Raw genomic sequence first — 144179 nt, 5'->3', positions numbered from 1 at the left:
AGAAAATTGATGAGCTCATCTCTATGTCATTCTTTTCTCCCCCCTGCTAGAAGCATGTTCCTTCCATTGCAGCACAATGTCAGAGAGCCTCTTTAAAGTGATATTAACCACTTCTTGAGCACGCTATAGCCGAATGATGGCTACAGCATGGTTGTCCAGTTCTGGGAGGGCATCATATGTCATTGTCCCAGAACATGCCCCCTGCGCACCCCCAGCAGCACACATCCAGCAATCTCTGTGATTGCTGTGTCCTTTCAGACACCGCTAATCACATGACATGGTAAAGAGCCAATCACAGAGGCCTTTTACCATGTGATCAGCTGTGCCTAATCACAGCTGATCACCATGTAAATACACCTGCTGGTTATTGGCAATACTTTCCTCACGCTGTCACAACTGTCACTGGCAACTGTCAAAGGAGACAGCTGCACTGATAATCAGGGCACTGTTTATCAGCACAGCCCTAATAGTGCCCATCAGTGCCCAACAATGCTGCATATCAGTGCCCAGCAGTGTTGCCAATTTGTGACCAACAGTGCTGCCTATCAGTGCTACCAGTCCATGCCGTCAGTCAGTGCTGTCAGTCAGTGCCGCCAGTCAGTGCCCATCAGTGCTGCCTATCAGTGCCCATCAGTGCCGTATATCAGTGCAGCTTGATCGGTACCACCTCATCAGTGCTACCTATCAGTGCAGCCTCATCAGTGCACATCAGTTAAGGAGAAAACATTTTTATAGTGCAAAAAATAAAAAACCCAGTGGTGATTAAATATCACCAAAAGAAAGCTCTATTTGTGTGAAAAAATGCTAAAAATCATATGGGTACAGTGTTGCATGACCGTGCAATTGTCAGTTAAAGTGCTGAAAATTGGCCTGGGCAGGAAGGGGTGAAAGTGCCCAGTAGGCAAGTGGTTAAAGGCTAGTTCTTTAAAAAAAAAAAAAAAATCATACTTACCTGCTTTGTGTAGTGGTTTTGAACAGAGCAGCCCCAATCCTCCTGTTCTCGGGTCCTCCATTGGTGCTTCTGTCTCCTCCCCCCTTGCCAGTTTGCCCAGTAGCAAGCCGCTTGCTATGGGAGCATTTTAGCGAGCACGCTCCAAGGCCCACTGCATGGATTTATAAGACACACAGAGCAGCAGCTTGGTTCGAATGACATGCAGTGGGAGCCAGTGGCTTTCTCCTGCTGTTGTGTCTCAGCCAATAAAGATAGAGAGACCTGGGAGAGCTGATGCTCCTGTGCACAGCACTCTATCGAGAGGGATGGGGGCTCAGGTAAGTATTGGGGGAGGGGCTGTGGTCGGAGCAACACACAAAAGTTTTTTTAAGATAAAAAACCTTCAGCCTTTAGAACCACTTTAACCAGTTGCCCTCTGCCCTATAGCTGTGCAAACTCACGTATATACACATGATTTGCATTTCCAGGTAGGGGGTGCGTGTGTGTGCTGCTATTGGTGGCTACGGATGTCAATCACCGGGTCCCGGCCGGAGATTCTCCGCTGGCATCCGACGATCACTGAGTAACAATGACATGGAAGAGACCTGTGTGTAAACAACACAGGTCTCTCTCCTGCCAGCAGTAACATGCTGCTGTGTATTTCTCTGCACAGCAGAGAAATACACAGCAGCATGTTTCCCAAGTAAAACACACATAGCACAGCACACCACACAGTTAACCCCTTGATCGCCCCAGATGTTAACCCCTTCCTGCCTAGTGTCATTAGTAGTGTCAGTGCTTTTTACTAGCACTTTCATGTAAACCAATTAATTTACACGTATTGGCATTTTTTTTTAGCAAGGACATGTTGCAGAATACATTTTGGCCTAAATTTATGATGAAATTTGATTTTTACATTTTTTTTTACTGAATATGTTTTATAGCAAAAAGTAAAAAATATTGTTTATTTTCAAAATTGTGGGTCTTTTTTGTTTATAACGTAAAAAATAAAAACCACACAGGTGATCAAATACCACCGAACGAAAGCTCTACTTGTGGGAAAAAAGGATGCAAATTTCATTTGGGTACAGCATGGCATGACCGCGCAATTGTCAGTTAAAGTAACTCAGCTCTGTAACGCAAAAAATGGTCTGGTCAGAAAGAGGGGTAAATCCTCTGGAGGGTAATCCAGGGCCCAGTGCATTGAACTAGCACAACAGATTAGATCATCGATTGGGATACATGAGCTGTGTGGTCTTCACTTTACATAGTTGTTAGTAAATCTAAAGGAGACAAACTGTAATGTTTGTTACCAGTTTTATAATCACAATGCAGGAAAAACTGAAAGAGGAAATTGCAAAGTATGTGGCCAGCTTTACAATTTAATTAGGTCTAATTAAAACATTTCCAGTCTATCTAACCACTGTGTCAAGGAACGCGTGGGAGCTGCATGGCACACCCAGGAAAGGAACAAACACACTCAACAACATAATAAATACAAAAAAGAAAAACAAGCCGACACCAAGTAATGGAAATAGACACAACCATTTAATAGTGGTTTTAAAAAAATATCAACTTGAATTTTCTTTCCAATTAACCATTTACTTTGAATTGAAATCATTTAATGGGGAAACAGCTTAGTAACTATGACTGGAACTGAACCAGAAAATTAAATAAACTGTCTAATAAAATAATTAGATGATAAAATTAGTATTAAAATATATAATAAATCAGGGGTGTCATACTTAATTTCACTGAGGGCCATATTAGCATTATGGATGCCCTCAAAGGGTCAGTTGTATCTGTAAGGCTACATAAATGTATATACTCTTTATTATTTTAAATAATTGCCTCTGCATTGGAATATACTAACTTACGACTTAAGTTGTGAAGGGTAGATGCAGACCTGCATAGAGCCCATTCACACTCCTGTAACAGATGATGCAAGTCCGAAAATGAGGGTTGCACACCACTGGTATCAATCATAAGAAATCTTATTGGATACTGCTCAGACAGTACATGGTTCTGCCATAAAGTCATAAGTCATGGTGTTCTGTCTGAGTAATCTCCAATAAAGTTTCTTGTGGATGACACTTTGTATACTTTGCAAGGCCTTGCACACCTGTGGCCCAGGCCCAGTCCATAGAAGGGTTCCATTACACAGTGGGCTCTAACATAGGGACTCTGCCGTTTATAAGGGTAGACCATACAGCCACCAATCCACTCTTCCAATGGAACCTCCAGCCACCATTGCCTCCACTCCCAAACTGGCTGCTCCTCTTTTCTTTACTTTTTACACTCCTTTACCTGAAAGGTTTACATGAGCGTTTACTCTCTGCTCCATGTTCCCATTCACTCTTTCTTTTCACAAAGTAATTTAGACCAAGTGATTCACTTAACCAGCAACTTCTTTTACTGAGAATTATTTGTTATACAGTCCTTGGTAGATTCAGATAGGTTATGCAGTTTGGTACAATCTCTCTTCATGGTGCAACTTTAAATCCTTCTGAATGAGTGTTGTATTTAGGCTGTGTTGTGGTGCTCATACCTAGGTTGCGTAAAATTACACTTAATTGTAGTTTAGCTTCCATTGAATCCCATTCCAGGGTCCCACTAAGGGGTTATCCCATTTCTGGTGTAATTTTACATCTCCATGTGTATGGTCCTCTCAACTCCCACCACCACCAACAACAACCAGGCCAACCACTTTTGCTATATATGTAGTTGTCCTCAGATGTTTTTATACCCTTGGAGAATTGGAAATATTGGTATGTAACATTTTTGCAGACAACATGAGTGAGCAGACAAAACACACTTCTTTAATTTCTTATGGGATTCATATTCCATGGTAGGTCATAACAGAATGGCATAATCATAAAACAAAACATGGCAACAAGTAAACAAATGAAATGCCCAATGTTCACAAGTCTGCATACCCTTAGTTCATAATACTGGGTATTGCTCCCTTTAGGATCAATGACAGTGTGCAGTCTTTTGTAGTAGTTGTCTATGAGGCCCCAGATTCTTGCAGGTGGAATAGCTGCCCATTTGTCTTGGCACAAATCTCTACAAGTCATGCAAAGTTTGTGGTTGTCTTGCATGAACTGCATGTTCGGGATTTCCCCAGAGTGGCTCAATGATATAAAGGTTAATAGACTGTGGTCGCTCCAGAACCATCACTTTTTTTCTGCTTTAACTACTGGAGGGTCAACTTGGCCTTGTGCTTACGGTTATTGTCATGCTGGAAAGTCCAAGAGTGTACCATGCACTGTTTTGTGCAGAAGAATACAAACTGCCTACCAGTATTTTCTGATAACATGCTGCATTCATCTTTCCATCATTTTTCATAAGATTCCCCCTGCCTTTAGTGCTCACATACCCCAAAATCAGTAAGCCACCACCATGCTTCACAGTGGAGATGGTATTCTTGTTGCTATAGATCTTGTGGACTCTATTATGGTCTCATCATTCCAGATTACAGTGTGCCAAAAGGTTTGAGGCGTGTCAAGGTGTTGTTAAGCATATAGTAATCATGATTTTTTGTGGCATTGGTGCAGTAAAGGCTTCTTTCTGGCAACTTGAAGATGCAGCTCATTTTTGTTAAAGTATCATCGTATTGTGCTCCTTGAAACAATCAAACATCAAAACAAACAAACACTGTCTTTTTCCAGAGCAGCCTGTATTTTTCCTGAGGTTACTTGTGGGTTTTTCTTTGTATCTTGAACAATTCTTCTGGAAGTTGTGGCTGCAATCTTTCTTGACCTACCTGACCTTGGCTTGGTAACAAAAGATCCCCAAATTTTGCACTTCTTAACCTCCCTGGAGGTATTCCCGAGTGTAGCTCGGGGTAAAGTTTCAGCACCACAAGCGGTAACCCCGAGCTACACTCGGGAATACACTGCAGCGTTGCTCTGGGATCTCTTCTTCACTTACCTTGTCCTGCGCTCCCGCGATGTCCCTCCTGCAGTGTCCTCAGCCATCTCCTCTGGCCTATGCCGGCATCTATCTTCCGGGTTCCGTTCCCTGCGAAGTCAGGATGTATGGGGACGGAACTGGCAAGAAATTTGAAAACTGTAGAAGTGACATTCACTAAATTCACTAAAATCACATAGTAAAACATTCCTGTATCAAACCATTTCACATACATTTTGTCCCGAGTGCTTTGTCCGGCGCCCTGCCTGCATTTTTACTGTTCTTTCTGCCTGGAAACTGAGAAACGTCCATGGCGTTCAAAAAGCGTCCCTTTAGGTCAAAAGCAGTTTTAGACCGGCTAGAGAACAGCGATAGTAAATCAGAACCACTTGCAGAATTGAGTGATAATGATTCGTGGGGGAAATTTGTCATCAGACACTGAAAACGATTTTGCGACTGAGCTCAGTGATGTGTAAACTTGGCGCTCTATTTCAAATTTCAGTGTTTTTGGTTTGATTATATTATTGAATTAAATTTATTATTATTATTTATGATTATTTATTAAATTATAATTTATGATTTCATGTTTCACATTTAACATACCCGGGATGTTTACTAGACTCTTGCTCAGACAGATTTCAGTGAGTTATTCCTAAAAATTACAGGCCTACAATAAAAAAAATACATATTTCCATGCAAAAAAATGTACCACTTTGAGCACAAAAATATGGACATAATCAGACCACTAGGGAGGCTACTAAGTGATTGAACAATACTGGCTGGCATATTCAAGGCTTTGGATATTTTTTTATATCCTTTTCTATCTTTATAAAGTTCCATTACTAACTATGTAACTTGTTACACAGGTCTTTTGACATGACACATGCTCCCCATGACTCACTATTTATCCTGCTCAGTGCATCCATGTGAGAGCTCAGAAAGTGATTGACTATTTATACATAGACACTACTGTAGTTTAAAAAAACACAGATGTGGAGATTAACCTTTTATTGCCATTTTAACCTGTCTGTCACCTTGTGTGTCTGTACCAAGGCCAAAACATTCCAGGGGATGGAAACTTTTAAAGAGGGCAATTTGGGTGATTTCTGTTATCATTTTGATTTAAAAAAGAGCCAAACATCTACCGTATTTTTCGCCGTATAAGACGCACTTTTTCTTCCCCAAAACTGGGGGGGAAATGTCAGTGCGTCTTATGGGGCGAATATGGAGCAGCCGGTCCGGTATTTCCACCGCGGCCGTGTCAGAATACCGGGCCGGCCGCTCAGCTCTGCAGCGGGACCTTACCTGTTCCTCTATCCAGCGGCGTGCTGTCTTCCCGGCTTCTGTAGTGTGGACACTGGGCATGACAGCCGGGTGCCAAGTGCGCATGCGCAAGAAGCGGTGCTTTTTGTGAATGGTAAGGCGGTACCTGGGACACATGACAGATCCCAGAAGCCGCCAGACCAATCAAAAAGCGCAAGTGCTTCTCGCTCATGCGCACTGGGCACCTGGCTGTCATGCCGAGCGCCATTACAGAAGCCGGGAAGACAGCGCGCGGCTGGATCGAGGAACAGGTAAGATCAAACAAAAACTGCGGAAGTAAGAGCGGGTACCTGTCAAATTCAGGTACCCGCTCCCCACCTCCCCAAAGGTCAGCAGTCATCTGTACTGTCCGCAGTCTCTGGTCATCCCTGTGCTGTCCGCAGTCTCTGGTCATCCCTGTGCTGTCCGCAGTCTCTGGTCATCCCTGTACTGTGTCCGCAGTCTCTGGTCATCCCTGTGCTGTCCGCAGTCTCTGGTCATCCCTGTGCTGTCCGCAGTCTCTGGTCATCTCCTGTACTGTGTCTGCAGTCCATTAGTTCAGAATTTTTTTTTCCTGTTTTCTGCCTCTAAAACCTAGGTGCGTCTTATGGTCAGGTGCGTCTTATACGGCGAAAAATACGGTGTGATAAGAAAGGGCTTCATACGATCACTATCCTTAAATTATTATTATTATTATACAGTATTTATAAAGCGCCAATAGTTCGCTCAGCGCTGTACATTACAAAGGGGGACAAATACTAAATAAAATAGAGTTTTTAGCATGGTCAGTTATATTTTCAATATCAATGTCAAAATTGCATGATGCAAACGTTTGAGCACAACTCTATATATTATATATATTCCCAATACGGGAAGCATCACAGAGTAAAAAGATTGACACCACAGCACATTAACCCATGCATTACCGTACATTAACTCTTAAGTACACCACTGATACAGTACACAACATAAAGACATCTGCCTACCCACAGATCTTGTCTCCACCACCTCCTGTATTTTTCTACAGGCAGCCTGTAGTAGGTTCACTGCTGGCCCCCTCCCATAGCTCTGCTCCCTCACAGGCTGCTGTAGAGCACTGTGATGATGTCACAGCTACTGTTACAATGTAATAGCTAAGTTTGCAAGCACATTTAGTGCATACAAAGTGGGTTTTTCTCTTTTGTGATTATTATGGAATCTATTTAAATTACAATTTATGTGCCCGGAGTTCAGATTTAAGTATCAATATTAGGATAAAGAAGCAAGGAGATTGGGAAGGCACTTAAATGCTTTCCCCAGTATGGTTTGGGATCAGCACAGGATTCTGGGTAACTATTAAAGTATTCATTAATCCATCACATCTTTATTTGTGTAAAGACAGATTAATTGATTACCTGGCTGTACAAGTAAGAGTGATTTTAGGTTGGTATCTGTCTGTATATTGTTGTGTGGGTGTTCACCCACCTTTATAAAGCATTGACAGCCCTTTGTAACGTCTCTGAAATGTCAGATCACACCAAGCTTGCCTCTCACTGCTTGATGCTTATAATTTTATACTTTTACACAACTTTCTTTCTCTTATTCGTAACAAGGGCTTTAATCAATTATTTTCTTAAAAGAGGAAGAAAACTGTATTCGCTTTCTTGTCGTATTCCTAATTATTTTTTTGACTTGATAATTTGCAGCATACATGACTAAACACTGGTTTTATTGCTCTTAAATTACGTGAGATGGGAATCGGTGACATTAATTGTTGTGTTTTTCATTGTGCTTGCAAAATACAAAGTGCATTGTGGACTGAAGTCTGCCTGTGGGGGGGTTGGGAAATGTGACTTTTTTAGACAAATGAAATAGTGTAATTGAATGCCACATACTTTCTGATGCTGTTAGCGTTTAAAGATTATTTGGTCAAAAAAAAAAACATTGCAACATTTGTAACGAAGTATTGTATGCTGGAACAAGGTTTCCCAAAGTGGCCAATTTTGACCCTTAAGGGTCAATGGGACTATCCTATTGGTTAATTAAATAGCTGGGGGTCAATGTTGGCACATTTCTGCGGGTCAATAGGTGGTCAATAATGACAAAAGGTCAGATGGGGTCAATTTTTTTTAAGGTATTTGTAGAGTTCGGTGCCAGACACTAGTACTGAATGTGAAATGGCTAAAGGCAAGACAATGTCACCCAATGTGCCTTGCAATGTGTGTCTGGGGCCCCCAAACCTCCTTCTTAAAGAAATATATACTGTACATACATGTTTTTCCTGTACTGAATATACTCCCCCACTTCAAACTCTGTTGGAGAGCCAATAAATACACCCAACTCAAACTCTGTTGGAGAGCCAGTGAGTTCACCCAACTCAAACTGTTGTAGAGTAATGAGTACACCCAAATTAAACTCTGTTCAGAACCCAATGAGTACACCCAACTCAAACTCTGTTCAGAACCCAATGAGTACACCCAACTCAAACTCTGTTGAAGAGTCATGGAGTACACCCAACTCTATTTCTGTTGTAGAATCAATGAGTGCACCCAACTCAAACTCTGCTGGAGAGCCAATGAGTTCACCCAACTCAAACTCTGTGGTAGAGTCAATAAGTACACCCAACTCAAACTCTTTTTGGAAGCCAATGAGTACACCCAGCTCAAACTCTGTTATAGAGTCAATGAGTACACCCAACTCAAACTCTTTTTAGAAGCCAATGAATACACCCAGCTCAAACTATGTTGTAGAGTCAATGAGTACGCCCAACTCAAACTCTACTGAAGAACTGATGAGTTCACCTAACTAAAACCCTATTGGAGAACTAGTGATTAAACCCACCTCGAACCTTGTAAAAAGCCATCGACTCCACTCACTCAAACCCACAGTGTGAAATCAAAATAAGCAAGTACATGAGATAAGACTGTACAACTATGCAAAAAAAATAAAATTAAATTAAAAATCCACCCTTGAATTGGGACTTCTTACTCCAGCAGTCTCCCACAGCATGATCTGGCTGCACTCCAGCTTCCCCAGCATACTATGCAGGGTTAATGTCCCTATTCTGTACAGTAATAGATCCTCTTGTGAACTCCCCTAGAAATAACAAGCAACTAATGGATTTTTTAATTTCCCTAGAGTTGGGCTTTAAGTTAAGGCTGATGTTCAGCTTTAAGTGTAGCAGAGGCAGCATTGTCAGCCAATAGCATGAAGTGAGGAGATCATTGGATTTCTGGTAGGATCACAGAGTATTATTCTGTACTTTCAACATTTGTAACTGGGAAAACACATGGGGAAATGTACATGTATTGCAGAGATATGCTGCATGTTTTTATTTTGACCAGGCATACATTTTAAAGGCTGGGGATCTATGCACTAGTTTGTCATTTTAAAACTTTCACTTAATAAATGTAGGTCCATGTAACTAGACATGTTCATTCCATAAATTTTTGTTTTGTTATGGATACATTCATTCATTGAAGAATTTTGTTTCATTATATTCGTTATGTTGAACCAATTTATTTTTGGAATTTGTTTCGTATATTCATTGGCTTGGGTGGCTTCGAAAAATGTTGCAGTTTTTTTGGGAAGATTGCTATTTATTAATTTTCTGTTTCGAAATTTCGGGTGGATTCGTTATGCATATATTAAAACTATTCAATATTTTCGGACACAACAGAATAAATATAAGACAACATTTTGCAGTCCCGAATCTTTCAAACCCAAGAACTGCATTAGACTGTGCAAGTGAACTGACTGTGACAATTACAAATTCAATTTAAATGTAGAATTTTATTGAACAAATTTGAAAATTGGATTCATTTCCCCATGGGCCCAACTTACTATTGCATTATGAGACTTCATCTAAATGGAACAAATGCATTCATTACTTTCGTTATTACTTTATTGTATTCATTGACATTCATTACTATGTCCATTTGGAGATTCACATACAGTACATCTGAATCTCTGAAAATCAAATTTTCGATTGAAAATTAATTTGTTATGAAACCAAATGCACATGCCTCTGTCCCTACATATGGCTTAGGCCCCTTTCATATTAATAGTTCTGATAGCTCTTGCCGGTAGCCCTTCCTTCTGCCCCTTCCTCTCTCCATTTTCTGATCTGCAGATTTTGTAAGTTTATATTAGATTCTATGGCCCTTGTAATATTTGGGGTAGCTGGATTGTACCAGTACCTAGTAGTATCTGACCACCCTCTAAAGTCTTTTGGCAGCCTTAGGGCACTTTTAGGGTATATCTAGTGCCATTTGTTTTGGGTCAACTTGTAATCACTTTGTTGCAAAGACATTTCCTGTCTCCTCTATCCACCTGATTACCCTATGTTCTTTACTAATCAGCGAATAAACAAACTCAACTGCTTCTTATCCTCCCCTATAAAACAATCAGTTTCTGATAACAACCTATAGAGATAAAATAGAGCACAAGTGAGCATTCCTACTTATCAGCTTCCTTTATTTTTGGCTGGTGTTATCTGTCCCTTATCTTGTACTTACCTGTCACACTCACAGCTGTAAAATCTCCCTTTATCAGCAGTTTATATTGCGGTCACCTTTCAGTTTCTACCAACTGCAAATTGTTTTCAGTGTAATTAGTAAAAGTCCATGCATGTCACTGAGACATATTGAAAGACCATACTGCTTACCCTCTTTTCAGAGTCGTAATCTTGCACTTGGCTATATTGTCAGTCATGTCTATGAGTCATCTTATGGGTGAGGTGTTCTTGAAAATCACTATTAAACCTGCCCAACCCTTTCCTGTTTTCATTGAAAAGTGGGAAGGGGTTAATTAAACATTTGCCATGTTGGTTCTCCGGGACTTGCCCCTAGAGTAGCAGCAGAGGATTGCCAGCATAAGACTACTTTCACACTGCTCCGTTGCAAAAACACAGTAAAAACTCATATGCATTTTTGCCATGTTTTAACTGCATTGCAGCGTTTCCGGTGCATTTTGCACCTGTGCAAAAAGGACATGTGATCCCAAAAACGCACTAAAATAGCAACCACAGGTGCATTTGTTATGTACTCCCTCCTCACTGGCCTGCCTCGCCACTGGCTATCCCCGCTTCAGTCGATCCTGAATACGGCTGCCAGACTCATTCACCTTTCCAACCGCTCCGTTTCCGCCACCCCCCTCTGCCAATCCCTCCACTGGCTTCCGATTGCGCAACGGATCAAATTCAAAATCCTAACACTGACGTACAAAGCCGTCCACCATATTGCCCCGAACTACATCACTGACCTAATATCCAAGTACCACCCAACACGCACACTCCGCTCCTCACAAGACCTCCTTCTCTCTAGTTCCCTGGTCTCCTCCTCCCATGCCCGCCTCCAGGACTTCTCCAGGGTGTCACCCATCCTCTGGAACTCCCTGCCCCAACCCATCAGATTATCACCTACTCTCCTCTCCTTTAGGCGCACCCTGAAAACCCACCTCTTCAGGGAAGCCTACCCCACGACCTGCTAACTTGCCGACCTCCTCCACTCTTCCTACCACTCCATCCCCCACAGCTATCTCCTCCTTTACCACCATCCCCTCCCTCCTAGATTGTAAGCTCGAAAGAGCAGGGCCTCATGTTTTGCATTGTATTGGTATTGTTCTGTCACATGTTCTGTCCCCCTTTGTAATGTACAGCGCTGAGCGAACTATTCGCGCTTTATAAATACTGTATAATAATAATATTTGTGATGCGTTTTCCATTCATTTCAATGGGGAGGTGCAGTTCTTGAATGGGCAGCCCTACACGCGACAAATACCCCAAACTGTGGGCAGCACAGTGGCTAAATGGTTAGCACTTCCGCATGGCAGTACTGGCGGCGTTGGTTCAAATCCCAACCACAGCACCACCTGCCTGGAGTTTGCATGTCCTCCCTGTGCCTGCATGGGATTCCTCCAGGTACTCCAGTTTCCTCCCACACTCCAAAGACATGCTGGTAGGTTAATTGGATCATATCTAAATTGGCTCTAGTATGTGTATGTATGAATGTGAGTTAGGGACCTTACATTGTACTCCCCTTGAGAGTCAGGGACTGATGTGAATTTACAATATACAGTATATGTAAAGCACTGCATAAACTGACAGCACTATATAAGTACCTGAAATAAATAAACTAACACCACTATCTTTTCTGTCATGGATCAACAGGAATTTTTTTTCAGTGTGAATTTTTTCACCGCTGTAGCACATTTTGTTACGCAACACATGCGTGACAAAACACACATCTGCTACCTGTGCTTGGGGTGCCATGAACAATTAATGGCTCCAGAAGCACGACCTGCAATTGCAGCAGGTTTGCAGTGTGTTTCCGAAACGCGCAGTAAAATGCGCAATTTTGTGTGTTTTGTTGTGCTTTTAAGAAACGCGCAGATGTGAATACAGCCAAAAGATTGAATGAAGCCTGGCGATAAATGCGCATATGGCAGCCCATTCAAGTGAATAACCTGGCACTATGTGGCACGTAGAATCATGTGAAAATCGAGCTATCAAAATCGCATAGCGGGAAAGCCCATTCCTGCTACTCATGATGCGAATCGGGTCTAAGGGAGCATTATCTCTGTTGAATGGAGCAGAGGGCATCGGTGCTTGTTGGACTGATGGAGATTGGGCCCCCGCACTGTGTGTAGGAGCAGCAGTCCCACTCCCCAATATGCTGCCAGCACAGGCAATTTTATCCCTTGATGCAGCACGTAGCATGTAAAAGCCTAAAGAGGAGTATATTTACTGTATATCCAGTAATGAATACAGAGGGTTCAACTGGGCTAAATGCAAACAGCGTACGTATCTGAATTTAGCCTGGTATTTGTTTCTTGCAATCCTATATACAGTATTAAAAATGGAATTTTGCTTTATAACTGATAGAAGGAATACTTAAAATATTCACTAAATAAACCCCAAAAAACAAAACAAAAGAAAAAGAGAAAAAATAAAACAATGGAATGTAAAATAACATTTTTTTTACAGAAATCTCAGCATGGAAGAAGTGAAGGATGCAATTTGTGGTGTAGGACTCATAGCTATATAACACGGTTCAAAAGTGCACAGCTCACCTCTCTGGGAGCTGCAGGCTTTCCGGCAATAGACTGATAAACTGTTTGACTAGTGGAGCAGAAAACAAGGTTAATTCTTACCTGTTAATTAGAAACAAATCAACAAACAGCCAACAACAAATGGCTAAGAGTAACAAGGAACTGTAAAACTTTTTTTATTTCTCACTCTTTATCAATTGCCAACATATTTTGGAGTGCCTTACAGATAGGATCAAGCCATTCGCTTTAGTCTCCATCCCCAAAGGAGCTTACAATATAATGCCTCTACTACGATCTTACATACAAACACATTAGGGACACTCTGGGCAGAAGTCAATTAACCTAAAAGTATGTTTTTTTGGATTTCAGGAGGAAACTGGAGCACCTGGAGGAAATAAAACCCCAGGCAGTGTCCTGGTAAGGAAAGACCCCGGAACCACTAAGTCACTTTGCCCATTGGTTAGCAGTGTGGAACATATTGTAATGCCAAATGATGACTAAAATAACTTAGGGGACTATTTACCAATGATTTATTGGTCATTTTACCCAACATTTGCCCATTATTCATCCAAGTTTCAATTCATAACAGTCACTCTATTTATCACAATGGATTTTGCAAATTTTCAATGGGTATCTGCACTTCCCTACTTGGCTTAAAACTATAATAAAAAATTGGGCTGTAGCTGAGCTTCAAAGGGAAGCTAAAGTTTGAAAAATCAAGATGGATTTAGCCATACTATGGTCAGAAGAACCTACACATTCAAACTGGGTAGGCTCTGGAGGATGAAAAAGAGGGAGCAATATGGGCAAAGCACAGATTCACTTTAAAGTTTAAGTAAACTCTATTTTGCAGCTTTTACCTACAGGTAAGCCTTTAACAGCTTCCCCGCTGCACTATCGCAGATATACTGCTACAGGGCAGCATGGTTGTGCAAAATCATGTATATATTTGTGATTTTTCCTTTTTTGGATAGGGGGCCCGCGGGGGTCACGCCACCCTTAGTGGGCTGTCAATCACCGGGACCCGGATGGTAATTCACTGCTGGTGCCTGGTAATTACCGAGGATCTCCGACGGGGAGGAGGGCTTCTTTGTTTACTAACAGTCAGGGGCGGACTGACAACTCATGGGGCTCCCGGGCAATAGGGGATCATGGGGCCCCTGTGTCCTTGCCCAAACTCAAAAAGCCTATGAAAAAGGTACCAGGGGCATCTCATGGGGCCCCCTACTGACCCCCTGGGCAATAGGGGATCATGGGACCCCTGTGTCCTTGCCCAAACCCAAAAAGCCTATAAAAAAGGTACCAAAAGCATCTCATGGGGCCCCCTACTGACCCCAGGCCCTCGGGCAGTGCCCGAGTTTTCAAATGGTCAGTCCACCCCTGCTAACAGTCCTCCTCCCTGTCGGCTTGGACACACTGCTCTGGATGGCTGTGCACAGCACAGCCATCCAGAGCAGTGTGCTTACAGTGAAGCACACTGACACAGTCCCCCTATGTAAAATACTCCCAGCACAGAGGTAACCCTTTGATCGCCCTTCATGTTAACCCCTTCCTGCCCAGTGCCATTAGTAAAGTGTCAGTCCTTTTTTTTAGCACTGATCATTGTATTGGTGTCACTGGAGATGTCAGTGACACCAAATCAGTTCCCCCCAGTATCAGAATGCCCGCTGCAGTCCCTCTATAAGTCGCTGATCACCGCCATTACTAGTAAAAATAAAAAATTAAAAAAAATCCCAGTATATATACCGCCATTTGTAAACGTTATAACTTTCACGTAAACCAGTTAATTTACATGTATTTGGATTTTTTTTTAGCAAAGGCATTAAATTGTTTATTGGACACGTTTAATAGCAAAAATTCAAAAATATTGTTTTTTTCTAGAAATTGTCGGCCTTTTTTTTTTATTGTGCAAAAAATTAAAAATGCACATGCGATCAAATACCACCAAAAGAAAGCTCAATCTGTGGGAAATAAAGTACATACATTTCATTTGGGTGCAGCATTGCATGACTGTGTAATTGTCAGTTAAAGTAATGCAGCGCAGTAACACAAAAAATGGCCTGGTCAGGTAAATCCTTAGGAGGGCAAGGGGTTAATAATGCTTACCTGTAGGTACTGTAAATATCTCCTAAATGTGCACCTTTTAGGAGATATGTACTGTAGAAACACTGGTGATGTCACCGGCGCATGCACACCCCGTCCATTGAGAGAGCTGTGCCGTGGCCGAAACTCCCTTTGCACATGCGTGGGAGTGACATCATCGCAGTTTGGCCAATCAGATGGCCACAGCTCGCAAACCCGGAAAGAAATCCTGGTGAAGATGGAAGTCATGGGGGGCCGTGAGGGCTTCGTTTTCAGGTAAGTCTCTCATAATGTTCTAGCATGCAATGCATACCTGCACATTATGCTCTTAACTTGCAGGGAGAAGACTTTTTAGATTTTTTTTTTGCAGTTTACTACTGCTGTAACAAAAAATAACGTGGCTGGCATTGGAACTTTAAACATAAGTACCAGGTGGTGTTATAGGACTCATGGCTATATAACATGGTTCAGAAGTGCACAGCTCATGTCTCTGGGGTGCACCCATGCCATGTTATCTAACATTCACCTATTATTCATCCAAGTTTTAATTCTTAACAGTCACTCGATTGATCACAGAGGATTTTCCCAACTTTTGATGGGTATGGGCTCTTCCCTATTCTGTTCAAAACTATAGCAAAAAAGGTTGGTTATAGTTGTGCTTCAAAGGGAATCTATACTTTGAATATTCAAGATGGGTTTGCCCAATGTATGGTCAGTACCTACATCTTTATTTTGGGCAAGCTGTGGAGGACAAATAATGGTGAGAAATGTGGACTAAGCACAGATTTACTTTAACCTCCCTAGCGGTATGATTATTTCAGATTTTTGGTGCTGAAAGCGGTACCATTTTTTTGCATGGAAATATGTAGTTTTTTTATTGTAGGCCTGTAATTTAGGAATAACTCACTGAAATCTGTCCAAACAAGAGTCTAGTAAACATTCTGGATATGATAAAACTTGAAACACGAAATGATAAATTATAATTTAATAAATAATCATAAAAAATAACAATATAATAATAATAAATTTAATTCAATAATATACTCAAATCAAAAACACTGAAATTTGAAATATAGTGCCAAGTTCGCACATCACAAGTCATTATCACTCAATTCTGCAAGTGGTTCTGATTTACTATCGCTGTTCTCTAGCCGGTCTATAACCGCTTTTGACCTAAAGGGATGCTTTTTGGACGCCATGGACTTTTCTAAGTTTCCAGGCAGAAAGAACAGTCAAAATGCAGGCAGGGCACAGGACAAAGCACTCGGGACAAAATGTAAGTGAAATGCTTTGAAACAGCAATGTTTTACTATGTAATAATCATTTTTAAAAAAATGACATTTTTTAAAAATTTCAAATTTGCCGCCGGTTCTGGCGCCCGTACGTACTGACGTCACAGGGACCGGAACACGGAAGCCGGATGCCGGCATCGGCTGGAGGAGATGGCCGGGGATGCTGCAGGGGACGCATCGCGGGAGCGAAGGACAAGGTAAGCACTGCAGTGAATCCCTATGCAACGCTGCATGGTAAGCCCGAGTGTAGCTCGGGGTTACCGCTTTTGGTACTGAAACTCTACCCCGAGCTACACTCGGGAATACCGCCAGGGAGGTTAAGAAAGAGTACTGTGGTTGGCATGGGAGTGTTAATCATGAGCACCAGATTGTATGGTAGAACTCACACCTACAGTACATGACTCGGCTCAAAAGTGCACAGCTCACCTCTCTGAGGTGCACCCATATAGTTTTATACAACATTTGCCCATTATCCATCCAAGTTTCAATTCATAACTGTCATTCAATTTATCACTGTGGATATTGCCAACTTTTGATGGGTACTGGCTCTTCCCTACGCTGTCCAAAGCATAACAAAAAAAGTGTAACTGTAGTTGAACTTCAAAGGGAGTCTATACTTTGAAAATTCAAGATGGAATTACCCAGTGTATGGTCAGTACCTACACATTCATTAAGGGTAGGCTGTGGAGGACAAATAATGGTGAGCAATATGGACTAACCACAGATTCACTTTAAGAAAGAGTACTGTGATTGACATGGGAGCGTTAATCACGAGCACCAGATTGTACGGTACAACTCACACCTATATAACTCGGTTCAAAAGTGCACAGCTCACCTCTCTGGGGTGCACCAATACAGTTTTACACAACATTTACCCATTATTCATCCAAGTTTCAATTCATAACTGTCACTCAATTTATCACAGTGGATTTTGCCAACATTTGATGGGTACTGGCTCTTCCCTACGCTGTCCAAAACTATAACACAAAAAGTTTAACTGTAGTTGAACTTCAAAGGGAATCTATACTTTGAACATTCAAGATGGAATTACCCAGTAAATGGTCAGTACCTACACATTCATTTAGGGTAGGCTGTGGAGGACAAATAGGGGGGAGCAATATGGACTAAGCACAGATTCACTTAAGAAAGAGTACTGTGGTTGGCATGGGAGCTTTATCCATGAGCACCAGATGGACTATAGCATTTGGCACCTGGGGATACGAGCCTTAAATAAATGCCCACATAAAGCATCTAGTGTAATACGCTAACATTTTCATTGAGGTGGATGAAAATTAGTGGAGATGTACATATTGAAACAAATTGTAAGTTAGTCTAATTAGTACAAAATGACACAATGAAGTTGTTGTTTATTTGGATAGCCATTTAGAGTTTTCTCACAAGCCATTTGTTTATATGTTATTTCTTCATTAATTGCAATGAAATTGGAGGACGCAATTAGGGACGCTACACATGAGCAGGTCTAGCCATTTGGTCTCATTGCCAGGTGACTTGTTAATGTTGGATTGTGCAAAAACAAATGAGACTTCAAACCAACACATGTATAGTATATACAGAGAAAGAGAGCTAGATTTATATATACAGTATATGTAATGCCAATATTAATATGACATATATGTGTGTGTATATATATATATATATATATATATATTATATGTACAGTATATGTGCATCAACTAATAATATGCCTTGCGTATATAAACTTGTGTTTTTATCATTTTAATTACCAAGAATGTGTCCACATTTCTCAATCAATTAGTCAAAAGGAGATCTTTAAATTTAAATTTTCTCATTCCATTTAACATAAACTTAGGCCTTTTTCCATGGAACAAAGACTAGTTAAGTGCACAAGTCGAAATAAAGAATTGCAGGACTTCTTTTTACCTAAAATGGAACATATTCAGTCAAATGTCTTTTATAAAGCAGCGTATTATTACATCATTAAATTTAAGTGCAATTTTGTGCACCTTTGCACTGTAGGGTAATGAAGCAGAGAAACGTTCTTGATGATGTGACGAGTACATTAAGTCTTAGAAATATACTACAGGTATTAAGTTAGGTAGCAGAGTCAAACATACCGTCCTTTATGGTTTGAATTGTGGACTTTTTTTTTTTATATTTTGTACACTTTAGTACCATCAATTACTATTTGTAATTTAGCCTACTTAGATTTGAGGTGGAGGATGTAGGCTTTTAAAGAAAATCTGTGAGGATAGTAGGGAATGGTCATTGATGGCTTGTATTCAAAGGTGAAGGCTATCTAGTGAGTCTCTGATCTGTAATGAACATGTTGCCAGTGAAGTCTAAACACCAATAAACTCCCATCCTGAATACTTCTCAGACATGCCCTAGTCCAGACAGTAAATCTAAATGAATGTGACAGCGTTGGTATCTGCAAGTTTAATGTGCATTTATAGCATCAACTTGTTAAAAAATACTATCCATGACATCTCAGCAATACGTACACATTTACCCATGTTTTGTCCCCTTAGCTCCTAGTTTTCTATTGTGAGCTGACAGAACTTTTCTTTTTTCTGGACTGAAATCATAAGAAATGGTGTCAGCCCTGCCCAATTGTCTTTTTGTAAACTAAAGAATCCTTCCCTCCACTCCTCCTCTATACAGCATAACAAGTGACTGTAGCTCTCTAGTCTGCGATAAGAACTGGAAGATCCAATTAGGCTCCTTGAGATAACAGAGTTGACTTTTGCTAAGCTACAAAATCTTCACAACATAGAGAATGATTATTCTGCAGATGCAAGAAATGGTAAGGCTCGTTAGACTTCTTGAGACAACACAGGCAGAGTTGTCTTTTGCTGAACTACAGAATCACACTGCTACCCCCCCTCCCCCCAACACCACCACCAGCACCACCTTCTCATCTTCACAGCATAGAGTGTGATTCTTCTGTTGTCCAAGCTAATCCAAACTGTAGTCCAAGCTAAACACTGGGAGGGCTGATTGGGCTCCTTGTGATAACCCAGGCAGAGTGAGCAGGACACAACGAAGCTCTAAATTTCTGGCAGGATTGGCAGCTTTTTTTGCACTTAATGAATATGTCAAAATGATTTCACTTGTATATATATTGGATTAAGAGAAGTTCATTGTTAGGGTGTTTTATACTTTAAATGGTTAAAGGCATAAAATGTTACTGAGGCCTGGGATTAAAGGGAGACTGCACCCTGAACTGATATATTTTTTGATAGTTGATGGAAATTTTAACATTGTTAACCAACGCTCTATGCTTATTTCCTGGGTCTGCATACCTACTGTGCCAACTATGAATGGTTCCCACTCTGTGTTTGGTATTAGGGGTTCCCACTCTCCCTGTTTAGTATGAGGTGTTCCCACCCTTCCTGTTTAGTGAGAGGAGTTCACACTCTCCTTGCTTGGTATGAAGGGTTCCCACTTTCACTCTTTATTATGTGGGTTTCCACTCTTCCTCTTTGGTATGAAGGATTCCTACTCTCTCTGATATGAAGGGTTCACACTCTTTCTGTTTGAAATGAAGGGTTCACATGCTCCCTTTTCGGTACCTGGGGTTACTACTCTCACAGATATATTGTTTATTTTTAATAAAATGGAGAATGTAACAGAAGGAGATGGAACATGCAAAAGAGGTCCCGAACATACAAAACTCCTCTTTGGTTAAGAATAGTCAGGAATGATGGCAGGAGAAGTGGCAGGGGAGGTTTCCACTCTCTCTATTTGGTATGAGGGGTTGCCACTCCCCTCATTTGGTATGAGGGGTTGCTACTCTCTATATTTGGTATGAGGGGTTCCCACTCTCCCTGTTTGGTATGAGGGGTTCCCACTCTCCCTGTTTGGTATGAGGGGTTATCACTCTCCTCATTTGGTATGAGGGGTTGCCACGCTCTCCGTTTGGTATGAGGGGTTGCCACGCTCTCCGTTTGGTATGAGGGGTTCCCACTCTCCCTGTTTGGTATGCGGGGTTACCACTCTCCCTGTTTGGTATGCGGGGTTACCACTCTCCTCATTTGGTATGAGGGGTTGCCACGCTCTCCGTTTGGTATGAGGGGTTGCCACTCTCACTGTTTGGTATGTGGGGTTGCAACTCTCTCTGTTTGGTATGAGGGCTTGCAACTCTCCCTGTTTGGTATAAGTGGTCTCCACTCTCCCTCTTTGGTATGAGGGGTTTCTAGTCTCCCAGTTAAATTGTTTATTTTTTAATAACATGGAGAATGTAACAAGAGGAGCTGGAACATGCAAGGGAGGTCCGGAAAACTCAAAACTCCTCTGTAGTTAAGAATAGGAGGGAATGATGGCAGGAGAGTTTCTTAGACATACTGTACATAAAGAATTAGGGGGCTAAAGCCGGCCATAGGTGAATTGAAATTCAGCCGTATCAGCAGGTCCATTTATGGGCAGCCTGGTTGTTCTGAAGTCCACCTATCGATCGACTTAAATACAACTAGCCTGTTGGGTTTTTTTCATGCGATTACTGCCACCGGCAATAGCCAGCATTAGAAATCACTGTATTCTGATGGCGGAGAAATATGAGTAATCCAGATGTTGGGTGAATGGCAGCAACTGCTCTGATCTGGGGGGGGGAAATGAGGACAGTTGCACTCTAAATGTTACAATTCTGTTGATGGTGAAACAGCAGCGAATAACCAGCGAATCAATCATACAAAGTTTATTAATTTCTTCCTAAGTAGCTCATTTCTTTGAGAACAGAAAGGGATTAGGAAAGATAACTTATAAAATTAAAAACAAAAACTATATTTGAAATCACAAAGCTTCTCTTAGCTCAGTGATATTAGGCTTGCACTTAAATCAGATTATGGTACATTTAGTTGATGGTGGCAGAAAGAGGCCAACACAAGGGCATTCCGCACTGTCACCTTCAACACTGACATCTGATAGTCGTCTGATGCTCTGATTTCTAATGGGACTGAGAAGGATCCTTCGTCCAGGAGTCGGTCAGGACAGTGCTGTCACTAAATCAGGACATTCATGCTCACTTCTGACAAAACTACTTTATTCATTTACAGCTTGTTTTACTTTTTATAAGTTTCAGTTTTCTGTCTTATAAAGGGAAATTGCACAAGATAGCATGATCCTTTGCAATACTTTAAATATTAAAAAAGGCCATATTTTATTGTATTTTTGATGCACTTATTTCTGTTAGGAGCCTGGCATTAGTAGTGTTTGGCCCTTTCCAGAGACCCCACTTTTTGTAACCGTATTTAAACTCCCAAGAATAATTCTTTCATTAACCCGATACTAACTCCCTCACCCCTACAAAAAAAATGAATCCTTATTGTAACCCTAACATCAAGTTTCAGGGTAAGACTCCCTGTAACCCTCACACTAACCCTCCCTGTAACTTCAACCCTAGCCATCCCTGTAACCCTCACACTAAGCCCAACATTTACCCTTCCTGTACCCCCAAAGCTAACTGTAACCCTTTCTGTAATCTTCACATTATTACTTCATTTATTACCAAACTCTAACCATCTCTACAACCTGAATTCTAACACTAAGCCTTCTTGTAACCCTAATCCACCCTGTAACCCCAACACTAAGACTAAGCCTTGCTATAAACCTTGCTATAAACCCTTCCTGTAACCCTACCACTAACACTAATCCTTGCTGTAACCCTATCATTAACCCTTCCTGTAACCCTACCACTAACACTAATCCTTGCTGTAACCCTATCATTAACCCTTCCTGTAACCCTACCACTAACACTAATCCTTGCTGTAACCCTATCATTAACCCTTCCTGTAACCCTACCACTAACACTAATCCTTGCTGTAACCCTATCATTAACCCTTCCTGTAACCCTACCACTAACACTAATCCTTGCTGTAACCCTATCATTAACCCCGCCTGTAATCCTAATGCTAAGCACTACACCAAGGCTTCCTGTAACTTCACTAGAAGTCTAGCACTTGCCATCTTTGTAACCTCCAATCTAACATAAACTCTTCTTGTAACCCTAACACCTCCTGTAACTCTCACACTAACATTTACTGTAACCTCAACACTGACAATAAACCATACAGCAACCCTAACATTAACCCTTCCTGCAACTCTAATATGAAGCCATACACTAAGACTCCCTGTAATCCTCACACTAACCTTCACTGTAACTTCAACACTTGCCCCACCTGTAATCCATACACCAAGCCCAACACTTTACCATTTCTGCAACTTTTTTATTAACCCTCCTTGTAATACTAAATGCTAACCCTTGTATAACCCTAAGACCCTATGTAACTCTCACACTAACCCTGTAGCCTCAATGCTATCACTAATCCTTGCTGTAATCTTAGCATTAGCGCTTCTTGCAACTCTAACACTGATCACTACACAAAGACTCCATGTAACCCTCACAGTACTTACCCTTGCTGTATCCCACAGAGCTAACACTAACCCTATTTGCAACCTTCATATTAACCCTTCCTGTAATACTAAATGCTAACTCTCTCTGTAACCCCAATACTAGCCCTAGCCTATCTTGTAACCCTAACACCCCCTGTACCTCTTAATCCAGTCATTCTCAATCATGAGGTTCTTCCAAAGGTTGCTGGGGGTTCCTTTAGCTGTGGCTAACTGACTTCCCATCTGATGGTTCCTTCATAGATCCAGGTCCATCACAACTCGGCAGTGCCAGTAACATGGCACCAATGATCTTTAAAGTTGTGTGTAAGGGTTGCGTTCTAACCACCATGATAATGGGGGCATTCTTCCCACTGACCACCAATGTAAGGGGGTATTTTCTTAATGACCTCAGATGGACTAAATCTACAGGGGTTTCCTGAAACATGAAAATTACTTCAAGGGGTAAAAAGGCTAAGAAAGGCTGTCTTACGCTAACATCTTCTGTAACCCAAACACTAACACTAATCCTTGCTGTAAGCCTTGCATTACCCCTTCCTTTTGCCTTAACATTAGGCAATGCACTGAGACTCCCTGTAACCCTTAAGTAAGCCTAACACTAACCTTCCGTGTATCCCCAAAATCTGGCACAAACCCCTTCTCCAGCCTTCACATTAACCCTTCCTGTAATACTCAGCGCTAACCCTCTCTGTAATCCCAATATTAGCACTAACCCTTTTTTGTTACCCCAACACCCTTTGTAACTTTCTCACTAACCCTCCCTGTAACCTCAGCACCACCACTTATCCTCGCTGTAACCCTAGCATTAACCTTTCTTGCAATGATAACACTGAGCCCTAAACTAGGACTCACTGTAATCCTCACACTAAAGTTAATGTTAACCCTTCTTGTGTCCATAACAATAACCCTCCTTCTGTAACCCTCACACTAACCCATCCTGTAGTCATTAATCCAACACTACAACCCCAAGGCTGGTTTTACACTGTTGTGTTGTTGCAATACATGCACCTAACTACAATGCGCACATTCATACAAACAAAGATGGAGTCCAATCATGGCACACCAACAAAAGCTCAGCTGTAGACAAGTGAAAGTGGCTTCAGCCTGGCTTCATCTAGGCCACAGTCCAACGCATTTCACCTCACCCACAGGGATTAGTCATGAACAAAAGCTCAGCTGTAGACAAGTGAAAGTGGCTTCAGCCTGGCTTCATCTAGGCCACAGTCCAACGCATTTCACTTCACCCACAGGGATTAGTCATGGACAAAAGCTCAGCTGTAGACAAGTGAAAGTGGCTTCAGCCTGGCTTCATCTAGGCCACAGTCCGACGCATTTCACCTAACCCAGAGGGATTAGTCATGAACAAAAGCTCAGCTGTAGACAAGTGAAAGTGGCTTCAGCCTGGCTTCATCTAGGCCACAGTCCAACGCATTTCACCTCACCCACAGGGATTAGTCATGAACAAAAGCTCAGCTGTAGACAAGTGAAAGTGGCTTCAGCCTGGCTTCATCTAGGCCACAGTCTGGACATTTCACCTCACCCACAGGGATTAGTTATGAACTAAGTTCTGTGGGAAATGCATCAGCGCGCAACTGGGATGGAGTCAGGCTAAAACCGCTTTCACTTATCTTCTTCTGGGCTTTTGCTGGTGTGCGGAGAGTAGGCTTCCTCCTTGTATGTATGTGTATTTTGAGCCAGGGGACCTGAAGTGGCACCTAACCTTTTTTGTCTTAAGCACAAATGTATACGTTATATATGCTGCGGTGCCATTCATTCTTAATGGTGCCCAACACACCATGCCAATGCACCTGTGTAGCAGTGCACCAGGATGCACCATGTTTATTGTGTGTTGCATTACAAAAAAGTTCATGCCCATTTCTGGTACAATGGGCAGCCCATTCAGGTAAATGCAGCCTATACATTGAGGGACATGCCTTATTACAGGTACGTTATGTAACTAAAGCTGTAGAGAAAAAAATATTTTTTAACTAAACGTTATTTTTAAAGGATCTGCACACCTTTTCTACTCTTGAAAGTTTTCTCACACTAAAGCCGGTCATCTCCTAGATTGTCAGCTCGAAAGAGCAGGGCCCTCGATCCCCTCATGTTTTTCATTGTATTGTATTGTTATTGTTCTGTCACATGTTCTGTCCCCCTTTGTAATGTACAGCGCTGAGCGAACCATTGGCGCTTTATAAATACTGTATAATAATAATAATAGATGGTCCCTGCTGAACCGCCAAGATTCGAACCATGTATAGGCAGACTGAATGTACCCAAGTTGATCGATCAAGCAACCTAGGTAGAACCAGCCTGTTGGATTTTACCTGTGATTATTACTAGAGGCTATTATAGTAATCACTGTGTTTTCCCGGCGGGGATAGATCCTCCGCCTCTCCCGTGGGAGAACACAATGGCTCCATGGGAGGGATTCCCCCAATAACACTGACTATGCTGATGGGTAAATTGTGCGATTTTCCTTCCTGCAATTGGTGATTGCAGGAAAAATCGCTCCATCTATAGCCGGCTTTGGAGATAAAAGTGTCTGGATGGAAAATCGTAAATGTTTCTGCATACACAAGTTAGTCCTGGCATAACTCTGATCCCTTTCAAATTTAAATAAATCACTATTTGTCTTTTCTGGTTGAACAAGCAAAATTTGAAAGCATAGAGCAATTGTTTTCACAGTGACAATTGATTGCTTCCCATCAAGTTTCCTTATTAAAAGTGGTTGGATCATTGCAGGCAAATTTATTGTTGGCATTGTATAGAACGATCGCTTTTCACATCCAAGGGATTACACAAGTGGATCAAACAGTCAAAAATGATCAGACAAATGTCACCAGTAGTATCTACAGAGCTTGGATTTTTCAGATATTTTATGTTAGATAATAGAATTTTTGTATATCTATTATTCTCTTTTAGGATAGCTGAACATTAGTGCACAATTCGTATATGTATTACTCCTATTCTTAAAACAATCCTTTCATTATTATCTATTACAGACACGTTTGTCATTTTTAAGCAAATTATCTTTTCATAAATAAAATTGATCCTTTTTTTAGACCAAACCTTTGAATAAAAGATTGTTTATATCACAATTATTCTGGTGAGCACCCCCTCTGTTAACAGCTAGCCTGAGTATTCCACTGCTGTTTTAATCAATGCACCTCCGGAGAAATTGTTTTCATTTTTCGCACACATGTTAACAATTGCCTTTTTAGCCTTTTTCTTAAAGTGGCAATAAACACAAATACAAAAATTAAATTTGTATTGCAACTTACAATTCTTAAAGTGGCAGTGAAGTCTATTTTTGTATGTTATACTGTAAATATCTCCTAGACGTGTACCATCTAGGAGATATTTACTTTAGCATCGCCAGTGAGATCGTCCATTGAGAGAACTATACCGGGGCCAAGGCTCTGGCATGCATGACATCATCATGGCCAGTCAAACAGCCGCAGCCCTCAAAACCCAGAAGGAAGACTGGGTGAAGATGGAAGCCCCAAGTAGCCGTGACAGTGCTCCGCTGGAGGGTTTCGTTTTCAGGTAAGTCTTTCATAATATCCTAGGATGCGATTGGAGAAGATTTTTTTGTTTTATTTTTTGGGGTTTACTACTACTTTAAAACTGATCTCCAGGAGACACGGGTAGATGACATCAAAAATTCCGCCACAGCCAATCAGAGGAAGCATTGTATTCATTCATACAGAACAAAGCTTCATCTTAATGGCTGAGAAGCACACAGCCCGACTTGATTTTGTTCCTGGAGCCAGACAGGATGGTCTTTCCAGCTGTTGGAACACAGAACTGTGCATTATATGTAGTTGATCACAGCCGCTGGTTCTGTTCATGAAGGAAAAAGTTTGTTTGGACTAGCTTGGTTCAAATGAACTCAGATCAGCTTTAAATGTTGTGACTTTAAGTGGTTGTAAATATGAACAAAGCATATCTCTCTATAGTGTGCACTTGTCTTAAAGTGGTTGTAAAGGCTCAAGATTTTTTTACCTTCATACAGTTCTTGCATGAAGGTAAAATCCTTCTCTGTGGTATTATAACAAAGTGGAAGCAAATGGGAACAACAGCAACTCAGCCACAAAGTGGTAGGCCATATAAAATGACAGAGCGGGGTCAGTGCATACTGAAGTGCACAGTGCGCAGAATTCGCCAACTTTCTACAGAGTCAATAGCTAAAGATCTCCAAACTTCATGTGACCTTCAGATTAACACAATAACAGAGCATAGAGAGTGTGAAAGAATAGGTTATTATAGCCGAGCAGCTGCATCCAAGCCTTACATCACCAAGTGCAATGCAAAGCGTTGGATGCAGTGGTGTAAAGCAGGCCGCCACTGGACTCTAGAGCAGTGGAGACATGTTCTCTGGAGTGATGAATCACACTTCTCTGTCCAGCAATTCGATGGACGTGTCTGGGTTTGGCTGTTGCCAGGAGAACAGTACTTGCCTGACTGCATTGTGTCAAATGTAAAGTTTGGTGGAGGGGGGATTATGGTGTGGGTTTTTTTTTCAGGGGTTGGGCTTGGCCCCTTAGTTCCAGTGAAGGGACCCTTAAGGCATCAGCATACCAAGACATTTTGGACAATTTCATGCTCCCAACTTTGTGGGGATAGTTTGGGGATGGCCCCTTTCTGTTCCAACATGACTGCGCACCAATGCACAAAGCAAGGTCCATAAAGACATGGATGAGTGAGTTTGGGGTGGAGGAACTCGACTGGCCTGCACAGAGTCCTGACCTCAACCCAATAGAACACCTTTGGGATGAATTAGAGTGGAGACTGTGAGCCAGGCCTTCTCGTCCGACATCAAATGCACTTCTGGAAAAATGGTCAAAAATTCCCATAGACACCCTCCTAAACCTTGTGGACAGCCTTCATAGAAGAGTTGAAACTTTTATAGCTGCAAAGGGTGGGCCAACTCAATTTTGAACCCTATGGACCAAGACTGGGACGCCAATAAAGTTCATGTGCATGTAAAGGCAGGCATCCCAATACTTTTGGCAATATAGTGTATATTCCAATAAGAGGTTTGCAATTTAACCACAACCGCATGTGTTACATTCACAAGCCCAAAAACTACCAACATATTTTATGACTAGCAACCCATGAAACCTCACATTTCCTCTTTTCTAGAAAACTTTTGTATATCCATCAAGAGGGGATCCGCAATAATTTTTCATGTGTTTTCAATTATATATGAATTCTAAGAAATACGCTTTCCTTATCTGCCAGGTGTCAATGCCAAACTTTCACAAGATTCGGGCAAAGTTTTGGAGAGCTCTCCTTCACCAAAAACAACATTGGGTTCCGAAAAAAAAAATCTGGGCTTTGGAATCCAGGGAAGTATTCCAAAAATGCAGAAAAGACCCCAGAGGGCTCTGGGAGAAAAGATTAGTCTGTTCAATTTTCACTGAGTTAGAGCAAGTTTTCTTAGCCAAGCTGGACTCTCTACATTGTTTATACAGTCAAAGTTTTGTATGACGTTCAATCACGAAGCACCAAGTAGACCGTGTAACAGAGTCTAGAACACGTGTGAGAATAAGTGGAGTAAAAGGTAGACATTTCCCAGATTAGGTGAAAAAAAAAATCTGTTTTCTCTTAGCTTAATTGTTCCATATATTACAGGAATATGATACATAAAATAAAAAAGAACTTGCTCAAAATACGATATTTGTAAGATCTAGGTCCCAAGGTAAGATGTCGTGCTTGCTCACAGTGGAACCTTGATGTTGTCCTCTATCCCCCCCAGATGGACTCCAAGGCACTGGTCTGATGGCTCAAGCCTTTAATGTGAAGTTCCTCTAGGCAGGAATGAGAAGAATGGGTCCAAACATACTGTGTTGGCAGATCAAATATACACGGTCCCTTATCAATGCAAGTCCTCATGGTATAACAGTTGATTGTGTTCCGATGGCTTGGCTAGAGTCCCAGAACTGCCATAGGGAAAGGGTTTCCTTCTAAAGGGCCCAACACACTGACCAATGTGCTAAAACTAGTACAGAACATCCCAGACAAGGGGTGGGCAGGAGGGGCGGCTGCCCTGGGTGTGGTTTGGGATTTGCAGGGTTGTGCTAGGAGGGGTGAGGTGGAGGGGGATTTGTACTAGGATGGTAGATTTATGTTAGGAAGAGATAGTTGGGGAGGAGGATTTGTGCTGGTAGGGATAATTGGGGGGATTTGTGCTAGGAGGGGAATTTAGGGAGAGGATTAGTGCTAGGAGAGGGGATTTAGGTGAATTTGTGCTGGAAGAGGGGGATTTGGTGGGATTTTTGCTGGGAGTGGGGGATTTGGAGGGGGTGGGAGGATTTATGCTCAGAGGGGAAATTTGAGGGGTAGAGGATTTGTACTAGGAGAGGAGATTTGGGGAGGGAGCAGATTTGAGCTAGAAGAAGGTAAACATTTTGTTTAGAAAGAATTTTGACATGCAAAGGGAATTTTTGCTTAGGGGGTAAGTGTTAAGATTGATGCTTGAAGTTTTTTTTTGGGGGGGGGAGATGTTTTCTGACACACAATGCTCATACATTTGGGAGAGGGGGTGCCATTTGGCATCTCCACCCTGGGTGCTAGATGACCTTGTTCCAGTACTGAGAACATCCATATTCTGCTCTCCTGGCCACCACCCAAGCGGTCAACCTAAATTAATTATGTTCCACACCTAAAGTGCCAGGTTGCCAATTTCAAGCGTAAGGGTTTCGTAAGAAACCGAGGAGCCTCGTTCTCGTGATCCTATGGTGACTTGACATATAGCAGATTACCCATTCTTAGATTTGGTAGATGCATTAGTTTTCTTTTTGTAGTTTTTCTTTCCTTTGTTTTCACCTGGAAATGCAGATAACCATGTAACACTGACAGGTGTGCTTAATAATAATCAGCTTTTAATTATTTATGTACGACTTTTATCCTAAAAGAAAAAAAAACTATTTTTGTAACTGCGTGTGTGGCTACAGCGTGAGCTGGAGTTTGGCTTCAATTAGTTAGTTAATCTAAAGCTGCTAGTACAGCTACCACTCCCATCCCCCCCAGACTGACAATTCTGCTGTCCAAATGTGCCCCTGTGCTCCTTCATCCAGAGTGGAGGAACACTTAATACTTGAGGTGTGTTACTGGCCAGATTATCAGGTAAAAACCGAGGGAAAAAAGCCTAAAAAAGAAAACGAATGCAGCCACCACATCTAACGATTGGTAAGCTGAACTATTTTCCATTTTTAGTTTTGGGTTTCATTCTTTATTATCGGTTTTTATATAGCACTGAAAATTTACATGCTGTAGATTCACATCAGTCTCTGCCCCCGAGGAGCTTACAATCTATGGCCCCTATCTCTCATGCATACATATACTCGGGTCAATTTTGACAGAAGCTGTTTAACCAACTAGCACACACTGGAGTGTGTTTGGCATGTGGGAGGAAACCCTACCCAGAGGAAAACCAAACAAGCACAACAAAAACATGCAAACCTCAGGTAGACAGTGCCCTGATCAGGATTCGAACCAGGGACCCCAATACTGCAAGATGACCACTATATTAAGTGCCTATTAAAAATACAACCCCTTCACTTGAAGTTGAATAATTGGTATCTCCTGAAAAAGGACCTTCACTTTTGATGGGATATGCGGCGTTACAAATTAATTTCCAGAACAGACCGTAAAATAAATTAAAAAAAAAAAAACTTACCTATACACTAGCGGCTGTTGTCAACTTCAAAGTAGTCTGCTTGTGAAATGATGCACTTTTCAAGATGACTGTGTCACTGTCAGAAACATTTCTGGAATTCATTTTCCAGAACACTGCGCAATATCTTTGTCGCAGTGCACTGGATTTCTTGAATTATATCAAATCTGTGTCCTTTTTATTTTGGAAACACACAAAAGTCTCAGGATACTAAGTCAGGGGAAAAAAGGTGGTTGGTCAAGGTTCGAAATGGATATCTGGGCCAGGAACCCAAACACTGAACATATCATGTGCAGGAGCATTGTCATGGTGGAAAATCCACTTGTCAGGCTAGAGTTCCGATCTCTTTCTGTGAACAGATTCTCTTAACCTTTTTATTTCCCGCATTTGCATCTGTCCTGTAAGTTTTTTTCTACCTGCTTCTTGCGTCAATGTGGACATCTTCCCACCCCTTCTTAAGCCGCCTATATCTAAAACACTTGATTTCTTCATGGAATGTTCATCATAAGCCTGATTCAACAGAACTAAAGTTTCACTCACACTTTTGCACATTTTCTCTCAAAATTTGATGTTAAAGTGATATTAAAGGCGATAAAAACAAATAACAAACGCATTATACCTGCTCTGTGCAGTGGTTTTGCAAAGAGCAGCCCGGATCCTCTTCTTCTTGGGTACCCCACTGGTCCTAGCTTCTTCCACCTTCCTAGTGCCTCCAGAGCAAGAAGCTTGCTCTGGGGGCTCCCAAGCAGGCTCCCTCCTGAGTCGCTACTCTGCATGTCCATTCTCACACAGAGCCAAGGCTTGGCCCTGCCCCCTCACTCTCCTCATTGGCTCACTGGCTGTGATTGACAGTAGTGAAAGTCAATGACTCTTGCTACTGTCTCAGCCAATGAGGAGAAAGTGTCTCTGGATAGCTGAAGCTCTCATGTACAACGCTGAATCGTGATGGGGCTTAGGTAAATATTGGGGTGGTTGAGGGGGCTGGTGCATACAGAAGGTTTTTTTACCTTCATGCATAGAAAGAATGAAGGTAAAAACAGCCTTTACAATCACTTTAACCACTTAGGAAGGTCTGACTTACCTGTTTTTCCACTCCCTCGGCAGAAGGCGCTCATCTATCCTCCATCGGTGGACTGTTTCTTTGGTTTCCTGAAGTCCATTGCAGGGCTATGGACCTGGCATTGGTCTTGATGATGTCAGGGCATTAGGCTTCTGGAGTATGGGGGGTTGGGTGTGGAGAAGATGCTGCGGGGACTGGTCTAGCAGCATGAAGGGGTGATGGGTCCACTAAGTAAATCTGCTTTATTTATTTATTACAGGTACTTATATAGCGCCGTTAATTTACACAGCGTATTGTACATTCACATCAGTCCCTAACTCTCAAGGGGTGTACAATCTAAGGTTTTACCAGGGGTGGACTGACAACTCATGGGGCCCCCCGGCAATAGGGGACCATGGGGCCCCTGTGTCCTTTCCGACACCCAAAAAAGCCTATAACAAGGTAACAGGGGCATTTCATGGGGCCCCCTACTGACCCTGGGCCCTCAGGCAGTGCCCGAGTGCTCGAATGGTCAGTCCGCCCCTGGGTTTTACCAAGCCACCTAGACCTAAAGCGCTGTGCCCAAACCACAAGAGAGATTTCTCAAAGTTTCCTGGAGTTGGGATTTAAAGCTTATATGAGATTTTAATGAATCCATTTACATACTGTATGCTTTACCTGTTTCAGCGCTTTATTAATTAAAAAAAAATAAATGACATGAATGCAATATTGGTCATACGTCAGTGTGACAAATACAACAAATCCACCGTGACTTACACATTGGAGTTAATATCTAAGCCAGGGTTGCTTTGTATTCAAGGTGTGCCCTATCTCGGTTGTCTAGAGACAGATAACACCCCACCGATCATAAGGGTGATTGCTTGGCTGTCTTACAAGGAGAATTCCATATTGTACATTCAGCGAGGTTCTGCTACCGCTATTCCCTGTGTGCTGATTTCAGCGTATGCAGATTAAAACCATAGAGTCATGTCTAGACTCCTGCCTTGCAATAAGTTCCTCTTGTGCAGCCGTAAAATAGGCAATTCTAAAGGTTTTTTTTTCTTTTTTTTTTTTTTTTGCTTACTGGGAAACTAGACAAAACTTGTTTCTAACTGTTTTCTGCCAATACTCACTTAAAAGAACCCAAAACGTTTATTGCCAGCCTATAAAATTCTTCTGTTAGCAAAACAGCCAGCGATTCAACCTTTACTTCTATTCTATTTTCCAAGTGTACACATTGAATCTGCTTCCCTTTAATCGGAATCTGGATGGACTTTACCCAATTTTCTTCTCTCCGAGCAGATAACGTTTTACTATTCAGAACACAGCTTTGCACATGGCTGCAGCTCAAAGCCACAAAATCAATCCACAAGGTATAAGAATACAATAAACAGGCACAAGATATTCCCGGTAACATGACCTGGGCTGACTTTCACCATATAAATCTGGATTCTGCAATATCCCGGCCCTGATGAGCTGCATTGTTTTATTTCCAATTACGACGGTCAGCAAACTTTCGACTCCATTTTCACATTGTAGAGATGCTATTGATAGGGCTGGAGAGTTAAGATGTTTCTTAGCTCGGTGTTTTACTGAGCGCCTTAATAGAAGGGCTTACAACGGTAGTCCCGGAATTTAGTTTTACAAGAATAAGTAATGTGTGAGACTTTTAGAAGTAAAGGAAACTTGGGGACAATACCGGGTGTTACACTAATGCATAGCAACACACAACCCACATGGAAGAAAAAATCTGAAGAATATATTTAAAAAATATATATTTTTAAAAATATATATTTTTTTAAATATATTCTTCAGATATTTTTTAATATATAAAAAAGTAATTTCAACATATATTTATATATATATATATATATATCTGTAAATGCATTCCAAAAATGTAGATTTGTACTTTTAAAGTCATGCAGTATATTTGGAATGTATTCTTAAAAATATTTTTTGTATATTTTGTAATAAAAATGCATTTCAACATACATATATATTTATTTATTTCAGTTACTTATATAGCACTGTCAGTTTTATGCAGTGCTTTACACATATATATATTGAACATTCACATCGGTCCCTTACCCTCAAGGGGTGTACAATCTAAGGTCCCTAACTCACATTCATATATACATTCATATATATATATGTATATATATATATATGTATATGTATATATATATGTATATATATATATATGTATATGTATATATATATATGTATATATATATATATATATATATATATATATATATATATATATATATCTATATATATGTATATATATATATGTATATATGTATATGTATATATATATATATATGTGTGTATATGTGTGTATATGTGTGTATATATGTATATGTATATATATATATGTATATATATATATATATATATATATATATATATATATGTGTATATGTATATATGTATATGTGTATATGTATGTATGTATATATATATATATATATATATATATATATATATATATATATGTATATGTATATATATATATATATATATATATATATATATATGTATATGTATATATATATGTATATATATATGTATATGTATATATATATGTATATGTATATATGTATATGTATATATATATGTATATATATATGTATATGTATATATATATGTATATGTATATATGTATATGTATATATATGTGTGTATATATATATATATATATATATATATCATGGCCAAAATGTAGCATTTCAAATATATGTCAATATATTTAGGAAGAATATTTTTAAAATATATTTCAAATATATTTTTCTTCCATATGGGAATGCATAGCCATGTACCAAACCTAGTGCAGTATATTATTTATTACAGGTACTTATATATAGTGCAGTCAATTTACACAGCACTGTACATATATACAGGAGTTGGACAAAAAATGGAAACACCAGGTAAAAAAATGAAATTTTTTCTAATATGGTTTTGGACCATCTTTGGCATCCAAGAGGGCCTGGATTCTCCTGGGAATTGACAAATATAAGGATTGGATGGTGGATAATGGAATCTGATACCACTTTTCATGCAAAAATCATTCCAGTTCTTGCAGATATTCCATAGATGGAAAATGAGCCCGAAGCTTGTTCTCGAAAATTGACCATAATGGCTCTATGATATTGAGGTCCAGAGATTTTGGTGCCCAGGAAAGATGCGAGATTTCATCTGCATATCATCAAACCACAATTTGACAACACCAGTTGTGTGAATCAAAGCATTATCGTCTTGGTAAATGGAGCTGTCTTCGGGTATTCTGAGGCCTGCAGAATACCAAGATATGGCTGCCCAAACCATTATTGTGCTGCCACCATGTTTTACTTCTGGCACAAGATAGTCCTGGTCGTAAGTTTGGGGTGGTATTTGCCACGCGCAAACATGTCCGGTGGTTGGGAACAGTGTAAAGCTCAGTTCATATTACATTTCATTGATCGATAGTCCACGATTTATGGGTATTGCACCACTCTCTCCTCTTCTGAGCATTAATATCGGTCACTAGTGGTTTGGCAATTGCAACTCACCTGTGAATGTTTTGCTTATGGAGATCCCTCCACATAGTTTTTGTGAACACGGGCACGGGGAGACTGAGATTGAGCTCTGCAGTCACTTTTGTAGCAGTTGTTTTCTTATTATGGGTCACAATCCTGCGCAATGTCATTTTGTCTCTTTCAGTCAGTTGACCATGTTGACTGTGCCTATGCTTATCAGACGATGTTTTCCTGGAAACTGTATATGTCATCAAAACCTTTGATACTGTACCTTGCGACACGGCAGAAAAATTGCCAAGTTTAGTCACAGAGGCACCAGCTAAGCAGCACCAACAATTTGCCTTCTTTGAAACCCAGTAAGCTCTGACATGACTCCATATTACTAGCAGCGCACTAAGTGAATGATGAAAGTGAGGCTTCCCACCTTTTAGCTAGGTGTCTCATCACACAGCGGAAGCAAAAGAGTGTTAAATCACTTCTGCTATCAACACACACTTTCACACCTGGAAATCATGTAGTGTTTCCATTTATCTTGTCTAACCCATGAATATAGCAAAGTCAATTTACGCAGCACTTTAAATATACTGCATATTGTACATTCACATTAGTCCCTGCTCCTCAAGGAACTAACAATTTAAGGTCCCTAACTCACATTCATACATACACATACTAGGGCTAGTTTAGACAGCAGCCAATAAACCTACCAGCATGTCTTTGGAGTGTGGGAGGAAACTGGAGGAAACCAAAGCAAGCACAAAGAAACTCCATAGAGAGTGCTAACCGGCATTTGAACTGAGGACGCCAGTGCTGCAAAGCAGAGGTTTTAACTACTGAGCCACTGCAGTGGTGTTTGATGAAGATAAGTACAACGTAGGATATGCACTACGTTTTTTAACATAGCATATTGAGGTTCGCCACGCCATTGTGCAACCCATTGCAGTGTTTAAATTAAAAATAAAAAGGTAAAGTAAACAAGTATGTAGTAGTGCGATGATTCATTACAATGCATCAGCACCACTCCTTTCAAAGTGCCCATCAGTGTTTTAAGGTGGATGTGAATGAGCCCTAACACAGGTAACCAAAAACTCATAGCTTGTATCTGCGTTTGATAATTAAAGTGTGTTTACTTGTGAGCCACCAGGGTATACTAACAAGAGAGCATATATATTTTACTAGATCGCTGGTTGTTTTGCACACTCTCTACAGGTATGCTTTTGATATCAGTTAATTAAATAATTACCGCGCTCTAATATTAACTAAAAAAGTGCTCAGTGCTTGAAATTTAAATATAATATAAATAAATCAACAATTGATGATACCTTTAAAAAAAAAAAAAATTATAAATACTCCTATATATGTGCCAATATTTGGTTAATAAATCAAATAATAATTCATATTAAAATAATATGTAAAGTAAATAGAGTCCAAAAGATATAAATGATCACTTATATCTTTTGGACTCTATTTACTTTACATAATATTTTATTATGAATTATTATTACTGCACATTTATAGGAGTATTTATAATTTTTTTTTTTTTTTTTTAAAGGTATCATCAATTGTTGATTTATTTATATTATATTTAAATTTCAAGCACTGAGCACTTTTTTAGTTAATATTAGAGCGCGGTAATTATTTAATTAACTTGTATCTGCGTTTGCTTATAAACATCTTTATGTAAATAAATGGACTTAAGGCAGCACAGTGGCTAAATGGTTTGCACTTCCGCCTGGCAGTACTAGGGTTGTTGGTTCGAATCCCAACCACGACACCACCTGCCTGGAGTTTGCATGTTCTCCATGCGCCTGTGTGGGTTTCCTCCGGGTACTCCGGTTTCCTTCCACACTCCAAAGACATGCTGGTAGGTTAATTATATCCTGTCTAAATTGGCCCTTGTATATGAATGTGAGTTAGGGACTTTAGATTGTAAGCTCCTTGAGGGACTGATGTGAATATACAATATATATGTAAAGCGCTGCGTAAAGTGACAGCTCTGTATAAGTACCTGAAATAAATAAATAAGGCAAATTGCTTTGTCTATGCTTTGGGAACTAATGTAAAGGCCCTTAAACATCTCTTCCAAGCCAGCCCATTCTCCAGGCAGGTGTGCATCATGGCCATTGCAAGGGAAATGTGCCATGTAGGGGCAGAAGCATGTCTACTGTTCTCGTGAGAAACCTTCTATGGCATCTTGGCCCTAGGCACTGTAGTAGATTTTGGGTGATTTGCTTGGGATAATCACATGATATTAGTGTTGCATGACCTGCGGAGCACACTAAAACTCCCGGATAAAGGCTATTGAAAGCCAAGGCATTACTCCAAGAAGGGCGGACAGGGTGTGGTTTTATATCCAGCTCCCTCCAGAGTGCCATGTGTCATATTGAGTTCACACTGCAATTAGACTTTTTACTCTGGCTGAGCCTCAGCTACTAATCTTATGTTATAAAGTTAATTTAAAGGCTCTCTGGTCATGCTGAGAAATCAGACCATGATAAGCATTACCTGAAAAACAAGCTGCTATGTAAAATCTGGCATTATTGTAAAAGACATTTACATTCCTGTTGCTGGTAAACTAAACAATGTGAAAATTATGATCTGGATTAGGTTCACCCATTATTTATGTATTTACAGTGTAGTATTAGTATCTTCTGCAGCACTTCAAAGCACAAAGACCCATTCACATCAGTCCTGGTCACCACAGGAGCTTACAATCTAATTTGGTTTAAAATTGTTTTATTTTGTTCAGTTCTCCAATTGTTGTTGGGATCCATATGATGATCGTTTTTGACTGCAGTGACTAGAAAATGCGAAGGAGTAGGATGGACAATATTGCACGCTGCACACATGCACACAAAAGGTTTTTTTACTTTTAGCAGAGATAGGTAAAAGACTTTGAGCCTTTACAGACCAGTACAGTGCGACCTAGCGCACACACCTTTACATTTTGCCTTTTTTGTGCATTCCATGTAGGGCTATCCATTCATTTCAATGGGCTGCCCTACCCACAAGAAATGTGGAGAAAAAAGTCCTTGACCCTTTTGTAAAATTATGCAATGCTGAACTGCATGGTGCTGCAGCATGTGTGTTTGCCATTGCGTGGGGTGCCATTAAAAATGAATCGTTCCCCCACATACCTACTAAAGAGGAGCAGGTTTCTGTGTGTGTCAGGTACTGACCATTTGGGAACTTGGGCACTGCCTGAGGGCCCGGGGTCAGAAGGGGGCCCCATGACATGCCCCTGGTACCTTTCATAGGCTTTTTTGGGTGTGGTTTGAGTGTGGCAAGGACACAGGGGCCCCATGATCCCCTATTGCCCGGGGGCCCCATGAGTTGTCAGTTGGCCCTGGTCAGGTAAGTGGTAAATTTTGGGTACATTCCCAACAAGAATAGATATGAACCAAGCCGTACACTCACTACAACCCCTGTCCTCAAGGAGCTTACAATCCAAGGTCCCTTCCTCACATACTAGGGCCAGTTAACTTGCCAGCATCTCTTTGGGGTGTGGGAGGAAACTATAATACCTGGAGTAAACCTACACAATCCCAAGGAGAACATGCAAACTCCCTGCAGATTGTGCCATGGTTGTGCTTCGAACAGATGACTTCAGTGCTGCAGGGTAGGAATGCTAACCACTAAGCCACTTTTCTCTTGTTTTTGTAAGTTATTCTCTGTGGCATGATCACCAGGCTTGTAAAATTCTTGCAGGGCCAGTTGCTGGGAGCTCAGTTCCTACTGACCTAGGTATGCCCTCAGAACTACATCTTCCAAGAGCTCTTTTTCCTTTACACAGTGTGTGGGCAGGCACTAAGGAGCCAAGGCAGCAGTAATGTTTTGCTGGGAAAGAAAAAAAAAATATGCATGTGAAGAGAGAAGAAAGGGCTGGGGGATAGCTGGGGTACTGTAATCCAGTAGGCAGTGCTGACAGCATTGGTTGACCTCTTAGTTCAGAAAAGGTAACTTAACAGGAAGTTGGGATCACTCCCCTCCGTTGATGTACGGATATGAGACTTTAGTAAACTGATAATCTGGATTCCAAGTTGTTTTTGTTTCTATACTTGATTTATTTTCTGTGGTCTGTGTCCTTATTGAGGAGATTTACCACCACTTCCTGTTAGGAGAGGACGTGAAAAGTCACTCCAAAAAACCACACAAACAACAAAACAAAATCACAATTTTAGTTGTGTGAGAAAGGGTTAGGATTTTTAATTGCTGTCAATGCCTTCTTCTCTTGGTGACTACTGCTTTCCCCATTTCTTGTATGGGTGTCACAGGGAGAGGAAGTAAAGGAAAATCTCACGGACAGAAATTGAAGCTTGGCTTTTACTCTTCCCCACACTACTCAAAACTGAGAAAACTATTTGTCTGTAGTTAGTGTAATGTTTTAGCATTGAACTCTGTCAGCCTCCAAAAAGGATCTAATAAAACCTGCTTCTAACATTTTGAATAAAATCAGAAGCTACACACTTCTAACAATGTACATCAGACGTGAGGTCCTCCTCTGATCTATAGCTATATCATGCTGGGATATATAGAAATATCTACCTGCTATTATTAAAATGTTGGAAGAATGTATATTAAGACCCTTTTGCTGGCTCTAAGGGTTGAGTGCTAGGTAATTTGTTTGTGTAATGCACATGTAGTCTACTGACCTTCCTACATGCACTTCCCGTGCTAATAATAAATTGACGAGCTGCTTGCCATTTCTGTTATTTCTTGTAGAGGTGAGGGAATCGATTTAAGGCTCACGGTGGACTGAGCCAATTTCATTAAGTAGCTGAATACTGATTCATGCGATTTGCTACAATTTCTGATTCCCTGTAGCAAATCAGAAATCCTTCATTCATCGCAACAGGAAAACATGAACCATGTAATATCTTCAAGTGAAGTAGTTAATTTGAATATCACTTAGGACTGCTGCAGCATGGCTGTTGTTTGACCATGAACTAGGAAAAAGGACTGAGACTGTCACTAAACACACCATGCCTACAGTCATTGCAGTGGTACTCTTCAATGGCAGGCAGTATCTAGATTGTAAGCTCGAAAGAGCAGGGCCCTTGATCCCCTCATGTTTTGCATTGTATTGGTATTGTTCTGTCACATGTTCTGTCTCCCTTTGTAATGTACAGCGCTGAGCGAACTATTGGCGCTTTATAAATACTGTATAATAATAATAATAATAATAATAGTACATGGACAGTGGCAATCCTCTAAGGCAGGCAAAATCTCATGTCAGGGCAATGGTACTTCCCTAGTACAGGCAGTATCCAGTGTCAGGTCAGTGGTATTCCTTTAGGGCAGGCAATATTCATTGCCAGGTCAGTGGTACTCCTTTAGGGCAGGCAGTATTTATTGTCAGGGCAGTGGTACTCCTCTAGAGCAGGCAGTATCTAGTATAAGGGCAGTGATGCTCCTCTATGGCAGGTGATATCTAAGATCATGGCTGAAGTACTCCCCTAGAGCAGGCAGAGTCTAGCATTAGGGCAGTGTTTCTCTTCTGTTAGGGCAGTGGTGCTCCTCATTATCTAGTGGTACTCCTCTAGGGCAGGCAGTACGTAGTGTCATAGTCACCTATAAGACCTGACCATGTAAAGGCTAATATACACCAGCTGTTACATCAGTTCTTATCAGAGTTTGGGATTCTGAAATGTGGGAGAGGTGGAAAATTTAGGTCCAGGTCCATGGGAATGATATAGACACAGAATGGTTTCTTCACTCTCTGACCAGAGATGGGAATTTGGGTTTCAGATACATAGGAGTGAACTGGTCAAAAGGTATTTTTCTTACTCTCTCACCAGAGAAAGAAGTTTGTGCTTTGGTGACAGTGAACTGCTCAAAGAGTAGTTCCTCACACTCTGAGGGTTTTGGGCATAAGGAGTATGGGAGTAAACTAATCCTGAGTGTTTTTCTCAATTTCTGATCAGAGGTGGGAGTTTGGGCTTCAGGAGTGTGGGAATGTAATGGTCAAAAGGTGGCTTCCTCACTCTCTGAGGTGGGAGGTTTGGCTTCAGGAGCATGGTATGAATTAGTATGAACTGGTCTAGAATAGTTTCTTCTCTCTCTGAACAGAGGTGGAGGTGTGGGCTTCAGGAACATGGGAGTAAACTGGTCAAGAGCGGTTTTCGTACAATTTGACTAGGGGAGGGAGTCTGGGTTTTCATGAACTAGTCATGTAAACACACATGCCTGATGAAGGGGTCCTGCGAGACTCCGAAATGTTGCTTTGCTGTAACTATGGGATTGTTTATTAAAACATTTGGACCCATATTGGGGATCCTCGGTGTGCTGTAGCATTTTCCCATTCTGTTCGGTTCCAGCCGACGGTCGCTGCAGAACCCACTTATACACACTGCCATTTTTAATGCAGGAACATTTGGATTGTACACTTGCATCCTAGTCAAAGGTTTCCTCACACTCTGTCCAGAGGTTGGAGTTTTGGCTTTGAGAACATGGTGTAAACTGGTCCAGAGTAGTTTCCTCACTCTCTGACCAGGGGAGGGAGTTTTGGCTTTAGAGGCATGGAAGTTAACTGGTCAAAAGTGGTGTGCTCACAATTTGACCAGAGGAGGGAGTCTGGGTTTCAGGAGCATCAGTAAAAGAGTAGTTTCCTCACACTCTGACCAGAGGTCAGAGTTTTGGCATCGAAGACATGGTATAAACTGGTCCAGAGTAGTTTCCTCACTTTCTGATTAGAGGATAGAGTTTTGGCTTCAGGAAGATGGGAATGAACTGGTCAAGAGTGGTTGCCTGAGTAGAGATGAGAGATTTGGCTTCAGGAGTATGGGAGTGAACTAGTCATAGGTGGATTCCCCACACTCTTACCAGAGCTGAGAGTTTGGACTTCAGGGGAATGGGAATGAAATGGTCAAAAATAATTTTTTTTCACTGAAGGTTTGAGCTGCAGCTGTGTGGGAGTGAATTGGCACAGAAACCACAAGACCTCTTTTATCAGCTAACATCATAGTGAATGAAGGGTAATCTTTTTTAATAAAAAAAAAAAGACGAGAAATGGAAGAAAAACTGCCTAATCCACAAGTATTCAACCCAGCGAAATGGATTGTACAAACAGTGTACATTTAGCGGTATTTGTTCATCATGAGCTCCAGTTGCTCTTGCCTACATTATTAATATTTTTGTTGTCAATCATTTTTGACATTTTTCTATTACAATGAAAATGTACATACATTAATTTTTTTTTTCTATTAAAGTCTACAGAAAACTTTTTGTTCACAAAGAAAAGCAACTCTTCTTTTTAGAAATTTTCATCCATGCGTAGTCCCACAATTTACAAATAGCCGGTAAATAAAACACATTATCCTTAGTCGCCGTGAAAAGGCCCATCATTTTTTTTTTTATTTGCTAATTAAAATGAATATTATTCCTGTGAAATGAACCAAAAAGTTTTATGACACCGCAAATCCCCCAAGATTTGTATCATTTTCAAGAATAATTGCTTAAGTTTTAGCCAAAGATAAAAGGAGACATGTTTTTCACCAATAATTCTGCATCAAAACAGTGAGACATTTTAAAAACTTGGCATGCATTCTTAGGCAACATGTTCATTGTTTACTGACCTATAATCTCATGTCTTGCAAACAGAGCGGTTGCTAAAACACCAGACTTGTTTTTAATGAGAACACATCATATAAATTGTGTGAATGGGTACAAGGTTCACAAAACACTGCTGCTGATAATTCTTTCTTTGATAGCAGGACTTAAAGGTACACTCACCTTCTGCATACTTCCAAGCTGCAGTACAGGCATGTTCCAAATTGGAGGTATGGTGCACTTTAAGCATATCGTTATATGGGGTTAAGAGAGGCTGAAAATACAATTTTAACTTGTAATTTTATCTGGCATAATGGAAGGTGTGAAGAGGAGCCCAGGCAGAAGAGAATCTAAAGCTGGCCATACATAAGATCTTTCCCGCAGGGCTAAACAAGAGAAATTACTTCATTTTCCCATTCACTCTAAACAGTGTGGATGGCCGAACCTGTATTGCCAGCTTTTTTTTATTCTTTTTATTCTGAATGGATCTGAGATTACAGCACCACAACAGGAATGAAATGTCCAGGCATATATTTCTTCCAATGTGAATCAGGATTAAAGGATGGAGCTATCACGTTTTGGGGGCCCCAAAAACATCCCCTTCATCAGGGAAAAAACACCAAAAATAGAAACCGAACAAAAAAGGATTCTTGTAGCTATTCCATGCCAAAGGATTTTAACATTTTTCTTGGCTTGTGCCTAAATGGATCTGAGATTAAAAAGCCAAATAAGGAATTAATTTAGAATTAAAGAGATTTAAAAAAATTAAGAATTAAAAAAAATTAAGAAAAGGTGAAAAAAGCAAGCAGCCTATGGTTCCTTCATTTGGGCTAAAATAAAACTAACTACGGTACATATTGAAATACATATATAAATGTGTGTGAGCATAAAAAGTGTGTAAAAAGTTAAGTGAAAAAATGAAAAAAATGTTGTCTCAAAACATTATTCTCCAACTTTGTGTAACTGTTTTCTCTTAACATAACCTCATTGTTTTCCTGCTGGATTAAAATTTTGTTATGATGTCTCATTCTTCAAGTAAGGCTGGTGGTATATAAGCCCATAGTGGTACGAACAATGCTTTCTTGCATGTCCAAGTTCTATTCATCTCTATGGATGCATGAAGCTGATGGTTTGGACACAATGTGAATAAGCCCAGGAACAAACACTATCAAGTTCAGGGAGCACATTCCACTGCGACCTATGACTGCCATGTAGACATTGTCAGTGTTTGAATGACACCTACTTCATTCCATTGAGAAGAACAAAGTCTTTTGAAAGAAAGCAGAATAACAAGCAGTGTCTAACCTAAGCATGTCCCTAAAGCCAACATCTAGACAGATATACATCTGGGTTATGGGTTCATCAAAAATTATTAATGTACACCCTTGCTTAGTCCTTGCAGAGCCAAATAACAAGAGTACTTTAGTGCTGACCCCACTAGCTTTTTACATTTCCCTTCTGTTTGGGCCCTGTTGCTCAATTTGCATTAAAAAATGCAGAGAAGAAGCCTTGTGGAAACACCAAGTTATGACGTGGCTCATACACGGTGCTGAGGACTACGTGTATGTGAGGCAGTCATCCAGCACCAGAGTTGTTACCAACCAGCATTTTATGGGCCTGTGTACAAGGCCTTTCATTTGTTTCAGGACTGTTTTTCTTCCCATACTAGTCGATGGTAACACAAAAATAGCTTCAAGCAGGTTAATGCAACTTAGAAACATGTTGAATGCAAGTCAGAAAATGGTTAACTCCAAGTCAAACCTCCCTGGAAATATTTTCTCACCAAAAAACGCATATGTGCTGTGGCAAGGAGGGTTGGCTTTTCATATTTTTAGTTATCACTAGATGGATCACTAACAGGAGGAAGGAGGTCCCAATCGCCCTACATAGATCTTTATATGGAGCGATCTCCAGCATGAAGCAGCGGGTCTTATTTCCCCTAAATATCTTTATATAGAGTGATCAGCAGCAGGAGAAAGGAGATCTTGATTCCTCTATTTACTGTAGATGTTTAGTAATCACTAGAGGAATCTCCAGCAGGAGGAAGGAGGTTCTGATTCCTCTACATAGAAATGTAGTAATTACTATAAAGATCACCAGCAGAAGGAAGAAGGTCCTGATTCATTTATATAGATCTTTATTTATCACTAGAAGGATCACCAGCTGAAGCAATGAGGTCCTTATTTGTTTATATAGATCTGAAGCCCTCACACACAAAAATATATTGATAAAATAGAATGAGCCCAAAGGCAGGCAACACAATTTATCAAAAGTCTGGGAGATAAAACATATCAGGACAGACTCTGAAAACTTAATATGTATAGATTTGAGTAAAGGACAGACATGACTGAATCCTTTAAGTATATGAACGGTGTGAATAAAGTTTAGGAGAGCAGTAATATCGATATAAAACTAAGATCAAGGACACAGGGACATGACCTCAAACTAGGAGGAGGAAAGTTCAAAAATAACCTTGGAAAGTATGATTTTACCGAAAGAATAATTGATAATTGGATCTAATTTTCAGCTGAGGTAGTGAGTCTGTCAACTGCAAGTGTATTTAAACATTTCTGAGACAAACATAGATCTATAATCAAGCAAAAAGTTAATAAAAAAATTATGTTGGGCTGACTTGAACCACTTGGTGTTTTTCTGCAGTCATTCTTAAATGTTTCTATGTCCTTTATTGCAAAATACTTGATGTCCCATTCTGTCATTTCCTCCCTCAGTATTTTATGGCTGCTGCTACTTAAAATAATATGAACACCAGTGAATTCCAGAACAGTACATATAGGTTGTATATGAAGATATACAGTATATGAAGTCACTGTTGCATATTTTAATAGCTATGTAGTCCATTACGTTTACTTTGGATGAACTATTGCAGACTTTTCAAGCTCTTTCTTTTTCAATTTACTGTGGAAAGTAATATAAAAAACAGATTGTATGATTCAGAGTTGCTTACATGATGAATGATCATAAAAACGCACAATATAATTAGCAAACTGTTTAAGATTCTATAAAGTTTTGTTAAAAATGTCATAAAGGATTGTTTATATCTGTCTCATAAAGCAGACTTCTTTATTGTTATGAGTTGCTCTACAGTTTCTGTTAACATTTTAGTTCATAAAAAGTTTGTTAATCTTTGTGGACATCGTGAATAAGGGTACATAAAATAAGGGCAGCTGGTGATCCCCAACGGGTGGGTTGGGTTATCCTAGATCTGAGATCTTGGAGCTGCATGCTTTCAGTGTGGTCAGCATACTAAAGGAACAGGGTGGATATGCAGAAAAATAGGGACAAAGTTAGACGGCAAATTGATGGAAAATATTCCAATGAGGACACCTCAGGGGAGGATATATCTCTTCACTTCCTGTTGCATCTCCAGAACAGGAAGTGAAGGCAAATCCAAATGGGACACTAATAGCAAAAACATACTGAAAGGGGTTTTAACCCTTTCCCACTCTGTCCAAGACTATAATAAATATTGGCTCTCTATATAATTTAAGGGGTCTACTTATATATGTTTTCACCTAAGATTTAAAGAACTATCAACCAAGATTCACATATTTTTCCACATGAATGCTATTGGAAAAATGTTAAATCTTGGGTAAAAGCTGAGTTGGGTGAAAACATTTATAAATAGACCCCTAAGTGTTATAGGCCCACTTTAGGAAAAATGTGTTAGGGTTGGGAGGTTAACATAAGCACAGCAACCCACTGAGGAATTAGTATATGTCCATATTAAATAGTAAGTCTGGGGAAAAAGAAGAAAGAAAAACATGTTTAGTACATATCTGCAATTCATGCAGATTACTTATGTTTTTTCTCTTTAAAAATCCTGTAACTGAAGAAAATATCTGTGGATAAATCCAGTGTAAGCCTAACTAATAATAAGAAAAATTAATAATAGCGCCTATGGTCAAAATTATATAACTTACTAATAGTGTACCAGCTGCAAAAAATCACCATATATAAAAAGTGTACCAATAAATAAATAATTTGCGCTAGTAAATGTGTATAAATATATAAATATATATAAAGAAATCATCAAATCATAAGTCCAGAAAAAAAAATATATATGCCAATACCACAAAAAAATATATAAAAAAACTTTTAAGTGCAAAAAACTTTTGTGCAAAAAAAGTGTCTAAATATGAAAAATTTCACCAAAAAACCTTGATAATATAATGGCAGATCATCCATAAATATATCTTCAGAAACGGAAACTCTGCAACACACCGATCCTCATCGATCGAAATAACAGGATGAAAAACTTTATAGTTAATCGAAAATCCACTTCTCCAATAGATAAAGGACCACCTTCAAACGTATCCATGGGGGGAAATGCCAAGCACTCGAGAGAAACAGAAAGACTTCATGGTGCAATATTATAAAAACCAATAAAAACCAATTGGGCGGAGCTTGATTGATGTGACGTCATTACGTTTTTGGCTGCCAGCTACTGCGCATGTGCTGAGTAGCCAGGCTCGTTTATGTGATTGCTGTTATGCTGTTGATGCTGGTGTCGGCTGGGACACCTCTTGAGTAAGTGCAATGAGTACCTAATAAAGGAATTGGTTTTTATAATATTGCACCATGAAGTCTTTCTGTTTCTCTCGAGTGCTTGGCATTTCCCCCCATGGATACGTTTGAAGGTGGTCCTTTATCTATTGAAGAAGTGGATTTTCGATTAACTATAAAGTTTTTCATCCTGTTATTTCGATCGATGAGGATCGGTGTGTTGCAGAGTTTCCGTTTCTGAAGATATATTTATGGATGATCTGCCATTATATTATCAAGGTTTTTTGGTGAAATTTTTCATATTTAGACACTTTTTTTGCACAAAAGTTTTTTGCACTTAAAAGTTTTTTTATATATTTTTTTGTGGTATTGGCATATATATATTTTTTTCTGGACTTATGATTTGATGATTTCTTTATATATATTTATATATTTATACACATTTACTAGCGCAAATTATTTATTTATAAGCCTAACTAATGCTTGTTGGCTGACAACATAGCCTATGCTGAACTTAAATCCGAAAAACAATTTTGTCATATCATGTCTGTTGGTGATCCCCCAATAGGTGGGTTAGGTTATCCTAGCCCTGAGTTTTAGAACACCTCCCATCTCCTCAGCTGTGAGCTTATCTGCCTTCCTACAGTTCTGCTTGAAATTGTATGTCCAGCCAACACTTTTTTTTAGTTTTAGGTAGGCCAGAAAAGGTTTGATTATTTTATTATGTCTGTGTGCCATTGGGGAAATTTCCCTTAATTTCCTGTCCCAAAGACACAACAGGCAGTTATTGGAAGTCTACCAAAGTGAGGAGAATTCCCCTTTTAGACAGTTGTCTCCAGAACAGGTGTCCCTATTGGAAGATTTGCCCTTACCACTTGTCTGAGGGACAACTATAACATTTTGGATTTCCCCTTACTTTATTTTTCAATGACAATGGTCACCAGTAAAAATATAGGAGTGGATCTCCATAATGGTGGTACAGGCAATCTATCCAAAACTTTAAAAAAAGGTTTTGCCTGAAGCTACTGTAATTAGATATTCTAAACACAACACAGTACTGTTAGAATGGTACTTATTATTATGAATGGTTTGGTTCAGTATATTTGACTTAGCTGTGGACAACCCTAACATGTGTTTTCCCTCCTTTTTCTTCTTGGTCACCAGTACAAATAGAGGCATAGCTTGCTGTCTAACCCTTCCCCAGTCTATCCAAAATACTACAATATAAAAAAGTTTTTCTTAGAGATACACTTTAGGTTGACAGAAGAGCTGATATTTGTAATCCAACTAAAAACATTTTAGCACCGCTTTAGTATGACCAGATTTTACATAAAATTGGATGCTCACTGTCATGTGTAAAGTAGCATTATGAGGGTATATTAGGTTTTAACAACATGCACTTTTATGACTTCATTGTGTTAAAATGACGTTTGAAAAGACAACTTTCCTCAAAGATGACATTTGAAGAGACAGTTTCACTCTAGTTATGATTTCTGTATACTGAGATAAAATTTAGCTATAAACCAAACTTCTCAAAAATGTAAATGTTCACAAACTTTATCTTTCTTCATAGATGTGATTTGTAGCTTAACTGATGCTTGAAATCCTAACTTACAAAAATTGGAGCACCACTTTAGTAAGATTAGATTTTACATAAAATTGGATGCTCACTGTCATGTGTAAAGTAACATTATGGGGGTATCTAAGGTTTTAACAATGTGCACTTTATTTTAAATGATTTGTTGTTAAAATGATGTTTGAAAAGACAACCTTTATCAATGATGACATTTGAAGAGACAATTTAACTCTAGTTATGATTTCTGTTTAGTGAGATAATACTTTGCTGTAAACCAAACTTCTCGAAAATTGAAACATTCAGAAACTTTATCTTTCTCTGAATGGTATTTGAAGCTTATTCAGTGGAGGGACTATCTCTTCATAGATATGTCAAGAAACCAAACTGGTCAATCTCGACAGTTCTCTACCAAGGTTTGTAAAAGCAGCAATATTTGATGGGGAGCCTTGGGAACAAATTTTGACTTGGGGGCTTTGTAATCAGAAGAGGAAAAGGATCCTTACAATTCAATGCTCAGAATATTATCCAAGCAGACCTTTAAATATAACCATGCAGGGCAAAGCAATATATGTTTGCAGCCTGGTCCCCAAGCAACATGTTCATTTCCTCCACTACCACCAGGAGTGAAATGAAATACCTGGTACTTGGTGGTATCGAAGAGCATAGACTCATTCCATATGGCAGTGCTGATGCATGGTGATTGGTTCAGACCTATCACCTGTAGTTGTAACACTGGGCAGCCTGTCACAACAATGTTTGAGCCCACGCTGGTCATGTGTAACTGTTAATGGTGTGTAACACCCATTAATCAGTTTTAGACTGCTGTAGGATCCAGTCAAGGTATTGGTTCTTAATGAGTGAGGAGCGCATTTCTTAGTTATTACTTAGTCATATGACAATCTAATGAAGATCTAGTTTTTATTATTGATGGTCAGGTAAAAATATATCCAACATGTTTTGATGGATTAGGGGAATTCAGGGTTTTAGGAAATAGTGGAGACAGAAGATCGTTAGGGAGCAGAAGAGATCCAGCTAAAACTTACACTGGGCTTTCCTTAATCTCCATGGCTGAGTGGAGTGGTGGAGAATTGAAAGAAGAGAAATTTATGATGCTGGGGAAGGGGCCATGAAAGTGAACCTGTTACTTTTGCCCGGCATGGGCAAAGCGCAGGATCAATGTATTTAAACCATAAAATGAAAATTTTATAGGTTGCAGCTTACCAGTCCTTGGGTGAGGTGGCTGCACAAACATGGTCCCAGAATGCTCAACATCTTTAATGAGTTAAAGGAGTTCATGTAATTCATACTGGAATTTTCATATTTCCCCTGAAACGTTTGCCACCACCCGTCAATGATGTTTGCTTTTCTCCACATAAGTTTATTACCTTCTGTTGTGAAATTGTAGCTCATCTTGTTATTTTCTGATCATCGTTCATCATTAGTTGCTCATCTCTACATCAGAAAATGTTATCACAAAAACATTATGATCTATTTTTCAATGTAAAATATAATGGCACTGTTTAAGGCTTCACAGAAGAACATATAAAAGCTTGTTTAATAACACTGCGCAACTGTAAACTATACAAATGTATTGAAACTCATAAAAGCCAGTCACTGGTTACTGGAGTTTGCACGGCATTGTCGTATGCCACAGCTCAGTAAACACAGTTTACAGAGAAGAGCTTGCTACGTGCAATGCTAGAAGGATCATGGACTAAAAATATTGCTACACATTACAGTATATCTCTAAGCAAAATATTTTTTTTTATAGAATGGGAAGATATAAACCCTCTGTTAAGTGTCTAATGTCGTTGGTGTCCCTATTGAGGAGATTCCCCCCTCAATTTGTACTTGTGATTATTCTCACTGAAAAAGAAAACTAGAGTTGCGCCATTAGATGCATACAGGAAATATAGCCCCCATTCCTAGGGCTACAGTTCTTCAAGTCATCGTAAGACACCAGTCCACTCTACATCAATGTATCTCCAGTCTTGTGCTTCAGGGTTCCTAACCAGAATTCTGGGAGGTAAGCCATTCAACTATTTCACAATAAGATTACAACCCTAATTGAACCAGTTATAAAAGTTCTAAGTTGTGTTTAGAATGTTTTAATACCTCAAAGCAAAACCTTTTTTTTCTTTTAGTTTTAGGTAGAGTGGGGAAAGGATAGATCTTTATCAAGTTTACTTTGCTGTCTTTGTACCCACTGGGGAAATTTACCCATCCATTTTGTACTGGTGACCTTTGTCGATGAGAACATAAGTAAGAGTAAACCCCAAAAATTACAGTTGTCCCCAGAACAAGAGGTGAGGGATATCTATCAATGAGAACACTAAGTCCAATGTCTAAAAGAGGAATTTCCCTAACTTTGGAAGATTTTCAGTAAAGCTGGCCATACACTTGTAGAGCTTTGTTCAAAATGTTTAGTTTTAAGAAGGTTTAATTTTTTTAACTGTTAGTGGGGCCAAATCGACATCCATCTTTGACAGCAGTGGTGATAAAATTTGAAGGAGTAGGATGGAAAATATTCCTGGAAATCTCTAACAGCATATGTGGTTGTCATTTTTGGAAAGTCCATTCATTCCAAAATAGAATGTTAAAAGCAAATTAAATTTTAAAATACTTTCAAAGGACATTTATCAAGTCATCAGAGGTACTGGGATGTTTGGTACAAATTAATTTTCTACTAGTATTTGACCAGTTTAAAGCTGAACTGCACCCTATAGGGGAAGGTTTGCTTTATGTCCTCCTTCCCCTTTTCTTCTTTTGGAACTTTTTTTTGGGGGGGAGGGGAGTGGGTACCTAGTTTGGACAGATACCCACTCCCACTTTCGCTGGAATCACCTAGGTGATTTGATCGGAAGTTCTTCCCCTCTGCCCGCAACCTTTTGGGAAACATCACTGGTCCTAGTAGGCTGTGGGACCATTCACACAGCACAGTGCATTAAGAAGCTGACTGTAAAGCTGCAAGGAGTAGCAGTTGGCTTCCCACATTAAACATGCCAGTGCTGGGGTCCCAAACACTGGCAAAGGACCAGCCCAGGTGAGGATGACGCTGGATCCCTGGAAAGATAAGTGTCCTTTTATTAACAGTCAGCAGCTACAGTATTTGTATCTTCTAATGTTTATTTTTTTTCATACCTGACTGAAGAACCACTTTAATTTCCTGTGGTTTCTCTGGGAAGAGAAATGTCCCCCATGGTACACAGACAGCTAAAGAAAAGAACCTGGCAGGGGCTTTAATCCTTCCCCATTCACAAAACTACAGATACACTTCAAGCTTTTTTTTTCTTTCCTTTAGTTCTTTTTCTTTGCTACATTTGTGCTGTAAATGTCTGTACAGTTTGGTGAACAGTACTTCTTGACTTTTCTCCAGATCAGATGGTTCTATGAAGGCTGCAGCATGAACGGGCAGACCTTTAAGCTGGCTCTCTTAAACAGATCCATATGTTAATCATCATGAACTATGTACTGATTTGTGCATGTACATATGTGACCGGCGTAGCTGACATCAAACATAATGTTTTACTCAGCAGGAAAACGACCAGTGTTTTCCTGTCAAATTTATATTTCATAATGAGACACATCAGTACTTTTAGCTCCAGAGATGAGACCTATAATGACCTAAATCTGGAATGATTTTACTCAAGTATACGGCTGTGCCCCACTGACAATGTTGCTGCAGAGCTATGGAGGCTCCGGGGCAGGGCATTTGGCAGGTAGAGACCCGTACGACAGGCTACAGTACTCACACCCTATCACCCCTTTTAAATCACTGCAAGGCTTCATAATGATAGTCTGTCGACAAGAAAAGACCATTTGTACACATGGCATGTCATTGAAGGGAAAGTATTGGATTTTCAATGTTTCTTTGAAAAAATGTAATAGAGAGCAGCCTTGATGTAAGCAATTGCATTAATATATTACTAATATATAATTAGTATATTTTTTAACTTGCTTGTACATGGAGGCAGCCATATTTGTTCATTGCATACACAGGCTCTGATCCTTGGTTTGTAGTGTTGCCCAGAGGTTATGCATACATAAATCTTATTACTACAAAAAATATATGAAATTACAAGACCCTCCAAAAAAAAGAAAACACAGTAGTCTCCTAAAAGTATAAGTGCCTGTTGCCCATTAGGACACAAAATTCAAGGTCATTGCAATGAAATGCAAATATTCCTCTTGTGTAAAGAACATAAATATGCTGTTATAAGTTGTTTTACATAATAATAGCAGTGAGTGGTACAATGATTTAGTCTTGGATAGGGATGGGGTTCGAGTTCGGGACCCAGGGTTCACCACCAACTCTGGCTGTTTTCCATGTTGATGAATTAAATGGTCTGTTCAACTTCCCTCTTGCCCACTGAACCATACTGCCAGCTTCTGGGAATGGTTTTGGCCATATTTGGTTAATGACGTCATCCAAAATCCCTGCCATTTTGTTTGCATTCAGATGTTGGTGGGAGAATCTTCCAGCCAACAACTGAATCAGGCTGGGGAAATGTTACTGGTTGCTAGGCCTCAGTGACTTCTATTCAACTGTCATTAACATTTTCAATTTGCGAATTAAAGCCACTCCTGTTCGCCCATCATGTTGTTACAGGTTGGTCTCAATTGCACACAATTATCAGAAGAATGTGAGTTGGAATAATTGAAATTGGGTGTTTTTGTTTCCCTTGAAATTTTGCCAAAAATTGGGAGATTTTGAAAAAAATGTTGCCATTTTGGCAAAATACATTGGGATCAATACAAAACCAAAACTAGGGTGGTTTTTGGTAGTGTTTATGGGTGTTTAAGGGACTTTAAATAGCTCATAAACTCTAGGTAGGCTCCTGATCCTTTAGCATTTGACTTTGTTTTATGATTTTTTTTGCACAAAAAGACAGTGAAAAAAATAACAATCTGATATACAAATAAAGGAAAATAAAAGATAAAAAATACAAAGGTTCTATTTTAAATGTTTTCAACACAAGAATGAACAAATTTTGACTCAAAGTGCACACATTTTCCAAATTGAATCCAGGTGGAAAAAGGGGTGAATCTTCTCTGAAAGCCATATGAATCTTGTGTGAAAATATTTATAAATAGACCCAAAATTACCCCAAATACACACCCCTAAAAAAACACACACACACCCTCTAAAAAAATATATTATTTTTGTCTTTCAAGCTATTTTTCCACCAGCACCTCAAAAAGCAAAATGTAATGTTTTGGCTTGGTATTTAACAAAATGCCCAGATTGTAAATTAAGTTAGTCTGGCTCCCCTTAGACCCAGCAGAACAGGCCTATTAATAGGTCTATGAGCTGGCTGACTCAATGAAAACAATACACACTTTGTAAAGAGAATATCTCAGAAGTTGTTTAAAGAGTTGTAAGGGCTTGTGTACATGTGCGTTGTTTTTTTTCGTTGACTTGCTTTGGAAATGCACATACAAAATGCAAATTAGCAGATTCCCATTGACTGCAATGGAGTAGTGTAGATGACAGTTCAGTTGCTGCATGCAACCTGCCTTGCTTCTTTACTCTTCTACAAAGACGAGAGGAGGATCCAGCCTACTTGTATAGAGATTCTACAAGAACCTGTAAAAATTCAGCCCTTGTTACAGGTAGTGTCTTCAGCCACTTGAGACACTCATTGTTGATTCCTAATAGGTTAGATACAACCAATTATTACAAGAGATACTCAAAATTGATTTATTTTCAAGCTATTTATGAACAGGTTTATTCTATACCTTATTGAATTACTTGTAAATAGTATCCAAGTGCACAGTCTAATTGGAAAAGGTCAAATCAATGTATAAATCTTGCCTTAATGATTCTACTAGGGACTTAGACATACTCTCTACTACTTGCAATACAAGAAGACACTGGACAAGGATTCCACTAGGAAAGATATTTTGGTCATAGCAAAATTTCTATAAAGTTGAATTCCAGCTATGGCTTTTTTTACATTGTTACATTGGCCCAGCTAAGCACTGCTAGTACAGTGATCTCCACTAGCTTCTGGGTCTCGACCTGCTGCTTACTGAACATAGAAGGTCACCTGCTTGGCTAGGGAACCATTTAAAGAACACTTTCCAATTCTCAATCAAACCAAGCGTTCTCTGACTGGACAAGGTGGAGATCGTGATGTCACCACCCTGCCTCTCCACCTTGTCCAACCAAAATACGCTTTGCATTCATTGAGAAAATGCTAAATTTTCCCTGTGCCAAGTGAGCAACCTCCTGTATTAAGCACAGTTGCTTGGCATGAGAGCTGGAACCTAACGGAGACTACTGGAACAGCAGAATCTAATTACTCCCTGAAGAAGGGGAGGTCTTTTCCATGAAAAGTGTTGGATGTATCTGATGCTTTTAGCCAATTATAGTTTCAAACAATGTTACCTGATCTGTACATTTGTACTGGAACTCCTCAAAACATTTATTACTAAAGCAATGCATAACACACCCCAAAAGCATGTTGTTAAGTTATTTGGCTCTTGTCTAAATTGGACCTAGAATATATGAATGTGAGTTAGTGACCTTAGATTGTACACTCCTTGAGGGTTAGGGACTGATGTGAATGTACAATATATATGTAAAGGTGCTGCACAAATTGATGGCGCTATATAAGTACCTGAAAAAAAAATACTTAAAGTGATATTAAACCTTCAGTTTCAGCGGCTGATTTAATCACTTACTGAGTATGCAACTTCTTTATACGTTAATCCTTGCCTACATTCCAGTGTAAACTTTTGGCTGCCCCAGTTTTCCTTTTTCAGGGTGGCTTCACTCTTGCAGCACCCTATGGAGCAACCCTTACATGCAGGGACTAGAGCTATGTCTTTCTACACTGTGTGCATCAATATTCATACACATCCTCATAGACTAGGATGGCAAGACACTCCTCTCTTCCCCTCCCCCTCCCTCCTCCAAGCTAACAGACTGACTCTTGACTGCCTATCCACTGTCAACTCTTTCCTGTGAAGACCAGAAGTTCTGGGAAGCTGCACTAAGAGAGCAGAAGCCAGCAGCATTGAAAGTTATACACTGCTAGTACTGGAGAAAAATTCTAAAAAATAGTTTACTGGGGAGTTTTTCTTTGATTGTGCTAAAAAAAGCTTAAGTTAAAAAAACAAAAAGCTGAGGTTTTAGTGCCTGTTCACATATATTGGGGTGACTACACAGGAACTGGTGTTGCACACTGAAAGAACGCCAGTCACATTTAATACATACAGAATACATGCTGTACAGTGACATAAATGAAGTGTCACTCTTGTGCACTTCAAATAAAGCGCAAACCGGAAACAAAACGGGAGCTGTGTGATGTTGTAAAACATGAAAATGCACATCTTACCACATGACCAGCTGTGTCCAATAACACATGATCACTTTTAAATAAACATGCTGGTTATTGGCAGTCCATTCCTCACATGTTGTCTTTGTGTGAGGAAAGGAAAGCCAATAACTGGCAACACTGTCAGTACTTGGTTTACACTGATAATCAGGGCACAGATCATCAGTACCCTGATAATCAGTGCAGCTCCAACAGTGCCACTCAGTGCCCATTGGTGCTGCCTCATCAGTGCCCATCAGTGAATATCAGTGCCTCCTCATCAATGCCCATCACTGAAAATCAATGCAGCCTCATCAGTGCCCATCAGTGAATATCAGTGCCTCCTCATCAATGCCCATCACTGAAAATCAATGCAGCCTCATTTGTGCCCATCAGTGCAGCCTATCAGTGCTCATCAGTGCAGTCTCATCAGTGCACATCAGTGAAGAAGAAAAACGGAGGAGAGTGCTCTAACAATGGCTGGGATGTCATTGCCGAGTGGAGACATCACCCATAGAATTACTATGAGCCATCCATTTTCGGTGCTCCCTCCTCTCCCCTGAAGCCGCTTGCTAGCTGACACAGGGGAGCCAATCACGTGGCTGGACCAGAGAGATCTGAAGATAGGTAAGTATGCACATTTTTCTTCAACAGGTTAGTTAGTATAAGTGTTAGAAGGGGGGTGATCAGTTAATGGTAGTCTTGACTTCTACTTTAAATATTAATTTTAGAGGTAACATCCACTAACCATCTTCTTTTGCAGGTCCTGTTTTTTCACACTTTTCTAATTCAATAAATCGCATTAATGAGGTTTTCCTAAACACCTGCTTGACTGCAGACAAATAAATGTATTCATACACGAGAAAGAGGGGGAGAAACACAAGAAACCTTTCTGAGCACATGATCTTGATGGAGTTATGCGAAATCCTCTACAAAATTTTTTGTTGAAAAAGTACTTTCCAATTTAGTCAGTGCCAAATATTCTACTCAAAGCTCAAAGCCTAGATAATGTAGCTGTGAAAGGAGAATCATTAAGCTGAGGTTATATTGTATGTGACATTTTGTTACAATGTGTTCTGTCTTCTTGCAGCTCCATCCAAGATGTTTTGATGTTCACGTTTGATGCTGTTTGAATGATGGACTTAATACTTAACATTCTGCGTCGTTGAGCATATGTTTTTTTTTTTTTTTCTTCTTCTTTGCTTAGACACTTACGTTTTATATCAACTGTGTGTTTGAATGAACAATTGAACTGATTTATAAACCTCAATTTTTGGCTAGGTAGATTGGTTTCACAGCGAGAGCCCTATTCATGAGAAATCACAACAGCGGAATGTCTTTAGTCGTAGGTTATAAAAAATTGTATGAGATTAAAGCGTGGAAAAAAGCAAACACCAGACAACGCCATTGTGTTTACATGCTAACACCCGCAGCCCCCCTGCGGCTTTGTCACCAATTAGAATCATTATGCCTATTTTTTTTTCAATCATATGTATCAAGATAACAAAAATATTTCCTTTTTGGGGTTATAATGGACGTGGGAGTGTACGTCTTGCTGGTCAGGACTTGACTACCAAGTCACTCGCCCGCTAGTGATATTTATCAGAAAATGGAACACTTCATAAATTGAAACCCACGCACTTGTGCATGTCATGGCATAAATGTTTGTTCTGGAAAATTTAGTGTCACTGTCAGGAGACCAGTAGCTATAGCATTAGAGAGGCCCCCACCGCCCAGCGGGATAAGTATACAAGCAAGTCACCCTTGACGAGACGCAGGCTCACCTGAGGTGCTGGGTCTAAGTACTAACCTGTACTCAGCAGAGCTCCTAATGTTTGAGATGAGTTGTGCTGCGTGCTAGTACCAGGTCGAGTGTCAGGACAGGAACGCTGGAATGGGCAGGCAGGCCTATTAACAATGTAACGCACTGGCTGATGACAACCACCACCCACAGACCAAAGTCCCTCAGGGCTCGGAGTCTAAGTCCCAGGCTGCCCTTCACCAGGGCCCCAGATGGTGGGGATGGACTTGACGCAGCCAGGAACCAGGTCGCGGCCCCTGAGACACCCCAGTTGCGGTAATGGCCACCGCCAATGGCGTGTAGCTGGTGGAAAGGACAATACAGTAGTCGGGCAGGCCGGGTCGACAACAACGGGACAAAACGGTACAGGACAGCAGACGAGAGTCACAGGTCACGGGCCGGGTTCAGCAACGGAGGGTCAGATCAAAGGAGAACACAAAGAATGGTCGAGTCACAAGCCGAGTCAGATTCCAGGAGAGTCACGAGAGTCAGAACAGAGCTGTAGTAACACAAAGACACAAGACACAAGTGCAAAGAGCATGTGCGGATCACAGGCTTATATGTACTCAGCCACACCCCTCTGGGGGATGGACCTCAGAGACCTGAAGGCATAAAAGGTTCCCACCATGCTCTGCAGAAATCCAAGATGGATGCCAGCACATGGAGTAACATAACCTCTGGGAAAAGGTAGGACCTTGTCATCGAGGTCCTCAGGATCACCCCACCAGGAGGTGAGCAGGCCAGGGTACAGTACAGATATAGCAGGTGGGAATCAAGCAGAAGTGTAGTCAGTAAACAAGCCGTAGGTTGGTAACAGGTGATCGCAGGTTGGGATCAAGTGGAACCTTAGTCAAGGAACAAACCAAAGGCTGGTAACAAGTGGTAGAAAAAGTATGGATGGCAGCAGGAGTGACAAGAGCGAACACAATAATTGGGCAAACAGGTAGTGCAAAGACATGCTTTAAATAGAAGGTTCATGAGAGGAGCAAAAGAGTTCAAAGTTAACCAGAAACAAGTTTCAATGCAAGATTGTCCAAGGGAGCTGACCAGCATCTCAGGAGACTCAGCAAGAGGAGATACTGCCAGACATGCCAGAGGGTGTAGGTTCAGATCCAGGTCCTGACATTTAGTTCTTAAACTGCTGTTTCACATTTATCATTTGTTTTGCAAAACAAAAGGCATCATGCATGCCTAAGGATTTTCAGAGCATATTAAGATAGCTAAAGAGACAGCACGGCAGTGTCTGTTTACTCTCAGATACCATGTCTTTGACTGAAACATCATATAGAGCCATACAGGGGAAGGAGGAGAGAGGGGAAGGAGTTACTTCTCTGGCTCACCCATTGCATGTATAAAGAAGGTAAGGTAATACAGGAAAACATGTAAAAAAGAAGCCTAAAATGTCACCTGCTGACAGAAAGAAAAAGAATACAAAATATTAATGTGCCATATTTCATATTTACCTGAATTCATATTTACATAAAAAATAGATGCAAAACATTGTACATTTCCCTTAATGCATTAAAAGCTGATCTTCATGCAAATCTGCTCCTCCTCCTACAAATATTAACCATCTCAACCTGCTATAGCTAAACTGAGTTTTAAATAAAAACCTACTTAAATGACCCAAATACTTCCATGAATTCATGGTCATGTGACACTCTGGGTTTCTTACCTCTTACTCATCTAGACTTTAGTCTGGGTAGGGTCCTTCTTTGGGTAACCACCTCACTGTCTAGTGATATTGACACTTCCAATTGGCTCCTATAAAGAAAACAAGCATCAAAGAGGTGCTGGGACTTTGATATAATTTCCTACCACGTAGTAAGAGGACAAAAACAAAGATCTCACTGGCACAGGTTAGGCTGCTCACAACAGACAAGGCTATCCTCCAATGGATACTTAAGCAGGTTACCAAAAAACAGAAAAGACATCTTGATGGTTCACACAAATACTGCTGACCAGTAACTCTCTTGATCCAGCAAATAGCTTCCCTACACAGATTCACACAGGAAAGCTCTATTATGAGTCCATTCAAGGTTCTTATTTTAACTGAAGACATAATGAAGCGGGAATTTTTCCTGACTCCCGAAATGCATTGGCTGTTTTTTTTATTTTACTACAAACTAACAAATGCATTTGGACTTCCCAATGGCTGTCCATCAACAGGGTCCATCAGAGTCCTGAAGAGTTCATTGGCAGATTGCTGAGATCTCCCAGAAGAGGCATGGAGGGTCTTGTGATGGTGGACTCTAGCTTTGGAAGTTATTTTTTGTTCTTTGTTTTTTAAATTAGATTGGAAGATTGGCTTTAACCAAAATGTGAGCAAGTAGAATAGTTTAGTAATTAACTTTAGGAGTTATCTTACAATTTTTCATCTTGGCTCGATGTAAGTATGCATTACTGATAGCTGGAGGTGCCGTGGAGGATGCAGAAAATCACTATAGTAGTCCGCACTATATACAGTGATTGTCACAATTTTCCAGGTTCTGTGTGAGTGGGAATTCTCTGATTGGATGAGGTGGTGAAGAAGAGTGGATGATGCCCTGGTTTCCCTGAAAGGTAGCGGAGCTGAGAGAGACACCTCATGTGGTCAGTGTGCAGAGGGGAAGCAGCTCATACGAAACCAAGAAAATCACAGCTCTCATTGCTCTCCAGCCCTCCAGATATAAGCTATCGATACTTACATGGTTCAGTATTTTTTTTTTTGCTCAGAAAGAAGAGAATTCGTCCATCCACACAAACAAAGTGGATGGAGGAATCCCCCTTTTTGGGACATTGTATTCTGACAATGGCACCAACTGTGGTTGCTGATTAAGAACATTTTTCCAACATGTCCCTTTGACAGAAGTCATTCAAATGATCAACTTCCGTCAAGCAGGGATGGCCACACACCAGGGGCGGGCTAACCATTCGAGCACTCGGGCACTGTCCGAGGGCCCGGGGTCAGTAGTGGGCCCCATGAAATGCCCCTGGTACCTTTTATAGGCTTTTTTGGGGGTGCTTTGATTGTGGGCAAAGACACAGGGGCCCCATGATTCCCTATTGCCCAGGGGCCCCATGACTTGTCAGTCTGCCCCTGCCACACACTGACTAAAATTCAATCGGTCCCTGCTAAATTGGCACAAGTGTATTGATCAGTGTATGGCCAACTTTACATCAAGCCAAGCTGGGCCAAGGTAATCTCACAAAAAAAAGATAATTCATGGAGTTTGTCCCTAAACTGCATGCAAACTTCAGACATGAAATATGAACAAAGCATTCCCCCTATAATGTGTACTTGTCTCAGTCCAGAGAACTAAGTGTAATTCCCGTTTGCTGCTTCATTCCTCTGCTATCTACATGTGTCACTTTTGACAAGTTTTCCTGACACCAAGAGGTAAAAAGGTGACAAAGGAAGGAGCTCCAGCACACCAACTGTAATTGATAATATAATTAACATCCTCAGCTCTGTTCCTGTGTGCTGTGTGAAGGGGGGCATGTTCCTTTTCTCCAATCAGATCTCAGCTCTCCTCACTGAGCTCACCAGAATGTAATTTGAATTCCCAGCCCCCTGCTTTCTGAAAGCTCAGACAAGCTGTGTAAATTCTACACTTTGAATGTGTGTAGAGAAGATAATACTGCAAATAAACAGATACAACTTATGTAGGAGGATTTGTTTCATCTCTGTGTATCACAGAGGTCAGTCTCTTCACTGGATGTATGTAAGGGATTACAACTACTTTAAGGCATTATTTATTTCATTCCATAAAATTTGTATGTGATCATCATATTTGTGAAGGTTTTCTCTGGGCATCCTGGTTTTCTTACACAGTTCAAAAACATTCTTGTAGTGTAGGTTTGTCACCTTCCACTTAAATTGGCCTCAGGCTGTGTGCAATTGTGGCAGAGACATTTGCTTTTAAGTGCATTTAATAGCTTTTTCAGGACTGCTGTGAATAATAGGGTGGGTTTTTTTTCTCAAGCATTAAATATTTTATTGTTTTGTTGTAGTGTGTTTTTTTATTTCTTTTCTGAGCTTCTGCGTCCTTTTTTTTATTCTAATATCGTGTTCCATAAATAAAACTGTATATTTGTACAATGCACAGATTAATTGTGACATCAATTACACTATATAAATTATAATGAGTTGAATAATTTTCTTTTTCCTTCTAGCATTTTGTAATGAGCAGAAGAAAAAGCACTGCAAAAAATCAAAACCAATCAAAACATACTTATGGATACTACCCTACTCTGGAGGATTCTAAGTGGATGGTTTTCCATAAGTGCAATATATATATATATATATATATATATATATATATATATATATATATATATATATATATATTGCAGCTTGATTGAATAAATCAAGGAGCAAGGTACTATAAGAAATAGTGACTTATCTCATTTAATCCTTCACAGACCTGATTTCATAAACTGAATTCTGATTGGCTGCTAGGGGCTATTGGGCCTTGCATGTCATTAATATACTTTGCTTTCTGAATCAGTTTGCAGCAACGGCAGAAAGTTTGCATAGATAAATATAGATGTATCACGGAAGGAACTTGCTGTTGGAATACTGATGACATTTTATTTGAATTTTTCTTTCTGTGCGTATATTGGTTCTTAAAAAAGTTTAAACATATATTATTAAAGGCAGTTGTACACATTCAAATGTTTTGTTGTTTTGACTAGGTATTAATGTAATTAAATCCCCTGTGTTGTTTGCCTTACCTTGTAATGATGGACATACATGTTGTGGCTGCAGCTTTTAGTGTCACGGCAGATCGATCTCCCTTTGTTCGTGTATTCATTCACCTAGCTTGTCCCTATTCACTAAAGGAATAGGCAACGTTTTGTTCCGGGTCACACAGTATCCAATGCATGACCAGGGGCGGACTGACCATTTGGAAACTCGGGCACTGCTCGAGGGCTGGGGTCAGTAGGAGGCCCCATGAGATGCCCCTGGTACCTTTTTCATAGGCTTTTTTGAGTTTGGGCAAGGACACAGGGGCCCCATGATCCCCTATTGCCCAGGGGCCCCATAAGTTGTCAGTCTGCCCCTGTGCATGACTCAACTTTTCCTGTGTGTTGCATCACAAATATCAGAGTGCCATTGGGAAGAATTACCATCTTACCGATAGCTAAAAAGATCAATGGTGTCAGTGGGATCTTAGCTGAGAGGCAGAAATTGCTCAATGCTCAAGGAACCCCTGGTAACCTCTGGAGGAACGAAAGGGTTCCATGGATCTCTAGTTGAGAAACCCCGGCCTAGGGGTTTGTCTTTTTCTGCATTTTATTGCTTAAAGAAACTGGGGAAGGGAACAAGGGTAGTGTGGGATACTCGCTGAGAAAAAGGGTGTCAGAGGACTGTTCTTTAAACAACAAGAGCAGAGTTTCTTTTCACTCACAGCTGTAGACTGTGAGATATTTGGTAAATTGTAGCAGAAAGACTGAAACAGTCTTCAGATTCACGGTTGGGGACCATGAAGCAGCTTGTAGAACAGATAGAGAAGCTCTACTAACAAACTCCTGGAAAAGGATCAGTCTATAGCTGCAGCTTCCTGTACGTAGCTCAGCATCCAGACCTAAGGCTCCAGGGGCAGGAAGCCCCTCTCCTCCATAGCTCATTGATCCATCCCCACAGAGGGAGAAGAGACAATCTTCTCGGGGCTCCAAATTATTTAACAGCTTTCCCAGCCACCATCTGGGCACACCTCCCCAGGGACTGGCTGGGCCCTGCTCAATATTCAGGATAGTTATTTAAATGCTCCCTCTCTAAGCTCCAAAAATTTCTTCTAGAGGCAAGGGGAAGCTATTAAACTCCAAGCAGGGGCAGAATGACCATTTGGAAATTCGAGCACTGCCCAGGGGCCCGGGGTCAGTAGGGGGCCCCATGAGGTGCCCCTGATACCTTTTTCATAGGCTTTTTTGAGTTTGGGCAAGGACACAGGGGCCCCATGATCCCCTATTGCCCGGGGGCCCCATGAGTTGTCAGTCCGCCCCTGACTCCAAGTCTTGAGATGCAAACAGAGTACAAATTCAGCCTGCTCAGGGCTTTGGTCTTTCATCCAGGAATTGCTTTATTGCCCATTCACAGTATACATTGTGATAAAGTAAATATGTTATCACTGTACAATGTGTTATGGTGCACTCAGGGGCGGAATGACAACTCATGGGGTCCTCGGGCAATAGGAGATCATGGGGTCCCTGTGTCGTCGCCCACACTCAAACCACTCCCAAAAAAGCCTATGAAAGGTACCAGGGGCATCTCATGGGGCCCCTTACTGACCCCGGGCCCTCGGGCAGTGCCTGAGCTTCCGAATGGTCAGTCCGCCCCTGGGTGCACTACATTACGGCAACTTATGGGATGGCAGCACACTTAACGCACAAAAAAGACATGTTTGTTCTCTTCTCTCAATCTTTTTTTTCACTTGACAGTCCTGATAATAAAAAATTCCTTTCCAGATGGCTATGTCACTCCTTCACTGTATCTATGGAGGGAACCAAAGTTATCACCCTAGGCTGCTCTCCCTATATGGACTACATACATGTCTGTATCTCAATATCTCCATTACATGGGGGGCATGGCAATTGGTAGTTTACAGAATATAGCTAGGAAGGAAGAAGTTCTTTGGTGGAGCTCACAGGAAGTGACAAGGACACTTCATTTTTGTCAGGTTCAAAAAATATTTTCCATATTAGCTAAAAATGCTCTTAGGCTTGAAAATAACAAATACAACTCATGCAGCCATCACACCTAAGAACTGTGAGCTGCAACATTTTACATTTTTGTTATTGTATTTAAACCAGCATAATTGTTGTTGGCACATAGTGGGGAGATGTTCCCAAGAAACATGATGGCAGAGGTTTTATGCCATCCTATGTTGTGCAATGTGCTGTTGAGTGTCATTCCAGTTTGCTCTGTGGCTGTTCTCTTGCCTGTTGTCCAGTTAGCTCCAATTGCTTAGCATAGGTGATGATGGGGAATGAACTCGAGTTTGAACCCATATATGCTATCCCACCAGGAAGCTGTCAAAGCGGACAGCCAATTGTGGGCAATGGAGGTATTTTCTGCCCAGCAGCCGCACGTATACATGGCCTTTATATATGTGCAGCTGCAGGGTGGGCCATGCCTTCACCGCCTTGCTGTTCACTTTGACAGCTTCCTGGTGGGATAGTTCACATGGGTTCAGACACTCCCAGGCTCGTCCCTGGTTTATGATGTTTGAGCTGATATGGTGAAGTGAATTGCCATGTTTGGCTTTTTGGAGTCAGCAAAACTGCACCGTACAGTTAAAGTGATTGTCCAATTATATCTAAAGAAATAAATGGACTTCCAACCACACTGATACCTACTCCCTTTCTCTCCTTGTACGATGAGGAGTCATGTCTTGTTCTACCACATGGTAAATGCTTTCCAGGATTTCATTCAACTCATGCCGATTCTGGATCACTTCTGAATCTGACCGACCTTCTCTTCTACCGTGACTCCTCAGCCTAAGGACTCATAGACTGTTGACATTTTATGTGCTCTTGTTTATGTTAGGTAATACTTGAGGGGTACTGTGACCCCTTTCTGTTTCACACTGTGCAATTCTGTTATGTCTTTGTACCAACTTTTTGTAATTTTGTAAATACTTAATAAAAATGTATTGAACCAGAAATAAAGGGGCTGCCATTACTGACTTCCTTCTGGGTTGCCACCGATTCCATTGACCTGGAATAAATAGGTCAGGCTGAACTCAGCAATCCCGATATGAATACTTGTTGCAAGCCAGTAATTCAAAAATGACTGATTCAGAAGGAGAAGTGTCAGTATAGATCTCCTTAAAAGTTCATTTAAAGCCAAAACGTTTTTTTCCTTTTGGATAGAGTAGGGAAGGGTTAGAACCTCCATCATATTGTCTCAGTCACCTTGGATAGATGTCTCCTCTCTATTTGTGTTGAGTGACCACAAAGACACCAATGGTTCTAGACCAGCGGTGTCAAACTGGTGGCCCTCCAGCTGTTGCGAAAGTCCCATCATGCCTCTACTTTTGGGAGTCATACTTGTAACTGTCAATCTTGCAATGCCTCATGGGACTTGTAGTTTGGCAACAGCTGGAGGGTTGCCAGTTTGGCACCTGTGTTCTAGACAATTCCTACTCCATCCAAACCTTATTTTTTGGGGCATTATCTGCAAGTTAAAATATAACTATAGGCAACACTTTTTTTTCATTTTGCATAGATTTTTTTTTTCGCCATTTGTGTCCCATGGTGGTGATTTAGTTTCACTTCCTGTCCCATGAGAGGAAATCCCTGCAAATTAAGGGAATTCCTTGGGGACACCCAGGTCACCAGAGCTAGTGTCCCCATTGGGAGATTACTTTTCTGGGGACAACCCAAAATTTTGGATTTTCTTTTATTTTCACTTTAAATGATAATGGTAAATAGGACAAATAGAGAAGGTGGCTCTCCCTATCGGGGACACAGACAGCAATAAAATTTGACAAATGTTCTAATCTTTCTCCACTTTGTCCAAAACGAAAAAAAAAAAAAAACATTTTGGCCTTAGTTATACTTTAAGTTCCAAACTTTTTGTTCATTTTTTAAGAGTAGCTGTGTAGGCTGTTTTTGTGGTATGCTGGGGCTTGTAGTGCTTCAGCGATGAGAGGTCAGCAGTTGGCTCAACATGTACAACATGTTTACTTCCTCGATAACAATCTTTGCTGGGAGGAAGTTAAACATTAGTTTTGGAATGTCTGTTTCCTGTTACAAATACACAAAACAAACATTTTTTTATTTCATGGTCTAATGCACAAAGACAATCAGGTCTAATGTAAAATGAGAAATGACGCAGGGTAAAGGTTGGATGACTTGTACAATGAACTCATGGATTTGCTGCAACTGGTTTAGTAGTTTATTTATTGTGTTGCTTTTGAAATTAAAGTGTTACTAATCCCAGGACCCTGCATTCACTATATCCGCTCTCCCCGGACCCTGCATTCACTATATTCACTCTCCCAGGACCCTGCATTCACTATATCTGGTCTCCCTGGACCCTGCATTCACTATATCCGCTCTCCCCGGACCCTGCATTCACTATATCTGGTCTCCCCGGACCCCACATTCACTATATCTGGTCTCCCCGGACCCTGCATTCACTATATCTGGTCTCCCCGGACCTTGCATTCACTATATCTGGTCTTCCCGGACCCTGCATTCACTATATCTGGTCTTCCCGGACCCTGCATTCACTATATCTGGTCTCCCTGGACCCTGCATTTACTATATCCGCTCTCCACGGACCCTGCATTCACTATATCTGTTCTCCCACAGTACACACAACATGGAAATGCAATTATTTTACTAAATATAAACTGCTAAATACCTTTTCTAATCAGATGTATATAGAAGTCTTGTGACTTCTATTAGTGTCCAGCTGAGCACTGGTTAATCTTGTAGGAGGAATTTTAATTTTGCTCTAGGAGGATGCAGAACCCCTGACCTCTGTCTGGAGATGCACTCTCCCAAAAAAAGAAAAAAACCTCTGAGCATGTGCAGAGTGTCTCCACAGAAATGTCTTATCAGGAAATTAGAGAGGGGCACTGGGAGAAGGGGAGGATCAGTGAAGTTAGGATCAAACAGCATTTTTACACAATGCAGATTATTAACCCCTTATGTTCCATAGTGAGTATAACAAGCATGATTTACTGCATATACAGACTGATTTTACTGTATAGGTAAAGGACACACAGTGAGCGCTCTCAAAGAAACAGCAGCTGAACATCCAGGATAAACGCATGTAAAAATCCTCAGTAAAACATATATATATAAAAATGCAGCGCTGTAAATGATCAAATCATGCAAATCAACACAATAATAGTCCTGAAAAGGTGCTCAATAATTCCCAGTGCCAATGGAAAGAATGCAAACTAACCAGAAACACATTTAAAATACGCATGTGTGTAAGAAATCCTGGAGATTCCCCTCTCTCCCTCTGGTCAGAAAATGGATGACTGATTTTACTGTTGTGGATTTAGCAACACTTTAATGATTTTATTTTCTATAAATCCAATTTCATCTTAAATTCTTCTTCTTTTATATCCTAAAGCAGGGCTTGAAAAAGTCGCTCGCTCGCCAAATGCGAGTAGAAATTCCTCTGTGGCGAGCAGCGAGCACAGTTGAAGCATGGAGCGACTGCACCTGCGCTCCAAGCCTCATTGTGAAGCCGAGTTCCGGTTTACAACTTCCGGTTTCTGGCTTCTTTGGCTCTGCTGAGAGGAGACACCCTCTCCACCATCGCGGGGGACTCGGAGGGACTAGGAGTAAGTACTGTATACAACATGTCATATCACTATAATGGAGTACAGAGGAGCTGGGATATACATTACTGTATACATGTCATATCACTATAATGGAGTACAGGGGAGGGGGATATACATTACTGTATACACGTCATATCACTATAATGGAGTACAGGGGAGGGGGATATACATTACTGTATACATGTCATATCACTATAATGGAGTACAGGGGAGGGGGGATATACATTACTGTGTACATGTCATATCACTATAATGGAGTACAGGGGAGGGGGATATACATTACTGTATACATGTCATATCACTGTAATGGAGTACAGGGGAGGTGGGATATACATTACTGTATACATGTCATATCACTATAATGGAGTACAGGGGAGCTGGGATATACATTACTGTATACATGTCCTATCACTATAATGGAGTACAGGGGAAGGGGATATACATTACTGTATACACGTCATATCACTATAATGGAGTACAGGGGAAGGGGATATACATTACTGTATACATGTCATATCACTATAATGGAGTACAGGGGAGGGGGATATACATTACTGTATACATGTCATATCACTATAATGGAGTACAGGGGAAGGGGATATACATTACTGTATACATGTCATATCACTATAATGGAGTACAGGGGAGGGGGATATACATTACTGTATACATGTCATATCACTATAATGGAGTACAAGGGAGGGGGATATACATTACTGTATACACGTCATATCACTATAATGGAGTACAGGGGAGGGGGGATATACATTACTGTATACACGTCATATCACTATAATGGAGTACAGGGGAGGGGGATATACATTACTGCATACACGTCATATCACTATAATGGAGTACAGGGGAGCTGGGATATACATTACTGTATACATGTCATAACACTATAATGGAGTACAGGGGAGGGGGATATACATTACTGTATACATGTCATATCACTATAATGGAGTACAGGGGAGGGGGATATACATTACTGTATACATGTCATATCACTATAATGGAATACAGGGGAGGGGGGATATACATTACTGTATACATGTCATGTCACTATAATGGTGTACAGGGGAGCTGGGATATACATTACTGTATACATGTCATATCACTATAATGGAGTACAGGGGAGGGGGGATATACATACTGTATACATGTCATATCACTATAATGGAGTACAGGGGAGCTGGGATATACATTACTGTATACATGTCAAATCACTATAATGGAGTACAGAGGAGCTGGGATATACATTACTGTATACATGTCATATCACTATAATGGAGTACAGGGGAGGGGGATATACATACTATATACATGTCATATCACTATAATGGAGTACAGGGGAGGGGGGATATACATACTGTATACATGTCATATCACTATAATGGAGTACAGGGGAGCTGGGATATACATTACAGTATACCTGTCATATCACTATAATGGAGTACAGGGGAGGGGGATATACATTACTGTATATATGTCATATCACTATAATGGAGTACAGGGGAGGGGGATATACATTACTGTATACATGTCATATCACTATAATGGAGTACAGGGGAGGGGGGATATACATTACTGTAAATATGTCATATCACTATAATGGAGTACAGGGGAGGGGGATATACATTACTGTATACATGTCATATCACTATAATGGAGTACAGGGGAGCTGGGATATACATACTGTATACATGTCATATCACTATAATGGAGTACAGGGGAGGGGGATATACATACTGTATACATGTCATATCACTATAATGGAGTACAGGGGAGCTGGGATATACATTACTGTGTACAGTTTTATATTTCCGACTCTTTATTCTAAAGAAAAATGTAATTTCATAAGCTTTAAGGGGGTGTGGATGGGAGCGGGGCTGGGGTGGGGTTTGGGGCGGGCCGGGGGTGGGGTTGGGGTGGGGCAACTGGTGGAGAGTAAGTTTTGTGACCGGCTAGTAGGTCTGGACTCGAAATTTTAACCCCTGTCCTAAAGGATAAAAATTTGCTTGCTAACACTCTCTGTAACAGACCCCTTTTTCCAGTATTTCTGCATGCTGATGGACAGACAGCTCAAGCAGATCACCCTGGTTTCTGGGTACATTCTTAAATATACCTGTCGCAGAAGCAGTTGTGGACATCCTTCTGAAATTGGCAGTTGCCTGCCTGTCTTCCTGCCCCTGGTTTATATAGTCTCCTGGTCACTGATTCGAGCAAGCACATAGGAGTCATAAGTCATAACTCCTGATCTACATGGAGCTTCAAAGAATTTTGCAGGTCCTGCACACCGTAACAAAGTAACAAACATCCACAGAAAGGCTTGAGCTCAGTCTCCCATCCATCAGACACACCGGCTAACGCGTTTTAGCCACTAAGGGCTTAATTGTAGAGTCTCCACGATTATGACTCTAGCAGGTGAAACGCGTTAGCTGGTGTGTCTGTTTGGTCGGAGACTGAGCTGAAGCCTTTCTGTGGATGTTTGTTACTGAGGTTCATTGTTACGGTGTGAGGGGCCTGCAACATTCTTTGGCATTTTATATTAGGTTAGCCATGCTTTAGTAGTGGACCAGCATCTGTCAGCAGTACAGCCAGCCAGTGCATTACCCAGCAATGTCTGAACAGTGCTCTTCTTTTTAAATTCTGATCTATATGCCTAGTTGTGGGCAGAGTCAAAGTATATCTAAACCCGATCATTAAAAGCTTATATACATTTTAACAAGTTATGGCCAAATTCCATGGGAACTATGTCTTATTGTGCCATTATACCCAGAAAAACTCTCATTGTATGCTAAATAACAGAGTGTGCATACTCACGAAGCCACTAAATCATTTGTTTTGTGTAGAGTGAAATATACCTGGTTGATCCTGCCTTCAGCTGTCCTTCCCATCTTCTCTTTGTCCCCACTGCAGGCTGAGATTGTGTAGACCTGCTGTTGTCATCTACTGAGCATGCTCCACTTTCAGATCCCTTCTAAGCTCTCATTTGCTCCTTTTTCTTATCTTTGTAGCCCATGTGACTATAGAGTCACACAAGTGGGCATACACCGTGGTAAATGACACACCTCTCCCTCCCTCCGCCTCCATGTCCTGCTATTGCTAAACACTATGGGGGCTGGATATAGTATGCTGATTGATCATATTCACTAAGAAGCTCACAAAAAGCGCTAAAAAGTTTAGTTTTAATATAAATCAATATTAAATATATCAAATGAGGGTTAGGGACTGATGTGAATGTTCAATATATATATGTGTAAAGTGCTGCGAAAATTGACAGTGCTATATAAGTACCTGAAATAAATAAATAAATGCAATTGTTAGTATCTGTAAAGTAAATAAGAGGCTTGGATGCAGAAGCCACCTGAACACAATGAAAACTCGTATCAGTCATCTTTGACTCCATTTACACCATATTATTGCACAAAAAATATGCTTTTGATGTACAATAAAGATGTATAGGGAGCTGTAAATCAGTTTTTGGATATTTATAATTTAATCGATATTGTTCTTCTAAACCTGTTTTTTTCAGTCATGTGACTCGCACAGAACCAACCAGGGCTGTTTGGACACAGACTTTAGCAATAGACAAACTGTAGCAATAGAAGCCCCTCCCAAGGATCTTTCACTGCAGATGTCAAAGAATAGGGGAAGATCACAGCACCGCAGGAATAAGGTGCTTAGAAGATTTAATAGAGAAGTTTGGGAATTTGTTTTTTTTTTAAATTATACTTACCTAGATGGATGCAGCATTAATCTGATGCTGAATCTGTTCTCTGCCGGCTCTAAGGGCGAGAAGTGAGCGATCAGACACCACTTATCACTCTGTACTCCCTGCTGCTCTGAGCAGAGAGTTGTGACTGATTGGTCACCGCTGTCTGCTCCGCCCCCTCCAGTGCTCACTAAAGCTCGGCTCTCAGCAGCTCGCTGAGAGTCTGAGCCAGGTGCCGGTCCAAGATCCTATGTGGATTCCATCCATATGGTCATAATCTTTCCCCAGCCTGGACTGGCTGAGTGACAGCAGCCGACAGCGGACTTTAGCCCACTGTAGGCTGAAAATGGGTCACAGGAGTGCAGAAATAACTGCACTCCTGTGATCCACAGGATAAGTACAGCCAAACGAGCTTTAGCTGTACTTCTCCTTAATCCTCATCACGCCTAAGTGTAAAACAAATCTTAAATCACAACTACTTTGTACATCTAGGTGGATTATACCGCGTTTTTTCCAGGAGAAATTGGGCTTTCATTTGGTGGTAAATGGTAATTGATATCTCCTTATTTTGTTTTTAATTATCAAAGGAAAACTGGCCCAAAATAGTAAAAAAAAAAACATTTTTTTTTAAATTTAGCCGTGTGTTTCTTGTTACTACCATAACCTACAATAAATTTTCCAGCTCTTGACGATTGCAGCAACACTATATGTGTATGTTATTCGTTGTTTGTACCTGTACTACAGCCCAAAAACAATAGTGCACATTTTGTTTTTCTGGGGTTTTTTTTACCTAAAACACACTGACACTGATTTTAAAAAAAAAAATCCTGGCCTTTGACCTTGACCTTTGACCCTGACCTTGACCCAAACACTAACCCTGGCACTGAAATGGATAAATCAAAGGCAAATTCTCCTGTGCTCTAGGACTCAGACAGGTGGCGAATAGATGGAACCAGGCCTGCAGAAATCGTCCACCAATGCATAACGGGCTGTGCGGCTCCAAAACAAGGCTGGGGAAGCCCGATCAATACTGCAGAAAGAAATGAAAACGAGAAGCGCACCAACCTTGCGCATTACCTCAGTAACCAAAATTTATTAATTGTAAAAAATATACTCACAAACAGCGAATTAAATCAGGCATGTAAGTCCTCACAGGGACTTGAAGATAGCGTGAGTCCCATCAAAGGAATGGGTGTTCAGTATAGCTGACGCGTTTCGAAGGGAGTCCCTTCTTCATCAGAGCTAACTGAACTGTGAGTGCTCTCTCCTATATATACTCCTGGACTGAACATAGGCCCTCCCCTCTAGGTTGAGCAGTCTCAGGTTAGTAGGAGGGGCCAAGGTATCGTCAACAGACAATAGCTATTTGCAATGCCATTAGAGAGAAATAATATTAAAAAAAAACAAAAAAAACATAAAATATATAATATATAATATATAAAACCACATTTTACATAAACCACTTAGTATGCATGCAATATATCAACTGAGAGATAACAGCAATGGAAATGATGATGATAGATAATACATGATGAAAAATAATAATTAGTAAATAGTTAATATTATTACATGATTCATTAGTGAACGATGTATCAAATGGGCAATTCATCCAAAGAGCTTGTTATGATGCTGGATGAGTATATAGCATATAATATATATCTGAAATGGATAAAACCTTGATCTAGGTATTTTATCTTTATTATTTTATTTTTTTTTATTTTCTTTTTACAAACTGTTTTTTTTCTCTCTGCAAGGAGATAGAGAAATACAATGTATCCAAGGCGGGCGGGCTCACAGTGGATGATCATTGTGATAGCCAATCTGAGGCTATTACAACGATCATGTGACCTCCAATCGTTAGAACAGGACCCGGAACTCTCAGTGACACCCCGGTCTTTGTGCTGGGAGCACCTTGTGTGGCGCACTCCCAGCACAAAGACAGGTTTGCAAATATGAGGCCCCACAGAAAAAAGCCCAGTTCTGTGAGGTTGCATATTTGTCATATTTGTGTTATGTTGGCGGGAAGGGGTTAAAGTGGTTGCAAAGACTGAGGGTTTTTATGTTCATACATTCTATGCACCCCTTAATACTTACCTGAGCCTGATCTCAATCCAGCGACATGCACAAGAACAGTAGCTCTCCCAGCTTTTTCTCTCCTCATTGGGTCAGACACAATAGCAGCAGCCATTGGCTCCAGTTGTTGCCAATCACAGCCAGTGAGGAGGGGGCAGGGGCTGGGCTGTGTCCCGCTCTGTTAGTCAATGGACACACAGAGCAGGGCTTGGGAGTAAGCACGCACAAGTGCCCCCATAGCAAGCAACTTGCTATTGGGACACTCAGCAGGGAGGAGAGGCCAGGAGCGCCTATGGGAGACCCAAGAAGAAGAGGATCGGGGCTGCTCTGTTCAAAACCATTGCACAGAGCAGGTAAGTATAACATGTTTGTTATTTAAAAAAAATTAAATCTGAGCCTTTAACATCACTTAAAGCAGAGTTCCAGCGAAAATCGAAAAAAATAAAAGTCTGCAAAAAAACTGTACAAAAAATGGATGCTTACCTGTCCCTTGATCCTGCGGTGTCCTCCCCACAGCCAGTTTCACCAGTCACCCTGTGTCCCTGGAGCTGGCATCTTCAGTGTGGGTACTCACAGCTGGGTGCCCACTGTGCATGTGGAAGTAGTGCTACACTTTGTGAATGGTCTCGTAGAAGACTACGGGGAGGGAGGGGTAGAGGACAACTTCCGCATCTGATCACCTCCGGAGAGGTGCCAGTCCTTAACGGGGAGCGGGGGACCAGTCCTTAAAGTGGAACTTCCCCTTTTGGGTGGAGCTCTGCTTTAAAAATACAGTGGCACAGGGGCGGATTGACCATTTGGAAACTTGGGCACTGCCTGAGGGCCCGGGGTCAGTAGGGGGCCCCATGAGATACCCCCAGTACCTTTTTCATAGGCTTTTTTGAGTTTGGGCAAGGACACAGGGGCCCCATGATCCCCTATTGCCGGGGGCCCCATGAGTTGTCAGTCCGCCCCTGCAGTGGCATGATATATAATTTATGTGAATGAATTATGGAAATTAAAATAAGTATCACTTTAATAGGACAGGCTTCCCCAAAATGGCAGCTCAGAATCTATTGTAGAGGACAAATCAGTAGTCAGTCCCTGTAGTGCCCAGAGCACCACAGCATGCTCTGTTCTCCATGTGCTGAGGTCGTTGGTATGCAGCCCCACCAGGCTTCACTTGGTAGTCACTGATGCTGGAGCAAGTGCACACAATGGAAAGTGGCTGAACGAGGCCAAAGGAGATGAGTAGCATCAAGATGAAAAAGAAAAAAAATATATAAAAAGGTAAAAACAGTATTGTAGGATACACAGTGCTTTAGCTAAACAAATACCATCCAGCTAGGGTTTAGATCTCCTTTTATAAAACAGTGGCAAGCGTGAGCCACCAGGCATTGGCCTTAGGGGCCTGTCCACAAGTCTGGGCTTCATTGCTTGGCCAGATTCCTTTGCCCTTCTCTTTATTCCTGTTTATTTAGTTGACGCCTGGTCTTCTGTCTCCACAGAGCCAAACATCTCAGAGCAGTCACTGTGTGTAGTCTACACTTCCCTATTATCTTTCAACACGTCACAGAAGAAGCCCATTAGTGTGACACCGCACAAGCCCGCTACTAATTCGGTGGTGATGGCAATTTTTGGATTCCTGCGCTGCCGCTTCAGCGTGGAAAGGCTTTTGAAAACAGAAGCCCGTCTTCACAATTATGACTGAATAAACCATGCAGTGATCACATTTCCCAGGTCATTAGCACAGAAAACACAGAACATATTCTTCCCATCTCACTTTGTATTCCAGGCCATGAAATAATAAAATGCCATTACTTTTTCCATTGGGGAAAAGATGGAATTTACCATTGTGCAGCAAATATCTAGAGATGCTATGTAAATGGTAATAGTTTAATATTCTTGCGTCCTTTGGGAACCGACACGCCAAACACAATAGATCACTGGAAAGTCTTAGGAAGTAATGAATTATTGCAACTTGCGAAAAAAACAAAAAAAAAAAAACAACTTGGAATGTAAAAATGTGAATTGTGCTTTTAATGAATAGCTGTAGCAGTTATTCACAAAATGTATACATTTTTATTGTTTTATTAAGCAAGATCATTTCTTTAAATTGAACTAGGTGTGAAATGTTGCAATATTCTAACAGCAATTAAAAAAGCTCTTCTGCTTACAGGTGCAAATTACCAGGAGAGAGGAGGAGAGGTACAATGTATCGGGGGAGGATGGAGGAGCGGTGCAGGTAATTAGAGGAGAGAGGAGGAGAGGAGCAGGGTATAAGAGGACAGAGGAGAGGTGCAGGGTATTAGAGGACAGAGGAGAGGTGTAGGTAATCAGAGGACAGAGGAGGAGAGGTGCAGGGTATAAGAGGACAGAGGAGAGGTGAAGGGTATAATAAGAGAAAGGAGGAGAAGTACAGTGTATTAGAGGACAGAGGAGAGGTGCAGGGTATTAGAGGAGAGAGGAGGAGAGGTGCAGGGTATAATAAGAGAGAGGAGGAGAGGTACAGGGTATTAGAGGAGAGAGAAGGAGAGGTGCAGGTTATTAGAGGAGAGAAGAGGAGAGGAGCAGGGTATAAGAGGACAGAGGAGAGGTGAAGGGTATAATAAGAGAAAGGAGGAGAGGTACAGTGTATTAGAGGACAGAGGAGAGGTGCAGGGTATTAGAGGAGAGAGGAGAGGTGCAGGGTATAAGAGGAGAGAGGAGGAGCGGTGCAGGTGATTAGAGGAGAAAGGAGGAGAGGTGCGGGGTGTAATAAGAGAGAGGAGGAGAGGTACAGGGTTTTAGAGGACAGGGGAGAGGTGTAGGTAATCAGAGGAGAGAGGAGGAGAGGTGCAGGTTATCAGAGGAGAGAGGAGGAGAGGTGTAGGTAATCAGAGGAGAGAGGAGGAGAGGTGCAGGGTATTAGAGGAGAGAGGAGGAGAGGTGTAGGTAATCAGAGGAGAGAGAAGGAGAGGTGCAGGGTATTAGAGGAGAGAGGAGGAGAGGTGCAGGGTATAAAAGGACAGAGGAGAGGTGCAGGGTATAGGAGAAGAGAGGAGGAGATGTGCAGGTTATTAGAGGAGAGAGGAGGAGAAGTGCAGGGTATAAGAGAAGAGAGGAGGAGAGGTGCAGGGTATTAGAGGAGAGAGGAGGAGAGGTGCAGGGTATAAGAGAAGAGAGGAGGAGAGGTGCAGGTTATCAGAGGATAGAGGAGGAGAGGTGCAGGGTATTAGAGGAGAGGGGAGGAGAGGTGCAGGGTATAAGAGAAGAGAGGAGGAGATGTGCAGGTTATTAGAGGAGAGAGGAGGAGAGGTGCAGGGTATCAGAGGATAGAGGAGGAGAGGTGCAGGGTATTAGAGGAGAGGGGAGGAGAGGTGCAGGGTATTAGAGGAGACGGAAGGAAAGGTGCAGATTATCAGAAGATAGAGGAGGAGAGGTGCAGGGTATATGAGGAGAGAGGAGGAGAGGTGCAGATTATTAAAGAAGAGAGAAGAAGAGGTGCAGGATATAAGAGGAGAGAGCAGGAGAGGTGCAGGGTATTAAAGGAGAGAGGAAGGGAGGTGAAGGGTATAGGAGGAGAGAGGAGGAGAGGTGCAGAGTATCAGAGGAGAGAGGAGGAGAGGTGCAGGGTATAGGAGGAGAGAGGAGGAGAGGTGCAGGCTATCAAAGGAGAAAGGAGGAGAGGTGCAGGGTATAAGAGGAGAGAGGGGAAGAGGTGCAGGTTATTAGAGGAGAGAGGAGGAGAGGTGCAGGTTATCAGAGGAGAGAGGAGGAGAGGTGCAGATTATTAGAGGAGAGGTGCAGGTTATTAGAGGAGAGGTGCAGGTTATCAGAGGAGAGGTGCAGGTTATCAGAGGAGAGGTGCAGGTTATCAGAGGAGAGAGGAGGAGAGGTGCAGGTTATTAGAGGAGAGGTGCAGGTTATCAGAGGAGAGGTGCAGGTTATCAGAGGAGAGAGGAGGAGAGGTGCAGGTTATCAGAGGAGGAGAGGTGCAGGTTATTAGAGGAGAGGTGCAGGTTATCAGAGCAGAGGTGCAGGTTATTAGAGGAGAGAGGAGGAGAGGTGCAGGTTATTAGAGGAGAGGTGCAGGTTATCAGAGGAGAGGTGCAGGTTATCAGAGGAGAGAGGAGGAGAGGTGCAGGTTATCAGAGGAGAGAGGAGGAGAGGTGCAGGTTATTAGAGGAGAGGTGCAGGTTATCAGAGCAGAGGTGCAGATTATTAGAGGAGAGAGGAAAAGAGGTGCAAGTTATCAGAGGAGGAAAGGTGCAGGTTATCAGAGGAGAGAGGAGGAGAGGTGCAAGTTATCAGAGGAGAGGTGCAGGTTATCAGAGGAGAGAGGAGGAGAGGTGCAGGTTATTAGAGGAGAGGTGCAGGTTATTAGAGGAGAGAGGAGGAGAGGTGCAAGTTATCAGAGGAGAGATTTGGAGAGGTGCAGGGTATCAGAGGAGAGAGGAGGAGATGTGCAGGTTATCAGAGGAGAGAGGAGGAGAGGTGCAGGTTATTAGAGGAGAGGTGCAGGTTATCAGAGGAGAGGTGCAGGTTATTAGAGAAGTAGAGGTGCAGGTTATTAGAGGAGGAGAGGTGCAGGTTATTAGAGGAGAGGTGTCGGTTATCAGAGGAGAGGTGCAGGTTATCAGAGGAGAGAGAAGGAGAAGTGCAGGTTATTAGAGGAGAGGTGCAGGTTATCAGAGGAGAGGTGCAGGTTATTAGAGAAGGAGAGGTGCAGGTTATTAGAGGAGGAGAGGTGCAGGTTATTAGAGGAGAGGTGTCGGTTATCAGAGGAGAGGTGCAGGTTATCAGAGGAGAGAGAAGGAGAGGTGCAGGTTATTAGTGGAGAGGTGCAGGTTATCAGAGGAGAGGTGCAGGTTATTAGAGAAGGAGAGGTGCAGGTTATTAGAGGAGGAGAGGTGCAGGTTATTAGAGGAGGAGAGGTGCAGGTTATTAGAAGAGAGGTGTAGGTTATTAGAGGAGGAGAGGTGCAGGTTATTAGAGAAGGAGAGGTGCAGGTTATTAGAGGAGAGGTGCAGGTTATCAGAGGAGAGGTGCAGGTTATTAGAGAAGGAGAGGTGCAGGTTATTAGAGGAGGAGAGGTGCAGGTTATTAGAGAAGGAGAGGTGCAGGTTATTAGAGGAGGAGAGGTGCAGGTTATTAGAGGAGGAGAGGTGCAGGTTATTAGAGGAGGAGAGGTGCAGGTTATTAGAGGAGGAGAGGTGCAGGTTATCAGAGGAGAGGTGCAGGTTATTAGAGAAGGAGAGGTGCAGGTTATCAGAGGAGAGGTGCAGAGTACCCAGGCAGAGGGGAGGAAAGGTCTAGAGAACATGGAAACTGCAATATCTTTTCTTTGTTTTGTCAGCAGAATTCAGCATCCATTACCATCTCTACCATTTATTGCAGATGTTATGTCAGCTTTCATGCCTACATTTTCATACTACACCAGTTCCTGTTTTATTGTAAATATTGCAGTGTACATACACTGTACTGTATGTGTGTTCAGATACTAGATAGAATAGTTCAGAATGAAAGGCGCTCTCTAAGTGTTTAGAAATAGACATCCATAGTCAAATTCAGTAAAAAAATTCAAAGTGGTAAAGAGAGTTTGACTGACCACTAACATCTTGCCAACTACCAGAATAAGGGCAAGTTCAGGGAAGCTGCCCTTCAGGACCCATTGACACTACTGTAGCATTTTAAGCACTGCGTGTCAAAGCACATTGCATGAAGGCAGTCCATTAATTTGAATAGGCTTCCTAATGCAGCAAAAAAAGTGCATGTAGCATTTCTGGCAGCGCAACACAACACACGCTTATGAATTGTGCATTCTGCTGCGCTGCAATGCACATAAATCAGCACTTTGCTTTGGGCTGCTATTCAGAACTGATGGCATTACATCCCACAAACGTAGGTAAGTGCATAGCCATGGGGACCTCGCTGTTTCTCTTTTATAGCTCGCAGGTTTCTCTATCAATAACAGCATTGGCTAACCTTTGAGAGGGTTTGTTCATTCTGAGAAGTTGGAATTCATTCATGACTTTCAGTGTCCATGCTGAATATCAGAAATCACAGTTTGCCAGTTTCAACTGAATTTTCTGTGGGTTTATCAAAGCCCAACTCAAACTAATTGTTTTAAATTTATTTATTTAATTTTTGTACCAGGCTAATTTTTCACAGATGAGAGCAGGTTCACCCTGAGCACATGTGACAGACGTGAAATGGTCTGGAGAATCCGTGGAGAACATTATACAGCCTGTAACATCTCCAGCATGATCATTTTGGTGGTGGGTCAGTGATGGTCTGGGGAGCCATATCCATGGAGGGACGCACAGACCTCTACAGACTAGACAATGGAACCCTGACTGCCATTAGGTATCGGGATGAAATCCTTGGACCCATTGTCAGACCCTACACTGGTGCAGTGGGTTTTGCGTTCCTCCTGGTGCAGGACAATGCCTGGCCTCATGTGGCGAGAGTATACAGGCAGTTCCCGGAGGATGAAGGTATTGATACCATCAAATGGCCCCCATGCTTGCCTGACCTAAATCCAACAGACCATCTCTGGGATATCATGTTTCGGTCCACCGACGCCACCAGGTTGCACCTCAGACTGTCCAGGAGCTCAGTGATGCCCTGGTCCAGATCTGGGAGGAATTACGCCAGGACACCATCCTTCATCTCATTAGGAGCATGCCCAGACATTTTCAGGCATGCATACAAGCACGTGGGGGCCATAAAAACTACTGAGTACCATTCTGAGTTGCTGCAATGAAATTTCAGCAATATGGACTAGCCTGCTGCATCATTTTTTCATTTTTATTTTTGGTGTGTCTTTGAATTCAGTCCTCTGAAGGTTGTTCATTTTAATTTCCATAAGACGATGGGGCATCCTTACGTTCCTAACACATTGCCCAGTCCAGATCAGTACAGATATCCAACATGAGATTTTTCCCCATTGAGATCTGATGTGTTTTCAAAGTGTTCCTTTCATTTTCTTGAGCAGTGTATTTCTCTTTTTTTTTTTGCTGCCTTTGTGCCCATTGCAAGAATTTCTTCCTGTCCCGGTGACTGGGTGTCATAAGTAGGGTTGCCACCTCATCCCTTTAAAACTGAACACATATTAATTGCACAGGTTTTGAGGCTAATTTATTGAAGATAAGGCATCAAGCAAATTTAATTACCACCTTAATCAGCCACAGAACCTGTGTAATTAATATGTGTTCGGGTTTAAAGGGATGGGGTGGCAACCCTAGTCACAAGTCATCACCAACAGTGCATTTTTTTGCTTTGTGTCCATTTTATGCTACACACTAATTTGTTCTGGTGTCACTGGGACAGGAAATGAGGGGAAATCCCTCTGAGGACACAGACAGGATTATAAAAAACAAATAAACAAATAAAAAAACAAACAAACAAAAAAACACCATTCAGTTCAAGACCATAGTATAAAGCAACTCATGATTATGGTTCCTCACACCGCGGGGTTGATTTACTAAAGGCAAATAGACTTTTTGTAATTGAACTTTGCTTTCCCAGAGTTTAGTGAATGTGGTGGAATTTCATTTTGCAAAGATTACCCAATCACAAGCAAGAAAAATGTTTGCAAAGGAAGTTGCAATTTCCCCAGAGTTTAGTGGATGAGATCATGATGATCCAATCACGTGCAAAGTGAACAGTTTATTTGCCTCTAGTAAATCAAATCCTATGGGGATTCCTAAAACTGGCACACACAGAATCTGGTGTAGCGTGCATGGTAGCCAATCAGCTTCTAACTTCAGCTTGTTCAATTTAAGGTGGGAATACATGATTAGAAAATTGACAGATCGGGCATCCGACAACCGAGAGGTGTTTGTTTGTTGTCGAAATTGTGGCCCACATTAACCAATCTAAAAAAATCGTTTGTAGGGCGTAGTGTTGACATCTTTCTTATAAATGGAAGTGATGCAGTGTGCGTGTGGCCTTGTAGCCACGCCCTTTCGGCCAGAACGAGCGATATACACAACGATTACCAGCAATGAGTATAATATCGTGTATTACATGACCTATATACATAAATAGTGATACATACAATATAATCTGCAGAATTCTGGTTTCATTATCTGATTAGGCCAATCTACTTTTAACATTTGGATTTTTTGTTCGTGTTTACGAAGATTCCTTGAACATAAACATCCGGGTCATCTTCTCCTTCTACTCACGCGTCATAGCGCTTGATAGATTTTTTTTCGTACAACCGTCATACCACCAGATAGAAAATCGGTCATTCGTATGCGAAACAACATTTTTCACTGTTGTTCAACTGGATTTTTTTCATTCAGAATATTGTTATCGGTTAAAACATCCTGCTCATCAACGAAGAGAAAATCGTTTGATCAGTGGTTCCGCAAAATTTTTCGCACGATTTTCTTATCGTGTGGACGGGGCATAAGCGTTGGCAATAAAGCCTGAAAGCTAATTGGTTACTATGCACAACTGCACCAGATTCTGTGTGCACCAGTTTTAGAAAATCTCCCAATAGTGTATTGTAAGGAGAAGCTGTAGCTATGATACTATCCCATCTCCTAGATTGTAAGCTCCAAGGAGCAGGGCCCTCCTAACTCTCTTGTATTGAACTGTATTGTTGCTGTATTGTCCCCTTTATATTGTAAAGCGCTGAGCAAACTGTTGGCGCTATATAAATCCTGTATAATAATAATAATCCCATGTCCGTACTATTTCCAGGACTACTGCAATCCCTGGATTTAAAGAGGCTCTGTCACTTTGCCCTAAGTCACCTGAAAGGTCAACCCCTCCACCCATTGATGCTCATCTTTCCCACGCTTGCAATGTCAGAGCAAACAATCCCAACCTTGGATAAACTCCATGTTATATAAGGTTTACCGCTGCTCTAGATATAGAGACTCACAATCTCCAAGCACAACTCCTCCTGTAGGTGCTATCCCAGCTCGTGTGCTTCATAGATGAGAACAAAGGAGGTCCGATCGGCTGCACTCCAAACAATCCACGTTATTGAACCAAGATAAAACCAATACAGACAGTAGAAATATGGTGAGGTACCTGCCAGTTACTGATAGGCCAACAATTTTTGCTTGGCTCAGTCAATTTTTAGATTGACTTTTATTAAGCTGGGTGGTGCTTGCAAGGCCACTTACAGCTAAAATTTAAATTTACAATTCTGCTGTAGGCACCTCTAGAAAAGGTTAATGATGTCTGTCCCTCCCTCACATGACAGTTGTCACGTGAGTCAACTGGCCACTTAGGAGGTCACATGCTCCTTTGTACTCGGAAGCATCAAGGGCTCTAATGGAGCAGCTGGGGAGTTGGTGATTATCAGAAGATGAAGTGTTTTTTTTTTTTGAGAGAACATGCCTACCTGTCTCTCTTATGACAGTCTTTGAACCTAGAGATTGGCCACTCAGCCTCCAGCACTGCATCCTGGGAGTAGGTCACATGCACCTCTGTACCCAGAAGCTCTGGGGCTTTGATGTAGTAGTATGGGAGTTGGTGATGGTAAGTATCAGAAGATGGAGTGTTGTTTTTTCAAGAGAACATGCCTACCCATCTCTCAAATGACAGTCTTGGAGGCTGGAGATTTTCCACTCAGACCCCAGCACTGCATCCTGGGAGGAGGCTCCTTCAATGGCAGGACAAAGTCATCTAGCGCCCAGGGCGAAGATGCAAAATGGTGCCCCCCCCAATGTATAAGTATTATGTGTCAGCAAACCCCCCCCCCCAAAAAAAAAAAATCAGGCACTAATCTTCACACTTACGCCCTAAGCAAAGATTTGCTTTGAAAGTCATAATTCTCCCTACACAAAAAATGTATCTTGTTCCAGTACAAATCCCCTCTCTCAGCTCAGATCTGCTCCTTCCCCAAATCCCCCCTTTCATCTCTACTAGTACAAAACCTCCCCCCAAATCCCTCTTCTTAACACAAATCCACCGTCCTGGTACAAATCTCCCTCCAAATCACCCCTTCTAGCACAACCCTCCATATCCCCAGCCGAGCCCAGAGCAGCCGTTCCTCCTGCCCACCCTTTGTCCCAGCCCTGTGTTCTTCCATAACCAGAAACATCGGGTTTATGACCAAGTAGCAGGGGTGGGGGCAGTAAGTATCAGTGGATGGAGTGTTTTTCTTTCAAGAGAACATGTCCATCCCTTCCTCATGGCACAGTCTTCAAGCCTGGCTATTGGCATTAAGTTTCAAGCACTGCATCCTAAGACGAGGTCACTTGTTTCTCCATACCCAGAAACGTTGGGTCTCTGACGGAGCTGCAATGGTGAATATCAGTGGATAGAATGTTGTTCCTTCAAGAGCACATGTCACTTTTTTTTTGAATAGGCAAAGCAAGTTTTTTAAATACATAAGTACTTTGCAGATTGTGTGTGCTCCCTCTATAAATCTCAAAGCTTCATTTTCACTATTTCTTACAAAAAAAGATACAAAACTTCAAAGCGTGGTCATTTTTTTATTTTTATTTTTTTGTTTTCCTTTCTGCAATGGTTTAAAAAAGGGTTAAAGAAGTGTTACCTTCTAATGAAAAAAATGTTTCGCCAGTTTCCTATAGTCAAGCTATTTAGATCCCTAAATAAAACAATTTGTTCTCATTTTGTGAAGATGATGCAAATTAGCTAACCTCCTATGCCAGACATCCCGAATAATTTGCTGTCTGTGGGGGGCTTCCCGTGTCTGTGCCCGCCCCCCTCCGAATAATCGCTATGACATGTGGAGGAGGAGGAGTGACCACACACAGTTCTTTAATTATTTTTTCATTTATCCCACATGTGGTTAATTGTAAAAGCCATGGTGATCTCATAGATGGTGTGTTCTCTCCACACAAGGGCTTGCTGTGTTTCTGAAGCTGTACTGGAGTTATTTTATGGGGCTAGTTCAAATGCAAGCAGTATTTTGTAGAGTTCTTTTTTAGAGGGAGGAAGACAGAAGTCAGAATGGCATGTTGGTACCTCCTGAATTTCTGAACATTTGATTTAACTTTTAATTGATTAACTTTTGTTTAACTTTTTAATGATTGCCTTCTGTTTTCTTCCTTCAAAGTGTATCTAAACTGAATACCAAAAATGAAATCTATTGCAAATTATTAATCCTTGGTGTGGTAGCTGCATTTTCTTTCTTTTTTTTCAAGCTTAGTTTGCTTTATTTTCCCCTGGTAATGGTGCAGATAAGACACTTCCTGTCCTTATGCCTGCTTATGTCACTCCTCTTCGATCTATGGAGGGAGCCATGGTTGTAACCTAGGTTGACTTTCTGATATGGAGTACTAACATGTCCATAGCTATTCATTTCCATTACATGGAGGGCAGGGTAATTGGTCATTTACAGAAGATAGCTAGGAAGGAAGATATTCTTTGGTGCAGCTCACAGGAATTGGCAATGATGGCCAAGAGTGTGTAGGCTGGATTTGCAAACTGTGAACTAAAATGAAGTCAATGTAACCAACTGAACCCTGCTCAGGGTTTGTTGGTTGCTAGGCCATGGCTATATTTGGTCAATAACACAAACCATTATCCCTAGCCCCTTTGTTTACATTCAGCTCTTGAAGAGGGAATCCCCTGGCTGGCAGTTGAATGGGTCCTGGGGTTTTGTAACCACAATCCCTAAATGGGGAAACTGTCACATTTGGTGGTTATAGTAATAGCGCCACTGAATGAAGAGCCCCCAAGTAGCTGGAGGTTTGGTTCAGTGGGTGGGTGAATAGGCCATTGAAGCAAGATATAGATTATACAATTTCCTTTCCTTCTACCCCAGAAAATGTCTTGATTCAAATCCCACCTGCAGCGCTATTGTGTTCTGCTGCTGCCAGAACATAATGATCACTGCCAACGGCTATAGCCACAAGCAGTGATTGCATGCAAAATATCCAACAGGCTAGTTGTACTGAAGTCGGTCAATAGATCAACTTCAGTACAACCAGCCTGCCCATAGATGGATTGAATTTTGTCTGGTCCCAGCCGAACTGACCAAGATTTGATCCATCTATGGCCGGTTTTAGTTTGCCTGGTTCAGTGAACAGCCAGAGCTCACGGTGAGCCCTGTGACATGATGAACTTGAACCCCATTCATATTCAAGAAGATGCTACTACCAAAATCAGTACCACTGCCTAACAATACCGTGCATACGCATGATGAATAATAACAACCAAATCACCTAATATTTTTGCAACAACAAAATATCCGTCAGCTCCATTGGAATTGGACTTTAAAAAAAAGAATATTCAACAGTTGGAGGCTGACTGAATCCCTGGAAAGGGAGTGGGTCTCAATCGGGGTCATCTCTGTTTGTAAAAACAGTCAACTGTTGGGCAGCACAGTGGCTAAATAGTTAGCACTTCCACCTGGCAGTACTAGGGTTGTTGGTTATTATTATTATACAGGATTTATATAGCGCCAACAGTTTGCTCAGCACTTTATAATATAATGGGAGACAACACAGCAAAAATACAGTTCAATACAAGAGGGTTAGGAGGGCCCTGCTCCTTGGAGCTTACATTCTAGGAGGGAGGGGCTAGTAGTACAAAAGGTAGTAACAGCGGCAGACTGACGACTCATGGGGCCCCCGGGCAATAGGGAATCATGGGGCCCCTGTGTCCTCGCCCACACCCAAAAAAAGCCTATGAAAAAGCCAATGAAAGGTACCAGGGGCATCTCATGGGGCCCCCTACTAACCCCAGGCCCTCAGGCAATGCCCGAATGCTCAAATGGTCAGTCCGCCCCTGGGTAGTAACTGTGGGAGGATGGACTGGTAGGAGGAGTAGAACATTCCATTATTAACTGAGGGCAGGATAGGCTTCCCTGAAGAGATAAGTTTTCAGAGATTGCCTAAAAGTGAACAGAATAGGCGATAGTCTGATAAATTTGGGTAGAGAGTCCCAGAGGATGGGGGAAGCTCTGGTGATGAGCATGGGAGGAGGAGACAAGGGAGCTAGAGAGCAGAAGGTTGTGCGAGGAGCGGAGAGTACGGTTTGGGTGATATTTGGAGATCAAATCCCAACCCCAGCACCACCTGCCTAGAGTTTGCATGTTCTCCCTGTGCCTGCATGGGTTTCCTCCAGGTACTCCAGATTCCTCCCACACTCTAAAGACATGCTGGTAGGTTAATTGAATCCTGTCTAAATTGGCTCTAATTTATTTATTATTTATTTCAGGTACTTATATAGCACTGTCAATTTACACAGCACTTTACATATATATTGTACATTCACATCAGTCCCTGACCCTCAAGGGGTGTACAATCTAATGTCCATATACAGTACATACTAGGGCCAATTTAGACAGGAGCCAAGTAACCTACCAGCATGTCTTTGGAGTGTGGGAGGAAACCAGAGTACCCAGAGGAAACCCACACAGTCACAGGGAGAACATGCAAACTCTAGGCAGTTGGTGCTGGGATTCGAACCAACGACCCTACTACTGCCAGGCGGAAGTGCTAACCATTTAGCCACTGTGCTGCCCTAATATGTGAGTGTATGTATATAAGTTAGGGACCTTAGATTGTACACCCCTTGAGAGTTAGGGACTGATGTGAGTGTATAATATACATATATGTAAAGCACTGCATAATTTGACAGTGCTATATAAGTACCTGTAATAAATAAATAATTGTTTCAAGTCACAGTCAAAAGAAGAAACCCACCAAGGGCACATAACCTGATATTACGTATGTTTCCTCTTGGTTTTTCTCCGGGCTGGAAAGTGACGTCTCTGCTGCATGTAATCTGTGAGTTACTGATTATGTTATATGATCCAGGGCCTCTGTTGCAACGTTCTCAAATGAACCCAGTGCCATGTGATGGAGTATTATAAAATACAGACGTTTGTCACACAGGAAACATTCTTCACTTCGTCCAGATGTGCACAGTTGGGAGTAATATATTTTTAATTTGTGTTGCAGGCGAATTGTCCGTCACAGTCCTGTTAGCAGATATTCATCCGTTCGCTTTGTAAAAAACAGATTTATTGCACGTTAAGTGCTGTGTTGTATTATAAGAGAGCACAATAAGTGTGAAAAACAACTGCTGGAATGGAGCCCACACTTGGTATTGGGGTATGTTGTTGTCTTGCGATATTCTGTTTGCGAACTTTGCAGAGCCTTATGAATTTCTATGTTAAGATCATAAGCAATATACTGTATCAGGCTCTGAATTTGTGTTAAAGGGATTTTCCACATTCGAATGAAAGTCCAACTCCAGCCAAGATTTTTTTTTTTTTTAAGGTATTATATCTAAAGCCATTTAGTTTTGTATACAGTAGGGAATGGTCAAAACACCTGTAATGTGTCTCATTGGAGAGATTTCCCTTCGTTTTCTGTCCTGGAGGCAACAATTAATGAGAGGAAATCTCTCCAAAGTGAGAGGAAATCCTTTCCTAGACAAATATCACCAGAGCAGGTGTTCCTATAGCATGATTACCTCCTTCATTTCTCCTTGAGTGACAATTGTAAAATGCTGGATTTCCCGTCACGTTCTATCCCAATGACAATGGTCAATAGGAGAAAAAAATGTAGTGAAGGTCATATATCTGGTGGAGATTGAGCTGAAGAGGGGGCATCTCTTGCACCTTTTGTCCAAAAACCCTGGCAGTGTTGGCAGGGGATGTGAGGACACAGAGTGGCATGAAAGCCAATGTTGCAGGCAGCACCAGCTGTCAGATGTGAGGATCAGATGACTGTAGACCACCGGGTAAGATGCAGGAACACAGCAGTACCCAAGGAGGAGGCAGTAGCATAGCAAAAAGACAAGTTGAAGGTCGTCAACAGCTGGGTAATGAGATATTGTATTAGAAGGCATGGTCAGTGTCAGGCTACAGGCCAAGGTCCTCAACAGCTAGATAGCGAGGTACAGGAACATAAGACAGGGTCAGTGTCAGGATACAGGCCAAGGTCCTCAACATCTAGATAGCGAGGTACAGGAACATAAGTGTCAGGGCAGGGGCCGAGGAACGGACAGGCAGGCCTAACAATGTAATGCACTGGCTGACGACAACCACCACCCACAGACCGAAGTCCCTCAGGGCGCGGAGTCTAAGTCCCAGGCTGCCCTTCACCAGGGCCCCTGATGGTGGGGATGGACTTGACGCAGCCAGGAACCAGGTCGCGGCCCCCGAGACACCTCAGCTGCGGTAATGGCTGCCGCCAATGGCGTGTAGCTGGTGGAAGAGACAAAAGAGTAGTCAGGCAGGCTGGGTCAACAACAACAGGACAAAACAGTACAGGACAGCAGACGAGAAGCACAGGTCACGAGCCGGGTTCAGCAACAGAGGGTCAGATCAAAGGAGAATACAAAGAATAGTCGAGTAACAAGCCAAATCAGATACCAGGAGAGTCACGAGAGTCAGAACAGAGTAATAGCAACACAAAGACACAAGACACAAGTGCAAAGAGCATGTGCGGACCACAGGCTTATATGTCATCAGCCACACCCCTCTGGGGGATGGACCTCAGAGACCTGAAGGCATAAAAGGATCCCACCATGCACAGCAGAAATCCAATAAGGACGCCAGCACATGGAGTAACATAACCTCAGGGAAAAGGTAGGACCTTGACAATAAGGCAGGGTCAGTGTCAGGATACAGGCCAAGGTCCTCAACAGCTAGATAGCGAGGTACAGGAACATAAGGCAGAGGCAGTGTCAAGATACAGGTCAAGGTCATTTACAGCCAGCTAGCAGGTTACCAAATCAGAAGGCAAGAAATAAAGTCCAATACAAAGGATGAGGTCACAACAGGGAGACAAGGAGTCAAAGACAGGAGAAGGGCAAGCATGGGAAGGCAGAAGCAGCAGGTTACGTCGTAGATTAATCAGGAACTAGTTGAAGACCACTTAACAGTCTGTTCACGCCTCACTCCAGCTTATTTAGGCCATTTGGCCCCAATACCAATGCCAAAAGTGCCCACACACACATTGATTAACATGCACACTACATATATAATGTGTGCATGTGCACTAATGCACATCCGGCAGTGGTCATATGCACAGAACCACATGCATGTACCTGCACTGGTCTTCTTGTACTGGAATGCACAGTGAATCTCTCCAGTGGGGACCCACACAGTAACAAAACCTACCAGGGATTTTAAACCTTCCCCACTCTATGCAGAACTAAAATATTCCATGCACTTAGACTTTTAAAGCTTTGGATAAAGCAGAACTCCAGTCTTGCCTTCAGTCTTCCATAGTTACAATGGTTTCTTTCCTGTATTGAAAATGAAAATAAGATTAATGAGCTCGTCAAATAACATCCAAGAGCCCACAACTTTTAATAGTAAAATTAGTTCACAGAAGGAGAATACAGATAAGCCAAATGTACTTCATGGGTAAAACAGACTCCGCCTTCTTCAGGCCTCAGATCCTCTAGGTGGTGGAATTCCTAGGGCTGGTACACACGGGCTGAATATCGACCGGTATTGGCCGGTTCAACAGAAACCGGGCAACATTTGGCCCATGTGTACAGTAGCCTGTCCAACAGAAGACTGCCAAACGATCTGCTTCTGTCAAACAGGCATGCCCAACAGCCAACCAGCATCAGATCAGCGCTCACAGCCAATGGCCGAGTGCTGACTGGTGTGTTCTAGCGGGGGGAGCAGTCCCCCTGTCAGAACACAATAGCTCAGTGGGGAGATTGCTCTACTAACATTGCATAATTAGTACAGTGAGTTCCCTGCTGCTTCTTAGTTTTTTTTTTTGTTCTGCCCGCTGGGTTGAACGAAAAAAACCCCCAAAAATCTACTTGTGTGTACCAGGCTTTAAGCATAGCATAATCAGCAGGATTAATTCATGATGGTTTCCAAATGACCATGGACGTTGAGAGTGGATGAAAAAGACTGCAGCATTGAGATGCAACACATAATAAAAAAGGTATGAATTAGTATTTTATAAAAGAAAGCATGGCATTTGTCTATGATACACAGCACCTCAGTGAGTTAAATGTCATCCATTTAGAATTAATACATTTTATTCCAAGTGCAATGTAAATACAACATAAAGCAGGCATATATATCCTCTTAACATATCCTGTATAAATACATTAACAGGTCATTATGGGTCACGGTACTAGGCATTTCTTTGTTTTGCACACAGACTGGGACTTTGGATAGAGTGTAACTGGGTCATTCCTACAGCCTGTCTCTGGGCACTCAGCCAGTTTAGTTTAGAAATGCCGCTTTCTTAGCTATGGACAATGGGGTTATTTGCTGAGTAAAATGCACATGTGCGGCCATCCATAACAACCAATGAGCCATAGGCCTTCATTTTCGTTAGCATCAGGCTGATCAAAGCTTAGCATTGATTGGCTGCTATGGGCTTTCATTAAAGTAAGTTCTAATTGTAGTCATGTTCTTTATAATAGAGACCTACACATACCAGGTGTCCTTGATTTTCAGATCTTCTTTCTGGAAATATTTGTTTCCTTGAACATATCTTTGGTTTTCAAAACTAAGTATACAATAAAATCTGTTTTCATCATGGCAAATTCTCATAATTAGAGATGAGCGAATCGAAGTATCCGAAGTGGAATTCGAGTCGAATATCGGAAAAATTTCGATTCGTGCCGAATCCGAAAAACAGCCTAATTCGGACGCGCGAATCGAAATTTTTCCGAAAATGGCGGCTGACATGTGCGGCGACGGAGCGGGGATGTCGGGGAAGGCGCGCAGACAAGGCGCGCTGCCCCATAATGCATTCCTCAACGACATGTGATCGCATCAGCCAATCAGCAGCCAGCCAGCCAGCACTGTGTAATGGTCGAGGTATATATAGCGGCCATTTTGGAAATCTTCATTTGCCTGCAGTCATTGAACAGAGGCAGACCGCTCTGTACTAGGGACAGGGACAGAGTTAGGGCCACAGAAACGAGAATTGGGGACAGAGAGAAGTTACTTAGGGACAGAGAACCATTACTCAGGGACACAGACTTGTTAATGAGGGCCACAGAATCGTTATTTAGGGACAAAGAAACGCTAGTTAGGGCCACAGAATTCATACTCAGGGACAGACAGAATTGTTACTCAGTGCCAGAGAATTGTTACTTAGGGCCACAGAAACGTTATTAGGGCCACAGAATTTTTACTCAGGGACAGACAGAATTGTTACTGAGTGCCAGAGAATTGTTACTCAGGGACAGACAGAATTGTTACTGAGTGCCAGAGAATTCTTACTCAGGGCCACAGAATTCATACTCAGGGACAGACAGAATTGTTACTGAGTGCCAGAGAATTGTTACTCAGGGACAGACAGAATTGTTACTGAGTGCCAGAGAATTCTTACTCAGGGCCACAGAATTCATTCTCAGGGACAGACAGAATTGTTACTCAGGGACAGACAGAATTGTTACTGAGTGCCAGAGAATTGTTACTCAGGGACAGACAGAATTGTTACTGAGTGCCAGAGAATTGTTACTCAGGGACAGACAGAATTGTTACTGAGTGCCAGAGAATTCTTACTCAGGGACAGACAGAATTGTTACTGAGTGCCAGAGAATTGTTACTCAGGGACAGACAGAATTGTTACTGAGTGCCAGAGAATTGTTACTCGCACAGACACAAAATTGTTACTTGCACAGACACAGAATTGTTACTCGCACAGACACAGAATTGTTACTCAGGGCCACAGAATTCATACTCAGGGATAGACAGAATTGTTACTGAGTGCCAGAGAATTGTTACTCAGGGACAGACAGAATTGTTACTGAGTGCCAGAGAATTGTTACTCAGGGACAGACAGAATTGTTACTGAGTGCCAGAGAATTGTTACTCACACAGACACAAAATTGTTACTTGCACAGACACAGAATTGTTACTCGCACAGACACAGAATTGTTACTCAGGGCCACAGAATTCATACTCAGGGACAGACAGAATTGTTACTGAGTGCCAGAGAATTGTTACTCAGGGACAGACAGAATTGTTACTGAGTGCCAGAGAATTGTTACTCAGGGACAGACAGAATTGTTACTGAGTGCCAGAGAATTCTTACTCAGGGCCACAGAATTCATTCTCAGGGACAGACAGAATTGTTACTCAGGGACAGACAGAATTGTTACTGAGTGCCAGAGAATTGTTACTCAGGGACAGACAGAATTGTTACTGAGTGCCAGAGAATTGTTACTCAGGGACAGACAGAATTGTTACTGAGTGCCAGAGAATTGTTACTCAGGGACAGACAGAATTGTTACTGAGTGCCAGAGAATTGTTACTCAGGGACAGACAGAATTGTTACTGAGTGCCAGAGAATTGTTACTCGCACAGACACAAAATTGTTACTTGCACAGACACAGAATTGTTACTCGCACAGACACAGAATTGTTACTCAGGGCCACAGAATTCATACTCAGGGACAGACAGAATTGTTACTGAGTGCCAGAGAATTGTTACTCAGGGACAGACAGAATTGTTACTGAGTGCCAGAGAATTGTTACTCAGGGACAGACAGAATTGTTACTGAGTGCCAGAGATTTGTTACTCGCACAGACACAAAATTGTTACTTGCACAGACACAGAATTGTTACTCGCACAGACACAGAATTGTTACTCAGGGCCACAGAATTCATACTCAGGGACAGACAGAATTGTTACTGAGTGCCAGAGAATTGTTACTCAGGGACAGACAGAATTGTTACTGAGTGCCAGAGAATTGTTACTCAGGGACAGACAGAATTGTTACTGAGTGCCAGAGAATTGTTACTCAGGGACAGACAGAATTGTTACTGAGTGCCAGAGAATTGTTACTCAGGGACAGACAGAATTGTTACTGAGTGCCAGAGAATTGTTACTCGCACAGACACAAAATTGTTACTTGCACAGACACAGAATTGTTACTCGCACAGACACAGAATTGTTACTCAGGGCCACAGAATTCATACTCAGGGATAGACAGAATTGTTACTGAGTGCCAGAGAATTGTTACTCAGGGACAGACAGAATTGTTACTGAGTGCCAGAGAATTGTTACTCAGGGACAGACAGAATTGTTACTGAGTGCCAGAGAATTGTTACTCGCACAGACACAAAATTGTTACTTGCACAGACACAGAATTGTTACTCGCACAGACACAGAATTGTTACTCAGGGCCACAGAATTCATACTCAGGGATAGACAGAATTGTTACTGAGTGCCAGAGAATTGTTACTCAGGGACAGACAGAATTGTTACTGAGTGCCAGAGAATTGTTACTCAGGGACAGACAGAATTGTTACTGAGTGCCAGAGAATTGTTACTCGCACAGACACAAAATTGTTACTTGCACAGACACAGAATTGTTACTCGCACAGACACAGAATTGTTACTCAGGGCCACAGAATTCATACTCAGGGATAGACAGAATTGTTACTGAGTGCCAGAGAATTGTTACTCAGGGACAGACAGAATTGTTACTGAGTGCCAGAGAATTGTTACTCAGGGACAGACAGAATTGTTACTGAGTGCCAGAGAATTGTTACTCGCACAGACACAAAATTGTTACTTGCACAGACACAGAATTGTTACTCGCACAGACACAGAATTGTTACTCAGGGCCACAGAATTCATACTCAGGGACAGACAGAATTGTTACTGAGTGCCAGAGAATTGTTACTCAGGGACAGACAGAATTGTTACTGAGTGCCAGAGAATTGTTACTCAGGGACAGACAGAATTGTTACTGAGTGCCAGAGAATTGTTACTCGCACAGACACAAAATTGTTACTTGCACAGACACAGAATTGTTACTCGCACAGACACAGAATTGTTACTCAGGGCCACAGAATTCATACTCAGGGATAGACAGAATTGTTACTGAGTGCCAGAGAATTGTTACTCAGGGACAGACAGAATTGTTACTGAGTGCCAGAGAATTGTTACTCAGGGACAGACAGAATTGTTACTGAGTGCCAGAGAATTGTTACTCGCACAGACACAAAATTGTTACTTGCACAGACACAGAATTGTTACTCGCACAGACACAGAATTGTTACTCAGGGCCACAGAATTCATACTCAGGGACAGACAGAATTGTTACTGAGTGCCAGAGAATTGTTACTCAGGGACAGACAGAATTGTTACTGAGTGCCAGAGAATTGTTACTCGCACAGACACAAAATTGTTACTTGCACAGACACAGAATTGTTACTCGCACAGACACAGAATTGTTACTCAGGGCCACAGAATTCATACTCAGGGACAGACAGAATTGTTACTGAGTGCCAGAGAATTGTTACTCAGGGACAGACAGAATTGTTACTGAGTGCCAGAGAATTGTTACTCGCACAGACACAAAATTGTTACTTGCACAGACACAGAATTGTTACTCGCACAGACACAGAATTGTTACTCGCACAGACACATAATTGTTACTCAGGGCCACAGAATTCATACTCAGGGACAGACAGAATTGTTACTGAGTGCCAGAGAATTGTTACTCAGGGACACCTAATCGTTGAATTAAATAGTATGTCAGACAACATGCAGAGGAGTGGCAGAGGAGGCAATGTTTTAGGAGCGAGCAGACGTGGCAGCAGAGGAAGGGGTCGAGGCAGCAGTATTCGCAGCCAGAGGCCAGTGCTCCCGGTGTCATCCAGCGGTCGTGTCTCCACCGACAACCCTGCCGTCATTGATTGGTTGGCTCGGTCGTCTTCCTCTTCCCAGGTCACCTCTGACACCTACAGCCAACGGTCGGTGGGTACGTCAGACACAACCGTTAGTTGGCATGGCCCGGGAGCAAGCCCACTGAAATCACGTGTCCTCTACCTGCCCCTGTCCTTTGCTGTTCCCTCACCAAGCGAAGTATCGCATGCTGTGGGCTCAGCCCCACTGTACAGTGAGGAAGAGCTAACAGAGGGCGGTCAGGAACGGGGGGAGACATCGGCCTTTTCAGCAGCCAAGCGAACAAGTACTGGCGAGGAGAGTGGCTCGGTAGCCGGTCTAGAGACAGGTCTGTCTCCTGACCCAGACGCAGCCGAGGGGGCTAGTAGTGAGGCGGAGACCCTACTTGATGATGAGGAGGTTGATCGCACTTGGCAGCCTCGTCGTCATCAGGCAATTTCTTCCGCATCATCAGGAGAAGAGGGTGGCAGCTTGGCAGCGAGCAAAACAGTCGGTGGGTTGCCCAGGAGACAGCAGCAGGGTCGCATCAGTGTCAGTGGAGCCAAACGTCCACGGAGTAGAGCACCAGCTCCACTGCAGCCTACCACCACGGCCAGTAGTGGTGCCGGTGCGCACGGAGGAAGTAGCAGTCAACCAGTGAAGAGTAGCGGGGGCAAAGTTTCCTACTCGGTGGTGTGGCAATTTTTCCTCAAGCCGCCCGAGGAAGTAAACGTAGCCGTATGTCGACTATGTGGCCAGAAATGCAAGCGTGGCCAGGGGGCCCATGTTGGGACTACAGCGTTGCGTCAGCATATGCAGCGTCACCATTCGGTGGCCTGGGAAAACCGTGATAAACATACGGCGGTTCTGCCTGCCCCAGCCCCCGCTCCATCACCCGCTCCGTTACTTGCTCCGTCACCCGACGTCGTCAATCGCCCTCTATCAGCCAGTCAAGGCTCCAACACCTCTGCTGAGGGGAGTTGTCGCTCATTGGCATCTTCCGCTCGTTCAGATGCTCCTTCTCCTGCTACTCCTCTTCTCGGATTCCGTCAACAGTCTTTCTTGGAATCCGTATCCAAGAGACAACAGTTTGCGAGCACGCACCCGACGGTGCAAAAGCTGAACGTCCTCCTGTCCAAGTTGCTGGTGCTGCAGTCCCTCCCTTTCCAACTGGTGGACTCAGCACCTTTCCGAGAAATGATGGCTTGTGCCGCGCCGCGGTGGAGAGTGCCAAGCCGTCATTTCTTTGCCCAAAAGGCAGTGCCAGCCCTGCATTCACATGTAGAAGAGATGGTGGGCCAGTCTTTGAGCATGTCGGTCTCTGCCAAAGTGCACGGCAGCGCCGACGTGTGGAGCTGTAACTACGGTCAGGGACAGTACATGTCATTTACGGCCCACTGGGTGAACGTGGTGCCGGCACAGCCGCACCAGCAACTTGGACAGGTCACGACGCTTTTGCCTCCACGTTTGCACGTCCTTGGTCCAGCAAGCATGTCCGCCTCTACCACCTCTTTTTCCGCCGTGTCCTCAGCCGCCACCCCCGTGCCAAGTCCCATTACCCGACCGGCATATCACATGTGCAGGGCGCAACGGTGTCACGCTGTGCTGCACCTGGTATGCCTTGGCGAACGTAGTCACACAGGGGAGGAACTGCTGAGTGTAATGAACAGAGAAATCGACAGATGGCTGTCTCCGCGCAAACTAAAAATCGGAACCATGTTGACTGACAACGGAAAGAACATGGTGTCTGCTCTGCGTCAAGGAAGGTTGTGCCATGCGCCATGCATGGCTCACGTGTTCAATCTGGTTGTCAAGCGGTTCCTAAAATCCACCATCCCACTGCAAGACATCCTTAAAATGTCACGTAAACTGTGCATGCATTTCAGCCATTCCTACACCGCAAAGAACACCCTCATTGAGCTGCAGCGGCAGAACGGAATTCCACAGCATCGCCTGATCTGCGACGTTGCAACAAGGTGGAATTCAACCCTACACATGTTAGACCGCCTTTACGAGCAGCGAAAGGCCATCACCGATTTCCTGATGTTACAAGCGGATAAAGGTACTCCCCTGTGTAACTTAGATGTCAGCCATTGGCAGCTCATGCGTGACACCTGCCGCTTGCTCAGGCCCTTTGAGGAGGCCACGCTATTCGTGAGTCGGCAGGACTATGGGATGAACGACGTCATTCCTCTGTTGCACGTCCTGGAACAAATGCTGTTAACAATGGCTGGTCAGGGTGCGGTAGACGTGGCGCACAGATCTCAACGCCACATGACCCCTGTGGGGGCAGGACAGGAAGAAGAGGAGGAGGTAGAGGAGGACATTTGTGCTCAGGAATTATTGAGTGAAATGGGTGGTTTTTCCACTCAGCGGACAGGAGTGGAGGAGCAGGAGCATCTGGTAGAGGAGGAGGAGGAGGAGACAGAGGACCCAGACGCACCGTGGCAGTATGCTGTGGAGATGGAGGCAGGGAGTCCCTCGCATTCCTTGGCACAAATGGCCCATAGCATGCTCGGTTGCTTGCGTAGCGACAGCCGAATAATAACCATCAGACAGAGGGATGACTTTTGGCTGTCCACCTTGTTGGACCCTCGCTACCGGTCCAAAATGGTGGCCTTTTTCACACCTGCTGAGAGGGAGGCCAAAATTACGTACTATAAAAACCACCTATGTAGTCAGTTGGTCTCTGCCTTTGTGCGCCAACGTCCATCCTCAGACACTGTGGGCCCTGTGCGCTCGCGTTCCGCTGGCATGGCAGCAGGGGAGGGGTGGGGTGGTAGGAGCAGTGGCAGCTCCACCAGCAGTGGCTGCCTCAGTCTGCAGTCGATGATGAGTAGCTTTCTTCACCAGCGCAGTGAGGAAACTACTAACCAGCCGCAGCAGCAGCAGCAGCATCAGGTGGACCTGGAGCAGGAGCTCAAACAACAGGCTTGGGCCTACTTGGACAGCACCCTGCCAACCGAGGTAGACAATCCCCTTGACTACTGGGCAACGAAACTTGACCTTTGGCCCCAACTAGCTGAATTTGCCCTTGAAAGGCTGTCATGCCCGGCCAGTAGCGTGGCATCGGAGCGCGTGTTTAGTGCGGCAGGAGGTATTGTAACTCCGCGGAGGACACGACTGTCCACCCAAAGTGTGGAGAGACTCACGTTTGTGAAAATGAATCAGGCGTGGATTAGTCTGGATTTCAAACCACCAGTTCCTGACACAACTGACTAAATCCGCCATGAATCATGCCTCAAACATGTGCCACTTTCAGGTCTCCTCACACTGCTGGTGTGTTTAATTTTTTGACATAGGGTGCTGGCAGATTACGGGCCTCCTATAGCTGCTGCCAGGCCCCTAATCTGCCATGGGCCCCTATATACCGCCTCCTCATGCTGCTGCCAAGTCCAGAGTCTGTCATGGGTCCCTGTATGGCCTCCCATTGCTGCTGTCTCCATCGCCACACTCTGCTGCCATGTGCCACTTTCAGGTCTCTTCACACTGCTGGTGTGTTTAATTTTTTGACATAGGGTGCAGGCAGATTACGGGCCTCACATAGCTGCTGCCAGGCCCCTAATCTGCCATGGGCCCCTATATACCGCCTCCTCATGCTGCTGCCAAGTCCAGAGTCTCTCATGGGTCCCTGTACGGCCTCCCATTGCTGCTGTCTCCATCGCCACACTCTGCTGCCATGTGCCACTTTCAGGTCTCTTCACACTGCTGGTGTGTTAAATTTTTTGACATAGGGTGCAGGCAGATTACGGGCCTCACATAGCTGCTGCCAGGCCCCTAATCTGCCATGGGCCCCTATATACCGCCTCCTCATGCTGCTGCCAAGTCCAGAGTCTGTCATGGGTCCCTGTACGGCCTCCCATTGCTGCTGTCTCCATCGCCACACTCTGCTGCCATGTGCCACTTTCAGGTCTCTTCACACTGCTGGTGTGTTAAATTTTTTGACATAGGGTGCAGGCAGATTACGGGCCTCACATAGCTGCTGCCAGGCCCCTAATCTGCCATGGGCCCCTATATACCGCCTCCTCATGCTGCTGCCAAGTCCAGAGTCTCTCATGGGTCCCTGTACGGCCTCCCATTGCTGCTGTCTCCATCGCCACACTCTGCTGCCATGTGCCACTTTCAGGTCTCTTCACACTGCTGGTGTGTTAAATTTTTTGACATAGGGTGCAGGCAGATTACGGGCCTCACATAGCTGCTGCCAGGCCCCTAATCTGCCATGGGCCCCTATATACCGCCTCCTCATGCTGCTGCCAAGTCCAGAGTCTCTCATGGGTCCCTGTACGGCCTCCCATTGCTGCTGTCTCCATCGCCACACTCTGCTGCCATGTGCCACTTTCAGGTCTCTTCACACTGCTGGTGTGTTAAATTTTTTGACATAGGGTGCAGGCAGATTACGGGCCTCACATAGCTGCTGCCAGGCCCCTAATCTGCCATGGGCCCCTATATACCGCCTCCTCATGCTGCTGCCAAGTCCAGAGTCTGTCATGGGTCCCTGTAAGGCCTCCCATTGCTGCTGTCTCCATCGCCACACTCTGCTGCCATGTGCCACTTTCAGGTCTCTTCACACTGCTGGTGTGTTTAATTTTTTGACATAGGGTGCAGGCAGATTACGGGCCTCACATAGCTGCTGCCAGGCCCCTAATCTGCCATGGGCCCCTATATACCGCCTCCTCATGCTGCTGCCAAGTCTAGAGTCTGTCATGGGTCCCTGTACGGCCTCCCATTGCTGCTGTCTCCATCGCCACACTCTGCTGCCATGTGCCACTTTCAGGTCTCTTCACACTGCTGGTGTGTTAAATTTTTTGACATAGGGTGCAGGCAGATTACGGGCCTCACATAGCTGCTGCCAGGCCCCTAATCTGCCATGGGCCCCTATATACCGCCTCCTCATGCTGCTGCCAAGTCTAGAGTCTCTCATGGGTCCCTGTACGGCCTCCCATTGCTGCTGTCTCCATCGCCACACTCTGCTGCCATGTGCCACTTTCAGGTCTCTTCACACTGCTGGTGTGTTAAATTTTTTGACATAGGGTGCAGGCAGATTACGGGCCTCACATAGCTGCTGCCAGGCCCCTAATCTGCCATGGGCCCCTATATACCGCCTCCTCATGCTGCTGCCAAGTCCAGAGTCTGTCATGGGTCCCTGTAAGGCCTCCCATTGCTGCTGTCTCCATCGCCACACTCTGCTGCCATGTGCCACTTTCAGGTCTCTTCACACTGCTGGTGTGTTTAATTTTTTGACATAGGGTGCAGGCAGATTACGGGCCTCACATAGCTGCTGCCAGGCCCCTAATCTGCCATGGGCCCCTATATACCGCCTCCTCATGCTGCTGCCAAGTCCAGAGTCTGTCATGGGTCCCTGTACGGCCTCCCATTGCTGCTGTCTCCATCGCCACACTCTGCTGCCATGTGCCACTTTCAGGTCTCTTCACACTGCTGGTGTGTTAAATTTTTTGACATAGGGTGCAGGCAGATTACGGGCCTCACATAGCTGCTGCCAGGCCCCTAATCTGCCATGGGCCCCTATATACCGCCTCCTCATGCTGCTGCCAAGTCTAGAGTCTGTCATGGGTCCCTGTACGGCCTCCCATTGCTGCTGTCTCCATCGCCACACTCTGCTGCCATGTGCCACTTTCAGGTCTCTTCACACTGCTGGTGTGTTAAATTTTTTGACATAGGGTGCAGGCAGATTACGGGCCTCACATAGCTGCTGCCAGGCCCCTAATCTGCCATGGGCCCCTATATACCGCCTCCTCATGCTGCTGCCAAGTCTAGAGTCTGTCATGGGTCCCTGTACGGCCTCCCATTGCTGCTGTCTCCATCGCCACACTCTGCTGCCATGTGCCACTTTCAGGTCTCTTCACACTGCTGGTGTGTTTAATTTTTTGACATAGGGTGCAGGCAGATTACGGGCCTCACATAGCTGCTGCCAGGCCCCTAATCTGCCATGGGCCCCTATATACCGCCTCCTCATGCTGCTGCCAAGTCTAGAGTCTCTCATGGGTCCCTGTACGGCCTCCCATTGCTGCTGTCTCCATCGCCACACTCTGCTGCCATGTGCCACTTTCAGGTCTCTTCACACTGCTGGTGTGTTAAATTTTTTGACATAGGGTGCAGGCAGATTACGGGCCTCACATAGCTGCTGCCAGGCCCCTAATCTGCCATGGGCCCCTATATACCGCCTCCTCATGCTGCTGCCAAGTCCAGAGTCTGTCATGGGTCCCTGTAAGGCCTCCCATTGCTGCTGTCTCCATCGCCACACTCTGCTGCCATGTGCCACTTTCAGGTCTCTTCACACTGCTGGTGTGTTTAATTTTTTGACATAGGGTGCAGGCAGATTACGGGCCTCACATAGCTGCTGCCAGGCCCCTAATCTGCCATGGGCCCCTATATACCGCCTCCTCATGCTGCTGCCAAGTCCAGAGTCTGTCATGGGTCCCTGTACGGCCTCCCATTGCTGCTGTCTCCATCGCCACACTCTGCTGCCATGTGCCACTTTCAGGTCTCTTCACACTGCTGGTGTGTTAAATTTTTTGACATAGGGTGCAGGCAGATTACGGGCCTCACATAGCTGCTGCCAGGCCCCTAATCTGCCATGGGCCCCTATATACCGCCTCCTCATGCTGCTGCCAAGTCTAGAGTCTGTCATGGGTCCCTGTACGGCCTCCCATTGCTGCTGTCTCCATCGCCACACTCTGCTGCCATGTGCCACTTTCAGGTCTCTTCACACTGCTGGTGTGTTTAATTTTTTGACATAGGGTGCAGGCAGATTACGGGCCTCACATAGCTGCTGCCAGGCCCCTAATCTGCCATGGGCCCCTATATACCGCCTCCTCATGCTGCTGCCAAGTCTAGAGTCTCTCATGGGTCCCTGTACGGCCTCCCATTGCTGCTGTCTCCATCGCCACACTCTGCTGCCATGTGCCACTTTCAGGTCTCTTCACACTGCTGGTGTGTTAAATTTTTTGACATAGGGTGCAGGCAGATTACGGGCCTCACATAGCTGCTGCCAGGCCCCTAATCTGCCATGGGCCCCTATATACCGCCTCCTCATGCTGCTGCCAAGTCCAGAGTCTGTCATGGGTCCCTGTAAGGCCTCCCATTGCTGCTGTCTCCATCGCCACACTCTGCTGCCATGTGCCACTTTCAGGTCTCTTCACACTGCTGGTGTGTTTAATTTTTTGACATAGGGTGCAGGCAGATTACGGGCCTCACATAGCTGCTGCCAGGCCCCTAATCTGCCATGGGCCCCTATATACCGCCTCCTCATGCTGCTGCCAAGTCCAGAGTCTGTCATGGGTCCCTGTACGGCCTCCCATTGCTGCTGTCTCCATCGCCACACTCTGCTGCCATGTGCCACTTTCAGGTCTCTTCACACTGCTGGTGTGTTAAATTTTTTGACATAGGGTGCAGGCAGATTACGGGCCTCACATAGCTGCTGCCAGGCCCCTAATCTGCCATGGGCCCCTATATACCGCCTCCTCATGCTGCTGCCAAGTCTAGAGTCTGTCATGGGTCCCTGTACGGCCTCCCATTGCTGCTGTCTCCATCGCCACACTCTGCTGCCATGTGCCACTTTCAGGTCTCTTCACACTGCTGGTGTGTTAAATTTTTTGACATAGGGTGCAGGCAGATTACGGGCCTCACATAGCTGCTGCCAGGCCCCTAATCTGCCATGGGCCCCTATATACCGCCTCCTCATGCTGCTGCCAAGTCTAGAGTCTGTCATGGGTCCCTGTACGGCCTCCCATTGCTGCTGTCTCCATCGCCACACTCTGCTGCCATGTGCCACTTTCAGGTCTCTTCACACTGCTGGTGTGTTTAATTTTTTGACATAGGGTGCAGGCAGATTACGGGCCTCACATAGCTGCTGCCAGGCCCCTAATCTGCCATGGGCCCCTATATACCGCCTCCTCATGCTGCTGCCAAGTCTAGAGTCTCTCATGGGTCCCTGTACGGCCTCCCATTGCTGCTGTCTCCATCGCCACACTCTGCTGCCATGTGCCACTTTCAGGTCTCTTCACACTGCTGGTGTGTTACATTTTTTGACATAGGGTGCAGGCAGATTACGGGCCTCACATAGCTGCTGCCAGGCCCCTAATCTGCCATGGGCCCCTATATACCGCCTCCTCATGCTGCTGCCAAGTCCAGAGTCTGTCATGGGTCCCTGTAAGGCCTCCCATTGCTGCTGTCTCCATCGCCACACTCTGCTGCCATGTGCCACTTTCAGGTCTCTTCACACTGCTGGTGTGTTTAATTTTTTGACATAGGGTGCAGGCAGATTACGGGCCTCACATAGCTGCTGCCAGGCCCCTAATCTGCCATGGGCCCCTATATACCGCCTCCTCATGCTGCTGCCAAGTCCAGAGTCTGTCATGGGTCCCTGTACGGCCTCCCATTGCTGCTGTCTCCATCGCCACACTCTGCTGCCATGTGCCACTTTCAGGTCTCTTCACACTGCTGGTGTGTTAAATTTTTTGACATAGGGTGCAGGCAGATTACGGGCCTCACATAGCTGCTGCCAGGCCCCTAATCTGCCATGGGCCCCTATATACCGCCTCCTCATGCTGCTGCCAAGTCTAGAGTCTGTCATGGGTCCCTGTACGGCCTCCCATTGCTGCTGTCTCCATCGCCACACTCTGCTGCCATGTGCCACTTTCAGGTCTCTTCACACTGCTGGTGTGTTAAATTTTTTGACATAGGGTGCAGGCAGATTACGGGCCTCACATAGCTGCTGCCAGGCCCCTAATCTGCCATGGGCCCCTATATACCGCCTCCTCATGCTGCTGCCAAGTCCAGAGTCTGTCATGGGTCCCTGTATGGCCTCCCATTGCTGCTGTCTCCATCGCCACACTCTGCTGCCATGTGCCACTTTCAGGTCTCTTCACACTGCTGGTGTGTTAAATTTTTTGACATAGGGTGCAGGCAGATTACGGGCCTCACATAGCTGCTGCCAGGCCCCTAATCTGCCATGGGCCCCTATATACCGCCTCCTCATGCTGCTGCCAAGTCTAGAGTCTCTCATGGGTCCCTGTACGGCCTCCCATTGCTGCTGTCTCCATCGCCACACTCTGCTGCCATGTGCCACTTTCAGGTCTCTTCACACTGCTGGTGTGTTAAATTTTTTGACATAGGGTGCAGGCAGATTACGGGCCTCACATAGCTGCTGCCAGACATGTAATCTGCCATGGGCCCCCGTACCGACTCCTCATGCTGTGACGTTGCAACAAGGTGTAATTCAACCCTACATATGTTAGACCGCCTTTACGAACAGCTAAAGGCCATCACAGATTTCCTGATGTTAAAAGCGGATAAAGGTACTCCCTGTGTAACTTAGATGTCAGCCATTGTCAGCTCATGTGTGACACCTGCGCTTGCTTAGGCCCTTTGAGGAGGCCACGCTATTCGTGAGTCGGCAGGACTATGGGATGAATGAGGTCAAATCGGCCATGGGCCCCCGTACCGCCTGTTCACGCTGATGCTGGTCCCACAGTGTGACCTGGGTCCCTGTACGGCCTCCCATTGCTTCCACTCTGCCATGTGCCACTTTGAAATCTCCTCACACTCCTGCGGTTGTCCATTTTGTCATAGGTTGCTGGCAGATTACAGGCCTTCCATAGGTGCCACCAAGCCCCATATCGGCCATGGGCCCCCGTACCGCCTGGTCACGCTGCTGCTGGGCCCATAGTGTGACCTGGGTCCCTGTACCGCCTCCCATTGCTCCCACTCTGCCATGTGCCACTTTCAGGTCTCCTCACGCTCCTGCTGGTTTCCATTTTGTCATAGGTTGCTGTATGGCCTCCCATTGCTGCTGCCTCCACCGCCACACTGTGGCTCCAAACACTGGTTTTGGCCCCGTGACTGGCCAAAGGAGTGAAGTGTGCAGTGATTCTAAGATCGACGGCACTCATCTGCATGTCATACTGACAGACAGTATTATTTCTCTTCCCCAGCAGACTCCAAGGGCATTTAAATTAAAGGTACAGTGTTCTGCACTAATATTAAGTCTCTCTGAAGCCTAGAAACACCCTTTTTTAAGTTAAATTCACAGCGAATTTATTCGACTCGAATCGAATATTGTCCACGAATTCGCCGAATCAGTCGAATCGAATTTTTCATTTCTTCGCTCATCTCTACTCATAATGTATGATCTCTTAGCTTTTTATACTGTATATTTCTGGAGGAATATACCATCAGGCACTCACTGATGGTTTGCTTAACCTCTTACCAATTTGGCTTTGGTGATTGTTTGGTAAGTGTTTAAAGAGGAACCAAGACATGGCAAAAAAAGAAAAACGAGCCTTTGATTATTCTGACCCTAAAACAATGGGTGGGGGCCCCCCATCCATAAATTGTTTTGGTATATATAGAAAAGGAGAGAGATGTTCAACTACCATGGTTGAACATTTCTTGGCTTAACTGCCCCCTGTCTTTCCTGATTCTTGTTCATTTTTTTGAGCTATATCTTGGTCACAGCTGTTTAGGTGGGTTGATAATGATACCAAAGTACTTGAGTGAGCATTTATCTTTTTCTCTCTTCCCTTTGGTGGTCAGGTGTAATACTGGTCTGATGTGTATTACTTTGTAGGCTAACTTCTCCTTACAGGCGTTCAGTGTGAGTCCCTATGTGTGCTCCCCACACCTGCATGAGGGGGAATACCCATTCTCTGCATTTCTGGAGAGAGATGTTCAACTATCATGGTTGAACATCTCTTGGCTTAACTGCCCCGTCTTTCCCTATTCTTGTTCATTTTTTTGGGCTATATCTTGGTTACAGCTGGTCAGTGTTTTTGGGTGCTTTTACTGCTCATAGCAGTCTCATAGCAGTTTCATACTATATACAGTCATTTATGTATGTATTTCTGCTCAGATTATAATGCAATAAATTTACAGTTTTAAATACTACACTGTGAGCACCTTTATTCTCCATATCTGGCACTGAGCCTCCACACCTCAGCCCCAGTGATTTAGGTATTGCTGCAGACTTGATGAAGTAAATACTTGGAGACCAGATCGGTATCCTTTTCTTACACCACTGAGGGACCATCAGAGGATTCCATTTCCGGGCTGTCTTTATTCAAGATCCTAGGATGCATGTGATACAGATATGCGTTTATTACTGGGTTTCTGGTGAGTAGGCAATCTATTCATATTATCACAACGGGAGACCGGCTTGCACCTACAACGTCTGATATTTCACTGTGGACTGAGGAATCCATATATTGATATTACAGTGGACTTATTTTAATATTATTTTACTGTATTTTATTTATTTTTTCTTTGCCATTTAATTTTATGTAGCGCTGCACTCCTTGTATTTTTGTATTCTTGGTTACAGCTGTTTAGGTGGGTTGATAATGATACCAAAGTTCTTGAGTGAGCATTTATCTTTTTCTCTCTTCCCTCTGGTGGTCAGGTGTAATACTGGTCTGATGTGTATTACTTTTTAGGCTAACTTCTCCTTACAGGGGTTCAGTGTGAGTCCCTATGTGTGCCCCCCACACCTGCATGAGGGGGAATACCCATTCTCTGCATTTCTGGATGACCTCCTAAGCTTTTTCCACCCTGTCTGATTTGATGCTACCATATATGAGAATACTGGAGCTATTACCATCTTCATACAGATTGTATGTATCAGGTTCTATTACAGATTATAACTTATTATAATATTGATGTATGTTCTTCATATTTGTTTCACTTGCAGTAAGCAGCTTTAATCCTCCTGAGGAAGCAGGTATAATTTCCTGTGAAACATGTTGAGGAATTTATATCTACTTTTGAATTGGATCTGTCTAGAGCGGATGCTCCAGGATTATTGCATTGTAGGATCAGACCATTGTATGCTAGCAATTGCTGCACTTGTCATGATCTTTTATATTTCCTGTATTGTTTTTAATCATAATTTTTGTATTATTAAAGGGTATTGAGGAGATTTGCTCCCCTGCTATATTTTTATAACCAGTGTCTTGTGTGTTACTCTTTGAGGCACTTCAAAAGTCCAGGTGTAGTATTTATCTTTTTCTGTATATAGCATGACAAAAAAATAGGCAGGCAAAGGTCAAAGGACTAGTCACCAGTATTGCCTGTAGTCTCCTAGAACGTGATCTTCCTTCATTGCGGACTTATCATGCCTTGCTCTCTACTGTGTCTCTTGTATTGAAGTGGCCATCTTGATATAGGAATGGCTTTGCTTCCTCGTATCAGAGCCTCCAGCAGAAATCATTGAACAGAACAGTAGAGATTTCTCCACATCTCACTGCACACCTGGTGAGACTAGCAATCAGTGACAGCAATGCCATGAGCAAGATGGCACAAGAGTGCCTAGGTCCATTCACATACCAAGAAGAGCACTGCTATCTTTCAAGAGGAATTCAAGACAAGGGGGATTTTTTTTGGGGGGTACTGCTTAGGAAAACGTAACATTTGTAGATGTTCCCTAGAACACAGCTAATCTTTTGTTTTCATTATTTCAGGTTAACAATTATTTGTATTTTTTGTCCCCTGTCAGTTCAACCTTATAAACTCAATTAAGTTGATCTACTAAAGGCAAATAGGCTGTTCACTTTCTAAGATAAATAGTACTTTGAAAAGAAATTTTCCCCAAAGCTTTGTAAATGAGCTGAAGCTCTGCTGACTTCCATTTTTCAATCATGTGTAAGCAAAAATACTTTTTTTCTTTCCACGTGATTAGGTATTCTTTCCAAAGTAGGAATTCACCACATTCACCAAGCTTTGGGGCAACCTCTCTTGCAAGGTGAACAGCCTACTTAAAGTACCTTTAGTAAATCAACCCCAATGTGCACTGTTCTGCGTGACTGAAATTCAGGCTTTAGTACAGTGAGCATGTTGGCAGGTGGCGGGCTGCCTTGTACATGGCCTAAGCAAGCAGCAAAGTGGAACCCTCAAGAGGACACTAAACCTCGTCAATAGAGGAATTTGCTCAACAACTCTCCTCAATGTGTGATTGGCAGATGGAGACCGACCCTTGACACCCTCCTGACTGTGTGCTTCATCCTCTTCATTCCCAGAGGGTTCCAAACACTGGGCACCTTCCCTAGACCAACAGCCAGGGGACACCAGTAGGTCTCAGCTCACACTCTCCAGAGCAGCATTCTTACTGAATAAAGGCACCATGAGGCTGGATGTGATTAATGTTCTTTACTGAAAGTCTCCATTGATCATGACTCCGATCGAACGGTACAATGCAGTGGAAACGGACTCCTGTTCCTAGGCCCTACTGGTGGCTGCTCTTGTCCCTGTAGTAAATGAGCCTATGTTCTTCCTGACCCAGGATGGGAGAAACAGGGGGGTAGACAAACTCTATGGCTCTTTCTTTTCTCTCTCTCTCTAGAGGATATAATGGGGAACTCCAGGGTACCCTGCCCTCCCCCACGAGGGAGGAAAAGCTGGAGGACAGCAGATAGATGTTTCTGCTTTTTCTTCCTCCGCACTCTGATCCACTTCCCTCCTAGGCCCTGCCTAGTCTCCCAAACTTCTCAGAAGGGGTGAGGCACCTTAAAAGGGACCCGCTCTACCACCTGCATACAAGCAGTTGGTATGCTATTAAGATGCCACATTCCAACAACCTACCAACTCAATCTATGAGTCACTTACCAACACAATCCATGAGTATGCAGCTTAAACTGCACAACTAGTATGCAAAATTAGCTGTATAATAACAAGCCCTCCTGTGTCAATGCAGTATTTCAGGTTAAAGCTGTCCACAGATGAATCAAAATTGTACTCGTTCAGCAGAGACCAGCCAACTTTTGGTCCATTTAGGGTCCATCTGCTGACAAATTTGCGTTTGATCAGTGCCTGCAGCCAATAGGCTGCAGCGATGATCAGTGTATTCTGACACCAGAGGAGATCCTGCTGTCAGAATACAATAGCGTGACAGGAAGTGGATGGGAGAATCCATTCAGTTTTTTTTTTTATCAGCCTTACTCATCTATGTCCAGTTTTAGACTATGCGGTTGGTGTTGTAAAGGATTGAGACTCCTGTTTTTAAAAAGGAGAAAGTAGAAACATAGAAGAGTGTTGGCAAAAAAAAGACCACATGGGCCACAAAGGTTTCCTTATTTTTCATCTTTTTAAGTTTATTTTGTTTGTACAAGCATGCAATAAAGAGCTATTATATATAATAAAAGATATAGTCTTTATTTCAATATTTCCCCATGAGGCTAACTAACCGTTCGAAGGCTATCAAATATCTGTAAAGACAAGGATCTTACATAGTGACATAGTTGGTAAGGTTGAATAAAGACACCAGTCCATCCAGTTCAACCCGTGTGGGTGTGAGTGTTCATGTTAAAACTCATATCCCTGTATATTGTGTTCTCTAAGAAGCCCATCCAAGAGTTTTTTTTAAACGATCAATACTTCCTGCTGACACCACCAATTGTGGAAGTGAGTGCCACATCCTTTCTGCTCTGACAGTGAAAAATCCCCTGCGCAGTTTATTATTTAACCACTTCTCTTCCAAGTGGCCCCCCGTCTTCTCATATTCCCTGAGACTGAATAGTTTGTTCCTTATGCCAGAATTACCATTGAGGTATTTGTACATCACGCTCATGTCTCCCTTTAAGCACATACATAATTAAATAATGTGTTACAGGCAAATGGATGAAATACAAAAATATTATCTGGCCAATAACATTCAATGCATTGTATATTAGGAACATACGCCAGGGTATATGGACATAACTCTAATATGTATTCAACCCTGAGTGCTGAGTGCTAAAGTACCCATCTCAGCAATATTTCAGGTAGGGATGCTCCAGCACAGTTGGCAGGGAGGAAAGCCAGTAGAGGGTGAGTCTGTTGGAAATTCTCCCATAGCTGCCAAATCTCCTGAAATACATCTAAAGTGTCTGCTATTATATGAAGGATATGTTCATAAAAATAAATACTTGAGAGCTTAGCATATACCATTTTGACAGGTTAATCTGGCTTATGCTATTGTTTAGTGGTTGTCCACTTGGCAGCCACCAGCATAAATAAATATAGTTTTTGTTTTATTTTTTAACATTTTTGTGTATAGACCTATGTTTATCCCAAGCATTTTTAAATTCAGCTACTGTTGATTAACTGCCTCTACTGTATGTCTGTTCCAAGCCTGAACTCCTCCTTGTCTCTTAAAGTCAACTCCAGTCTTAATTCCAAATTCCTTTTTCTAAGCCATCCTGCTGTGTAAAGTATCATAGTTTCATCCATGAGCCCTTTATCTTCTTGGGTAATGGTCCCTTCACTGCACCCTTGGGTTTTCCTGCCTTTGGAGCCTATGAGAGAGGACCTGGCCACTGGAAGAGTTGTCTCCACCAATACAAGATGTCTGTATCATGCAGACAGTAATGTGGAGACCTGAAGAAGGACACCAAGAAGTAATGAGAAAAAAAGAGAAGGATTGTCAGGTGACCATGGTTTTAGGTAAGTAAAATTGGTATTTGAATTGTTTTTTTTTTTGCATACCAGCAGTTACTTAGAGAGAGGTGGAAAGAATGGGTAGAGGGGGGTTGCTAATTTCCTGAAGTTGGGCTCTAAAAAAAAAAATAGCGGCACTGCTTAAAGCAACCAATCAAATACTATATTTTATTTTCCAAAGCGCTGCTGGATCTGACTGCTATGGAAAGCTTCTCTGACCTTCTTCGCTCTTAAGAATGAGCTCCGTCGACCAGACCGAACGACTCCTCGCTGTGATCTTATTTATGAGTAGACTTTAACTTGCAGAAAGAGCCTGGTGTAAAATTACAGTAGCTATTGAGTCAAGTTATTAAGTTTTTCGACTTCTAGAGTATTTGCTTATTAACACTTAACTCCCTCTGGATCCCTGTGCAAGAAAATACATTGCAGGAAATAGGCTTCACCTGGATTTCTGCATATAAGTTAATTCATTTGGCGACATAACAATATTCCATTTGCAGGTTGACAAATTTGCTTGCATGGGGGAAGAAAGCGTGTCTGTTGTATAAAGGCAACAGGGTTACAGCTACATTGTGCAGTAAGTAGGAGGAAAACAAAGCTAATATTAAACTGATTTATATTATTAGATCTCATTTAAAATAGCAGTACATGAGCAATACCGATGTGCAAGGGGCCCATAGCAACCAGATTTGAGCCTACAGTAGTCAGATCGAAGAAAAATAAATTGATGAGCTTCTAACCATCATCATCTGAAGCTCATATCATTATAATGAGGTTGCAAAATATCAATACATTGGGTCATTTTTTAAATTAAATACAAGTACAATATTTATGGTTTATGACTAGTGGGGGATGGGAATGTCTAATTTCTCAGATCTTTCATACACCATTATGGGGAATATTTATAAATCAGTTAATTTGCCATTCACCACTTTCACTGGAGGTTATTCTTCATGGTGCACGTGTCTTAAATGACTGTGATTGTTTTGCCACCAATGTACTGGTTTATAAATATACTCCTATAAAGAGATTTAATTCCAGAGCATAGGTGCAGGTACTCCCTCCTCCCCTGAATAACCCCTTGTCTCCACCCCTCTACCCACCTCCGAGCAATGTCCATTTTCTTTGTTCCCTACCCACTGGCCCTTTAGATGATACAGAGTATAATTTTGTGGTGCTAAGTATTTTGTATAGAATTTGTTAATCATGACAAGAAAGACAGTAACAATAGTAATCCCTCGTAGCCAAAAAAATAAAATTCTGGGTACTCCAGTTTCCTCTCACACTCCAAAGACATGCTGGTAGGTTAATTGGCTCCTGTCTAAATTGGCCCTAGTATGTGTATGTATGAATGTGAGTTAGGAGCCTTAGATTGTACGCCCCTTGAGGGTTATGGACTGATGTGAATATACAATAAACAGTATACAGTATATGTAAAGCACTGTGAAAATTGACAGTGTTATATATGTACCTGTAATAAATAAATAATACAGGCCACTACGTATTGGATGTGTATAAGACTTTTGGTTGGAGAACAAATTTTAGCATCACATAGGTAAATATTACCAGAGATGCTATGCTCCCCTCTTGGCAAGGTGGTCTTGGCCTGACACTATAGAAATAAGGAAGCTGATATAACCAAAGGCAAATAGGTTGTTCAGCTGCTTAAAGTTACTCAAGGGAAACTCCCTTGCAAAGTGAACAGCCTATTTGCCTTTAGTAAATCAACCCCAATCCATAAATATCTATATATCTATTTGCGCCCTAGGCAAGACCAGCTACTTGCACCCCCCCCCAAAAAAAATAAAAAATAAAAAAATAAAAACAATAGAAATCAACAAAACATGAAATTTATTTTACTTTGCAAAAATAAGTGTCACCAGCACCAATATTAAAGACAAAATCAGTGTCACAGATGGACTGTATCTGTGGCTGGCAGTGGCAGGGTGACAGTTGCAGTGAGTGGAGAATGATGGATCCACACTCTGACAGATCCCAGGCTGGGGTTCCCCAGGCAATCGGGGAAGATAAAACGCTGTGATGACAACAGGCAGCCCAGCCCACACACCTGAGCAATTCCGCACAGTGACAGATCTGACACAATACACCACCACCAACACTGACACAGATCAGCAGGCCCAGCAGGCACTAGAAGAGCAGGTTTTGGTAATGGGTTGGTGTCATCACTCACTGACACATTGCACATGACACGAGACATCAGAATCAAACATTACCTTCCTCCGCAGGCACAGCTCCGACTCCGCTGATGAATGAGAAGAGAAGGGCTGGAACTCCACAGTGATCAGCAGCCGCTAGCTGGCCTGCAGTACGGGACTGAGTCTAAGAGGAAAACTGGAAGGAGCAGCAGCGCAGCTGCTACACTGGCCCCAGACACTCTGAATTTTCCTCTGTACTTTCTTCCACTCCTTTGCCGACCTTACCCTCAGCTAAAGGATCATTCATGACATGGCGTCACACACAGAGAGAGTGCCAGCCTGTGCTGTGCCCAGGCACCTCTAAGTGGCAGTGCACCCTAGTTGGCCGCCTAGTTTGCCTAGTGGAAGCACAGACCCTGGGTATAGATAGCTTACATGTAACCAATTAGATGCTCAGAAATTAAGCTCTACCTCCACCTAATGATAATCCCTACCCCCTGTCAATCTAGAATCAAATGTTAGAACCTCTGGGGCTGGTGGAATGACACTAGACCTAGGTTAGCACTTGGTGTCAAGGTCCAGAGTCCAGCCCAAGTCCAAATCCAAGCACTGAGGGCTTGTTTACATTTGATTCAAAATATGACATTTAAATCACTCTGAATGCCAATCAAAACTCCTGTCATTAAATAAAATGGTTACCTTACAGTCCTGTTTACACTGTTGTATTTGCTTTGCTTGAAAAATTATACCCCATGTCACTTTCTTGGTGCTTCAAAGCATCTCCAAAGCCTCCATAGATGTCTATGCTCAATTACAGCACCTGCAGCTTTTCAGAGGCTTTTATTCAGCTTTATCTTTGCTTTGTTTTGGAGCTATCGCAGGTATGAGATATCCCAGGATGCATGGGGAAACCAACAAACAAACCAGAAAGATGTACAGCAACAGTACAGTTCAATACAAGAGGGATAGGAGGGCCCTGCAATCAGCAGTCACTTCTGGTTCAAGTGTATATATTCTGGATGTGTCTGGTACAGACGTCATATCTGGTGTGCAGGGTGGAGCAGCAGGAAGGTGCTCAGGGTAGAGACCGCAGCGGAGCAACTAGAAGACAAGACATGTGGTGTGCAACATAAGAACGCTATAGCAGAAGGTGAGTAGGGACAAGAGAGAGAGGACTGAGCAGCAGAGGATCAACAGGGCCGGGGGACTGGAGCAGGAGAAACTAGCAATGTCATACACAGTGCACAGCGTGGGAGCAATATACCAGAAGGTGAACGGAGACTAGAGAGAGAGGAGGATTAGTAAACCAGAAGATCAGCAGAGCTGGGGGTTACAAATGAGTGGGGAATCAGCAGAGCTGGGGGTCACTACTGAGCAGGGGATCAGCAAAGCTGGGGGGTACTACTGAGTGGGGGATCAGCAGAGCTGGGGGGTATTACTGAGTGGGGGATCAGCAGAGCTGGGGGTTACTATTGAGTGGAGGATCAGCAGAGCTGGGGGTTACTTCTGAGTGGGGGAACAGCAGAGCTGGGGGTTACTACTGAGTAGGGGATCAGCAGAGCTGGGGGTTACTATTGAGTGGGGGATCAGCAGAGCTGGGGGTTACTAATGAGCAGGGGATCAGCAAATCTGGGGGGTACTATTGAGTGGGGGATCAGCAGAGCTGGGGGTTACTACTGAGTAGGGGATCAGCAAACCAGAAGATCAGCAGAGCTGGGGGTTACAAATGAGTGGGGAATCAGCAGAGCTGGGGATCACTACTGAGCAGGGGATCAGCAAAGCTGGGGGGTACTACCGAGTGGGGGATCAGCAGAGCTGGGGGGTACTACTGAGTGGGTCATCAGCAGAGCTGGGGGTACTGTTGAGCAGGGGATCAAGGGTACTAAACAAGGGTACTAATGAGCTGGAGATCTGCTGATCGGGGTACTAACGAGCTGGGAATCTGCTGCGTGGGGATACTACTGAACAGGGGTCTTACTGGGCCTGTTTAAAAAACATTTGCCAAGCTTTATTAAAACTTCAAAAAAGCATCACCAAAGCATTCCAAAAGCATCAAAAACACTTAAAAAATAATGTTCAAGTGGTAGACGCTTTAATGTGTGTTAAAGTCAAATCAAGTGTAAATGAGCCCTAAGGAATCATTTTGAAGACAACTGTAATTAATTTCCCTGCAATTAATGTTAATAATGCCATAATTGGTCATTTTTAAACAAAAGATTTTTGGTGTATTGTTTTCGAGATTACAAATACAATTGTAAAAGAAAAACCCAAATAGTAAACATACATTTATGAAAACTATTTGATGTCCCTAAACTGTATTATTATAGACATAAAGATCTTGTTTGAAACAGCAATAAAACATTTGCTTACAGAATTGCAGATTTTTGCTAAGGATTGTCATAAAACATTTATGCGTGAATTTGAAAAGTATGCCTTATTTTCCCAATTGCACAAATCATCCCATGAACTTAACTGCATCATATTTGCGAGAACAGCAAAAAATTCAATATATGGGTCTTCAGAGACCTGACCATTAGAACATGTTCACTTACGATTTGAAAAATGAAATGGAGAGAACAAATGTCTTATCATGTTTTCTCCAGTGTATCTTAGATCACAAAGTTTAGAACAAAGTAATCCCCAATGGGTTTTAGAATTTTTTTCTACAAATGACCTAAAGACCTGAGAAGCAACCTCTTAAGATGACTCTACCCTGAGGCCTGTTTGGTCCGTGGTGGGATTACCCCTTTAAGTGCCCTCAACTTTCATTTAAGCTTAGAACTTTTGTCCATTATCGTTTTTTTCCTTCCACCTTATACTGTCTATGACATCTGTCATAAAATAACCAGAACTATATCTCATGACTGTCAGAATTATGAGTTCGGCTTCTCGGCATCTTTCTAACACCTTAACATGCTTTCTCTCCCTTTGGACTTTATCTATTTATTGATGCACTGTCATTTTTAATCAGAGGCCTTTTTCGATATTTTTTTGTTTGCATTGCTCAATAAATTATTATTCTAAAAGGGGAAAGTGTTGTGTTCTTAAAAGAAAACATGTTTGCATGCCATAATCTTCAGTAGTAAAAAACACAGGGTTTAGTCCTTAATGACCATGGAAATCATTCTTTTATCTCCCTAAGCTATGGGAATCGCTGGCTTATAGCACACACGCATACAGGAACATAGAGTTCTCTATTCATCTTGCCTTTAGCTCTTTTATATTTAGAGGAATGAGCAGGAGGCGGTTGTTGTTGTTTAAAGGCCATCACATAGCAATGTAGTCAATAGTCACACACTTTAAAAAATATACATACAGTACTGTGCAATAGTTTTAGGCAGGTGTGAAGAAATGCTGTAAAATGGGAATGATTTCAAGAATATATATTTTAATTGTTTGTTTTGATCAATTTACAGAATGCAATATGAGAGAACAGCATAGAGTTTTATCTCTTTGGTCTCAGTGGACACAGTCAAGGGAGGGCTTCATCTCACTCACTAAGCTCACTCCAAATTGCCTAAAGTGGTAAATTGCTGCTGTCTGCTCTCTCCACTCTAAACTGCTCCAAAAAGGCATAGACTCCTGCTATCTCTGGGTAAATTGCTGCTGTCTGCTCTCTCCACTCTAAACTGCAACTACAACAACGCATAGACTCCTGCTATCTCTGGGTAAATTGCTGCTGTCTGCTCTCTCTACTCTAAACTGCAACTTCAACAAGGCATAGACTCCTGCTATCTCAGAACAAATAGTGTATATATTTTTGTCTTTGTTGATTAGTTCTCACCTCTTGTTGCACTCTTTTTATGACTATGACCTGTGTCTGGTCTGTGTTTGAGAAACATCCCCCCTATTCATGTGATCCTTATCAGTTCCTAATTGGGGTGGAGAAGAGTGCTCATTTGGTCAACTCCCTATAAATTTAGATCAGCTCATGGGGGTGGTCACAGATTGGGGGGCATAGTCACAGATGGGGTGCTGTTTTCTGCGTTAGTGCTGTTTTTGATGGAGTGTTAAGAAGCAGTTGAACACAGCAGTCTAACTAAAGCAGAGTAACTCAAGCAGCAGGAAGATACAAAAACAAGAAACTCTACTGCACGCTGGATAGACTGCAAGCAAACACCCTGGGAAACATCTCTTACAAGTCTTACGAGTCCCACTCCGTGTACCTTTTAATATGTCCCCTCTACTTCTCCTATTCATATTACTATCCTGCGTTCCCAAAATCTCACTTCTTTACCCCTCTGCTCCACCCCAAAACTTGTACATCTCACCCTCACTGCTACCATCTCCCTATTACTGCTCTCATCACCTCCTAATGATACTTTACTCTCCTGCTGACCCAAACACCAGGACTGGAAGGCATGTGCACTCGTATACATCCCGCTCCCATCTTACTTTCCTCACCCTTCTTCTTTTCCTAATCTCTGGGGATATCTCCCCAAACCCTGGTCCTCCAGTATCTCACCCCCACACCAGGCATCCTGTTTCCTCCGGGAATAGCCGCAATCCCATCAATTTAATATCAGTCCCAGTGCTCCCAAAAACCACCCTCCCTTTTTCATGTGCGTTCTGGAATGCCCGCTCTGTCTGTAATAAGCTCACCTCTGTCCATGACCTTTTTGTCTCCCGCTCCCTTAACCTACTAGCAATTACAGAAACCTGGCTTCAAGCAGCAGATGATTCTTCTCCTATGAAGGTCTTCTCTGGACCCACTCACCCAGACCCAGTGGTCGGAAAGGTAGTTGAGTTGGTTTGCTTCTATCCCCACTGAGCACCTTTCAAGTCCTTCCTAACCCTCCCTCTCTATCTTTCTCTTCTTTCGAGACTCACTGCATCCGGCTGTTTTCTCCCATTTCTCCGAGGATTGCAGTGATCTATCGGCCTCCTGGACTGGTGTCCCACTTTCTTGATGATTTCTCCTCCTGGCTACCCTACTTTCTCTCCTTTGAACTACCCACTATTATTCTCGGAGATTTTAACATCCCTATTAATGTCAACAACCCGGCTACATCCCAACTCTTCAACTTAATCTCATCTTTTGCATTAGCACAATGTATACAGTCCTCCACTCACTCTGATGGGAATACATTAGACCTTGTTTTCTCCCATCTTTGCACTCCCTACAACCTCACAAACACCCCCTTTCCTCTCTCTGATCACAATCCCATCACCTTCACAATCTCCTTGTCTTCAAACACCTATCTCTCAAAGCAGCAAACAATTACCCACAGAAACCTTCACAACTTGAACCCTGCTCCTTTCCACTCTGCAACTGGCCAACTCTATGACAGAATCTCTCCCCTGTCCTGCCCTGACCTGGCCACTGCTGTCTACAACAGGTCACTTTCATCCACATTAGACTCACTTGCTCCTCTAACAACACGAAGCATCAGGCCCCGACCATTACAACCTTGGCAGACTGATGACACCAGAAATCTTAAACGACATAGTCTTGCGCTGGAGCGATTGTGGCGTAAAACCAAGTCTCAGCAAGCATTCACCCTATACAAATCTGCTTTCTTAACATACAATTCCTCCCTTCATGCTGCCAAACAAGCCTACTTTGTCACTCTTATTAATACTTGTCATCCAGTCCTCGTCATCTCTTCTCTACTTTTAACTTTCTATTTTCTCCACCTCCACCCAGTACCTCACTCACTGCTCACGAGATTACAAATCATTTCAAAAACAAGATTGACGCAATTCGTAGGGGCATCGCCACTGCACAGACATCTATCCCACTTAGCATACCTTATACTAAACCTCCCTTAACACTTTCCTCTTTTGACCTTGCTACTACTGAAGAGGTCACTAAGGTTTTCTCAGAAGCCCGTCTCACTACCTACCCCCTGGATCCTGTCCCCTCACAACTACTACGGTCACACTCTTTTCCATCTTATGCTCCCTCACTCACATCTTCAATCTCTCCCCTCTCTACTGGTGCCTTCCCCTCCCCTCCCCTCTAAAGCATGCACACATCACTCCCATACTTAAAAAGCCCTCCCTGGACTCCACCAACCTGAACAACTTAAGACCCATCTCTCTGCTGCATTTACCTCTGAACTCCTAGAACGCTTAGTCTACAATCGCCTGAGCTCCCACCTCACCGACAACAAGCTTCTTGACCCTTTACAGTCTGGCTTTCGCTCACTACACTCCACTGAAACTGCCCTACTAAAACTCACTAATGATCTACTAACTGCTAAAACCAATTGCCATTACTCCGTACTCTTACTACTTGACCTCTCTGCGGCTTTTGATACGGTTGACCATCCCCTCCTCCTCAAAAAACTCCACTCTCTTGGCCTCAGAGACTCTGCTCTCTCCTGGTTCTCCTCCTACCTATCGCAGCGCTCCTTCAGCGTTACCTATAGCGCTGCCTCCTCCTCTTCACTCCCTCTTTCTGTAGGGGTCCCTCAAAGTTCTGTCCTTGGACCCCTTCTCCTCTCCATCTACACCTCCTCCTTTGATCACTTGATAAACTCCCATGGCTTTAAGTACCATCTCTACGCTGATGACACACAAATCTATCTTTCTACCCCTCACCTAACCTCTTCAGTCTCCTCTCACATTACTAACCTACTAAGCAACATATCGGCATGAATGTCACTCCATTTCCTCAAACTCAATCTTTCCAAAACTGAGCTCTTAGTATTCCCCCCAGCCCGTGCCCCCCTCCGCTGACTTCTCCATCAAGATCAATAACACAATCATCAGTCCCTCCCCTCATGCCAGGGTACTAGGTGTAATCCTAGACTCCCATCTGCCTTTTCAGTCCCAAATCCAATCGCTGTCCAAATCTTGTAGACTTCACCTCCACAACATCTCAAAGATACGCCCGTTCCTAACCTCGGAAACCACTAAGCAACTTATTTACTCCCTTGTTATATCTCGCTTTGACTATTGTAACTCCCTCCTCATTGGCCTACCTCATCGCAGGCTATCCCCTCTTCAGTCTATCATGAATGCTGCTGTCAGACTCATCCACCTTACTAACTGTTCTGTATCTGCCACCCCTCTCTGCCAATCCCTCCACTGGCTTCCCATTGCCCAACGGATACAATTCAAAACATTAACAATAACGTATAAAGCCATTTATAACTCTGCCCCAAATTACATCACCGATCTTGTCTCCAAATATCACTCAAACCGTACTCTCTGATCCTCGCAAGACCTCCTACTCTCTAGCACCCTTGTCTCCTCCTCCCATGCTCGTCTCCAGGACTTCTCCAGAGCTTCCCCCATCCTCAGGAACTCTCTACCCCAATTTATCAGACTATCGCCTACTCTGTTCACTTTTAGGTGATCTCTGAAAACCTATCTCTTCAGGGAAGCCTATCCTGCCCTCAGCTAATAATGGAATCTTCTACTCTTCCAACCAGTCCATCCCCCACAGTTACTACCTTTTGTACCACTAGCCCCTTCCTCCTAGATTGTAAGCTTCAAGGAGCATCCCTCTTGTATTGAACTGTATTGTTGCTATATTGTCTCTCATTATATTGTAAAGCGCTGAGCAAACTGTTGGCGCGATATAAATCCTGTATAATAATAATAATAACAGCAGAAAAATAAAAATCATATCAATATTTGGGGTGACTACCTATTGGCTTCAAACCAGCATCAATTCTTACATTTTCACACTTTGTACACTTGTACAAAGTCAGGTATTTTGTAGGATTAGAGTCAGGTATATGATTAAACAATTATACCAAGCAGGTGCCATTGATTGGGGTTTAAAAATGTGCTGTTCATGTGTAGCATCCTGTAGTGTACATAGTTGTTTAGAGTAGTTAGAGGCTTGCAAGAAGCCTGGGTTTAGAGAGAGGGTTATTTCAGATCAGGCTGGAGTGCTCTACAGAAAATATCAAATGCTTCGACTCCTGCTCTGGACGATGGACCCCACAGTAATTGTAACCACACAAAGGAAGCCTATAGGATGCACACCTTGCTGCCCTCACCGGACCAGGGAAATCCAAATGAACTGCATACAAAGAAACAAACAGAGGGCCTAGTGCATTACCTATGAAAATTGATTTATTATATAAAAAAGTAATATACTCACAAATGGATGGCAAGACTGCCAACACACAATATTGCCATCAGCTCTAGCCCATTTGATACCATCTGGCTCACAGCACAGTGCCACACAACTACAGGATACACTTGTCCCTACTATTAAATCCAATGTGGGGGTTCATGATCCTTATGGCATCATTACATTATTATGTCTGTTATAGAACATGACCTGAACGATACTCATCATCATATACCTCTTTATATTATTACATGGTTCTCACATGTGTATGCATTGTATTGAGTCCCATAGTGTTGCATTAAATTGTAGTATATTGCACTTTATTGATCATTCCACTCTTGTAGCTATGCACACTATTGGGCTCTTAGGCTCCACCCCCAACAGCATCTGACACACCTTCCATTCCCGCCCATTGGTGGGTCTGCTTAGTACCCACCCCTTAAAAACCAGCATATTAAAGAGAGGACACAGGCCATGTAGGTACTGGCTTTGAGGAAAAGGCAAGGCCTCGAAACCCGTCAGCCATTTGGAGGTCTAATAGTCCCCATAAAGACACCATCTAGGGAGATTGGACCATACTGTACTTCTTATGATGTGCCTTTGATATTTTATCCTTTTGTGAGTAAATTACTTTTTTATGTAATAAATCAATTTCCATAGGTAATGCACTAGGCCCGTGCGCCCTCTGTTTGTTTCTTTGTATGGAGTGCTCTACAGGTCAGTCCTCTGGTACTTTCCCCTGCTCTAGAAATTTGGAGAAGTTTCTAGCAGCCAGTAGTAGTATTTATGGGAGTCTGACCAATCCCAGGCAGAGGGGCCTGGGAGTGTGGCAGACCAGCCCATAAATATCACAGAGCCTGACCAGCAGGGGAGTCAGGTGGAAGATGGAGCACTGAGAGGTGCTTCTGTATAGCCTGGGGGGCTGGAGAAAAGGGGGTTCTGTCTCCAGGCTGGAGGCTGGAAGCTGAGGGAGGAAAGAGGAGAGCTGGAGGAGAAAGCTGCACTGTCCTGCAGTCCACCAGGGAAGGACAGCCTGCATAACTTGAAAAGGAACCAGCCCAGTGGAAGGCCTGAAAGCAATTCTATCCACAGCTGCAGGACAAGGACAGTGTGAGTACCTCTACTCCCCCAGGGCCTATAAGGGGGAAGTCTGCTGGATGAAAGTTCTGGCAAGTCCTCAGAGGACAGTTCATAGCTTATCCAATCTCTTGTCCTGGGATCACATACCATATCCCTGTGGGCTGGTATTTTATTCACTTAGGGGAATAGAAGCTCCTACAAGTTGGGACTTTGCTAAAAAATTTACTCAAGGAAACTCAGAGCTCCGGCAACCTGCCACTTTGTTAAGACTGTCATACTTCCGGCTGGAACACAGTCAAATTCTTGCCATGTTTGTAGTAGTCTAGAGAAGGAACTTGTCTTCAATTGTTATTCTGAAATCAAGTTGGGCATCCCATAACCCCTTTACCCTAAGTTAAATTCCCTAATAAAACTTAAAAAAACCAAGTCTATGGACTGCTTCTTGTGTCTGGATACAAGAGGAAAATGCATGTTGCCTTGCTGCACAGGAAGTAAAAAGGGACCCAAAGCCATTGGCTCTCAAGAGGGTAACGCTACACAAGCTCTTTAACCTCCCTAACGGTATTCCCGAATGTAGCTCGGGGTAAAATGTCAGTACCAAAAGCGGTAACCCCGAGCTACACTCAGGCTTACCATGCGGCGCTGCATAGGGAGTCCCTGCAGCACTTACCTTGTCCTTCACTCCCGCGGTGTGTCCCCTGCAGCGTCCCCGGCCATCTCCTCCGGCAGATGCCGGCATCCGGCTCCTGTGTTCTGGTCCCTGTGACGTCGGGACGTACAGACGCCGCCGGCGGCGGGAAATTTGAAAATTTAAAAAAAATGACATTTTTTTCAAAATGATTTTTCATAGTAAAACATTGCTGTTTCAACCCATTTCACATACATTTTGTCCCTAGTGCTCTGTCCTGTCCCCTGTCTGCATTTTGAATGTTCTTTCTGCCTGGAAACTTAGAAAAGTCCATGGCGTCCAAAAAGTGTCCCTTTAGGTCAAAAGCGGGTTTAGATCAGCTAGAGAACAGCGATAGTAAATTACAACTACTTGCAGAATTGAGTGATAATGATTCATGGGGGAAATTCGTCATCAAACACTGAAAACAATTTTGCGACTTTGCTCAGCAATGTGCGAACTTGGCGCTATTTTTCAAATTTCAGTGTTTTTGATTTGATTATATTATTGAATTAAATGTAATATTATTATATTATTATTTTTTATGATTATTTATTAAATTATAATTTATGATTTCGTGTTTCAAATTTTATCATACCGGGGATGTTTAATAGACTCTTGTTCGGACAGATTTCAGTAAGTTATTCCTAAATATTACAGCCTACAATAAAAAACTACATATTTCCATGCAGAATAATGGTACCGCTTTCAGCACCAAAAATCGGAAATAATCATACCGCTAGGGAGGTTAAAGAAGCACAAAGAAATGGGCAATGTTGAGGACTATAAATGCAGTGGTCAGCCAAAGAAACTTAATGCAGCAGATGAAAGAAACATTATGCTTAATTTTCTTCAATATCAGAAGATGTCCAGTAGTGCCATCAGCACAGAACTGGCAGAAACCAGTGGAACCCAAGTACACCCATCTACTACCTGGAGAAGTCTTGCCAGAAATGGTCTTCATGGAAGAAATGAGGTCAAAAAGCCATATCTCCGACAAGGAAACTAGGCTAAACAGCTCAACTATGTACAAAAACATAGAAACTGGGGTGCAGAAAAATGAGTGTCTACAGACAATCAGCCATAATTTTATGACCTTTGACAAGTGCATTGGCATCTGAAAGTTGGTGGGATATATTAGGCAGCAAGTGAACATATCCCTGAAGTTTATGTGTTGAAAGCAGTGAAAATGGGCATCATGCGCAGTTGTGCATGTTTGAGTTTTTGGTACGTGGGTGCACTAGGACCCTGGTTGCCATTGTGCTACATGCTGGGGTCCAGTGCACTCCTTTGCCTTTAGGAGGGGTGGCTCCCTCAGGTCCACCTGCCCATGATCTATCCATTAAATGCATGTGCCTCTACTATGGGGACTCACAAATTTTAGAGTTAGGACCACAGATTACCAGGGTGCCGTGTCGTGGCTCTGTGGCTTACGTATGTATTTGCAAATGTGTGCTAACTAAACCCCTGTTATAAACGCATACTGTTAGACAGGTTAATTCGGTTGTTAGCAAGCTGGCTGGCAAGTTGTCCAAGAACATTGTTCTCTCCCCTTTATTCACTATGTGATGCCTGTTTATGTGTCCTTGCTTCATAAGCCAGTTATAGACTTGGGCGGGTGGCCACTTTTATGCAGTTGTGTATGGGGCTGCATAGCCACAGACTGGTCAGGATGGATTGCTGCAGTATTGCTGCTTCAGCTAAGTGCCACCTACAGATACTGACTGAACCTACCTACAAACCTCTCAAGAAATGAGTGGCCCAACATAGGAAGGCAAATTTTACAGTTCAAGCAACTCATCAGTTTTCCTACACCTTAAGGTAAGGATATATTCTTTGACAGAAAAGTGCACATTTTAGACAGAGGACAACTGGTTCAAAAGATGCGTGAAAGAGGCCTCTGTGTCAAATTGAAGCAACCATTATTGAATGGAAATGGGGGCTTTCAACACCATCTGTCTTCAATATATAATGCACTTTTAACATCTTTACTCTGCCGTTCTGACAATGATTCACAACTTTAACCATGGAAATCAAGGCATTAACACCTATGAAGCCTTCTTTACACAAAGGATGGTGTTATGCAGCTAGGACAGTAAGGTTCCACATTTATCACATCTCTCATTCTATTCTTGGATAATAACTAAACTCTGCTTTTCCATTGTGATTGGATCAAGGTGTTACCTGTGTGTGTGATATAAATGCTGGGGTATTTTCCCGACACCCATTAGAACTGAAGAAGTGGCTTGAAGAAGCTTCAAAATGTCTTCAACATTACAGAACATGTCCAGATGAATGTGACTAACTACTACAAAATATCAATAAGGCTACGTTCACACTTGTTCAGTCTTTGAAAATTGATCTATGATGGATTGCTTTAGAGTGTGGCTAAGCAACTGCTGTAAGGCCTATAATTGTTTTTTTTTAACTAAACAGCAATTTTCGATGGGACCAAGGTGTTGCAACTGCAAGCCAAGTCAACTTGACATGCCACATTAAATTTGTTGCCACACTGGCATGTTTATATGAACCATAGACTTTAGGTAGGCAGCTGGGGGGAGGATAAAATGGTAGCACAACGGCCAGTTTTTATTCCCCTTTCACCCATGTGAAAGAGGTCTGAGAGCAGAGAATACTAACCTTCACCAATGCCAAGGCTGCCAGGCCAGCTGCTTCTCTGTGTAGTATAAAACCTCTAATGCCTGCAAGAAAACCGACACTTCCAGGAGTGTTGATCTCCTGAGCCCTCCTGAAGCTCTCACTGGTTTCTCCTGTTGACCTCACTGCTGTATCCTGTAACGAGGACTGGAATAAATTAAAACATTTGGTTACAGAAACACTTTAATATGAGCTATTTTGTGCTACAAATTTCCAAGCCCTTTAACATTTGCCAATGGAAATACAATAAGAAATAAGGATTCCATGTGAACTATGCTGATTTGACTTCTCATAAAATGTTTGCTAACTCATTAGCTCAGCAGTACGGTGACTCATAATGTGAAGGTTACTGGTATTTATGCAAATTTGAGAAAACTTTTTTTTCCTCCCTCATACAAACGATATAATAAGGAAAGTATCTGCTTCTTATTAACATATTGATTTTAGAATGATTTTCTTGTTTTGGATGCAAGCGAATTTTATGACGTCCATTCCAGGGTTTTAAAACTTTCTACACATCGTTTAGATTTACAGTGAGTTAGTCCGTTTAGTCCTTTTGGAGTCTAATACTCCAGTCTGGATTTTGTCTAGAGTTTACGACTGAGTGCGGCATCATTCATGGAGAACCAGTAGAGAAATGAAAATAATTCCATTGTGCCCCTGTGACCAATTGTGTACTTGAAACTGATGGTTTATTGCACAGATACAGCTCAAATAGACAACCACAGACAAAGAGGCTCTCCTGTTTAAAGTGGCCCTTGCATTTTACTTATACGTTAACAAATAGGTTATTAATATTTCAATAATGTGCTTTAACAGAAAAGTTAGGAGATGATCAGTGCTGGGACAAGGTTATCCAGTGCCCAGGGCAAATATGGGAAACTGTGCCTTCCCCTTGGAAACTCACCACAAACCCCTTACCTATGACCCAATCACCACCACTTGCCCCTCATTGGGTGGAAAAGAGAACAGGGCATATATCAGTACACACTAAAATGTTTGTAGTATACTGCATCCAACTAAAATGTTGGTGGACAAATATGAGGCTAATGGTGGCAAAGGAAAAAATGTCCCTTCATTAACAGTAACAGTGAGAAAATGTCACCAGCACACCATGGATCTCCAGAATCGGTCCAAAGCTTTACTCAGCGATCACATCTTTACAGCAAATAGTAACGTTTCGGAGGCTCACAGGACCCCTTCATCAGGCATGTGACAAAATGTGATACACAACAGAAATTATTTAAAGAATCATCCACCAATTAGTGTGCAAAAAAATGACCTCAGTCCTGCCCATTGATGTCATAATGATGTCATATTCCTGCCATATGCATAGACTTTCAAATGACATAAGAGCAAAATCCTGTGTATGTGCAAAATAGTAAAACAAAGTTACTGAAATGAAAAAATCTCTCTAAATCAGCAGTGGACGAAACACAATAACAAAACCCCCCAGTACAGAAATTTTCCCGCATCCTCTCAAAATGCCCCCCATACAAAGACTTCCCCCCACCCCAGTACTATTGAGCTCCCCCCACCCACCCTTTCCTCTACCTCCTACTGCAAAGCCCCAAGCCACTCCTATCAGTGAGAAGTGGAGAAGGGAGGTGCACAGCACATCCCTGCCTGTACATAGGGAGGCTGTACCCATGGCACATGTAGCTTCTGCCCCCCTTGTCCTGCCCCTAGTAATGTCACAGTCTTTCTGGCAGGATCCTGGTGAATGTAGAGCGGTTCAAATTTGATAAGGAGGCACTCTTACACTGGATGTTCTCCAGATATCTCATCTAAAGAATATTGGAGTCATGATCAGCAATGTGGAAAATGGGTGTAAGGTAAGTATATCATCTAACCTTTTTGTGTACAGGTACAATTTAAAGAGGTTGTAAAGGCTAAAGGCTTTTTGAAAAACCTTCTGTGTGCTGTTTCCCCCACAACCCCCCCTAATACTCACCTGAGCCCCCTCTTAAATCAGCGATGTGCACAGGAGCCTCAGCTGTCCTAGGTCTCCCTCTTCTCATTAGCTGAGACAGAAGCAGGAGTCATTGGCTCCCACTGCTATCAATCACAGCCAGTGAGCCAATGAGGAGAGTACGGGGATGCATAGAGCAGTTCTCAAGAACGAGCATGTACTTGTGCCCCCATAGCAAGATACTTGCTATTGGGGGCACTGGTTAAGGAGGAGGAGCCAGGAGTGACTGCGGAGGACCTGAGAAGAAAAGAAAACCACTGCACAGAGCAGGTAAGTATGCCAAGCATTGTGGTCACAGCATGTGAACACCCCCGATCACTGCCTCTACAGCTATAGGAGGTAGTCATTAGCGGGTGTTAAACTTTTTGTGGCTCAACCATGGGGTTGTAACGCCCCCCCAACCTTACGTATGAGTGTTATCCTTCATATTGCTAGCTCTAATCAGTACAAGAAATGGATCTAAGATTCCTTGGTCTTAAAGGAACACTGCAGTCAAATATGTAAATCTAGTGTTCAAATTTACCCTTCTGTCAAAGGCTTTCATTATCTATCTATCTATCTATTTATCTATCTATCTATTTTTTTCTTTATTTCAGGTACTTATATAGCGCCATCAATTTATGTAGCGCTGTACATACAGTATCTCACAGAAGTGAGTACACCCCTCACATTTTTGTAAATATTTTATTATATCTTTTCATGTGACAACACTGAAGAAATGACACTTTGCTACAATGTAAAGTAGCGAGTGTACAGCTTGGCATGTGCACTCAACTTCTTTGGTCGACCATGGCGAGGCCTGTTCTGAGTGGAACCTGTCCTGTTAATCCGCTGTATGGTCTTGGCCACCGTGCTGCAGCTCAGTTTCAGGATCTTGCCAATCTCCTTTCAGTCTAGGCAATCTTTATGAAGAGCAACAATTCTTTTTTTCAGATCCTCAGAGAGTTCTTTGCCATGAGGTGCCATGTTGAACTTCCAGTGACCAGTATGAGAGAATGAGAGTGATAACACCAAATTTAACACACTTGCTCCCCATTCAAACCTGAGACCTTGTAACACTAACGAGTCACATGACATTGGGGAGGGACAATGGCTATTTGGGCCCAATTTGGACATTTTCACTTAGGGGTGGACTCACTTTTGTTGCCAGCGGTTTAGACATTAATGGCCGTGTGTTGAGTTATTTTGAAGGGACAGCAAATTTACACTGTTATACAAGCTGTACACTCACTACGTCACATTGTAGCAAAGTGTCATTTCTTCAGTGTTGTCACATAAAAATATAGAATAAAATATACAAAAATGTGAGGGGTGGATTCACTTCTGGGAAATACTGTGTATATATTGTACATTCACATCAGTCCCAAACCCTCAAGGGGTGTACAATCTAAGGTCCCTAACTCACATTCATACATACACATAGTAGGGCCAATTTAGACAGGAGCCAATCAACCAACCAGCATGGCTTTGGAGTGTGAGAGGAAACCGGAGTACCCAGAGGAAACCCACGAACAGGAAGAACATCTATCTATCTATCTATCTATCTATCTATCTATCTATCTATCTATCTATCTATCTGTCTGTCTATCACTCTCTCTCTCTCTCTCTCTCTCTCTCTCTCTCTCTTTCTCTCTCTCTATCTATCTATCTAGCTATCTATCTATCTATCTATCTATCTGTCTGTCTATCACTCTCTCTCTCTCTCTCTCTCTCTCTCTCTCTCTCTCTCTCTCTCTCTCTCTCTCTTTCTCTCTCTCTATCTATCTATCTATCTATCTATCTATCTATCTATCTATCTATGAGTTGTGTCTCTATATCTCATCGTATTTCAGTTGCATTTCTAACCTCATTATTTGTCGGAATCATTCTGCAAACCTACAGTAGACGCATCAAACAGCTGCTAAAGTTATGAAATCCTATTGTTGCTTTCTTGATAAGTTTTATTTTCTATATAAGTCCCTTCATTTCTCCGGGACCTCCAGCTCTCCTTAGTGGAGACAGGAGATTAGGCAGGGTAAGTCTCTTTTTCCTCTAGCAGTCACAGTGGGTAATGTTGTCGCCTCCTCCTGAGAAGTGCATTAGACGTAAACTACGAATGCATTAGAAGCCTCTAATAAGAAATGTCACGACACTTTGAAAATGCCTGTTTACACCTAGTTGCAGTTATTTCGGCAAGCCTGGGCATACCGCTGTTAATGTGGATGAGCGGGTATTTAAAGCCAAACTCCACCTTTTGATTCCGCAAACTATATTTCAGAATGTACAGAGAAATTCATACTTTAATTTCATTATATCAGATTATGTGTATACTTACAGAATTATACAGCTGCGGTTTTCCCAAGGTGGAATGCTACGTGAATAAGATAGTCGCTTTTCACCCTCAGAGATTTTTTTGTGTTTTTCTTTTACACGTTTTAAAAAAATCAAATCATTTTATACCTGAAAATTAGTTAAGACCTCCAAACATTATATAATTTCTGAAATAAATTTTCTGGAGACTAAAATGGTGGCAGGTCCAGTGTCTTATGTCACACAACATTTGTGCAACAGCTTAGCAAGTGCAAATGTTCAGTAAAAAATACATTAAAGTTAATTTACCGCATAAAATCACAATATTTTCCCCAATTTTTTGGTTGGTATAAAAGATGAGGTGGCAACAAGTAAATAGATACCTAACATGTCAAGCTTTACAACTGCGTGTACACATAAAACCATCACGAACTTCGTGGGCCTAAAATTGTTGCTCTTACTCCGCCATATTTAACCGCCTCACGCACGCCATATAGTGTAATGACGGGTGCAAGGCGGTTCTCTCGTTCTGGGAGGACGTCATATGAAGGAGAAAAATCACTTATTTACAAATTTTTTAACAAAAACTAAGAAAAAATGTGGTTTTTGGTTTGTTTAAGAAAAAATAAAAAACCCAGAGGTGATTAAATACCACCAAAATAAAGCTCTGTCACAAAAAAATTATAAAAATTTCATATGGGTACAGTGTTGCATGACCGCGCAATTGTCATTCAAAGTGTGACAGCGCTGAAAGCTGAAAATTGGCCTGGACAGGAAGGGGATATAAGTGCCCGGTAGGGTAGTGGTTAACAATATGTAATATGTGTAGCTTAACCCCTTGCCTACAGGGCACTTATACCCTCTTCCTGTCCAGGCCAATTTTCAGCTTTCAGCGCTGTCACACTTTGAATGACAATTGCTCGGTCATGCAACACTGTACCCATATGAAATTTTTCATTTTTTTCCTTAACAAACCAAAAACAAATGAAAATTTTGAAAAAAAAGTTTTCTCTTAGTTTTTGTTATAAAATCTTGTAAATAAGTGATTTTTCTCCTTCACTGATGTGCGTTAATGAGGCTGCAGTGCTGGGCACTGATAGACTGCACTGATAGGTGGCACTGATGGGCACTGATGAGGAGGCACTGGTAGGTGGCACGGATGGGCATTGACAGGCATCACTGATGGGCACTGAAAGGCAGCACTCATATATGGCACTGATAGGTAGCACTGATAGGCGGCAGTGACTGGCACTAAGAGGCAGCACTGACTGACACTGTTAGGCAGCACTGATGGGCACTGATAGGCGGCACTGATGCGCAGTGATAGGTGGCACTGACTGGCACTGATAGGTGGCACTGACTGGCACTGATAGGTGGCACTGATTGGCAGCACTGATTGGCTTTGATAGGTGGCACTGACTGGCACTGATAGGTGACACTGAAAGGCAGCTTAGATGGGCACTGTAATGTGGCATTGATGTGCACTGGTAGGCACTGATATGTGGCATTGATGTGGCACTGATGGGCACTGACAGCTGGCATTGATGAGCACTGACAGGTGGCACTGCTGGGGCTATACTGCTCATCAGGGCACATTGATCATCATCAGTGCCCTGATGATCAGTGTAGATGTCCCCTCTGAGGGATGCCGATAACCGACATTTCCTTATTTCCATGCAATCAGCTGTTAATGGACACAGCTGATCACATGACTGAGCTGATGTCTTCGGCTCTTTCCGTTGATCAGTGATCCGCTGTGTCCCAGGGAGCCTCACACGCACGGTTAGAGTGGGAGGACATCATATTACATCCTTCCAGAACGAGAGAACCGCCTTGCGCCCGTCATTTCCTCGTATGGCGGGCGGGAGGCGGTTAAGCAATATTTTTGTACGTAGGAGGCCCAACGTATGCATTTCCAGTAATATGTGGGGGAAGGCTCTAAATTTTTGGGGCTGTGGTTTAGATCAGCCTTTCTCAACCAGGGTGCTCAGGCGCCCTGGGGTGCCTTGAGGTTTCTTCAGGGGTGCCTTGGTAAAATGTCTAAAAATTGCCCAAAACTTGTATACAAGCCAGTGGATGGAACAAGCCTATCTTTTAGTTAATAAATCACCTCTAATGTTGGGTGTCCTACATGTGTGGATGTTGCTGTGTTATAAAAATCATTAGAATAGTTTTTCACGTTTTAGAATGGGGTGCCCTTTTAAAATTATGGACAGTCTTGAGGCACCCTATTTTAGAATGTGGTGCCTCAAGACTGTCCATACTTTTTAAAGGGTGCTTCAGAACTGTCCATACTTTTTAAAGGGTGCCTTGACTGAAAAAAGACTGAGAAACACTAGTTTTGATGATTGGGTGAAAGTTTATTTTTTGACACTTTTTTCACTAAAACTTTATTCATATTACATATGGGACATAAGGTTTGTCGGTCTCCCTCCCCTCCACCCAGCAGCACAAACCATGTAGGTTCCAGACCTGCAGTAAGACAGCAGTCTTCTTGTAAAATATATCCCTCTCTGCATTCATTAAATAAAATAATGCAGTTTTAAAGTACAAGAACTGTAAGCCACTGAATTTTACCTGGTATCATCCTCCTGCAGTATCTGTACAGCAGAGGTTAAAGTGTTAATTAACCCAGGACCCTGCATTCACTATATCCGGTCTCCCCGTACCCTGCATTCACTATATCCGGTCTCCCCGGACCCTACATTCACTATATCTGGTCTCCCCGGACCCTGCATTCACTATATCTGGTCTCCCAGGACCCTGCATTCACTATATCTGGTCTCCCCGGACCCTGCATTCACTATATCTGGTCTCCCTGGACCCTGCATTCACTATATCTGGTCTCCCCAGACCCTGCATTCACTATATCTGGTCTCCCACAGTACACAGAACATGGACAGTCAATTAATTTAGTAAATATAAACTGCTAAATTCCTTTTCTCATCAGCAGTTAGAGCAGTCTTGTGACTTCTATCAGTGTACAGCAGAGCACTGGTTAATCTTGTAGGAAGAGTTTTCATTTTACCCTGATTGTCCTATGAGGCTGTATAACCCCTGACCCTCTGTTTGGACAGTGCTGATTATGTTGATCACATGCACCCTCTCAAGAAAAAAAAATATCTAGCAATACACACCAAACTGAGCATGTGCAGCTTGCCTCCAAGGCTCTGTACTATCAGCAGATGGATTTGGGGACTGTGTAAGATGGGGAGGATCAGAGAAGACAGGATCAAACATCATTTTTACACAGTGAGTATATCAAGCATGCTTTACTACATATACATGCTGATTTTACTGTTGTGGGTTTAGCAGCACTTAATATTGGGAAAAGAAGAAGTAGCACAAAGGGCCAGTCAGTTGTGATGCTGTGGTCATATGCTAACACGGAACATGCTGATAGGAGGAGAAAGCAAACTGACAGGGAGATGAGCTAATCAGGGTGCTGCTTCATTCACTTCCTTCTTTTCACCGAATGGGGGAGGGACAATACCTGTAAGTATTACTTAAAGTGTTACTAAACCCCAGACCCTGCATTCACTATATCCGGTCTCCCCAGACCCTGCATTCACTATATCCGGTCTCCCCAGACCCTGCATTCACTATATCTGGTCTCCCCGGACCCTGCATTCACTATATCCGGTCTCCCAGGTCCCTGCATTCACTATATCTGGTCTCCCCAGACCCTGCATTCACTATATCTGGTCTCCCCGGACCCTGCATTCACTATATCCGGTCTCCCAGGTCCCTGCATTCACTATATCCGGTCTCCCCGGACCCTGCATTCACTATATCCGGTCTCCCAGGACCCTGCATTCACTATATCCGGTCTCCCCGGACCCTGCATTCACTATATCCGGTCTCCCCGGACCCTGCATTCACTATATCCGGTCTCCCCGGACCCTGCATTCACTATATCCGGTCTCCCCGGACCCTGCATTCACTATATCTGGTCTCCCCGGACCCTGCATTCACTATATCCGGTCTCCCCGGACCCTGCATTCACTATATCCGGTCTCCCCGGACCCTGCATTTACTATATCCGGTCTCCCCGGACCCTGTGTTCACTATATCTGGTCTCCCACAGTACACACAACAAATAAAATGCAATTTGTTAATATATATAAACTGCTAAATACCTTTTCTCATCAGCAATTATTGCAGTCTTGTGAATTCTATCGGTGTCCAGCAGAGCACTGGTTAAAGCTTGTAGGAGTTTTCTTTCTGCTCTAGGAGGATGCAGAACCCCTGACCTCTATCTGGACAGTGCTGATATGACTGGGTCTAAACAAAAATATGTAATGAAAACAAAAAGGTTTTTTTTTTTAAATTTAATTAGCATTTTGATGAGGAATGGTGGCACCGGGGAAGACAAAATATGAGCAGATTAAAGTTCAGCTTTAAAACATACCCACGGTAACCAGTAAAATGTAAAAAAATTGGAAGGGCTATAGGGTCACGGCTAAATGAAAGAATCATAAAACTGGAGGAAAAAGTAATTAAATGTAACTAAGGAAATGAAGAACAGCAAATGTGTTACAAGTTAAAAATTCAATAAAAAAGGTTATCCTGGACTTTCTGGTCATTGTGCCAGCCTATGCTATGACATTGTTCAGGAATTATACCGAGTCTGAATGAACGAACACATCTTCTGATTCTAAAAAAAACAGCAAAGGTGAATTAGTCATTTTCAAACCATTAACACATTATCAAGCGGGGTCACAGGAGGTTCTTCGCTTTTAAACTGTCACGGAATCCATATTGGACAGCTCCCAAATTAGTTAAGTGTTGGGAAGCCGATTCTGAAAAGTGCCCAAATTACTTTCACAAATGTCTAATGTGCAATTGGACTTTTTAGAGAATTCTCATCAAGCAGGTTAAGTGTCATAGCCCACAGCTACGGCTGAGCAAGAGAGATCAATAGATTCCTCCATTCACATTAGGAGGAAAAAGTATGTATAAGACAGCTGTGGACTTATATGTAGTCTGGTATCCCTAGAGATGATAAGGTGTTCTTCAAAGAGATACCATGGGTAGATGAGGATGAAGGGAAGGGTAGTTCTGATAGAAACGTAGTTGCTGTGTCAGGAATGGACTCAGCACTGGTGATGGGACTCACCTGCCGTGTGGGCTGCAGTACCAGGGCTGACCAGCGGGTGCACTCAGCAGCCAGAAGCTCACTCCTGCAGTCAGCCAACACCTGGGGCTGATTGCAGGAGGTGTATTTAAGGAATGACCAGGCCTGTGATCAGGGCCTTGGTGTATGTTTCCCATGAGCCCCTATACCTGGTATCCTGTATTCCTGCTTATCTGCCTAGTTGCTGACCCTGCTTTGATCCTGACCTCTGCTGACCGTCTCCTGTTGAACCCCTGGCTTGCCTGACCATCCTTCTGCCTGATCCTCTGTACCGCGCTGCCCGTGAGTTACTGAACCCGGCTTGTGACCCTGACTATTCTCTGCCTGCTCCTCCGGTACCTCACTGCCTGCATGTTGCTGACCTGGCCTGCCTGACTACGCCTGACGCTACCCAGACGATCCATCCATCCCGCACAGATCCAGTCAATACTGTCCAAACCTGCCAGCCCCTTCACATCAGGCTTTCCCCTGGTACATACCCTCGGCGGACCCCTCTACCACAGTTGGGTGCACTCAGGGGCCGCGACCTGGTCTCAGTCCTGCGCCAAGTCCATCCCCACCATCAGGGGCTCTGGTGAAAAGGCAGACCGGGGCTTAGACTCCGCGCCCTGGGGAATCCTGTCCTGTGGGTCACTAGAGATCCCGCCGGGCGGTGCCTGAAGTACCTTACGGCCCGCCTGACCATTCCACCTCTCCAGCCCTGACTACGCCTGTGTTCCCGAAGCCTGCTACTTCCCTGTGTCAGTCCACACATTTCTGGTCATACCTGGATCCCTAACATGCTGACTCGCTGGTAGCAATGAGAAGCTGCTCCGCAGGGTAAGTGTAGATGAGATAGGATGTAGGCTCAGTATGCAGGGACATCAGACTTCATTATAATAGAAAACACCTGTTGTAATTCCCCAAGGTGGTGAGCGGTTGGTGAACTGGCTTGTAGTGTCCTCCTAGCATCCGAGCAAACATATAGATGAATGAAAACTCGATCTTCTGCAATAAATGAGTTTATTAATCCAGGTGTGGTACAAAATAATACAAGGCTTACGCGTTTCGGCATGTAGCCTTAGTCGTTGCTATGACAAACACTACATGCCAAAACGTGTAAGCTCTGTATTATTTTGTACCACACCTGGATTATTAACCAATTCAATGTCGGGCAATTTTACCCCTTCCTGCCCAGGCCAGTTTTCAGGTTTCAGCGCTCTCACACTTTGAATGACAATTGCGCGGTCATACAACATTGTACCCAAACTAAAATTTTATCATTTTCTTTACACAACTAGAGCTTTCTTTTGGTGGGATTTAATCACCGCTGGGGTTTTTATTTTTGCTAAATTAACAAAAAAAGACCGAAAATTTTGAAAAAGACACACGTTATAAAAGTTTGCAAATAAATAATTGTTCTTCATAAATTTAGGCCGAGATGTATTCTGCTACATGTCTTTGGTGAAAATAACCCAAATTAGGATGTCCAAGAATGTCAGAACAGTACAGATATCCCCAAATGACCCCTTTTTGCAGAGCACGTGCGGGAGGACGCCATATGGCGTCCACCCAGAACGCTGATGACATTTGCCGGCCGCCATTTGGCCATTAGTGCGGGCGGCAAATGGTTAAACTCATTTATTATGTAAGATCAGGCTTCAGGCTTTCTTTCATCTACAGGTCACACGTCATGCTTTTATACAATGAGTTTATTGAAGTTTGCTGTTCACAGGGAACAAATGGAGCCAACGTATTTCAGGGTAAACGCATCCTCCTTCATCAGGGCTGAGGTGGCAAGTGAATTATTAACTGGCCTGGAACGGGAGATGAGTTGTTGTTGGAGCTCTTGTGAGGCTGTAGGAAATGGAAAACAGACAGCCCTCTTAAACAGCATGGATGGTAGAACCTCACCTCCCTGATAATCAGAATACCCGAACAGTGTATCTGATTGGCTGCAGTCATTGTTTGACCAAGAATTTACCACTTGACACCTTTGATTTTCAGATTGAAGTTTGTCAAGCTGGGTGGTGCTGAGAGAGTCATTCATTGCTCAATTTTCAATTTAGCAGGAATCAGACAAAATTCAAGCCATGTATGGCCAGTACTGACATCACTTTTCCTAAATTGACTTCTAAGAGAGTAGATTTACCTTCCTTATCACCACTTGACCACCCTCAGTTGCCAAAAACATTGTAGGCATGCCTGTCATTTGACTTTGCAGACTTGTAGGAAAATCACTGTGCCAATCACCTGAGCAAGAAATTCGATTTCTGGAGGTGTTCTGCACATATTCATTCTTTGGAAATTCCCCAGGTTGCCCTTGTCAGATTTAGGAAAATATAACTGTTACAGATGTATCTCCCACCCACTCCTTCTGTAATCAAGGGACCAGGGATTGTTTGGCCTAGTCTGTTCAGGGTTTTACTGCTTCCTCCTACCTCTAGAAGACATTTCTAGAGCTTATGGAGGGAGAATTCAAATAACCAGCCTGAATATTGATCAGGGCCTAGCCTCACTAGGGAGGTGGACCCAGATGGTGGCTAGGAAGCATATAAATAGTTTGTAACCCTGTAAAGATTGTCTTTCCCTAATAAGGAGCGTTCCAAGCTTAAGGGGGCTATTGCCCCTGAGGCAGCCTGTGGATTGTGTTTCTGTTCTGAGAGTTCTCATGGATTTCAGAGCTGGGACTTGGAAGTGATCTGGAACCAACTGCAGGACTTCACCAAAGGGATTTGGTCTAGAGAAGGACTGTTTTGCTCACTGGATTGTGTCTGGATGAAGCTGGAAGGTGTGCAGCAGTCCTGAAGACTTGTGAGTAGTGACCCTGAATTGATTCCTGGTGACTGTGTGCTTTTGGGATATAAGTGCCAGAGGTAGCTTGGACTGACACTGCTTTCAGATACTGGCCATTCTGCTGTCCTCAGCAGTGTCCTGGACTATGAGCTTAGAGAAGAATGTCCTCCTTTACTGTGCATTGTTCCAGTATAGCCCAAAGCAATAACTGAAAAAAAATAGCGAAGGGCTAGCATGACTGGGATACAGAGGAATCAATGAGAGATAGAGTTCATTTTAAATAGCAGAGTAGGGAGGCACTTTCTGTAATTGGAGTAGATGGGGCTGCAAGGGGGGTCTTCTAGGTGGGACAATAAGTTCCAGGCACCCGTAGAAGAGCTGTGGAAGAAGAAAGTTCCTGCCCTCCTGCCCCTTGTATTGCATAAAGTTTCATTGGATTGTCATAATACCATGGCGGTTGGGGTCTTTGGAGACATTTTAAAGTTCTGCTGTGATTATTATATTAGGGACCCATCTAAGGTATGGAGTCCCCTGTGGAATGCCAGTTAATGGTGGGTTAATTGGTAAGCTGAACTGAGAAGTATCTGCAGAGAGTGTGTTCCCAAGCCGGTGTGGTGCAGCTGGAGACTGTGTAAGTAGTTCTGCTGATACAATGCGGATGTTTGTGCCTCCAAAGAACAGCAACCTTATGTCGACTGTTGCTATTATTGTTTCTTTTTTAAGGAATGTTTGTTAGATTTGGTTATTTGTTAATAAATGGCAGCTATAGGTTTCTCCAATAGTGTCATGGTGGTTATTGCAGTTAAGTCGGTGGTAAGGGCTTGGAGGCAGCATAGTGGTCATTATCACATTGGGATGATGACATCTGTTGTGCCTTAGTCATAAGATTGCACTCTGTGCCAGTAGCTTTTCAGTGGTGCAGGGTAACCAGATGCTTGCTTATGGACCCTAGCTGTGAGGCCGTAGACTGTCCAATATTCACAGTGGCTTAATGAGGTTCTTTAGTCTTAACAAAAAAAAAAAAAAAATCAGCATCTACAAATACTGTAGCCGCTGACATTTAAAACATTTACCTGTCCAAGGATCCAGTGCTGTCCTCACCCAGGCTGGTTCTTCGCCAATCTTCGAGTCCCCCGGTGCCAGCCTGATTACTAAGGGAAGCTGGCTATAACTTCTTGATGCCTAACAGCTGGCTTTCCACTGTGCATGCACGAGTCAGCCTGAGCTTTGTGAATGGACCTGCAGCCTTCTGGGACCTGTGACATGTCCTTGAAGGTTGCAGCTGGAGAAGTGGGGTGTTGGTGGTGAGCACCTCTGCTCCGCCTAGGCTAAAACTAGATAAAAAAACCTTCCAAAAGTGGGAGAGAAGGAGGAAAGGAGGTGTTAAAATGGAACCTCCCTTTTAGTGTGAAGTTCTTCATTAGGGAAAAGACTGTCCTTTAATTGCTAATGATTAACCATTTTGGGGTATCCCATGCCCCAACCCCTCTCCTGTTACATGTTTTACCAACAATAAATCTTAAAATAACAACCCCTAGACTGTTTACTGAGTGGACTGTTCCATGAGTGGTTAGTGGTATCTGTACAGTTTGGGGGAGAACCAGTTGAAACCAATGGCCCCTGTGGGGTTAGCTCTACACCAAAAAAACAATTAAACTATCAGCTTTTGTTAGCTGAGCACATTGAACACAATAAAATAAACCTTTGATTGTAGTTTACAACGTTCAATGTTTCTGGCTCCTGCAAAGCCAGTGCTGCTTTCCTGAACGTCTGGTATTCACAGGCAAGAGTTAACAGTGGACAGCACAGTCTCCAGCCAGTGTGTTAGCTTGGAGAAAGAAGGGGGCAGGAACCAGTTCAGTGACTTGCCTCCTAAGCTATAGGGCTGTGTGTTTCTATTGATCTACACAGTGTAGGAGACGCATCACCAGTCCCTTGTCCCTGCATGCAAACATGACTCCACAGGATGCTGTAAGATAAAAGAGTCATGCTGAAAAAGGTAACCTGTGGCAGCGGTCGTGGGTGGAACCAGCTTAATCTGGAACATAGGCAAGGATTAAAAGATAAAGAAGCTGCATACACAGTTAGGGCTCTTTCACACTCGCAGTTGAGAATGGTGCCCCCCCCCCCAAAGAGCAATCTGAGTTGGGTACTTTTTTCAGAGGACATTTGACAGGCAGTGACCTCAGTGGGTGAGTTTGACAATCGGTGCTGCTTGTCAAACTCTGCACCCCGACTTAAAAATGCATCACAATGCATAGCATCCCGGCCATGGTATGTGAACAGCCCAGTCTGGCTGTTACAGTTACAGATGGTAAAACCACAGCTCAGCCACCAATTTTTACTGCCACCCCCCAAACCTAAGAGAGCCTTAAAGCCCCAATCACACTTGGGTGTAATAGAAACACAGGCAGAAACTAGCGTTTCTGTCTGTGTTTCTGCAAACGCATGGAAATTGTGCTAAAACGCTTAATGTGCTTGTGATGCCATTATTTCTTAACCCCCCTGGCAGTATTCCTGAGTGTAGCTCGGGGTTAACTTTCAGTACCACAAGCGGTAACCCCAAGCTACACTCGGGATTACCCTGCAGCGTTGCTCAGGGATTCACTCTTGCACTTATCTTGGACTTCACTGCTGCGATGTCCCCCTTGCAGCATCCCAGGCCATCTCCTCTGGCCGATGCCGGCATCCGTCTTCCGGGTTCCGTTCCCTGCGATGTCGGGACGTATGGGGGACGGAACTGGCGGGAAATTAAAAAATTTTAAAAGTGACATTCACTAAATACACTAAAATCACATAGTATTCCATTACTGTATCAAACCATTTCACATACATTTTGTCCCGAGTGCTTTGTCCTGTGCCCTGCCTGCATTTTTACCGTTCTTTCTGCCTGGAAACTGAGAAACATCCATGGCGTCCAAAAAGCGTCCCTTTAGGTCAAAAGTGGTTTTAGACAAGCTAGAGAACAGCGATAGTAAATTAGAACCACTTGCAGAATTGAGTGATAATGATTTGTGGGGGAAATTCCTCATCAGACACTGAAAACGATTTTGTGACTAAGCTCAGTGATGTGCGAACTTGGCGCTATATTTCAAATTTCAGTGTTTTTGATTTGATTATATTATTGTATTAAATTTATTATTATATTATTATTTTTTGATTATTTATTATATATTATATTTTATGATTTCGTGTTTCAAATTTTATCCTACCCGGGATGTTTGCTAGACTCTTGTTCGGACAGATTTCAGTGAGTTATTCCTAAGGCCTACAATAAAAAAACAACATATTTCCATGCAAAAAAATGTACCGCTTTGAGCACAGAAATACTGACATAATCAGACTGCTGGGGAGGTTAATGAAACCCCAAACATGGGTAGCAGTCATGTAATATTCTGTGCAACAAAATGCACATAAAATGCTCACTGCAAAACACACTTGGCTCATGGCAAAAATTTAGTGCTGAGCTTGTTTAGCACATTTTTGGAGGAGAGGGTAACCCATTCAGATGAATAGTGCTGCTTCAAAAAGTCACTAAAAAAGCACAAAAAAACTCCCCAAAACACGACGAGGTTGTATCGCCTAAATGTGAATGGGGCCTTAGTGATTAGATCAGTGGCTGAAAATGCTTCAAGTACTGAGGATATAATAAGAAGGAAAGGTACTTTTTCCATAACGTGAAATTACAAAATAGCCTAGTTAGCAAATATATTTCTTTAGGGAAAGTGGAGCGTTCCTTTAAGAATTGTACTCATTGACAAGTCCGCTATTCTAAAACTTTTGTTGATTTGAGAATGGTTCTCTTGCCAAAACCCATGAGGCTAAATTACTTTATTCATTACTTAAAGCCTGACTGTGGCAGCAAACTACCCAGACCTCCGATCCCACTTCAAACCAAAAACCCATCAGTTAAAAAAAGACAAATCTAACCTGCAAAGTTTTCACTTCTCAACGCAACACAAACTCCCGGGGATCTTCCCCAACTCGACGATCCGTCTTGTTTTGCCTGGCAGGTCCTTCCACACGCTGGGCCAAAACCTACAGTATTATGAGTTGGAAAAGAGCGGCCAGGGAAATAAGGAGCAGATACAAAAAGTAGATTTTTAATTAATAAAATACACTGTAAGTGACTGCTGAAATATTTTTACAGTTCGCTTTTTTGCAGCTTCAATTTAGGAGCTGCCGCGGTGGAACGATTTGACGGTGATATGTGGTTTCGTTCCCAAGATTAAATATATGATGTTGGTCTAAAAGACGTTCCTATTCCTTTCATTTATATTAAATAGCCTTTGCGTTCCTCCAAGTGGAACACTATCCGCAAGCGAGCACGCTGCCAAGTCGGTTCCTCCTGTGTAGTGCAGCTTAAAGGCAGCAGTTACCTTTCAGCTCTTAAAAAAGACTGGAGGCATTCTAATGGTGTAGTTGTGATTTTTCCTGACATTAGTCACTGCGCTTGTACAAACAAAGATGTTAGACAAACGGCTTGTGATGGATCCATTTTCCCCGCTGCATGTCACAGAGATTTAATTAGTTTCACACATGTCATTCTTCTGGTTTATAAATATTATGGGAAGAAAAAAGGTTCCCAGAACTCCCTCGGAATATAGGGAGATTTGTTCCCTCAGGCGTCTTTTATAAATCATAACTCATATAATTATGTAATGCAATTAAGTCATTATAATCTTTTTTTCAACTTATGAGCTACATTTGTGTTTATAATTGTTTTACTTATTAACCTATTATACATATATTTTGTCTATACTTCATTTTTGTATTTACACTGCGTAATGATTACATATATGTACTTGGTACAATAATACCTTTTGGATGCCTAAGGATTTGTTTTTATAACTTATGTATAATAACAATTTGATATAAATACACACACATATATATATACACACACACACACATATATATATATATATATATATACACACTATGTTGCCAAAAGTATTGGGATGCCTGCCTTTCCACACATGAACTATAATGGCATCCCAGTCTTAGTCTGTAGGGTTCAACAATGAGTTGGCCCGCTCTTTGCAGCTATAACAGCTTCAACTCTTCTGGGAAGGCTGTCCACAAGGTTTAGGAGTGTGTCTATGGGAAGGTTTGACCATTCTTCCAGAAGCACATTTGTGAGGTCATCCGTGTCTTTACGGACCTTTCTTTGTGCACTGGTGCACAGTCATGTTGGAACAGGAAGGGGACATCCCCAAACTCTTCCCACAAAGTTGACAGTATGAAATTGTCCAAAATGTCTTGGTATGCTGACATCTTAAGAGTTCCCTTCACTGTAACTAAGGGGCCAAGCCCAACTCCTGAAAAGCAACCCCACACAATAATCCCCCTTCCACCAAACGTTACACTTGGCACAATGCAGTCAGGCAAGTACCGTTCTCCCTGTGTCTGCACGTATTTCCTCCGGGTACTCCAGTTTCCTCCTACATTCCAAATACATGCTGGTAGATTAATTGCCCCCTGTCTAAATTGGCCCTAGCATGTGTGTGTAGGAAATGTGAATTAGGGACCTTAAATTGTAAGCTCCTTGAGGGTCAGGGACTGATGTGACATGTACTATATGTGTAAAGTGCTGTGAAAAAAGACGGTGCTATATAAGTACCTGTAATAATGAAATACAAATTAAAAAAATTAAATTAAATAAAAAAAAAAAAAAAAAATATATATATATATATATATATACATACACACATACACAGAATATTGCTAATTGTACCTTTTGGTTTGTTTTTACTTACCTTTGATGGCTACACTTCTATATTTAAACCTTTATTATACTGTAAATGTTCACAAATAAGAAAAACAATAGGAAATGCAAGGAATTTTCTCTAAAGTAAGGAGGAATCCCCTCTTGGATATTGATCAGTGGAACAAGTAACCCCAAATATAGATTCCCAATCTGCAAAACAAAGCAACAAATCAGCAGACAAATCTGAAAGAAAACACCATCCTGTCATCACAATACTAATTCAAAGGAGAAACAACAGGTGGAGTTTTTGGTGTTCCTCAAAAGACTACCTAAACTATATACCAAAAATTAAGAAAAATGACCAAAAAAATACTAAAGTAATAATGGAGAAATAATAAAAATAATATGGACATTTAAGTATTTTTGTTTATATGGTTGAGGTACTTTTTCAGGAGAGCCCAGAGCGTCATATTATTACCCCTTTGAATTTGGTTTTCTTACTTTCACAAGAGGTACAAACAATTCACTCGCACCCGAGCATTTTGTAACTCAAAACTCCCTGTTCATGCTCAGATGTAAACAGGGACCATTGAAATGAATGGGATTTGTCTTTCTGAGCATCTTCGAGCTTTGAGTTACAAAACACTTAGGTGTGAAAATCTTATAGTGCCAGTTAAAATATAAAAATGATAGCAAGCATTGGTTTGCTGTCGGCAAGGCTTTCATGCAT

The sequence above is a fragment of the Staurois parvus genome, unplaced genomic scaffold (assembly GCF_062004578.1).
Source record: "Staurois parvus isolate SC_StPar_1 unplaced genomic scaffold, SC_StPar_1.0 ptg000347l, whole genome shotgun sequence".
Taxonomy (NCBI): Eukaryota; Metazoa; Chordata; class Amphibia; order Anura; family Ranidae; genus Staurois; species Staurois parvus.
The sequence above is the reverse complement of the archived record's forward strand: the minus strand, read 5'-3'. Positions refer to the sequence as shown.